The sequence below is a fragment of the Pan paniscus genome, chromosome 9 (assembly GCF_029289425.2).
Source record: "Pan paniscus chromosome 9, NHGRI_mPanPan1-v2.0_pri, whole genome shotgun sequence".
NCBI classification, from domain to species: domain Eukaryota; kingdom Metazoa; phylum Chordata; class Mammalia; order Primates; family Hominidae; genus Pan; species Pan paniscus.
In genome coordinates, this window is record NC_073258.2 from 8,271,836 (window position 1) to 8,414,080 (window position 142,245).

At 38.0% G+C, this 142,245-nt stretch overlaps 6 protein-coding genes and 1 pseudogene across 6 annotated transcripts; 4 read left to right on the forward strand and 3 right to left on the reverse strand.

Moving 5' to 3' along the window:
• Window positions 1–7,855: 7,855 nt before the first annotated feature.
• LOC100985787 (olfactory receptor 52E6) lies at window positions 7,856–8,819 on the reverse strand. The gene has a single exon (XM_003819050.5). The coding sequence runs from the start codon at window positions 8,817–8,819 to the stop codon at window positions 7,878–7,880; it is 942 nt and encodes a 313-aa protein (XP_003819098.1). The 3' UTR covers window positions 7,856–7,877.
• Window positions 8,820–23,556: 14,737 nt separating this feature from the next.
• Window positions 23,557–24,510, reverse strand: LOC100987460 (olfactory receptor 52E8). Its single transcript, XM_003819055.4, has one exon. The coding sequence runs from the start codon at window positions 24,508–24,510 to the stop codon at window positions 23,557–23,559; it is 954 nt and encodes a 317-aa protein (XP_003819103.1).
• Window positions 24,511–40,770: 16,260 nt separating this feature from the next.
• On the forward strand, window positions 40,771–41,716 carry LOC100984684 (olfactory receptor 52E8-like; annotated as a pseudogene).
• Window positions 41,717–48,166: 6,450 nt separating this feature from the next.
• On the forward strand, window positions 48,167–54,626 carry LOC100986779 (olfactory receptor 52E4). Its single transcript, XM_057299080.2, has 2 exons — window positions 48,167–48,252; window positions 51,771–54,626. The coding sequence occupies exon 2, from the start codon at window positions 51,845–51,847 to the stop codon at window positions 52,781–52,783; it is 939 nt and encodes a 312-aa protein (XP_057155063.2). The 5' UTR covers window positions 48,167–48,252; window positions 51,771–51,844; the 3' UTR covers window positions 52,784–54,626.
• A 10,386-nt stretch (window positions 54,627–65,012) lies between these two features.
• On the forward strand, window positions 65,013–69,335 carry LOC100987795 (olfactory receptor 52E5-like). The gene is given in 2 exon segments (XM_014346677.5): window positions 65,013–69,190; window positions 69,193–69,335. Coding segments are annotated over 2 exon segments (999 nt in total). The 5' UTR covers window positions 65,013–68,334.
• A 35,549-nt stretch (window positions 69,336–104,884) lies between these two features.
• Window positions 104,885–114,821, forward strand: LOC100988476 (olfactory receptor 56A3). Its single transcript, XM_055094045.2, has 4 exons — window positions 104,885–105,283; window positions 109,503–109,659; window positions 110,989–111,265; window positions 113,481–114,821. Exon 4 carries the CDS (start codon window positions 113,517–113,519, stop codon window positions 114,462–114,464), a length of 948 nt encoding a protein of 315 aa, XP_054950020.1. The 5' UTR covers window positions 104,885–105,283; window positions 109,503–109,659; window positions 110,989–111,265; window positions 113,481–113,516; the 3' UTR covers window positions 114,465–114,821.
• Window positions 114,822–132,525: 17,704 nt separating this feature from the next.
• Window positions 132,526–137,114, reverse strand: LOC100988813 (olfactory receptor 56A5). The gene has a single exon (XM_055094046.2). It carries the CDS (start codon window positions 134,264–134,266, stop codon window positions 133,325–133,327), a length of 942 nt encoding a protein of 313 aa, XP_054950021.1. The 5' UTR covers window positions 134,267–137,114; the 3' UTR covers window positions 132,526–133,324.
• Between the last annotated feature and the right edge of the window lie 5,131 nt (window positions 137,115–142,245).

Below are 142,245 nucleotides of genomic sequence, written 5' to 3' on the forward strand. Positions count from 1 at the left end.
GATACAGTCTCACTCTGTTGCCCAGCCTGGAGTGCAGTGACACGATCGTGGTTCACTGAAACCTTGATCTCCCAGGCTTAGGTGATTCTTTCACCTCAGCCTCCTGAGTAGCTGGGACTATTAGTGTGCACCACCATGCCTGTCTAATTTTTTGTGTTTTTAGTAGAGATGGGGTTTTGCCATGTTGCCCAGGCTGGACTCAATGATAGCTCTCTTTAAGAGTTTTTTATGAAAAATTAAATAGGAGGAAGGAAAATAGAGGGTTCATGTCATTTGAATCAGATGGAACAGTATGTGAAAATTTCTAGTGGTGAGAGAGACCATAATGCATTTTTAAAATGCAAGCAATTCATTGCTACTAAGATATAGAATGTGGATAGTGTTTTAGTGAATGATAAAGAAGTAAGATAGAGTCAGATCATATAGGATCTGCATGCCAGACTAAGGTTTTGGATTCTATACTGAAGATAATAAGAAGCCAAATTAAGTGTTGCTAAGCACTGGGGAAATGTAAGATTCACATTTTCTCTTGCCAAAAGTAAAACGAGGGAACTCAGAAAGATGTTTTATTTCTGTATTTCCTTCCCTGTTCCAGACTGTCAGTTTATATGGGCTATATCTTATATCTATATCACTATTGTCTAGAATAGCAACTAACATAATGTTGGCACTTGATACATTTGCTGTTGGATTAAGAATTGTAAGTGTGATTTGAAGCAGCATGGCATCTGGTATTGCCACTTTCCTCTAGATATTCTTCAGATGTCCTCCTTCCCAAATAAAAGTAATGGAGCACTCTTGTTATTATTTTGTCATCTTTTTTGAGGAATTGATGTACAATAAGCTTTGTATATTAAATGTAAATTGATAAGCTTAAGATACATTTATAGGCATGAAAGCATCACCACAATTAAGTTAATGAACACATTCATGACCTTCGGAAGTTTCCTTGTACACCTTTTAAAATAATATTTTAATCTATTTTTTATTTTAAACTATTTTAGAAGTTTATGATAGCAGGTCTCAAGATGGCCCTAAAGACACCCTTCTTCTCAATATTCACACCCTCGCATAGTTCCCTCCTACAATCATACCAGGGCTGCTCTGTGTGACCAATAAAACGTGGCAGAAGTGTTGGGGAGTGATGTCAGCAAGATGATGGAATTAGAGTTTTCTATTGTCATCTGACTACCAGCATTGATTTTGACAATAACTCATGAGCAAGAGAATCCTTGTGTGAGTCTGGGAGTCCAGTGAAAAAGTTCTAGCACATTGTTGGAGCAAAAAATCTGAGAGTAGGCGCACTGAAGAGAGTAAAATGAAACATTTTCCCTTTAGCAGTGATACCCTTTTTCTAAGGCAGCATAGCTCAATGCCAAGAAAGCCCCTTTGGCAAGCAATTCCTCTCACGAGGGAAAGTGAGTGTGTAGTGAATGATCACCTGGTTTCCTGAGCTGTACAGGACACTAGTTGCTGGGTGTCGCTGCCTCTCTTCCTTGCTCCCAGCCTTCCCCAGCCACTCAGCCATGCTAAGCCCCTCATTATTCTGAGTGGGACTAGAAAGAGGTGGACCTCTTGGACAGTGGGGAAAATAGGGAGATGTTGTTGAGGGTGTACAGACTTTCAGCTATAGATGAATAAATTCTGGAGATCTAATGTATAGCATGGTAACTACAGTTAAGAATAATGTATTGTATATTTGAAACCTGCTGAGAGTAGGTCTTAAATGTTCTCTTCAAACACAAACACACACATATACACTCAAAGGTAAATATGTGAGGTGATGGATATATTAATTAGCTTGACTGTGGTTCTCATTTTTCAGTATATGCATATCTTAAACATTACATTGTACATATTAAATATATGCAATTTTCATTTGTCAATCATACCTCAATAAACCTGGAGCAAAAGAAAATTAAACTAACTGTTGGTATGTCACTTCTGAGTTAGATTATAGTAGATACTCTATATTTCACCTCTCTCTTTCTCTCTTTCTTCCCTCTCTCCTCCAGCCCCACTGTGGTTCACTCACTTTTGGAGAAGCTGTGTTATGTCCAGATCTAATGAGAGGCTCACCAGATAATGAAGTGAAGCTTCCTCCCACGAGCCATCTGAATGAGCTTTGAGGAAGTCCCCCCAGCCCTGATCAAGTCTTCAGACACTTCAGGCAGGTCCAACAACTAGTTGTAACTTCTCAAGAAACCCTGAGCTACACCTCCCTAGTTAAACCTTTACCGGATTCCTGACTCTCAGAAAATGTGTGAGATGATAACATCTCTTGTTTTAAATTGATTAATTCTGCGGTGATTGTTATTCAATAAAAGATAACCAATACATTGTTTTCAATTCTTTAACTACATTTTAACTATTTTTAAAAAGATAATATCTCCACTAATTTTGAAAAAAAACAACATAAGCCCAGAGGAGTTTATAAAGTCTTTATCACTGACTTTTGTTCCCCAGATTCTCTTTTTTTTTTTGACCTTACCCCCTCATCTTTTTTTAAATTATACTTTAAGTTCTAGGGCACATGTGCACAATGTGCAGGTTTGTTACATAGGTAGGTATACATGTGTCATGTTGGTTGCTGCACCCACCAACTCATCATTTACATGAGGTATTTCTCCTAATGCTATCCCTCCCCCAGCCCCCCATGCCACGACTGGCCCCAGTGTGTGATGTTCCCCTCCCTGTGTCCATGTGTTCTCATTGTTCAATTCCCACCTATGAGTGAGAACATGCGGTGTTTGGTTTTCTCTCCTTGTGATAGTTTGCTGAGAATGATGGTTTCCAGCTTCATCCATGTCCCTACAAAGGACATGAACTCATCCCTTTTTATGGCTGCATAGTATTCCATGGTGTATATGTGCCACATTTTCTTAATCCAGTCTATCATTGATGGACATTTGGGATTTGGGTTGGTTCCAAGTCTATGCTATTGTGCATGGTGGGAGTATAAATTAGTTCAACCATTGTGGAAGACAGTGTGACGATTCCTCAAGGATCTAGAACTAGAAATACCATTTGACCCAGCGATCCCATTACTAGGTATATACCCAAAGGATTATAAATCATGCTACTATAAAGACACATGCATGCATATGTTTATTGTGGCAGTATTCACAGATTCTCTTTTTTTCTATCCATGAACATGGAATGTTTTTCCATTTGTTTGTATCATCTCTGATTTCTTTGAGCTGTGTTTGTAAGTTTCATTGTAGGGATCTTTTCCCTTCTTGCCTAGCTGTATTACTAGGTATTTTATTCTTTTTATGACAATTGTGAATGAGATTACATTTCTTATTTGGCTCTTGGCTTGGATGCTGTTGGTGTATATGAGTGCTAGTAATTTTTGTATATTGATTTCATGTTGTGAAACTATGCTGAAGTTGTTTATCAGCTGAAGGAGCTTTTGGGCTGAGACTGTGGGGTTTTCTAGAAATAGAATCATGTCCTCTGCCAGCAGGGGTAGTTTGTCTTCCTCTTTTCCTATCTGGATGCCTTTTATTTATTTCTCTTGCCTGATTTCTCTGGCCAGGACTTTCAATACTATGTTGAATAGGAGTGGTGAGAGAAGGCATCCTTGTCTTGTGCTGGTTTTCAAGGGGGAATGCTTCTAGCTTTTACCCATTCAGCATAATATTGGCTGTGGATTTGTCATAGATGGCTCATATTATTTTGAAGTATGTTTTTTCAATACTTAATTTATTAAGGGTTTTTACCATGAAAGCATGTTATATGTTATCAAGCACTTTTCCTGCATCTATTGAGATAATCATGTAGTTTTTGTCTTTAGTTTTGTTTGTCTAATGAATCGCATTTATTGATTGTGGATGTTAAACAAACTTTGCATCCCAGTGATAAAGCCTACTTGATCATAATGTGTTAGCTTTTTCATGTGCTGCTGGGTTCGATTTGCCAGTATTTTGTTGAAAATTTTGGGATCTATGTTCATCAAGGATATTGACCTGAAGTTTTCTTTTTTTGTTGTGTCTCTGCCAAGTTCTGGTATCAGGATGATGCTGGCCTCATAGATGAGTTGGGAAGGACTCCCTCCTTAATATTTTGCAATAGTTTCAGTAAGAATGGTACCAGCTCTTCTTTGTACATCTAGTAAAATTCAACAGTGAATCCATCTGGTCCTGAGCATTTTTTTTGGTAGGCTATTTATTACTGATTCAATTTTGGAACTTACTATCACTTTGTTCAGGATTCAATTTCTTTGTGGTTCAGACTTGGAAGGGTGTATGTGGCCAGAAATTTATCCATTTCTTACAGATTTTCTAGTTTCTGAGCATAGAGGTATTCACAATAGTCTTTGATGGCTATTCATATTTCTATGGGGTCAGTAGTAATATTTCCTTTGCCATTTCTAATTGTGTTTATTTGGGTGAATATATATTTAGGTTAGATCTTCTTGTTCAATTTAACCTTTACCATTATGTAATGCCTGTCTTTGTCTTTTTTTATCTTTTGGTCTGAAAATAGGATTGCAATCCCTGCTTCTATTAAATTTTCATTTGCTTGGTTGATTTTTCTCCATTCCCCTTTTATTTATTTATTGAGCCTGAGTGTCATTTCATGTGAGATGAATCTCTTAAAGACAGCATAGCTTTGGCTCTTGCTTCTTTATCCAGCTTGACACTCTGCCTTTTAATTGGGGCTTTTAGCCCATTTACATTAAAAGTTAGTATGATATGTATGGATTAGATTCTGTCACTGTGTTGTTAGCTGGTTATTACGCAGACTTTTTTATGTGGTTGCTTTATAGTGTCACTGGTCTATGTACTTAAGTGCATTTTTGAATTAGATGGTAAGACTGTTTCCATATTTAGCACTCCTTTCAGGAGCTCTTGTATGGCAAATTTGGGGGTTTTAAATTCTCTCAGGATTTGCTTATCTAAAAATAATCTTATTTCTTCTTCACTTATAAAGTTTAGTTTGGCTGGGTATGAAATTCTTGGTTGGAGATTTTTGTCTTTAAGAATGTTGATGTAGACTTTCAATCTTTTCTGGCTTCTAAGGTTTCTGCTGAAAGGTATTTTGTTAGCTTGGTGGGGTTTCCTTTGTAGGTGACCTGCCCTTTCTCTCTAGCTGCCTTTAACATTCTTTCTTTTACTAAAACCTTGGGAAACCCGATGATTATGTGTCTTGGGGATGATCTTCTTATGTAGTACCTTGCAGGGGTTCTCTGCATTTCCTAACTTTGAATGTTGTCTTCTCTAGCAAGGTTGCTGAAGTTTTCATGGATGATATCATAAAATATGTTTTCAAAGTTGTTTGCTTTTCTCCCAGTGTCTTTCAGGGATGCCAGTTGCCAGTGACTCATAGTTTTGGCCTCTTTATGTAATTCCTTATTTCTTGAGGGTTTTGTTTATTCCTTTTTGCTCTTTTTTCTTTACGTTGGTCTGACTGTCTTATTTCAGAGATCCCGTCTTCAAGCTCTGAGATTCTTTCCCCATCTTGGTCTATTCTGCTGTTAATACTTGTGATTGCATTCTGAAGTTTTTGCAGTGTGTTTTTTAGCTCCATCAGATCAGTTACATTCTTTTTTATACTGTCTATTTCATCTGTCAGCTTCTGTATCATTTTATTGTGATTCTTAGCTTCCTTGGATTGGGTTTCAACATTATCCTTAATCTCAATGATTTTATCTATCTATCTATCTATCTATCTATCTATCTATCTATCTATCTATCTCTCCTGGATGGCATTTTCAGGCACTAGGAAAGTCATAGCCATGCTGCACAGGCCTTTAGATCTTATAATATTCACGTCATATATCTGGGAAATATATGAAGAAATGTATACCTATACACAATGGATTATTATTCAGTCATGAAAAAGGATGAAAAAGGATGACATCCTGTTATTTCAAACAACATGGGCCAGGTGCCGTGGCTCACGCCAACACTTTGGGAGGCCTAGGCAGGCGGATCAACTGAGGTCAGGAGTTTGAGACCAGCTGGGCCAACATGGCAAAATCCTGTCTCTACTAAAAATAGAAAAATTAGCTGGGCTTGTTGGCGGGCGCCTGTAATCCCAGCTACTGGGGAGGTTGAGGTGGGAGAATCGCTTGAATCTAGGAGGCGGAGGCAAAGGTTATAGTGAGCCAAGATCACACAGCTGCACTCCAGCCTGGGCAACAGAGGGAGGTCTCAAAAAAAAAAAAAAAAGAAAAGAAAAGAAAAAGAAAGAAAGGAACGAACAAACAACGTGGATGGAACTGGATGACATTATGTTAAGTGAAATAAATCACGCAAATATCACACGTCCTCACTCTTACGTGGAGCTTAAAAAAAATTGATCTCATGGAGACAGAGTAGAATGATGGTTACCAGAGGCTGTAAAGGGTAGTGAGGAGGGCAGGATAGAGGGATTGGTTAATAGGTACGAAAATACAGTTACAAGGAATAAGATCTAGCATTCAGTAGCATAACTGAGTGACTATAGTTAACAATAATGTATTATATATTTCAAAATAACTAGCAGAGTAGAAGTAGAATTTTCCTAACACAAAAAAATTATAAATTCTTGAGGTGACAGATACACCAATTTTTCTAATATAATCATTACACATTGTATCCTTGTATCAAAATTTCACAATACCCCATATATATGTACAACTAGTATGTGTCCACAAACAAATAAATATGCTGAACAAATTTTATGCATAAAAAGTTGACACACATTAGACATGTTATGAAATGATAGAATTCAAAGTACCAATTATAACAGAGAAAAAATACATAAGTGTCAAGAATATTTCTCCATCTCAAAATATAACTTCAAAATAATTGCAACAATGGTCACTGAAATTAAAAATATAATTGGTATATCAAAATTTGTAGAGACTTTAATGCAACTCTTATAAAAACAAGCTGTTTGAGAACGCAAAAGTAAGTAAAAGTAAAGAGAATGTGCATTTAAAAAATAATTGGAGAATGTATATTGCTTTTAAATACATCTGAATTATTGTTAAATGTCCATTTTTTAAAGTCACATACACACACATGCGCACACACACACACGTGCCCCAAATTATAAGCCTATATATCACTTGAAATTCAAAATAAAATCTAACCCCACTAACTTATTTATCTGCGGATTAAATACATAATAGAAAATAATCAATGGCTTAAAATGAATGCCCAAACAGAAATTAGGTTACATTTTAATTTAAACAAAAACAAAGCTCAACATAGAAAAATGAGTGGTGTTCATTCAAATCAGTACTGAGGAGGAAATGTCAGTTACTAACTTATTTTTCTCCTAATTACATTAGAAAGGTCATAATACAAGAAAATCTCCACTATCCCACAAATAAACCATGTGTACCACACCCTACCTGATTCATAAGTCTGTCCTTTGATTTATCACTCTGCATTAATATATGTTATGTGCCTTTCTCTCTCAAACTGGATAAGGAGACTTTCTGGAAGAACAGAGCATCAGGAGAAAAAGTCTTGCCTATCAATAGAAAGTGCTGGTTCAAACAATTAATACAGGCAAGGATTCAATCCATACTGGTCAATTTAATTGCCTTCTACCAGTTCCTCTCTATGAACATATGAACATAAACACATATACACACCACATTTTCTAAAAGATTACAACTATTTATCCAGAAACAAAAAGACAAAGCAAACCCAGCAAAAACATGAAAACAAACAAATGGATATATTTTGTGGTTGGGACATTTCACTGAAGGTGACTGTGAAATAATATTTATCTACCAATACACTCATAATTATTTTAAATTTCATTCAGGGTATCTCACTTTCTCTGTACCCAAATTCCTTGGTGTCTCTTCTCTCCTCCCTAGTGGCTGCTTCATCATGAATGCTAAGAGAGACCCTCCAAACTCCAACTGGTTAGTGATCTGTCTTGAAGAAAATCCTCAGCACTCTCTCCCTAATATGTTTGGTTCTGACCCCATAGATTACAGGATTGAGGGTGGGAGGAACAACCACATATAGATTAGCCAAGAAAATGTGGATATATTGGGGAATATCATTGCCAAAGCAGTGTGTAAAGAAAGAGAAAAATGCTGGTGTAGAAAAGGTTAAGATAAAACCAATGTGAGAGCCACAGGTGTTGAGAGCTTTGAGTCGAGCTTCCCAGGAGGGCAGGCAGAAGACAGCATAGAGGATCCTGATATGGGAGAGAATAATAAGGAGCACATCCAATAACAAGAGAGAAATACTGCCAAGACCAAACATAATGTTGACTTTGATGCTGGCACAGGCCAGACGGGCAATGCCCATGTGCTCACAGTAAGTATGAGGGATGATACGATGTCCACAGAAGGGCAACCTTAAGAGGAGAAACACCAGTGGAACGACCATGTACAAGCTCCTCAGGACAGCAATGCCTGCAATGAGGCTGATGATTTTGCTGGTGAGGATCATGGTGTACCGAAGAGGTTTGCAAATGGCAATGTAGCGGTCAAAGGCCATGGCCACCAACACGATGCTCTCCATGACAGTGAAGAAATGGATGAAGAATATCTGAGAAAGGTAGCCTCCAAAAGATATTTCCTTGATATTGAACCAGAAGATGCCCAGCATTTTGGGAATGGTGGCCGTAGACAAGCTCAGGTCAATGGAATCCAACATGGCCAGGAAGTAGTACATGGGCTCATGGAGACACTGCTCAGTTTGGATCACAAACAAGATAGCAGCATTTCCCAGGAGTGCAACAAGATACACAGAGAAAAAACGGAATCCAATCCAGATGTGCACATCTTTTAGCCCTGGGATACCCAGCAGTAGGAATGAAGAAGTATGGAACTGGGTGTCATTAGCTATAGGCATTCTTTCTGTCACAAAAAGCTGTTGTGTGTATCAGTGACAATTATTGACTTTCCATTAGTGATTCTTGCTCCACTTCTCACTTTATCCTGATTCCTGGTAAAATAAAAAATAGCATTGTACTCTTCTTGGTTCCTTTCTGAAAAAGAGTAAAATACCTCTTACTCTGCTACGGTCATATGAGCATGAAACAGAATCAATAATTAAATCAGCTTCACCTGATTGCCACTTTTCCTACCAGAATTTATTACACATGAGGAATAAAGTGGGGAGAAACCTCTATCTGCCTGATAGAAATTTATAATGAAGAGTCTATGCAGAAATTAATTTTAAAAATAACATTTCAGAACCTATGAATCTGATCGTTTTACACTCATTTTTCTTAACTTTCAGGCTGATTTTTATCTGTAATCTCTGTTAATCCCTTACTAGAGATCCTGCTAACAATAAAGTTTATATTTGTGCACTGAGTGTGTGTTTGTGTGTATCTATGCATTTCTACATGAATTGTAGAGTACTAGTGGGTTTACTTTTAGAGCAGAGAGAAAAAGCCTATATTTACACATACATGTAATATTTATTATTTATTTCTTTTTTTATTATTATGCTTTATATTTTTGGATACATGTACAGAATGTGCAGGTTTGTTACACAGGTATACACGTGCCATGATGGTTTGCTGCACCCATCAGCCCGTCATCTACATTAGGTTGTTCTCCTAATGCTATCCCACCCCTAGCCCCCAAACCCCCGACAGGCCCCAGTGTGTGTTGTTCCCCTCCCTGTGTCCATGTATTCTTATTGTTCAACCCCTACTTATGAGTAAGAACATTCATTGTTTGGTTTTCTGTTCTTGTGATAGTTTGCTGAGAATGATGGTTTCCAGCTTCATCCATGTCCCTGCAAAGGACATGAACTCATCCTTTTTTATAAGTGCATAGTATTCCATGGTATATATGTGCCACATTTTCTTTATCCACTCTATTATTCACAGGCATTTGGGTTGGTTTCAAGTCTTTGAAAAGCGTATATTTTTTATATACCACTTAAGACTTCTCAATTTTAAATGTTAATCAAGTTAATAAATTGAAAACCAGACAGCAAAAAATTTTAATGTGATGTTTCAGAAAATAACTCCTTGATCATCACAATTTCTTTTGCAAAAAGAATATTGTATCCATCATTTTTGGAAATTGGGTAAAGAAAATTAAAGGAAGATAATTAATGAAAAGTATTTTGCACTTAAAGCTAAATATGGAATAAAAGATTAATTTAGATAAATACACCATATATAGAACCCATAAAAAAACACATACATTGAAGAAACTCTAGAGAGTGGGTTTTTTCTTCTAGAGAATTTTAAATATTATCTCAGACTTACATGGACAGGGAGAATAATTTTGTTTTACAATATATTTCCTACCAATGCTGTTCTCCATCTGGTATGTTAGTGTCTTTATGGAACTTTGCTTCTCACGGCACAGAAATAAAAACATTTATATGATTTTGTTTGGTAACACTCTTTCTGTCTATGGAAAGACTCCGGGCTCATTTATAATAAATTAAATGTTTCAAAAATCAATGTGAGAGATGTTTATTATTGAGCAAATTATTTTCTAAAACTAGTTGTACAGATAATGTGGAGTGATTGTGAATTACACAATTGAACAGAACACTTTGATTCAAATTTGGAAATATGTGGAGGCTTGAAGAAGTCAGAGTCGAGTGGTCTCCATTAGAAGCAAATAAGATCAGTACGCTCTACTTTAAACCTGTAACAAGGCAAGTGTCTAAAAAAAACCTACCATTTGAAGCTAATGATGGCTAGCAGAAATGGGAGAAAATTAGGGAAATTATCTCAAGAAGGAGAATATATACATGGTTATTGAGGCTGTGGAGAATAGCTTTAAAGTTCTCAGATCTGTAATAGGAAAGTCAAAGATAAAGACAAAATTCTTTCTTTCCCCATTAGTGAATAAAGACAAAATTCTTTCTTTCCCCATTAGTGAATAATACATGAGGGATGTAGAAGGGTACACTTCACAATTTATTCCATCAAATATCTAAGAGGTCCTATATTTGCCAGCCAGCATTCATTTGAATAATACCTGTCAAACACTCTCAAAAAGACCACAGTGCAGACAGAGACACAATTCCAAAGAAGAAATTTGAAAGCTGCATTGCAAGTACTATGATAAAAACACCCATCAAATGTTGTAGGTGTAGAGATGGGGCAATGAAAATTCCAGGGAAGAAGTTGGGCTTTGGCTGTGACTTAAAGAGAAAATCCTTAATATATATATTTTACATATAATATATATTTATATATATTTTATATATAATATATATTTATATATTATATATTTTATTATATATATATATATATAGAATTTTCTATGGAGGAAAATACAAGGACAAAGTGAGGAAAAGAAACATATTGTCCAGCCAGGACAAAATCCTGGAATCTTGGTCCTCTGCATTACTTTTTACAGTGACACAGTAAAATGTCCACTGAACTCTGTGTATGCACTTCTATGTCCTAAGAAATATCTGGTATCTTAGTCACTCTTGGTACAACAGAAATTTGTAAAGATAAAATAAGGCTATATATTATGAAAATCAATTTATCACAAGTATTTTGTGGATTTTCCCAAATGAGTTTTATAACTGGGACTTTTATTTGAGAAAACATCATTTCCAAGTCTACAAACATTTCTCAAAACATCTAGTCTCTTAGTCTATGACTGTACGCTGACCTATTATTCCAACACACATTTGTACAGTCTCCAATCTGTGTTGGGTTCAGAAATAAAACTAGGTCTCAGCACCTTTGTTTGACCTTCTAAAACTAAGGTTTTCATAGAATTATATCTGGTAGACATTTTCTGAAACCTTACTTATTTTTACTGCACCTTAATCCAATAACCCTCACAAAGTCTTCATACACACCTCATTTCATGTCCCATGTCAGATGAGGGTAAGCAGAAGAGAAAATATGCATGTTTTAATTTTATATCTGCTTAATCTCCCAGTCTTATGCCCGTCACTCCAGCATCAAACCTCATTTCCTTTATCAGCTTCTTTGTCACCTTAACTTTGGATTATCTTTTTGAAAGACTCTATTCCTCAGGCCCATGCTTCACAATTCATTTCTTCAAAAATGTAATTATTAAAGACATATTTACTGATTACCTTTACTGTACCTATTACTATCCTATAAAACCAGGAAAAAAAAATCTTGCCCTCTTACTATCACATTTGAGCTCCCGTACATAAGGTTCAGAAACAAGAGCTATAGGATATATCACTACATTACCTTCCTCATCAGCTTTGCAGTCTTGTTGGTTTCATGTGTGAAATTTTGCAGGATCACAGGTATATGTGAATGTACAAAAGCATGTGTAGTCTTGAGAGGTCATGAGTATGATTGTGCTTTCTCTGTCCATACTCTGTCCTCTATCTCTCCTTATAAGTTTGACATAAGCCTTTCCTCATCTCTCCTCTTGCATTTTGCAGCTGAATCTTGTTATGACTTATCCTGATCTCTAAATCTCTAAGAAGCATTATTTTGAACACCATTTGGCATCTGCATGAGTGCACAATTTAACATGCTGAAGAGAAGGCATTTATGTTTTCACTAAAACTTTGATTCCTTTGGGATAGGAACTGCTGTATCTATGACACATTGGCATGGTTTACTTAAAAGGCACTGCAAATTTGTTTTGTTTTGCAGTCCCTTTCCCCCTACACAGACTAGAGAAAAAAAATTCTTCATTGGTTCAAATAATTCACGTTTTTTACCAACAAGAATTTGTATGATTTCTTCTTTCTAAACTTAATTTCAATCCCCTGGTGAATGCCTGATTTATTGGCTCAGATCCAATCCTGTACTCTTCATTACTTTATAAATCAATCCTCTCTTTTTCTCACTCTCTCTTCTCAATCTCTCTCTCTCTCCTCTCACTTGCTCTCTTTCTCTCTTCTCCCTCTGTACTTGCCTCTCACTTCCACTCTCATATATCTTGAAGCATTAATCTACAATCTTTTTCCGTAATCCATATAAAAAATTCAAGTTTACCATGCAAACCACCTCCTGATAAATGTACTTCATGGAATAAAACTTTACTAATACATTCGTCCCTTTTCCTTCTGTATTCATAGTATTTGATAAAAACTTCTTACAAAGGTTGGTTGCCCTGGAATTACTCCTCAAACCCATCTCTTGCCACTCACTCCTTTCTTCCCTCCACTCCAGGCATGTACTTTGTGCCATTTCTCAATTCTAAGCTCACTTTTATCCCAGGGATTTTGCCTTTCCTACTCATAAGACCTGGAATATTGTTCTCTGATATCTTCCAAAGTTTTGTTCCCTCACTTCATTTATCCCTCCTCAAATATCTAGGACTCAAAGAAGAATTTTCTGGCCAATGAATTTAAAAGGGTCATTCTTCCAACTCTATTTTCTTAGTTTGCTTTACCTTGGTTCCTAACATTTATACCTACTTGAAATTATACTGTATTCATTGGTTTTTCTCTCATTTTGTAAGTATATTCATCTCATGAAGGCAGAGACTATGCCTGTTTTTCATGGTTATATTCCAAGTCATTAGGGTAGTGTCTGTAATGTAGTGGGTGCCTAATTAATACTTCCCTACTAAATAAATAATAAACCCAAAAGGAGAAGCCTAAACTCATTGGAACACACTCTTACTAGGTGCTGCCCCCTCAGTGCCTTAATGGCCCTCTTTTGTCATAGTACAACGTAAACAGATGCTTTCAAGACACTTTTTTCATTCTCTCTCATGATTTCTCTTGCAGATCACCGTATCAATCCTTCACCCCTTCAAAACATGGTGTCCTTAACAGATTTCTGTGAAAGACAAGTCTTTTATGTATTCACATAACTCACTGGTGACAGTACAAGTACACATTCCATGTTCAGATAGTGTTGGTTCCTAAAGCTTGCCTAGGAAACTACAGCTGCATGTAAAAGAAAGAGGAAGCTCATAAATGCATACATTTGGAAATAAGAAATGCTGAAAATAAGTCATCCAATGTTGACTTTAACTGATCAGAATGAAATGGTAAATAAAATACAAAGATAAGAAAATAGTAAAAAAGTTAATAAAATAATGTGGTAGAAAGAAACATAAAATAAAAAGTCTCAAAAAGGTACAGCATTGATTTTCAAAAAAATTAAAATTTCAAAAGGCTTAGCAATATCCATTTTGAAAAAAATAAAGTGATTTCAAAATACAAATTATAACCTTAATTTTTTTTATTATACTTTAAGTTTTAGGGTACATGTGCAAAACGTGCAGGTTTGTTACATATGTATACATGTGCCATGTTGGTGTGCTGCACCCATTAACTCGTCATTTAACATTAGGTATATCTCCTAATGCTATCCCTCCCCCTTCCCCCCACCCCACAACAGGCCCCGGTGTGTGATGTTCCCCTTCCTGTGTCCATGTGGTCTCATTGTTCAATTCCCACCTATGAGTGAGAACATGCGGTGACCTTGATGTTATGAATAATTTTATTTAAACAAATTTGCTACTTGACATCAATTTTTAAATTCCTAGGAAAACACTTTTACCAACAAACTATAAGTATAAAATCTGCACAGTGCCTATGCTTCTAAGATGCCACAGCAAATAGCATACTTTGAAAAGATTTTAAAATATATTCCCCATGGATGAGAGATAAAATAGACATATCAATTATTACCACTTTTATTTCTAGTTGTATTGGTGGTCTTAGTCCTTTTAAAAAGCGCAATAATAAATACATCAAAAAGTAAGAGATATGTAACAACAAGGGCTGCAGTTGTCTCATGGCTCCACTGTAGACATGCACTTCCAAGTCAGTCACACAGCCACTGAAAGGCCTCAGACCCATCTGGTTGTTGGCTTGTGGTATATAGGTTTTGTTTTTTGTCTTATGGTTATCTCCAGGAAGCAGCTAACAGTTAGTTCTTCTCAGAGTAAGAGCCTGAGAGAGCTAATAAAAACACACTCAATTCACTTTTCTCTAATGACCAGTGATGATGAAAAGAAAATGTAGCACATATATACCACAGAATACTATGCAGCCATAAAAAAGAATGAGTTCATGTCCTTTGCAGGGACATGGATGAAGCTGGAAACCATCATTCTCAGGAAACTAACACAGGGAAAACCAAAGACCGCACGTTCTCATTCATAAGTGGGAGTTGAACAATGAGAACACATGGACACAGAGAAGGGAACATCACATACTGGGGCCTGTCTTAGGGAGGCCTCCCCTCCGGGGAGGGAGAACATTAGGACAAACACCTAATGCACGCAAGTCTTAAAACCTAGATGATGGGTTAATAGGTGCAGCAAACCACCATGGCACATGTATACCTATGTAACAAACCTGCACGTTCTGCACATGTATCCCAGAACTTAAAGTAAAATTAAAAAAAAAAAAAGAAGGAACTCAAAAGACATAGTCTTGTGAAAATCTAAATCAAGACGTGGCATCTCATCACCTCTCCCTATTCACATTGCTAGAAAGAAATACCTAATTAAACCCACACCCAAGGGGAGGGGATGACACAAGGACATCCATATCAGGAGGTAAGAATCAGTGGGTGCCACTTTAGTGGCTGTTTATCAAAGGCCCAAAGTGGGAACAACTGTAATGTTGGTGGAACAGAGAAAGAAACTGTGGTGCATTCACATGACAGAATAACATACAGCAGTGAAAATAAGGAAGCCACTGCTACACATAATGAAGACATACAAAAATGTGTTTAAATTTTTAAAGGCCAGATATAAATGTGACAATTCAGTAATGTTTCCATTTATATAAAATTAAAACCAGGTAAAACTATTTGATAGTGATGAAAAATTTAAATACTGGTTATTTACTTGGCAGGTAGAGACTGCAAATAAAATACACATAAATCAGTAGATGCATGGTGCAAGTTCGAGTTCATTGGCCTGAGAGCAAGGAGAGTCAGTGGTGTAAGTTCCAGTCCAAGTCTGAGCTTAAAAGCAGAAGACTGATGGCGCAGCTCAAAGACAGTTTGGCTGAAAACATTCTTTAATATTCAACATCATACTCTATTCAAGCCTGCAATGGATTGGATGAGGCCCAACCACAGTAGGTAAGGCAATCAGCTTTACTCAGTCTACATTTCAAATGTTAATGTCATCCAAAATATCCTCACCAACACACCCAGTTATTAATATCTGAGCCTGCTATAGCTCAGTCAACTTGACACATAAAATTAAACATTAAAATATATTGTTTCTAAATTTTGACTGTGATATCATAGATTTTATCACCCTGTGGAAATTTATTGAACTGAATATTTGTGTTTTGAATGTTTTCTGTACTTACTATGCTTTCACATGAAGTTAGGCCTTATAAGACTATATCCTCTCTTTCCTGTCTCTATTTTATCTCTAGATAAATTTTGTCTAACAGTATGAAACAAACTTGGCCACTCACAGGACACTGATAATCATATAAGGAAGCGGGTGCAGGTAAAATTTAACTTTACAAATGAGAAGTCTCATTGTTACTTCCTGTATCATTAATTCAACCTAGCATCATTCTGGGAATAACTGAGCATTCTGTACATCCTAATGTGAGACAATACAAAGTTCAGAGTGCTGCATATGAAGTGGTCTCAACAAAATTTGCTTAATTCATATATAATAAAATAATATATAGTAGAATAGAATAAAGTAAAATAGACTAGAGAACAGAATAGAAAAAGTGATGTGGTTCCTTCCACAATTTCACCCAGACACACAAAGAGATATGCACATACAGGGACACATACAGCAGAGATTAATGGTTATATTGCAAAAATTTATATTTTTGGATAAGTATACTTAGTATTATGGTGCATTGTTTTGACATCTGTAATTTATCTTAAAATATTCTAATAAGTTGTGTTTTTGCATATGTGTGAACATGTAAGAAAATATTTACAATTATTGACTGGCTATGTGTGTGTTCTCTGTTCTATGTATGACAAATTTTTATGAATAGTTTTTAAATTACAAACACTGTTAAATATATTTACTTTGTAAAACATACAGGGCAAATTGAAAAATGTAAAGAAGGTGTTACACCAGCACACTTGTTACAAAACAACAGAATTCGAAGAATTCTTAGGGAAGGATACATGAGAATCAAGAATATTACCCACCTTGAAATATAACTTCAAAATAATTGTAACAACAGGTAATTGAAATAAAAATGTAATTGATATATCAAAATTTATATAGAGAGATTTTAACTCAACACTTCTAGAAATAAACTAAGTACATAAAAGTAAGTAAAATAAAGAGAATGTACATTTAAAAACTAATTGGAAAATTCATGTTGCCTTTTAACACATCTAGAATATTGTTAAATGACCATTTCTTAAAGCCACACAAAAAGAGACAGCTACACATACCAAATTATAAATATAAATAACATTTGAAATCAACAATAAAATCCAACCCCACTAACTTATTTATCTGTAAGTTAAATGCACAATTGAAAATAACTGATGACTTAAAATAAGCAATGAAAAAGAAATTAGAATACATTTTTGTGTAAATGTAGGGAGTAAAAATGCAGTTTTGATACATAGATATATTACATGGTGAAATCTGGGCTTTTAGTGTAACTATCACCCAAATAGTGTACATTGTACCCATTAAGTAATTTCTCATTCCTTACCCCCCTTCCACTCTCCTATCCTTTCAAGTCTCCAATGTCTATTATTCCACACTCTATGCCATGTGTAGACATTATTTATGTCCCACTTACAAATGAGAATATGCAGCATTTGACTTGCTGTTTCTGAGTTAGTCACTTAAAATAAGGACCTCTAGTTTCATCTGTGTTGCTACAAAAGATGTGATATCATTCTTTTTGTGGCTGCATAGTATTCCATGGTTTACATATACATACCACTTTTTCTTTATTCAATCATCCAATGATGGACACTTAGGTCAATTCCATATCTGTGCTGTTGTACACAGTGCTGAGTTAAAAATACAAGTGCAAATATCTTTTAAATGTAAAAAATTCTTTTCCTTTGGGTATATACCCAGTATTGGGATTGCTGAGTCAAATAGTAGTTCTATTTTCAGTTTTTGAGAAATCTCCATACAGTTTTCCATAGAGGTTGTGCTAATTTACATTCCCACCAACATTGTGCAAGTGTTATCTTTTCTCTGCATGCTTGCCAACATCAGTTATTTTTTGGCTTTTTAAATACTAACTACTCTGACTGGTGTGGCATGGTATCTCATTGTGGTTTTAATTTGCATTTCTCTGATGTTAAACATTTTTTATATGCTTGTTGGCTATTTGTATGTCTTCTTTTAAAAAATATCTGTCATGTTCTTTGCCCACCTTTTAGTGGTGTTACTTGGTTTTTGGATTGTTGCTGTTGGATTGTTTGAGTTCCATGTATATCCTGGATATTAGTCCCTTGTCAGATGCATAGTTCACAAATATTTTCTCCCTTTCTTAGGGTTGTCTGTTTGCTCTGTTGATTATTTCTTTTGCTCTGCAGAAGCTTTTTAACTGCAATTAAGTCCCATTTATCTATTTTTGGTTTTACTGAATTTGCTTTTGAGGTCTTAGTTATGAATTCTTCGCTTAGGCCAATGTCCAGAAAAGTTTTCTTAGGTTTTCTTCTAGAATTTTTATAACTTCAGGTCTTAAATTTAAGTATGTAATGTAACTTGAGTAAATTTTTATATACAGTGAGCGATAGTGATCCAATTGCATTCTTCTGTATGTGGCAATCCAGTTTTCCCAGCACCATTTACAAAGAAAGTGTCCTTTCTTCAAGGTATGTTCTTGTCAACTTTGTCAAAGATCTTTTGGCTGGAGGTATGTGTCTTTATGTCTGGGTCCTCTGTTCTTTTTCACTAATCTATGTCTTTTTTTATATCAGTATCATGCTGTTTTGGTTACTATAGCTTTGTAGTATAATTTGAAGCCAAGTAATGTGATGCCTGCAACTTTCTTCTTTTCATTTAGGATTGCTTTGTCTATATGAGCTTTTTTTGGTTCCATATGATTATTAGGATTTTCTTTTCTAATTCTGTGAAAAAAAGATGTTGGTACTTTGATTGGAATTGCATTGAATCTGTAGATTGCTTTGGGCAGTGCAGTCATTTTAACAATATTAATTCTTCTAATCTATGAACATAGGATTATTTTTCCATTTGTTTGTGTCATCTGTAACTTACTTCATCAGTGCTTTGTAGTTTTTCTTGTAAGGATCTTTCATCTCCTTGGTTTAATATACTCCTAAGTGTTTGTTAAGCTATTGTAAGTGGAACTGACTTTGTGATTTAGTTCTCAGCTTGAATGTTATTGGTGTATAGGAATGCTACTAATCTTTGCTACCTTTTATTTTAAAAAAAACTTTTATTTTAGATACAGAGTGCACATTGTTACCTGGGTATATTGGACCCAGGTAATAAGCATAGTACTCAATAGGTAGTTTTTCAACTGATGACCCCCTCCTTCCCTCCTCCCTCTAGTAGTCCTCTGTGTCTATTGTTCCCATGTTCATGAGCATGTCTGCTCAGTGTTCAGCTCTCACATGTGAGAACATGCAGTATTTGGTTTTCTGTTCCTACATTAATTTGCTTAGGATAATGGCCTCCAGCTCCATCCATGTTGATTTCATTCATATGATTTCATTCTTTTTATGGTTGCTTAGTATTCCGTAGTTTATATGTAACACATTTTCTTTATCCACTCCACCATTGATGGGCACCTAGGTTGATTCTATGTCTTTGCTATTGTGAACAGCACAGTGATGAACATATGAGTGTTTGTGTATTTTTGGTATAATGAGCTATATTCCTTTGGGTATATATCCAGTAGTAGGACCACAAGGTTAAATGGTAGCTCTGTTTGAAGAAAACTATCTCTCTTTGCAGATGATATGATTCTATACATAGAAAACCCTAAAGGTTCTGACAAAAGGGTGCTAGAACTGAGAACCCATTTTATCAGGGTTCCAGGATATAAAATCCATGTACAAAAATCAGTAGCATTTCTATATAAAAATAATGTTCAGACTGATAATCAAATCAAGAACACAATCCCAATTACAATAGCCACAAACAAAATGAAATACCTAGGAATACAGTTAACCAAGGAGGTGGAAGATGTCTACAATAGGAATTACAAAACAGCATGGAAGAAAATCAGAAGCAAAATAAATGAATGAAAAAACATCCTATGCTCCCATGCTAGATTGGAAAAATGGATTGGAAAAATCAGTATCATCAAAATGACCTACTGCCCAAAGCAATTTATAGATTCAACATTATTCCTATCAAAATACAAGTGGCATTTCTCATAGAATTAGAAAACTATTCTAAAATTCATATGGAATCAAAAATGAACCCAAATAGACAAACCAATCTTAAGCAATAAGAACAAAACTGGAGGTGTCACACCACTTCAAACTATACTATGAGGCTACAGTAATCAAAACAGCATGGCACTGGTATAAAGCAGACACATAGGACAACGGAACAAACTAGAAAACTCAGAAATAAAGCTGCCATGTACAACCACCTGATTTTTGACAGGGCCAACAAAATGAGGAGTGGGGAAAGAACTCCTTATTCAATAAATGGTGCTCAGATACCTAGTTTGTATTTCTTTCCATAAGTAGAGGAATAAAACTAGATCCTTACCTTTCACTGTGTGTAAAAATTAACTCAAGATGAATTAAAGATTCATGGTAAGACCTCAAACCATAAAAGTTCCAGACAAAAAGCTAGAAAATACTCTTCTCAACATTGGCCTTGGCAAAGAATTTTTGGGTAAGTCCCAAAAAGCTACTGCAACAAAAATAAAAATTGACAAGTGGGACCTAATTAAAATAAAAAATTTCTGCACAGCAAAAGAAACTATCAACAGAGCAAACAGACAACCTAAGGAAAGGGAGAAAATCTCTGAAAACTAAGCATCTGATGAAAGTCTAGTATCCAGATTCCACAGGAAATTTAAACAAATCAATAAGTAACAAATAATCCCATTAAAAAATGGGCAGAGGACATAAACAGACACTTCGCAAAAGAAGGCATAAAAGAGACAAACAAACATATGAAAAATGCTCAGCATCACCAATCATCAGAGAAAACAAATCAAAACCACAATGAGATACCATCTCATACCAGTCAAAATGGCTATTATTAAAAAATCAAAAACCTGGAGAGGCTTCAGAGAAAACGGAATGCTTATACACTGTTGGTGAGAATGTAAATTATTTCAGGCACTGTGGAAAGATTCCCCAAGGAGCTCCTGGTTTTTGAACATTCATTTTCTATCCTGAAACCTTACTGAATTTATTTATCAAATCTAAGAGTATTTTGGAGGAGTCATTAAAATTTTCTAAACATAACATTATATTATTAGCAAACAGAGAATTTGACTTCCTCTTTTCCAATTTTGATGCCTTTTATTTCTTTCTCTTGCCTGTTTGCTCTGAATAGTGCTTTCAGTAGTGTGTTGAAAGGAAGACTAAAAGTGGGCATCTTGTCTTGTTCTGGTTCGTAGGGAGAATGTTTTCAACTTTTACCCATTCAATATGATATTGGCTGAGTTTGTTATATATGGATCTTACTATTTTGAGAAAGGTTCCTGCAATGCCTATTTTGTTGAAAGTTTTTATCTTGAAGGGACGCTGAATTTTATGTAATATTCTCTACATCTATTGAGATGATCATGTTTTTTGTTTTTAATTCTCCTTATATGGTGAATCACATTTATTGATTTGTATATCTTGAGCCATCCTTGCACCCCTGGAATAAAATCTAGAAAAAGTCTTGCCTATCACTATTTAGAAAGTGCTGGTTCAATCAATACATTCAAACTGATAATTCCAATTATTCAATCCATACTGGTAAATTAAATTGCCTTCTATCATTTCCTTTCTATGAACATATAAACACAAACACATACACATTTTTAAATGATTAAAACTATTTATCCAGACACAGGAAGACAAAGCAAACCCAGGAAAGACACAGAAACAACAGAAAAATGAATATATATTTTGTTTATCTGGGAGATTTCTCTGAAAGTGATTGTAAAAGAATACGTATCTACCATTTCACTCTTATAATCCTTTTAAATTTCATCCAGAATATCTCACTTTCTCTCTACCCATATTCCTTGGTGTTGCTTCTCTCCTCCCTAGTTGCTCCTGCTCCCTCAGTCCTGAGCCCTACCTAAATTTTTCCGGCCCTACCTTGTCTACTGAGATGTCTTTAGAATACACTCAACTGTCTTGCCATGGCCAGAGAATCTTCTCCAAGAAAGAAACCATCAAGTACTTCCACAGCCTTCCAGCCTACATTCTACCAGTAAACACCTGCCCAGTTGCAGGGCTGTGACCCTGAGGAGGAAAGATTTATATAACAAGTAGAACCTTGCTTGAAGCCAAGAGAGGGAGATCCTCCATGTCATCATTCTCTGGAATCTCCCATAAGAAAATGGTAGACTCTGGTCCTAAACCCTTAATTTCCACAGAGCACATTCTGCTCCTATCTGGTCACCCAGTGATTGACCTAAGGGCTGCTTTCTATAGGAGATCATTGAATCACAGCTCAATTTAAGTGTCTTTGCTTTATAGTCTGCACATGCCACTTGTTGTGGTCTACTGCCTAATCCTATATCTTAACTGTATAAATGGCAGGCAGAGCAGCAATAAAGAACTTACATTCAAGGTGTTCTTCCTGCAATTATCTTCCTCCAAGTTTTTTAAGGGATTATAAATTTCATTATGAATGAAACTGCTAATAGCCACACAATTTCCAAATCTCCTGAAGAAAAAAAAAAATGTCTCAACACTACTTTAGAAACAACTTATTATTTCTTTTTTCTAAAAGTATATAAGTACTTAAAGACAATACACTGTGTCTTCGAATGTTCCTACAGCTCATAAACCCACACATGAAACATAGTAGAAGTATGCATATGCACACGCACATATATTCATATATGTATAAATATATTATGTAAATATTATTTAAATAATTAAACAAGCAAATGAATGAAATATTTACGAATGTATATGTCATGCTCATCCTGCATTATTTCCTTTTTCCTTTAATATCTAATTTTACGACTATGCTTGCATCTCTAGGTGCATGAGGGAAATTATAGTAACTATTGAATAAGATTATGGTGGGCATGATATGAGTATATTCATGTGTGGTATACCTGCCAATACCCATATATCTACACTGCATCTATGGTATGTTAATATTATTACTAGAGTAAGCTATTATTATTATTTTAAGAATTCTAGAAGCCACTTATTCTGTTTATTATCTTTTTAAAGTAAGAATTTTATTCCGTATTCTGTTATTTCTTAAACATACTAAAGAAAACTATAAGGCAGTCTATTTGGCTTAAATTACTACTTCCTATTAAACATGTAGTTTGAGTAAATCACTCAACTTTTCCGAACATAAGTATATTAATCACAAGAGTGGAAAAACTAATACATACTTTATAAAACTGCCTTGAGGATCCAGCAATGGAAATAAAAGAACTTGGAAAAGGAGAGTTCGATAAGGGTAAAATTCTCATTATTATAATTAAAGTCAAAAGCTTCAGTTAACAGATAAATAATGTTATTGGCTGCAGCATTCCCTTCTGTTTTTCTGCTTTCTATTAGGTTAGAGTGACAGACTCTCCAACCTCCAACTGGTTAGTGATTGGTCTTGAGAAAAATCCTCAGCACTCTCTCTCGAATCTGCTTTGTCCTGACTCCATAGATTACAGGATTGAGGGCTGGTGGGACAACCACATACAGGTTGGCTAATATAATATGTATATACTGTGGGATATTATGGCCAAAACGATGTGTCAAGAATGAAAAAAATGCTGGTGTAAAAAAGGCTAAGATAACACCGATATGAGAACCACAGGTGTTGAGAGCTTTGAGTCGAGCTTCCCAGGAGGGCAGGCAGAAGACAGCATACAGGATCCTGACATAGGAGAGAATAATAAGGATAACATCCAGTAACAAGAGAGATATGTTGCCAAGGCCAAACCTAATGTTGACTTTGATGCTGGCACAGGCCAGACGGGCAATGCCCATGTGCTCACAATAAGTATGAGGGATGATACGATGCCCACAGAAGGGCAGCCTCAGAAGGAGAAACACCAGTGGAACAACCATGTACAGGCTCCTCAGGACAGCAATGCCTGCAATGAGGCTGATGATTTTGCTGGTGAGGATCATGGTGTACCGAAGAGGTTTGCAAATGGCAATGTAGCGGTCAAAGGCCATCGCCACCAACACAATGCTCTCCATAGCAGTGAAGAAATGGATGAAGAACATGTGAGAAAGGCAGCCTCCAAAAGATATTTCCTTGGTATTGAACCAGAAGATGCCCAACATTTTGGGGATGGTGGCTGTAGACAAGCCCAGGTCAATGGAATCCAACATGGCCAGGAAGTAGTACATAGGCTCATGGAGACTCTGCTCACTCTGGATCACAAACAAGAGAGCAGTGTTTCCCAGGAGTGCAACAAGATACACAAAGAAAAAAGGGACTCCAATCCAAATGTGCACATCTTCTAGCCCTGGGATACCCAGCAGTAGGAATGAAGAAGGATGGAACTGGGTGTGATTAGACGTAGACATTCTTCCTGCCATATAAAGCTGCTGGGCACACCAGCGACGATTATACTATTCCTATTAGTAATTCTTGTTCCACTTCTGCTTTTGTTCAGATTTCTAGTCAAATTCACAATAACATATTAATCTTTCTTTATATATATTCATGAGTAAGGTAAAATACTCTCCACAATTTCTCCTAGCCTCTCCTGAGCAACATTGGTACCAGGAATAGAACCAGTCTTGTTCTACTGCCCCTTTACCTAATATCAAAGACTAATATAAAAAGAAATGGCAGAAGAATGTCATCTGCCAAATAAAAATGCAAAATCTGGAATTTAGCCAGAACTAAATGAGAAAAATAAAGTTCCAGGGTCAGTGTCTATAGAAATGTTACACATATTTTTGCTTCATGATCAAGGTATTTGTAATCTCAACTATTCCTCTATTTGGGAATCGAAAATGTAGTGTGTAAAACCCTGTTTCTGTGTTGTTATGCATTTTTACAGGTATTTGTGACTACTAGACTGTATACTTCTATATACAATTTAGACTATACTGTATGCAATTTGGGACTACTAGACTGTATACTTCTGTATACAATTTAGACTGTATATACTGTATACAGTTTGTGACTACTAGACTGTATACTTCTGTATACAATTTAGACTGTATATACTGTATACAATTTGTGACTACTAGACTGTATACTTCTGAGAGAAGAAACAATTTATCTTGCTCATATGCAGGAAAAAGATCTGCTACATAATAGTTCTCAATTTAAAACCTCCACAAATAGACATTGATTACAAGGAGGCAAAACTGTGGGTAATTTTAATGTCATATTTTAGGAAATAAATAATTTAGTTTCCATCACACCTGTGTTTGAGAAAAGAAGCTTATCCATCGGATTTGGAAAATGGGTAAAAACAAGGAAAAGAAAATACTTGACAAAGAGTATTTTGCAGCTATGATGGAACATGGATGAAGAGATAATTTTAATCTAGATTATCCTATTATTTGGAGAGTGCATAAATACACGCATTCAGTAAAGAAACTGTTTATATATAGGGCAGCTTTTTCTGTGGCAAGGAAACTAAATATTCTGGGCTAGAAAATTTTCAAATATATCTCAGTCTTATATTCATGGGAAGAAAGTAGAAGCCCTTTGGATGACCTACAGTTTAGCTGCTACTCAAATTCTATCCCAGCTGTTTTGTCTTTATGGATGTCTCCAATATAGTAAATTCTGAATTTACATATAGTAAATTCAGAATTTGCATATAGTAAATTCTATATTACTATATAGTAAATTCTGAATTTACATATATGTAAATTCAAAATTTGAAGCAAAAAGTTCATTACTGTGCAACTTACTTTTACTTGGGAAAAACTAGTTTTACAGATAATGCGGAATTGGTTAAATGTGACGTGACAACTACACAAAAAGCATTGATTACAACTTAAGAATACTTGAACATTGGGGGAAGTCAGAATTGAGACGTACGCAGCAGAGATAAAAGTGTGTGAATGTCAGCAAGTTCTACCTTAATCCTGTAACAACAAAAATGCGTTGCTGGTAGTACCTATTTGAAGCATATGAAGAATAGCAAAAATGAGAGATTATTTGATAATTTGGGAAATTATTTCAGAGAGAGAGAGAGAGAATGTGCGTGTATAAACTTGGGTGAAACTATCAGAGATAAGGGTATAAACTTCCTGTTTTTCACTAATTGAGAATACACAAAATAGGCAGCGAAATACCTTTCACAATTTATCCCATCAAATATTGAAGAGGTTCTCTATGTATCGGTGGTAATTAGGAAGTTTAAATACAAAAAATGAATAAAACTGGTCATATATCCTTAAGGAAATTACCACGTAGTAAAGAAGATAAAATTCCAAACATGAAATTTAAGAACTGTACTGCAAGTGCTATGGTAGAAATGTGCACAGGATGTTTTAAATGTAGAGGTGAGTCAAGAAAAATTGTATAGAGGAAGTTAGGCTTATGCTGACTTACAGAGAAATTCTTCTGACAAAAAAGAAAGAAAACTTTATTCTGTATAAATAAGCAGGGGCAAAGTGGGAAAAAAAGAAGCACAGTGGCCACTTAGGATATAAAAATGAAATCAGTCATCCTCTTCAATGGTCTTATCCAGAGATTCTTATTAAGTCTGATGTCTTGGTCATGTTTAGGGGCTCCATACAGCATGAACTGAAAAAATAACAATATGGCTACATTCCAAGGATAGCAACTTATCCCATGTATCTCTGTGGATTTTAAAAGAAGACTTGGAAATTAATGCTTCCCTTCTCCCTAGGACAACATCATTTCCAAGTTTATAAATACTGATCAAAGCAACCAATCAATTAATTATCCAATAAATGTTTACTTAACCATTATTTCAACACATATTTACATATCTTCCAATCTCTGCTGGATTTAAAAATAAAATCGGTTCTCAGCCCGTTTTGACTCCCTAACTCTAAGGTCCTACATGGAATTATATCCAGCTATCCAGCAGCCACGTCCTCAGTGTGTCATCTTCTTAATCTACCCTATTGCACCAACCTCCACCACACCCTACCTATCCATATTCCCACATCCTGGAACAGATGAGCATAAGTAAAAGAGATAATGTACACCGGTTTTCTCATCTTTATCTAATCTCACAGTCTCATGACCAGCCTGCTATCATGTAACCTTATTCCATTTCTCAGATGTTTTATCACTCTAGCTCTAAGTCTATGTTCATAAAAGTCTATTCCTCAGGGCCATGCTTCTTCCTGATTCATTTATTTATAAATTAATTTAAAAACATATTTTTAAATTTTGTCTTTATTTTTAATTTTTGTGGGTACATATCATAGATATATATATTTATGGGGTACATGAGATGTTTTGATACAAGCATGCAATGTGAAATAAGCACATCATGGAGAATGGGGTATCCATCCCCTCAAGCATCTATCCTTTGAGTTACAAACAATCCAATTGCACTCTTAGTTATTTTAAAATGTATAATTATTACTGACTATCATCACTCTGTTATGCTATCAAATACTAGGTCTTATTCATTCTTTCTATTTTTTGTACCCATTAACCATCCCACCTCCCCCCAGACCCCCACTACCATTCCCAGCTTCTGGTAACCATCATTCTATCTTCACCTATGCTATATTTTGTATGTTCTAGAAAATACAGAGAGCTAGTCTTGCTCTTTTGCTGTTCACATGTGTATATATATATACAGAGTCAGAAATAATAGCTAAAGAGATATGGGATATATTGGTACAATTTCTTCCTCATCAGCTTTCACACTTTACTTTTGCATCTGAGACTTTGCATGGTCATATGTGTGTGTAGGCAAAAATACAGTTTGAGGTGTTTATCAGTATGAGTGTGTATTCACTCTTCATCTTGTCATACTTTCACCTTTCCTGCATCTCTCCATACTAGCTTGCCATGAGCTCTTTCTCCATCCCTCCTGGTATTTTTCACAGCCTAACCATGATATTAACTTACCTTAGTCTCAAAATCTCTACAAAACATCCCTTGGCATATTCTTGGGGTGCACCATTTATTATGCCAATAGGAGATATTTATACTGTTCTTGTAGCCCCACTTCCCCTGGGATGGGTACCATAGTATCTTGGAGGCGTTGATGCAGTATAGTTAATAGACTCTGGAGAATTCCTCTTCTCAATCTCTTCCTCCTTATACTGAAACAATATGGCAAGAGTTTATCATTGTTCTCTTGTTTTTCCCAAATTTTATATTCATTTACTGACACTGACAGAATATGTTTAATTTCTCACTTCAAAATTAAATTGCCAAACTCTTGGTAAATACTTGGGATTTTGTCTTTATTCTTCTATCACATCTTCTTCAGTTAGTTCCCTGACTCTCTCTTCTTCAAATTTCTCTTTCTAGTCCTAATAAAATATTTTATTTTCTCATTTTAAAACCCCCTTGATAGAATTTTTCATGAAATCAGTATCTCATCATCTATTCCATTGTACTTTTCTTTATCAATTCATACACCAATGGACATTTGATGGCAACTCTCTGGAAATCTCTTCTACAGTGTGCATATCTATTTGACACCACTCAAAGCTTAGTCTTTGTGAACAAGATTTTTGTTGGGCTATGAGTCAAATACAATCAGCAGAAATTGTTTAACATCACAGATTTCTGAAGCAGGAATAACAGTGGGAACTAACAAAAGGCTATCCGAAAAATTTAAAAGAAAAAATTGGGGAATGTATTGATCATAGGGGATTTTTCAAAGCTCTGAAATGTTCCTGAGAAGCTAAAACACACCACATGCGTACATGATTATGAAAATGTCCAGAAAAGACTTGAGAAGGCCCTAATCTGTCATCTCTGGTAAAATAATATTAAAATACAGAATGCAAGTTATACTACAAGAAAATGCCTGGTACATTCAAGATGTCATACAGACACATATACATAGACATAAACCTAGTGGGATTTTTGTTACGTTGTAGAATATAAACATTTTAATAGCAAAACCCAGAAAATTCCTCATATAAAGGGCATTTATGAAAAACCCATGGCTGACATCATACTCAATGGTGAATATCCAAAGGGATAATTAAGCTTTTCCCCTAAGATCATGAACATGACAAGGATGCTTGCTTTTATGACTACTATTTAACATTGTACTGGAAGTTCTTGCCAGAGCAATTAGCCAAGAAAAAGAAAGAAAAATTATTCAAATTTTAAAGGAACCAGTAAACTACCTTTATTTGCAGAAAACATAATATTACATGTAGAAAATCATAAAGAATTCACAAAAAACTATTAGAACTGATAAATGCAGCAACTTTGCACAACACAAGAGCAATACTCAATCAGTTGTATTTTGCTGAACACTGGTGAAGAAAATTAATGAAGGTCTAAATAAATGGAAAAATATTTATGTTCATGGATTGGGAGATTTAATACTGTTAAGGTGGTCATTTTCATAAAAGTTATCTATATATCATGTGAAATTCCTGTTAAAATCTCAATGTCTTCTTTTGCAGAATGGAGAGAGATAAAACTAAAATACATATAGAAGAGAAAAGGCCCTTGAATAGCCAAAACAATTTAAAAATGAAAAACAAAAGCGACTCACATTTTCTTATTTTAACACTTACTGCAAAGCTACTATACTCAAAAAAGCATGGTGCTGACATAAGAATAGTCATAAAACTCACTGGAATCAAATTGAGAGTTGAGAAATAAACCCATATGCCTCTGGTCTATTGATTTTGGGCCATGATTTCATGACCATTCAGTGAGAAAACAAATAGTCTGGCTGAGTTTAACACAGCATGATGACTGTAATTAATAATAATGTATTGTTGTACTTTGATTTTGTACCCTGAAGTTTTACTAAAGTCGTTTATTAGTTCTAGGAGCCTTTTGACAGAGTCTTTAGGATTTTCTAGGTATAAAATTACATAGTCAGCAAGGAGATAGTTTGACCTCCTTTTCTATTTGGATGCTTTTTATTTCTGTCTTTTGCCTGATTGCTCTGGCTAGAACTTCCAGTGCCATGATTAATAGAAGTGGTGAGAGTAGGCATCATTGTCATGTTCTGATTCTCAAGGGAAATAGTTTGAGCTTTTGCCCATTCAGTATGATGTTGGCTGTGGATTTGTCATAGATGGCTCATTATTTTGAGGTATGTTCCTTCATTGCCTAGTCTGTTGAGGTTTTTTTTTTCTTATCATGAGGGGATGTGCAGTTTTATCAAAAGCTTTTTCTGTATCTACTGAGATGATCTTATGGTTTTTGCTTTTAATTCAGTTTATATGGTGAATCATGTCTATTGATTTGCCTGTGTTGAAACAACCGTGTATCTCAGGAAAAAAAGCCTACCTGATCATGGTATATTAACCTTTCAAAGTGCCTCTGAATTTGGTTTGCTAATCTTTTGTTGAGGATTTTTGCATTTATGTCCATAAGAAATATAGCCCTGAAGTTTTTTGTTGTTGTTGTTGTCTCTGCCAGGTTTTGGTATCAGGCTGATGCTGGCTTCATAGAATGAGTTAGAGAGGAGACCCTTCTCCTTGATTTTTTTGGATAGTTTCAGTAGAATTGGTATCAGTTATTCTATGGATGTCTAGTAGAATTTGGCTGTAAATCCGTCTGGTCCAGGACTTTTTTTTTTTATTGGTAGTTTCTTAACTACTGATTCAATTTCAGAAGATGCTATTTGTCTATTCAGGATTTTAATCTCTTACTGATTCATTTTAAGAGATTGTGTGCTTCCCAAAATTTATACATTTCCTCCAGATTTTCTCATTTGTGTGAACAGAATTGTTCATAGTAGTGTCTGAAGATCTCTTGTATTCCTGTGAGATCAGTTGTAACACGGCCTTTGTCATTTCTGATTGTGCCTATTTAGATCCTCTCTTTTTGTTTGTTAATCTAGCTGGGGTCTATCAATCTTAACTTTTTTTTTGAAGAACCAAGTATTGATTTCATTAACATTGTGTATATATTTTTGCATCTAAATTTCATTAAGGTCTTTTCTTACTTTATTTTCTTCTGCTAGCTTTGGGGTTGGTGTATTCTTTTTTTTCTAGTTCCTTTAGGTGCAAAGTTAGTTTGTTAACTTGAGATCTTTCTACCTTCTTGATGAAGTTATATGGGGCTATAAACTTTCTTAACACTACTTTGACTGCATGCCAGAGATTTTGGTAAATTGTGTCCCTATTTCATTAATTTAAAATAATTTTTCATTTCTGCCTTAATTTTGATGTTCACCTAGGAGTTATCCAAGAGTAAATTGTTTAATTTCCATGCATTTGTGTGGTTTTGAGAGCACTTTTTAGTAATGATTTCTATTTTTACTGCACTGTGATATGAGAGTATGTTTGGTATGATTTCAATGTTTTTGAATTTATTGAGGCTTACTTTATGACTAAGTATGTGACCAATCTTAGAATATATTCCATATGACGATGAGAAGAATGTATATTCTGCGGTTGTTGGGTGGGGTGTTTTGTAAATGTCTATTACGTCCAATTGGTCAAGGGTATAGTTTCAGTGCAGGGCTTTGTTGTTAGATTTTTGCCTTAATGATCTGGCTAAGACTGTCCGTGGGGTGTTGAAATATCCCATTATTGTGTGGTTGTTTTACTCTTTCTGTGGGCCAAGAAAAAGCTGTTTTATGAATATAGATGTCCCAATGTTGAAAATGTATACATCTAGGTTAGTTAAGGCTTCCTGTTAGATTGTACCCTTTATCATTATGTCATGCCCTGTGCTGTCCTTCTTAATTTTTATTGGTTTAAAGTCTGTTTTATCTGATACAAGAATAGTGATCGGTGCTTTTTTTCATTTTCCATTTCACGGTACATCTTTCTCCATTTCTTTACTTTGAGCCTGTGGATATCATTACATGTGAGATGGATCATTTAAAGACACCAGATGGTTGGGTCGGTGTACAAAAATCAGTAGCATTTCTATACACCAACAACATCTAAGCTGAGAATGAAATCAAGAGCACAATCCCACTTACAGTAGCTGCAAATAAAATGAAATACCTAGGAATACAGCTAACCAAGGAGGCAAAAGATCTCTACAAGAGAACTACGAAACACTGCTGAAAGAAATCAGAGATGACACAAATAAATGGAAAAATAATCCATGCTCATGAATTGGAAGAAGCAATATCATAAAAATGGCAATACTACCCAAAGAAATTTGTAGATTCAATGCTATTTCTATCAAATTATGAACATCGTTCTTCACAGAATTAGAAAAAACTATTCTAAAAATAGTTTACACTCATAGAACAGAATAAAAAACACAGAAATAAATTTGCATGGCTACAGTGATATGATCTTGACACTGACAAAAACAAACAATGAAGTAAGGACCCCCTATTAAATAAATGGTGTTGATGTAACTGTTTATCCATATACAGAAGATTGAAGATGGATCTGTACCTTTCACCATATACAAAAATCAACTCAAAACGGATCAAAGATTTAAATGTAAGACCTCAAACTATAAAAATCCTAAAAGACAACCATAGAAGTACTCTTCTTGACACTGACCTTGGCAAAAAATATTTGGGTAAGTCCCCAAAAGCAATTGCAACAAAAACAAAAATTGACAAAAGGGACCTAAATAAACTAAAAAATATTCTGCACAGTAAAAGAAACTCTCAACAGAGACAATCCCCTACAGAATGTGAGAAAATATTCACAAACTATGCATCTGACAAATATCTAATATCCAGAATCCACAGAGAACTTAAATCAACAAGTGAAAAACAATCCCATTAAAAAATGGGCAAAGGACATGAACAGACATGTCTCAAAAGAAGTCATATAAGCAACCAATAAACATATTGAAAATGCTCAGCATTACTAGTCATCAGAGAAATGCAAATCAAAACCACAGCAAGATACCATCTCATATAGGTTAGAATGGCTATTATTAAAATGTCCCAAAAAACACAAAAAACAACAAAAAAAAAACAGGTGCTGGTGAGGCTGCAGAAAAAAGGGAAACCTTATGCACTGTTGTGGGGAATGTAAATCAGCCCAGCAACTGCAGAAAGCAAACTGGAGATTTCTCAAAGAACTTAAAAGAGAGCTATCATCTGACCTAGGAATTTCATTACTGAGTATATACTCAAAGGAAAATAACTAATTCTGCCCAAAAACACATGCACTCATGTGTTCACTGTCATCGCTGTGGTATTCACAAGAGCAAACACATGGAATTAATCCAGGTGTCCATCAATGGTAGATTGGATTTTAAAAAGTGGTACATATATACACCATGGAATACTATGCAGCTATAAAAAGAATGAAATCATATTCTTTGCAGCAACAGAGATGGAGCCAAAGGTCATAATTCTAAGCAAGTTAACACAGGAAACGAAAATCAAATGTTGCATGGTCTCACTTATAAATGGAAGCTAAACAACACATGGACATAAATATGGGAACAAAAGACAGTGTGGACTATTAGAGGGTGGAGGGAGGAAGTAGGCTGAAAAACTGCCTATCAGGTACTATGTTCACCACCTGAGTGATGGAATTCACACCCCAAACCTTAGCATCATGCAACAGCCCCATGTAACAAACCTGCACAAGTACCCCCTGTATCTGAAATAAGAGTTGAAATTTACTGTATATTTCAAAATAGCTAAAAGAGAGGATTTTCTTTTTTTAATTTTGTTATTATTATACTTTAAGTTTTAGGGTACATGTGCACAATGTGCAGGTTTGTTACACATGTATACATGTGCCACGATTGTATGCTGCACCCAATAACTCATCATTTACATTAGGTATATCTCCTAATGCTATCCCTTCCCCCTCCCCCCACCCCACAACAGGCCCTGGTGTGTGATGTTCCCCTTCCTGTGTCCATGTGTCCTCATTGTTCAATTCCCACCTATGAGTGAGAACATGCTGTGTTTGGTTTTCTGTCCTTGCGATAGTTTGCTGAGAATGATAGTTTCCAGCTTCATCCATGTCCCTACAAAGGACATGAACTCATCATTTTTTATGGCTGCATAGTATTCCATGGTGTATATGTGCCACATTTTCTTAATCCAGTCTATCATTGTTGGACATTTGGCTTGGTTCCAAGTCTTTGCTATTGTGAATAGTGCCACAATAAACATACGTGTGCATGTGTCTTTATAGCAGCATGATTTATAATCCTTTGGGTATGTACCCAGTAATGGGATGGCTGGGTCAAATGGTATTTCTAGTTCTAGGTCCCTGAGGAATCGCCACACTGACTTCCACAATGGTTGAACTAGTTTACAGTCCCACCAACAGTGTAAAAGTGTTCCTGTTTCTCCACATCCTCTCCAGCACCTGTTGTTTCCTGACTTTTTAATGATTGCCATTCTCACTGGTGTGAGATGGTATCTCATTGTGGTTTTGATTTCCATTTCTCTGATGGACAGTGATGATGGGCATTTTTTCATGTGTCTTTTGGCTGCATAAATGAATTCTTTTGAGAAGTGTCTGTTCATATCCTTTGCCCACTTGTTGATGGGGTTATTTGTTTTTTTCTTGTAAATTTGTTTGAGTTCATTGTAGATTCTGGATATTAACCCTTTGTCAGATGAGTAGGTGGCAAAAATTTTCTCCCATTCTGTAGGTTGCCTGTTCACTCTGACGGTGGCTTCTTTTGCTGTGCAGAAGCTCTTTAGTTTAATTAGATCCCATTTGTCAATTTTGGCTTCTGTTGCCATTGCTTTTGGTGTTTTAGACATGAAGTCGTTGCCCATGCCTATGTCCTGAATGATATTGCCTAGGTTTTCTTCTAGGGTTTTTATGGTTTTAGGTCTAACATTTAAGTCTTTAATCCATCTTGAATTAATTTTAGTATAAGGTGTAAGGAAGGGATCCAGTTTCAGCTTTCTACATATGGCTAGCCAGTTTTCCCAGCACCATTGATTAAATAGGGAATCCTTTCCCCATTTCTTGTTTCTGTCAGGTTTGTCAAAGATCAGATAGTTGTAGATATGTGGCATTATTTCTGAGGGCTCTGTTCTGTTTCATTGGTCTATATCTCTGTTTTGGTACCAGTGCCATGCTGTTTTGGTTACTGTAGCCTTGTAGTATAGTTTGAAGTCAGGTAGCGTGATGCCTCCAGCTTTGTTCTTTTGGCTTAGGATTGACTTGGTAATGCAGGCTCTTTTCTGGTTCCATATGAACTTTAAAGTAGTTTTTTCCAATTCTGTGAAGAAAGTCATTGGTAGCTTGATGGGGATGGCATTGAATCTATAAATTACCTTGGGCAGTATGGCCATTTTCACAATATTGATTCTTCCTACCCATGAGCATGGAATGTTCTTCCATTTGTTTGTATCCTCTTTTATTTCATTGAGCAGTGGTTTGTAGTTCTCCTTGAAGAGGTCCTTCACGTCCCTTGTATGTTGGATTCCTAGGTATTTTATTCTCTTTGAAGCAATTGTGAATGGGAGTTCACTCATGATTTGGTCCTCTGTTTGTCTGTTACTGGTGTATAAGAATGCTTGTGATTTTTTCACATTGATTTTGTATCCTGAGACTTTGCTGAAGTTGCTTATCAGCTTAAGGAGATTTTGGGCTGAGATGATGGGGTTTTCTAAATATACAATCATGTCATCTGCAAACAGGGACGATTTGACTTCCTCTTTTCCTAATTGAATACCCTTTATTTCCTTCTCCTGCCTCATTGCCCTGGCCAGAACTTCCAACACTATGTTGAATAGGAGTAGTGGGAGAGGGCATCCCTGTCTTGTGCCAGTTTTCAAAGGGAATGCTTCCAGTTTTTGTCCATTCAGTATGATATTGGCTGTGGGTTTGTCATAGATAGCTCTTATTATTTTGAGATACGTCCCACCAATACCTAATTTATTGAGAGTTTTTAGCATGAAGGGTTGTTGAATTTTGTCAAAGGCCTTTTGTCACCACAAAGAAATGATAAATATTTGGGTGACAGATATGCTAATTATCATGATTTGATAATTCTACAACATACATATATATCAAAACATCACAATTCACCCCATAATATATACCATTATTATTTATCAACTAAAAATTTAATAAAACTTTAAAACAATTGTGCCAGGACAACTGGATATGCACATGATAAAAGAGGGAAGTTGGCTGAGGTGCGGTAGCTCATGCCTGTAATCCCAGCACTTTGGGATGCTGTAGAGGGCGGATCACGAGGTCAGGAGATTGAGACCATCTTGGCCAACATAGTGAAACCTCACCTCTACTAAAATACAAAATATTAGCCAGGTGTGGTGGTGTGTACCTGTAATCCCAGCTACTTGGGAGGCTGAGGCAGGGGAATCGCTTGAACACAGGAGGTGGAGCTTGCAGTGAGCTGAGATCGCACCACTGCACTCCAGCCTGATGACAGAGCAAGACTCCATCTCAAAAAAAAAAAAAAAAAGTGAAGTTGCACCCTTAAATAACACTATGTATATACAAAAATTAAAATGAATCAAAAACTTAAATATAACTAAAACAATGAAACTCTTAGAATAAAACATAGGGTAAGTCATGACTTCAGATTTGATTTCTTACATAGGGCAACAAAAACAGAGCAATGAGTTATAAATTAGTGAATGAAGCATTAAGATCAAAAACTTTTGTGAATTAAATAACACTGTAAAGAGATTGAAAAGACAACCCATAGAATGGGAGAAAATATTTGAAAATCACATATCTGTTAAGAGTTTAGTATACAGAATATATAAAGAAGGACTCATACAACTTGACCAAAAAAATTGTAAAAACAATTTTAAAATGGGCAAACCACTTCAATAGGCATTTATTTAAAGATATACAAATGGCCAATGTGCCCAGGCAAAGATGCTCAATATCATCAGTCACTGGGGAAATGAAAATCAAAAAGACAATGACACATCATTGGACATCTACTATGATTCCTATAATAATTTTAAACATGGAAAATGGCATGTGTTAGAGAGGATGTGATAAATGGAAATACTCATACATTGCTGGCAAGAATGTAAATTGATGTGGTCGCTATGGAATAGTTTGGAACTTTCAGGGAAAGTTAAATGTAGAATTACCATAAGACCCAAGATTTCTACTTCTTAAAATGTACTCAAAAGAACTGAGGCCGGGCGCAGTAGCTCACACCTGTAATCCCAGCAGTTTGGGAGGCGAAGGCGGGCAGATCACAAGGTCAGGAGATCGAGACCATTCTGGCGAACAAGGTGAAACCCCGTCTCTAGTAAAAATACAAAAAAATTAGCCGGGTGTGGTGGCAGGTGCCTGTAGTCCCAGCTACTCAGGAGGCTGAAGCAGGAGAATGGCATGAACCTGAGGGGCAGAGCTTTCAGTGAGCAAAGATCATGCCACTGCACTCCAGCCTGGGCAACAGAGCAAGACTCCATCTCAAAAAAAAAAAACAAAAAAAACCAAAAAAACAAGGAATTGAAAACAGGTGTTAAAAAAAAAAAAAAAAAGAATGTTCATAGCAGTATTATTGACAATAGCCAAAAGATGGAAACAACCCAATATCCATCACTTGATGAATGTATAAACGTGTGATATATCCATACAATGGAATTTTATTTAGCCATAAAAAGAAATGACGTACTGATAAATGCTGCAACACAGATGCAATTTGAAATCACGATAGGTGAAAGAAAGCAGACACAAACGCCTACATATTGCATGATCTCATTTACATGAAATATCCATAATAAATTGGTAAAGAAAATGCACAGAAATAGAAAGTAGATTACTGGTTTTCAGGGGCTGGAAGAAGAAAAGAATGGGGAGTGACTGCTTAATGGGTACAGGCTTCACTTTTGGAGGGATGAATATTCTGAAGCGAGACAGTGGTGATAGTTGCCAAAATTGTAAATGCTCTAAGTGCCACTGGATTGTAAACTTCAAAATATATAAAATGGTAAATTTTATGTTATATGAATTTTGCCAATATAAGTAAAGAGTTGCTGGTTATACTGGATACCCAACAAAGCCCAAAGGAATAATCCAAGCAACTCATAAAATGAAAGACAGGAAGATAAGAAATAAGGAAGGAGAGAAAAAGATAAAATGAGACCTGTTATAAATATTATCTGAAATAACAAGAACTGGAAATTGAACAAGTAATGGGCACAGGGTTCACTGAGATCTCCCTAGAGCTTCCCTTCATCTGGTGCAATAACAAAGGGGAACTACTCTTCATTTTAACCTCAGTGTCTCAGACACTGTGGCACTTGGAGACTTTATTAAAACTCTGCTGCGCCAGCAAACACACACAGACATTTCGTTAACATTTTTCAGGGTGCACTGAAGCTCTATGCTAAACCATTTATATAGATTTCAAGAACTGAACGCATAGTTGTTACTTGACTCCTTAAGACAGAGGAAGAAATCTTGGTAAGGGTTTCCAATCAGCAACTTTGTGTAATGTGTACTTAAGATTGGAATTTGAATTAACAGAAATTGAGTTAAGACCTGGAGAATCGGGGTGGGGAATAAAATAGTACATATCAGCAGTCTAAGAAGAGGTAAGATAAAAAAAACGGGAAGATATTGGGGAGAAAAATATTTGCTGGACACCTTCAATATTTCACGCATATGTGACTTTATTTATCCCATTTGATAATAATATCATGTAGAAAGTACTATGCTTATTTCTAGAAGAAACTTAGACTCCGAACATATTGTAACTTATGTAAAGTCAGAAAGCCAGAAATAACAGAATCAGTACTCTATTCCATGTCACAGTGCCAACAATATTAAAAATTCTGTGCTTTTGCTTCTTTTTCCTACACAAAATGCCTTATAATGAGATAGTGAGTGATACAGAGAGTGACAAAATTCCATAGAAGGCAAAGAAGAATTGCTTAATGAGCTTGAATTTGTTTATACTTAGAAAGACTATGAACGTACCCTGTTATAGAAAAGGATACAATATGGTGATTAGCTGTTGGTCTTTCTTCATGCTTCATATTTCAAATGGATTTAACTGAACTCAAATTTGATTATTAAGAGACCTGAATTTATAACTGAGCCCAAGGCCCATGTAAGACATGAGGTAAAAAGCTTACATACAGCAGTAGTAAATAATATATTTGGAACTAAATAAGCAGATGTGTGCTAAAAAATTTGACTTTACCCAGAGAGAGGTCTGTCCTTTGCTCCTGGCTTCTAGAAAGAAATATACACAATAGCTAATAAGAGAGTCTTTGTTTACTAGATTGGGGATTGGTCACACTAGATCTGAGGGTAGGGACTGGCCATGTCATAAAGATCAACAATATGACTTAGACTGGGGACTTTGGGTCATGTGACACCAGTAAACCTGGAGACTGAGTTCAATCACATTTGCAATCAATCCAGCCATCATACCTGTATAATGAAATCCCAATAAAAACTCTGAACACCAAAGCTTGGGAGAGTTTCCCTAGTTGGCAATATGACTTCATGCATATTTTCACACATTAATGCCATAAGAGTAATGCATGTTTACTCCATGAAAGGACAACAAATTCTTCAGATTTGGACACCTCAGTTTCTTTTCTAAGCATCTCTTTATTTGTCTAATTTTAATCTGTGTCCTTTTCCTGTAATAAACTGTAACCATGAACATAATAGCTTTCAGTGAGTTCTATAAGTACTTCTAGTGAATTATTGAAGCTGAGGGTGGTTTTGGAAAACCTCCGAAATTGCAGTTAATGACAGAAGTGAGGGTAGTCTTCGGGACTGTACCCTCAAGTTTTGAAGTTTAGAGAGCTCCAGGCTAATCTAATTTGATGTCACATTTCTTTAAACTGTTAGCAAGGTCAATAGGCTCTTGTAAAAGAACTTCGTATGGTGGAAAACCTTCACAGATAATCATTCTCCCTTACCAATTTACTTTAAATTCCCACTAAGGGATACCTTCCTTCTAGATACCTAGACCCTAGAAAAGGTGTGGATCTGCTTCTTGACTCAATTCTGTTGTATTGTGTTTTTTTTCCTAATAAAACACTGTTAAAATTATCACCACTTTATAAGAAGACTCAGTGTCTGATAGTGTAAATCCTGCAGATTTTTTCTTCTTTGAAGAAGTTTTGGCTCTTCTAAATTCTCATATTTTTCCTCATACCTTACTTTTCTTTCTTTTCTTTCTCCTTTCACTACACCTGATAGCAAATATTGCAAAAATAGAGCCAGATTAATGTTACATATCTGAATTTCAACCTAGTTTCAAATTTTGAATTTCCTATTAGCTTTGTAAATGATGGGAAATTACTTAACTTAGCAAAACTTTGCTGTTCCATAAAATCAGATACCAGTAGAACTTGTGTCATGAAATTTGGCGAGAACTAAATGAGATAATATATGTAAGTAGCAGTAGATGCAAAGACTGAAAAATAGTAGATATCTAATCAATAATAGCTATTATTACTGTGGTTCTTATTATCATAAATTTTATTTTCATCAACTCATAGTGTCTATATCTTGAGAAAGAAGGGAATAAGTACATTTATTTACTCTGAACTCAAAATTTTAGGAGAGACATAGTTCAACCTTCTACTTGGCAGTTCAGCTTCTCACATTCATGGTGCGGGTAAGGAGTGATACTAGGATTATGTATGGAAAATGAAAAGAAGGAGAAAAAAACAAAGGCCTTTACAGAAAGGTATTCTTAATATCAATCCTTTGTTTGAGGATTTATTTATTTGTTTTAGATCTCAATTAAGTCTCGATGAATTGCCCGACGGGAACTGAAAAGAACTTTTAAAGCCATGGCCGCCAGCAGTTGGCAGAAGAATGTCTTCTCCCAATGTCACTGAACCCCACCTCTCTTCCTTCCTGTTGGTTAGCAATTCCAGGATTGGAAGCTGCACAACGCTGGCTAGGCTTTCCCTTCTGTGTTGTATATCTGATTGCTCTTGTTGGAAATCTTATCATTCTATTTGTCATCTGGACTGATAAAAACCTTCACCAACCCATGTTCTACTTTCTGGCCATGCTGTCAGTGATGACCTGAGTCTCTCTACATCTACTATCCCCAAGATGTTGGGCATCTTCTGGTTCAGCCTTCAGGAGTTGTGCTTTGGGTGCTGTGTTGCTCAAGTCTTTTTTATCCATTTTTTTTTGCAGTCATGGAGAGCACTGTACTTCTTGTCATGGGATTTGATCGCTATGTGGCTATTTGCAACCCCTTCAGGTAGACCAAGATCCTCACCAACAGAATTATTGGTGTGATTGCTATGGTTGTGGTTCTTAGAAGCTTATGTATGATTGCTCCCATCATTTTTCTCCTCATGAGGCTGCCTTACTGTGGACATAGAATCATCCCTTATACCTATTGTGAGCACATGGGAGTGGCTCGTCTGGCTTGTGCCAGCATCAGTGTCAATGTCTATCATGGTCTTGGGAATATTTTTATCTTGTTTCTGGATATGTTTCTTATCATCATCTCCTATGCTAGAATTTTATGCACAGTCTTTCACCTCCCTTCCCAAGAGGCCCACCTGAAGGCTCTTAATACCTGTAGCTCCCATATCTGTGTCACCTTAGCATTTTTTGGCCCAGCTCTCTTCTCCTTTCTCACTCATCGCTTTGGTCATGGCATCCCACAGTATATCCATATTCTCCTGGCTACTCTCTATATATAGTCATTCCCCCTGCTCTTAACCCAGTCATTTATGGAGTTAGGACCAAGCAAATCCAGGAGGGGGTAGAAAGTCTCTTTACTAAAAATTGATTGAATGGGAGAGAATTCATTCAGGTTATAAAAGTGTAAGTCCTAAAAAGACAAAATTTGTGATAAAATTAATAAATTGTTTTTGCCAAAATGGACCATCAATTTTATACATATATTTTATACAGATGTGTGTGTATATTTATTTATTTATACATATGTATGTATGCGTGTATGTTTAAAAACATATTGGCAGCAATTGCTAGATGTATGTGTGTTTATGCATGTCTGAGTGTGTATTTGCAATGATGTTATCTATTGACCCCTAACACAGAATATGCCATATAAAAGTAAGTTTCAAGGAGGATCACTTTAATTCACTGAAAATGAAAACATTTTCAGAAATTTAATGCAAATTTTAATTGCAACTTTCTCCAAAAGAGAAAAAAATTTTTCAAAGATACTTGCTAAGAGAACAAAAATAATAGAAATGTTTTAAAAAGAGTAACAAAGTTTTTTCAGTGAATTAAATGTTTTTTTTTTTTTTTTTTTTTTTTGAGACGGAGTCTCGCTCTGTTGCCCAGGCTGGAGTGCAGTGGCGCGATCTCGGCTCACTGCAAGCTCCGCCTCCCGGGTTCACGCCATTCTCCTGCCTCAGCCTCCCGAGTAGCTGGGACTACAGGCGCCCGCTACCACGCCCGGCTAATTTTTTGTATTTTTAGTAGAGACGGGGTTTCACCGTGTTAGCCAGGATGGTCTCGATCTCCTGACCTCGTGATCCGCCCGCCTCAGCCTCCCAAAGTGCTGGGATTACAGGCGTGAGCCACCGCGCCCGGCCTGAATTAAATGTTTTTAAACCATTTCTATTATTTTTGTTTTCTTAGCATATATCTTAAAAATTTTTTTTCTCTCTTGGAGAAAGTTGCAGTTAAAATTCGCATTAAATTTCTGAAAATGTCTTCATTTTTCTCTCAGATATGAATAATGGATTGAATGAGCATTGAATTCCAAGTGCAAAATTATTTTTTTTGGACATGATTTTTTTAACATTCACTTTTGCATTTGAGATTTTGGATCCCAGTCAGATTATGTTTCCCTTTAATCTATGCTCTTTTCTCTATCTCTCTCACTTGAACTTTTATTCTCTTTCTCTCAACTCTTTTTCTGTGGAATGGTTTAAGATTTTCTTTTTATTTTTTGTGTTCACAATTTCTACCAAACAGTAGTACCTAAGTCCCTACTGGGCCTCTGTTGAAACTGTCAATATTAAGCCTTAAATAATTTTTCAACTGTAGAAATTTTCTTTATTATTCTCTCCTTCTTTATTTTTATTTCACCTTTTGAAACTTGTGTCTATGTCAGAAATAAATACGCTCAAAAATACCTCGACACAGAAATTTATACAGTATTTTATAATAAATACCCAGTCATAAAATAGCTTTATCAGGTGAGTAGTTGACACCTCATTACTTTAAGGAATAAAGAATATTAAACTATATATGTGAAATTAAATTGATGATTATTAAAACTTGTGGACATATTCTTTTTTTTAGTTACTTTGATATTAACTCTTCCCATTGAGTTTGCATGTATTTTGTATGCTAAATTAGTAAAAAAAAAAAAAATCACTAGGAATGTCATAGAATTGGGTGAAATGATTGTGGTAGTAATATTCAAAATTGAATTTGACCTTATCTCGCTTGAACAATATTCCACTTAGGTCATTCAGTTCTTTAAAATGAACCTTAGACTACCATTTTTTATTTTCTATTGCCATTTTTGAAAACCATGAATGTGTTGTTTATGTCAATTTTGGCCATATGCAGGAGGGTTACTTAAGCCCAGGATTTCGAGACCAGCCTAGGCAACTTATGGAGACCCTGTTTCTATAAAAAAAAATAATAAAATTTTAAAAATTACATTTTTATATACTAATAAAAAATTTATAAATTAAAATCTTGAAAATTATATATTTTTAAATGGCATCGATCATTAAAAAGTCAGGAAACAACAGGTGCTGGAGAGGATGTGGAGAAATAGGAACACTTTTACACTGTTGGTGGGACTGTAAACTAGTTCAACCATTGTGGAAGTCAGTGTGGCGATTCCTCAGGGATCTAGAACTAGAAATACCATTTGACCCAGCAATCCCATTACTGGGTACATACCCAAAGGATTATAAATCATGCTGCTATAAAGACACATGCACATGTATATTTATTGTGGCACTACTCACAATAGCAAAGACTTGGAACCAAGCCAAATGTCCAACAATGATAGACTGGATTAAGAAAATGTGGCACATATACACCATGGAATACTATGCAGCCATAAAAAATGATGAGTTCATGTCCTTTGTAGGGACAGGGATGAAGCTGGAAACCATCATTCTCAGCAAACTATCGCAAGGACAAAAAAACCAAACACTGCATGTTCTCACTCATAGGTGGGAATTGAACAATGAAAACACGTGGACACAGGAAGGGGAACGTCACACACCAGGGCCTATTGTGGGTGGGGGGAGCGGGGAGGGATAGCATTAGGAGATATACCTAATGTTAAATGATGAGTTAATGGGTGCAGCACACAATCATGGCACATGTATACATATGTAACAAACCTGCACGTTGTGCACACGTACCCTAAAACTTAAAGTATAATAAAAATAAATAAATAAAATAAATAAATAAATAAATAAATGGCATCACAGAACATCAAATGCTTTGACCTAACTCTAACAAATGATATGCAAAACTTCTAAAATAAAAGCATAATAATCCTTCAAAGGAACTTTTTAAATACATAAATACATGAAAAGATATACCTAGTTCATGATTTGGAATAATCAATAACCTTTTAAAAACATTCTCTAAAATTGAACTATATATTCAATGCAATAAATATTTTAATGAATTTGTTTGCTTATTTGCCCTCTTGTTTTTATTTTCAAAGTGTTATATACATTTTAAAAGAAATTGGCTGGAAATCCTGAAGAACAAAATTTTAGGTTTTATATTATTATATTCCATAATTTATTTTATAGTATCACTTATGAAAACTGTGAAATACTTGTACAAGAACAGACAAAAAGCAGAACCACATAGTCCAAACACAAAAATACACTTGTATAAATGTATAATTTATGACAAACAGCTTTTTAATAAATGAAGCAAGATCAAATGAATAGCCAAAGTAAATCAATTATATATTGAAAAATAATTGCCTCTATGTCACTGCCCTTTCAATGTGATAGTTAATATCCTCTCATCAAGGGGTTAATCTTGACAATGTGAGCAAGATGGACTACTAAAATGTTCCAGCTCTTAGTTGCCTCACACCGATAGCCAGAACAATGAATAAATAATTACATTTTAATGAAAGTAACTGAAGGAGAGGAGTGCTCGTTTGTGAGACCCTGAGCCTAGAACCCTGGCTCCACAGGCACTCCAAGCCACTGTACTTCGAGCCCAGCGCTGCTGCAGCTGCTTATAGGTCATATCAAATCTGAGGGATTCTGTCAGGTGCGTCCCCTCATTGTGGGAAAAATTAAAAATAAGAGGACCCCAAAAGCCCTTGACACTAAGGACATAAACAAATTGTGCCACCACTACTGCTGTGCCACTACAAACTTCTACAGTCAGCCACTGAGGCACCCACAGTTATTGCTGACATTAAACTCAGCTCAGGAAGCTGCACAGAGACTATGCTACACCTATCTGGAAACAGAGTCACCACACTCTTCCCAACTGGCACACTAAAACCCAACTTCAGGTGATAGTTGTCCTCTATAAAAACCACTCTGGAAAGTTTGGAGATAAGTGTTCCACCAGATACACAGGCATCAATATAGAGACACAAGAAACATGAAAAGGCAAAGACATATGATACAACCAAAGGAACATAACACTGTAGTAACGGACTCCAGCAAAAAGAAAATCAACAAATTGCCAAAGAAAAAAATCAAAATAATGATGCTGAGAAGACTCAATAAAATACAAGAAAATACAGCATAGACAATTCAATAAAATCAGGAAAACAATTCATGAAACAAATGAGAAATTCAACAGAAGATAAAAATCATAAAAATCAAATAGAAATCCTGTAGCTGAAGAATTCAATGAATAAGTTTTCAAGTTACAATAGAGAGATTCAGTAGCAGACTTGGTCAAGCAGAAGAATCTGTTGACAGGTTGTTTGAAATAAGTCAAAGAAAAACAAAAGAAGGATTAAAAAAAGTAAAGAAATAATGGTGTTCCTTCCTAATGCTAGATGACGAGTTAGTGGGTGCAGCAGCGCACCAGCATGGCACATGTATACATATGTAACTAACCTGCACAATGTGCACATGTACCCTAAAACTTAAAGTATAATTAAAAAAAAAAAAAGAAATAATGGTGTTCCTTAATGGGATGCCATTAAGTAAACAAATATTTGTATTATGAGAATTCTAGAAGGAGAAGAGAAAGAAAAGGACAAAGGAAACCTATTTAATAAAATAACAGCTGAAAACTTTCCAAATGTGAAGAGAGATATAGATATCCAGATCCGAAAGCTCAAAATCCCCTATGTAAATTCAACTCAAGAAGGTCCTCCCCGAGACATTATAATGTCAAATTGTCAAAAGTCCAAGACAAAAAGTCTCTAGGCCTTTAGGCTATTTGGCATGAGGAAACAGTGAAAATAGTGGGAAAATATATCCAATCCTTCAACACTTTTCAGAAGAAGTAATGTCCTCAGGGAACAGCTGGGTTTCTGTTTCAAAAGGAAGAGAAACAGAACATCAGAAGTGGTTTAAGGCCAAAAATAATATCACTGCTCATAAAAAATTGATTCTAGAAGTCACAGTGAAATAATCTTGGGAATAGGAGAGGGGTAGGTACAGTGACCAATTAGGAGATATATGATTATATGATATGACCCTAACAGAACTAGAATTTTTATGTTTTAAAAATAACGTAATTCAATGCCAGAACACCTCCTACAATCAAAGCACTATAGTAAGTGAACTGAAGGATAAAGTTGACTTAAACATCACTCTAATATCAATCCATAAAATAATGGAAGACAGAAAACACAAAACCAACACAAAATAAAATTTGCCTGTTATAATAGTGGCACACACTGATGTGAAAATACAAAAGACACAAAGATTATATCAGATTGATTCATATGAAAGGTCATTAAGAAGTATAGGACAATTGAGAAAGTGCTGAAGCAAAGTAGAAATGAGATGAAGTTATTTCATATGGAGGACTTTTGATTATCAAAGACAAGATGTGTGTTCGGGAGTCATGTAGTATAATGAAAGTATAAAATGTTGATTGGGTATTGAGTGAAGGACTTTGGCAACAATTGTGTTTCCCCTTTATTACATAAAGTCTACAGTATACGATGGAGAATGTAGGGGTCATGGGAAGGAATTTTAAGCAGAAATTGGATAGAGTCAGACTTGATTTGGGAAGATAAATGTGGATACAGTAAGGAAGATGGACACAATGAGGGAGAAACAGGAACCCCAGGAGTTACTTTCTCATTAATCAAAAGAGAAGTAATGAACACAAGAACGTGGCAGATCAAACCAGAATCTCTCTTGGACCACAGACGACATTGCTGCTTCTGTGGTAACAACTCAAAACAGTCTGAACTTAGGAGGCAAAAAATACCAACTAATTGTCTAATGTACTTATTTTTCCCTCAGTCTATTTCTAACTATAGTCAGGAAAACCAGGCTCTGCAGCATGTCCTGGTAGTACTATCGGGTCTACTATGTCATCATTCAGGAAGGGAGCCTCTCAGGAAACACTACTTCTGCTCTGGCTGGAAGGGACAATATAATATGTTTTATAAGGAAAACGTAGAATTTTCTTCACTTTCTGCCAAAAGAGCTGAAACACATGAAAGCCTCTCTTCAAAGACTATCTGTTCACCATTAGTTATAGACTGAGAAGGAGAATCTTGGTGGGTTGGAAGAAAGTTGCTGCTATTATCTGCAGGCATGCACACTGCCAATAAACAGAGTTGTACCACAGAGTCTAATTTGTCTATTTGAGATGTCTTCTCCTTCATCTTTTGAAGCCTCGATTGTAACAGTTGTGAAACTACATCAGGATTTACACAAACATATTAAAACAGAAAAGTTGCTGAGAACAGTTTCATGGTCATTGTGAAGAGTTAATGGTCCAAAATCAATGCTTTCATGGCTCCTGAGGGAAGCGGAATTAACATCATTCCCCAAACAGATTCCTCTCTCTTCAGGATAGCTCCCTTCCCATCCTTTCATAACACATCTGCTCCCCTGAGCTAGTTATATCTAGCATGGTGTTTCTCTGCAGATGCAGTGAAGAGGAATAAAGACTTACTAAGACTTAATGACCCTCGAGTCCATGTTTCTGCCCAGAGGATTCCGAAGACTAGGCTCGGGGATTCTGGGACATGCCTGGTCATAGGGATGCTCTCACTCACTATAAAGTTGCCTCCACTTTACCAGGCAGGCTTGTTGCTCAGAGGCTTCAAGGGGAACCTAATCACGGTCTTTAAGAACCTGGACTCATGCTCCAATTCTGCTCCAAGTAAGGGCTGGGAGAAGAAATATTACAGAGGTAAGAATGCTTGTGCAGGAGAAGTGAAAAGATACACAGGAGAGAAGAAGAGGGCAAATGAGGATAGAGAGGCCAGATTCTTCCACTTTTCTGAGGAATTATCCTAAGCACCATTGCACCATTTTCTTCACAGAGGAACACAACAGAGCACATGGGATTGGAACAGACATCCATAGGTGAGGGCAGTGGTGTACCAATTAGTAATGCACAGAATTTCTGTCTCTGTATCTGTCTCTCTCTCTCTCTCCCCCCTTTCTCTCTGCCCCTCTCTCTTACACACACATACACTCATACACACACATTCTCACAGAGTACACTGTTCACAGCCAAAACACCACAAATCCAGTAATATAGTAGCATGGCCATACTTGTTGTCAATAAGACAAAAGGATGTTATTGCAGACTTCTTTTATATGTGTGTATTTAAGGTGGTGGGTGGGTATCACATGTCAATATTCAAATACAATTCCATAGGCATTAACATATTTGGTCTGTAAAGTTTTATTCTCTGTTTCCCTCATTGTCTGAGTGAATTTAATGTTGCCAGTGGTAACTTGGTTCCCTATATCCCTACTACTTTATGGAACCATCCCCAAGCCATTTTTATTGTAAGCACAATGCCCCCGCTAGATCAGCCGGACTGAACCACCAAAGGCACAGTTATGGAAGAGCCTGAATGAAGGTCTTTATCCACTTTATCCATTCATCAACTGCTTTGGTCTCACCAAGCTTGGGAAAGCTGTAAGAATAAGGGGAGAAAATTGTTTCTTTTCTAAATGAGCAGTATGGGGTCATATTTGTATCCATAAAAATCTAGACATAAATATTAATGTCTGACTCTGTGCCATTTCTTCACTCTGGCCTCTTCTGAGCCATTCCTCCTTTATCTAATCTTAGGCCAAACTGTGACATAATTTGGACTTTTTACAATGAAATAACTTCTTTCTGCTAACAGGTGAGTTATTTTAGCTATCTTGCATTTAAATAAACAAAATATTTGGGAGCATTAATAAAATAAGTAAGTATAATTTGTTGAGGATACACTATGCACTAGCACCTATACAAACATTGGTCTTATTTATCATTAAAATAAACCACATTAGTTACAATTTATCATCTCATTTTTACAGGAGAAAAAAAAAACTGATATATCTGGTTAAAGAATCTGTCCAAGGGTCTCAAGCAAGTAAATGGTTTAGCAGGTTTTCCAGCCATGTCTGAATAGTTTTAAGGTCCACAGAAGACTTCTATAATATTCTACTACAGTCAGCAAAAAAATAAAAATCCAACAAAGTAAAAAAAATCACAAGTTCAAAATGTGAACTTTGGTGAGCACAATAAGAGAAAAATTGCCAATTGTTATGAATTTGTCTTTTCAGATGGACTCCAGTAGGGATCTTTGTCAATGTGCATATCTAGAGAAGAATAAACTTAATAATTTGCCCTCAAAAAATGATCTTGAGGTTACTGGCCATACACTGTCTGCTACTGTGGCATATAGTTATAACAGAAAGAAGGCAAGAATTCAGGTAAAACTGTGAGAGGGTGGATGTGCTGGCAGCTTTGAATTTTACTGTCAGAGAAGCGTCCTCTTTGCCATCTCCCTGGGAATGTTTTTCTCAGCTGGCAAAGTATCATGTTGAGACACAGCCACCCTTAAGATTGGGCTGACTCTGGACTGTAAATCTCACAACACATCATCCTAGCTATTTCCTCAGACTCTCCCAGGTGAAATCACAAAAACCACTGCCCTCTGATTTTTCAGCCTGGCATCTTTTCCTCAATACTGGCAAACATTATGTTCTTTTTTCAATTTTCTCTCAGCTTCTCGGGGACCAAGAAATGCTCTTGTTCTTCTCATATAGAATGGGGAATTATTAACTCCTTTGCCTGTGTACTTCTGCTGTAAAATAGCTACCTGGCAAAGTTACAGGACAACTGATGTATGCAGCCACGTACATAATAAAACATGATTTCTCTCTCTACTCCTATCTCTCCAACCTTCTCCGTCTCTCTCTCTCTCTCACTCTCTGTCTGTCTCTGTCACACACACTCACATACAAACAGAAGCACACTTATTACAAACCCCAACTCTGATTCAATTAAATGCTGAACAACTGGGAACCAACATTCATGTGGCAGTTTTGAGAATATTACAATGATTACCCCTGGTTCTCAACTCTTAGTTGCAGCTATTCTCTTTGTAGAAATAAGGCCAGTACATGCATAAATATTATACAATCCAGGTTACATTAGTTGCTACAGAGTTGTACAGTGTCTTTAGGGATGCAAAGTTAAAATAAGGTAATTTTCCTTGTTATTGTCAAGGAAGCAATGAAGAGTCCTTAAAACGTTTTAATTTCAATATTAAAATTTGCTAAATAATTGATCTGTTTACACCTGAAGGTAGGCACAATTTTGGGATATGGGAATTTTTTTATGTTACTAACTGATGTTATAGATTGTAAGGAAGATAAACATAATTTGGCAGATACACACAAGGCATTTTATTGGAAGGATATCGGGGAATCAGAATGACAGGATCTTGGAGAAACTGGATTGTTCATGAAGATTTAGAAGCATCAAAATTAGTAATTAATCCATAATAGAAATGCACTTATCAGTTTAGCTGAGTTAGAACCAGGAAAGTTCTAACAGAAACTGATTAACTACACTTATGTGATGTCACTGTATAAGATCCTTACGTTTATATTATAATAAAACATAGAAAGTGGTAGACAGTAGTACTTCTCCTTTGTACTAGGAATCTTTGTCTCATCTAGAAACTATTAAGATACTCAGAGTTTTAGTTTCTCTGAATTACATCCATAATATTTATATTATTAGACATTAGAGCAAAATTTAAATATTTAATATTAAAATAATATTAACAAACTATTATATAAAACATAATTTGATACTTTTTGTTAAAATCACTGTTTTTCAAGAAATTAGTTGTAAAAATGGTATTTTCCTTTGCAAATATTTTTATTGTTTAAGTTAAGATAATAGAGCTGAAATCTCACAACATCATTTACAATTTCATTTAATCTGTTATGGTAGCACCTCATATAACCTCTGGAAAATTTCACTATGTACTTATGAGAGAATGAGAGTGAGAATGGCTAAAAATTTTCTATTATAAAAATAGTTTTGAGCTTGTGAACTTCTGGAAAGGTACTTAGAAAACCCCAGAGATCTCAAGACCACACTTCAAAGAACACATGGTATGGTGATTTCCCAAAAAGTAAAGGGCTACTTAGGAAAGTAATGGAAGGGAATGCCGTAATATAAATATGCATTGCATTATGAAATTTTTCCCATTCTTTCAAATATCTCAAAGATTACAAAACATAAAGCCATAAGCAATATTGCCTATGATGGATCTCAGAACAATAATCTGTGTTGAGAGGCTTCCTCGATTATCCTCTGGAAAGAAGTGAGTCTCGAATGTTTGTAAATTAACCACCTATACCATTACCTCTAGCACACTGATAAGAGTCTTTCTGTTTCTTCAGGAACTTGACAAGAGAGGACCTTAAAGAAAGTGAGATCCTTCATACTTAGGAATTCAGCGACACTTGCTGGGAGAATGCCTTCTATCAATGACACCCACTTCTATCCCCCCTTCTTCCTCCTGCTAGGAATACCAGGACTGGACACTTTACATATCTGGATTTCTTTCCCATTCTGTATTGTGTACCTGATTGCCATTGTGGGGAATATGACCATTCTCTTTGTGATCAAAACTGAACATAGTCTACACCAGCCCATGTTCTACTTCCTGGCCATGTTGTCTATGATTGATCTGGGTCTGTCCACATCCACTATCCCCAAAATGCTAGGAATCTTCTGGTTCAACCTCCAAGAGATCAGCTTTGGGGGATGCCTTCTTCAGATGTTCTTTATTCACATGTTTACAGGCATGGAGACTGTTCTGTTGGTGGTCATGGCTTATGACCGCTTTGTTGCCATCTGCAACCCTCTCCAGTACACCATGATCCTCACCAATAAAACCATCAGTATCCTAGCTTCTGTGGTTGTTGGAAGAAATTTAGTTCTTGTAACCCCATTTGTGTTTCTCATTCTGCGTCTGCCATTCTGTGGGCATAACATCATACCTCACACATATTGTGAGCACATGGGTCTGGCCCGGTTGGCCTGTGCACCCATTAAGATCAACATAATCTATGGGCTCATGGTGATTTCTTATATTATTGTGGATGTGATCTTAATTGCTTCTTCCTATGTGCTTATCCTTCGAGCTGTTTTTCGCCTTCCCTCTCAAGATGTCCGACTAAAGGCCTTCAATACCTGTGGTTCTCATGTCTGTGTTATGCTGTGCTTTTACACACCAGCATTTTTTTCTTTTATGACACATCGTTTTGGCCAAAACATTCCCCACTATATCCACATTCTTTTGGCTAACCTGTATGTGGTTGTCCCACCTGCCCTTAACCCTGTCATTTATGGAGTCAGGACCAAGCAGATCCGAGAGCAAATTGTGAAAATATTTGTACAGAAAGAATAACTCTGTATTAAAGTTTGGATAAATATATCTATATACAGCCCAAATTATCATCATCTGAGCTCCCTTTTTAATCTTCTGTAACAGTTGGTCATGCTTGTCAGATTTTTTCATTTTGACTGGAAGTGCTTTAGTGTTGACAGATAATGCAAACTTAAAACCTTTGCTGCCTGTTTCCCCTACTTCTCTCCAAGTACCTGGACAAAGGTTAGAGATTAATGGAGAAGGTAACTATGCTGAAGGTTGAGGTGGCTTTGGAGTAGAACTGCTTGTAAACAAGGGTGATAGGTAGCTCCATTTTTTTCCTTATGTCTTCTCTCTAGGTAAGTTTAGATCCTGAAGGATACTGATCAAATAAATCTCATTTTATAGATGAACAAAATAAGCTGTAATCCAGCAGTAGTGTCTGTTTCATAGCTTTGTATTCTTTACAGAATCCAAAATTTTGTTGTTCTTCTCCAAAATCTTTGACTCCCATGTTTATTTTAATGCTCTCTCAGTCTTGCTGTTACTGCCATTTTTGCTCCTTTTCTTCTTTCAGCTTCCTGCTCTCTCTCTTTTTGTGACGGTTAATACTGAGTGTCAACTTTATTTGATTGAAGGATACAAAGTATTGATCCTGGTTTTGTCTGTGAGGGTGTTGCCAAAAGAGATTCACATTTGAGTTAGTGGGCTGGGAAAGGCAGACCCACCTTCAATCTGGGTGGGCACCATCTAATCAGCTGCCAACGCAGCTAGAATATAAAGCAGGCAGAAAAATGTGAAAAGACTAGATGGGCCTAGCCTCCCAGGCTACATCCTTCTCCTGTGCTGGATGCTTCCTCCTCGAACGTCGGACTCCAAGTTCCTCAGTTTTGGGACTCAGAGTGGCTCTCCTTGATCTTCAGCTTGCAGATGGCCTATTGTGGGACCTTGTGATCATGTGAGTTAATACTTAATAAATTCCCCTTTGTGTGTGTGTGTATGTGTACACACACACACACACATATATATATATATCCTATTAGTTCAGTCCCTCTAGAGAACACTGACTAATACACTTTTCTTTTACATTCGTTCTCTGATAAAGTAAGTCTTTGTGAATTTAGGGATATGAGAGACTACAGTGTGGGTATTACGGAGACATGTTTTCTCACTTGAAGCAAAGTCATTTTAGATGTGACTACTTGTATGTGTCGCCTGTCTAATTCTAATTCTCAATTCTATCTGACAATTTCCCTTCAGACAAAATATATAAAACTTATGAGACTTTATAAAACTTAGAAAAACAATTAGGCTCAAGCTATGGTAAGCACAGGGCCAGACTTGATATCGACTTCAAAATAATATCATTATAATTTATTAATCCTGTAGATCTCCAATATTTAGTCCCATTTTCAAACTTCAGATATGGCTGGAGAATGTGGTTTGCTTTAAAATAGATAAAAGAGACATTGAACTGAAATTTGTGACTTATCAGGGTACTCATGCTTCAAAATCAGGAGAAGTCTCCCTCATGTTCTATAATTTAGAACCACTGTGTAGTTTGTATGACAATATACAAAATACTCAAAAGTATGCAGATAACGATTTTAGGAAATGGGGGCGGATATAGCCAAGTAGACAAGAAAAGCAACATCACCTATTCAGTATCTGTGAATCTGGACAGTTCTTGGTCTTAACACTGGCTAAGCACAATTCCTGAATTCTATAGTATTTTGTAGATTTTCTTTAGGTCTGTACGCATGGGTTCTAATTTGATTTTTGCAGCTTCTGCTTCATGTACTTAACATTTTATGGGAACATAGAGTTTTAAATGTGGAAATACATTGAAACTTGATCTATTCCCTTTGTCTTACAAATAAAAAAAACTGAGGTCTAAAGAAAGCAGGTATTTGTGTGCATAAAATATACCCATCTTTAGCATCATTCTCATGTATCAAGTGAAGGAAGATCACTCAGATAAATCCTTTTGACTACAAATTCTTAACTCTTGCAGGAGATTTAAATAGGAAATATTTTATTTATACGTGAGAGGCTTCATCATGGGTCCCAAGTGGAGATCAAGTAAAACAAGAGGTAGAACAAGTAGCCTGGGTTTGGTGTTGGTAATGAGAAGAGGGAGACCACAGAAACTGAGTACAGGTGCAAGTAGTATAGTGATAAAGAGAAGCTGAAATCAGCACAGTCTTCATCACTGTGGTCCACAGTACTGAGTGGTAAGCACAGACGAGCATCCAGGCCCTCAATAGCTGTACCATATATAAACATGCTAAATAAAGACAAAGTTTTTTCTTTTCTCAGTGATATGAAAGGATCTGTGACATGTATAATGCAACTTTCTGGTTAAATATATTGATGGGAGTCGGAAAATTTTAATATAAGCATAATAGTGTCCACAGTGTAGATGGGAGTGCACCATAATGCTGGCCCTGAAATGGTTCATAATCAAACTGGAACACCACACTTAAACATGGCTGAGCAGAGTCATTGTACTGGGATCCCTTCTCTGGACAGTAGTTTTCTTTCACGAAATCAAACAAGATGGGACCAGAAGGGTGCTAACAAGCTGAAGAAAAAAGACACAAAAGATAAATATAATTGAGAAAATGGTGACAAAAGGAATGCCAACCTGAAATAATAGGATGAGAATCCAGTGTAAGTGTTTATTCAAATGCAAAGCTAAGGATGACCATCTGGGAAACACAGAATCCAAAGAAATGAGGTCAATCCTCCAAAGTTGAAAAGTTAAGGTTTTACTTATGTAGGCAGAAAGCAAAGAAATTTAGCAGAATTAAAGATTTCCCCATACAAACTTGATTTATGAGTTACAGCAAATTGATTAGTTATAGCTTGTTTTCTTTTTCCAATTTAAATGAGTATTTTTAACATTTTAACTTTGACAATGTAATAGTCATGAGGTCTTTGTGTAAAACAAGGAAGAAGGAAGTTAATCAATAACGAAGATCAAAAATAAAGAGGGAAAGGGTCTTCTCTGGCACTCGTTAGTCTTTTACAACATTCTAAAAAACAATGTAGGTAATGGAAAAAGGCTATTTTATAATCAGGGAAACAAATACTACAACTTCCTAGGTTACAGCTGTTAGTGACTCAAGTCCTATAATCACATTCTTTTAAGGCTCAAAATAATTTAAAGTTTCAACAGCTTTGGTCTTGAATTACTTACTTTCATTAAAAAAAGACATCAATGCCAGAGTTAATTATATTCTACTGGTATTGAATACTCGAAGACAATGCCATTTTCCATAAACCTTGCTCACCCCGTCAAGCAATCCTTCTCCTTGGGAACCCTTTATGCATCACAGGGTATTCTACAGAATATGGAAACCAGCCTGGCTCATAGACTCTTACGGGATAGTAAGTGTGAGAATATTAATGCTGTTTATCTCTAACTTTATGTTACCCACCAGCACTTTGGGAACAGACATAATTCAGTGTAACTGAAAATAAACTTCCATGAAGTTCAATTCAGATACAATATCTTCTTGAATATGTTACAACATTGCTCCATTCAATTGGTTTATTGATCCATAACTCCTATATCAGTCAGAGCCTTGCTATATTATCCTAGTTTCCCAAAAAAACTTTTTAAAATTCCAGATGCCTGCAGACTTTTCCATTTTTCTGGTGCCAAATTTGAAGAAAATTCTCAACAGTTTTCCAAAGTGATTTCACCATTTTACACTTCTACCAACAAAATATGAAAATCCCAATTGCTTGACATTCTCACCAACATTTGGTGTTGTCAGTCATTTGAATTTAGCTACTCTAGTGAGTAAAAAGCATTATCCCATTGCAGTTTTAATTTTTATTTCTCTAATAACTAATAATGATGTCAAGTATATTTTTAGCTCTTATGGGCCATTTAAAAATATTCGCTTGTGAAGTATCTATTATTCTTTTCCAACAACTACAAAATTAGCTACTTTGAGATATATTTGAATGTAGTTCAAAAGTCTTAAGAAATTAGAATCCAAAGATAAAACTACCTATTTCAAAATAAACAATAAGAGCAGTAAATTTTACCTATACTTACACATGTTTCTATATACACATGTATATTTATAAATATACAGATGAACCTTGATTTACAATGTTTTAATTGGACAATTTTTTGACTTTAGAATAGTTTGAGTATATGCATTCAGTACTTTCCTTGACTTACAATGGAATAAAGCCAAGATCAACCCCTGGTAAGGTGATAGTGTCTGTAATACCATTGTTATTACTAACAATGTCATGTCTCTTGAAGACAATCTAGATCTTCTTACCTCTTGCATTTCCAAATTCCATTTATTTCATGCTAATTGCATCATTACTTTGGGTGCTGCATTATCCATTGTCCTGCTCAAGCATAATGCCTTCAAAATATTGAACAATATTTTCAATGGATTTGTTTCTTTTTTAATTTTTATGGATACACAGTAAGTGCATATATTTATGGAGTACATGAGATGTTTTGATACAAGCATGAAATGTGTAATAACCACATCATAATCCAGCAATCCCACTGCTGGGTATACAAACAAAAGGAAGAAAATCAATATATAGAAGAGATATCAGCACTCCAGTGTTTGTTGCAGCACTGTTTACAATAGCTAAGATTTGGAAGCAACCTAAATGTCCATCAACAGATGAATGGATAAAGAAAATGTGGTACATATATACAATGGAGTACTATTCAGCCATAAAATATTTTCAAATTATCATGGGTTTATTGCAGCATAACCCCATTGTAAGTTAAGGAGCATCTATATATAATATATTATGTATTGTATATTATTACATGTGATAAAAGTAAGTTTAAATAGAAGAATCTACAGGAAAATCTAAGGCTGCTTATTGGCAATATTAGTCAAGGTTCTAGAAAGCATAGTTAGCAAACTCAAGCTGACCCCTTAAACTAAGACAAATATATAGGCACAGTTTAGAAATTCCACAAGAGACTATAAGGATAGTAAGTGTGGGAATGTTTACTCTGGGGTCCAAAGAGGAGAAGGAGTTCCTGGCATCTGGAGGCCCAGAGAGCATTGCAGATAGAAGTTGCAATTTATTTGGAGGTACTCACAGAGCCCGTGGTGACCTGCAGGTCACCTGCAATGAAGGAGCGGGTGGGAACCAGAATAAATATCTCGACCTCACTCACTTCCCCCTCACCTGCTGGTGCTTCCCATTTTCTGAACCCAAGCAGATTCTATGGGACAAAAGAGGCTATTGATACAGTACATAGTCATGAATCTCTTAGGACACAGAGTATAGAATGGACCTAGAGAGGCCGAAAGGAGATCTCCAGCACATTGGCCCACATAAACAAAGGGCTGGAGGAAAATTCTGAACAAACATGAGGAGGCCAATATTTTTATATATTCTCCTTTCAATTACTATTGTGTGCTATTTATTTCAGTATTTATTTATTTGTAGCATTAGATACTCTCCTTTTTGTTCTCAGAATCCTCTTAGAATCATTTTGAATTTTTTTGTATTCTTTTAGGCAGCCCAAGAATTATAATGCTGATAAAAAATCATTTGGACTAATATACTGTGAAATATAATCTAGTATGTTTGCACTGAGAATTGAAATGAGAATAAAAAAGTAATGGAATAATCACCAGGCATATTCTTAGTTTTCTCATAATTTTAGAGTATTCTCTCTGTAAGGCCAAAAGTAAAATGAAAGAACATTTTATATGCTAGGGGTATTCTTCTATGTGGTTTATAAGATTCACGGGTATTAAGGAAAACTTTGGGCTTTCCAAAGCTTTAATTAATATTGTAATTCAAAAAGATCAATATGATAATGCATAGTAAGATATATCCAATTTTATAGGAAACATTAGAAATAATCAAGAAAAGTCACTAACTTTTCATCCTTTACATTCTTTTATTGTAAAAGAAATCAAAGCTCCCTGAAGAAATGATTTTGAACTCAGAGGTATACAAATAGAGATATAACAAAAATATCTTGAAAACTTACAGTTAGCACAATAGCTCATGTTCAAGAAATGTAGCTGATTTGACTTTCACATATACATAATGCTCAAATGGCACTTGCTGATTTAGCCTGTATTTAATGAGCATCTAATTATTATGTTGTCTAATTCATATCAGGAGCTCAATAAAAGAAGGTTGAATCAAGCAACATTGGTTTGTAGGATGAGCATTACTGACATCTAGTGGTAAAAATAAATACTTTTTTGTAAAATTTATTTATTTATTTTGTAATTTCAACTCTTAGATTTAGGGGCTACATGTGTGGGTTTGTGACATGGGTAGATTGTGTGATTCTGAAGTTTGGGGTATGAATGATCCCATCACCCACTGATATGGTTAGGCTCTGTGTTCCCATCCAAATCTCATCTTGAATTGTCCGCATAATCCCCACATTAGGGTTGGGACCTGTTGGGAGGTGATTGGATTGCAGGGTTGGTTTCCCCCATGCTGTTCTCATGATAGTGAGTTATCATGAGATCTGATGGTTTTTTAAGTGTTTGACAGCTCCCCCTGTACGGGCATTCTCTTTCTCTCTCACCTGCTGCCCTGTAAGATGTGCCTCTTCCCCTTCCACCATGACTGTTAAGTTTACTGAGGCCTTCCCAGCCATGTGGAACTGTGAGTCAATTAAATCTCTTTTCTTTATAAATGACCCAGCCTCAGATATTTACTTATAGCAACGTGAAAATGAACTAATATACCCAGGTGGTAAGCATATTACCCTATAAGTAGTTTTTCAACCCTTGTCCTCGGCCTCTCTCCCACGTTTAGTAGTCCCCAGTGTCTGCTGTTCCCATCTTTATGTCCATGTGTACCAATAAATACATTTCCTGAACAAATAAATGACAGTCATTTAAATGAACAATCTAATGAACTAAAAAGGTAAATAACTTTTTCTACTGAATATTTATATATGTTATTGAACACCAAAAATTCTACTTCAAATAAGGAATAGAAATAATGTCCATTTAATAATATTTAGATATCAAACACTCTGCTGTTCTAGTCAAATGCATGATCTCACTTACTCTGAAAAAAAAAAAGTGTGAAATGTGTTTTGTCATTTTCGTCACCCTTGTGAATCTATAAGAAGGAACAGGAAGCTGATAGAGGTTAAGAAATGTTTTCCCAGATACAGAATCTAAGAAAAAAATATTTAAATTTATGTTGCCTAACTCCAAAGTGTTTTTTTTTTAATTTTTTTATTTTATTTTATTTTTTAATTATACTTTAAGTTTTAGGGTACATGTGCACATTGTGCAGATTAGTTACATATGTATACATGTGCCATGCTGGTGTGCTGCACCAAAGTGTTAACTTCAGAGATAATGTTGTAAAAGATTTGTGAAAATGCATAGCCAGTGTTAATGTATTAATTAATTTCTAACAAATAAGTGTTGAGCACCTTCCAGACATTATCTTATTATACTGTTACAATATTGATATAATTTTTTCTCATTTTCCATTTGAGAAAACCAAGACTTAGAATGGCAAATGTGATTGAACAAGATCACAGAACAAATAAGAGAATCAAAAGATCATGTTCTTAATCTGTAGGTTAAACTGCTTTTCTTTCTGTATATATATATATTCATTTTGATATTTCTATTAATATTATGTATCGTGTTAGATGCATTACACACTCACAAAAATCATGGAATGTAATTCTTGTAACAGATATATCTCATGAATTGGAAACTGAAGTTAGAATTCTATCTCTGCCACTTATTAATGTACATATATTTCAGAGATGACTTTAAGGCGATGCTGGGTTCCTTCTTACAGGGCTCTTTTCTTGCCTCTCTGTCAAGAGTAACTAATCACCTGATACCACAGTCAGATTTAAGGTGTAAGTGTGAGGTCATTATGCCTCTGACTGAATAGACCCCTGGGACCTGTGCAGGGAATGTACCCACTAGAGGATGCACGGATCATCAGCAAGCAGAAGGTATCTCTGACAAGATAACCTAGAGCCCTATCCTCAGGAGTAGGGAAATTTTCTGTTTTCTCTCCAGGTCCAGTGACACAGCCCACACTTTAGGGAAGCCCTTCCCAGGGGACAAGAATTCTCATATAACTCCTTGGCTCTGAATAGTAAGAACTATGTCGCATACAGGTTGCAGTCTGGGGTATCCGGTCCTTCACAGACAATTTCTCAGATGCGGGGCAGAGGTAGGTGAGTCAGCTCCTGGTTACGCTGAAAGCGGGTCCTCAATGACAGTAACTAAAGTGATTTGTGGGATGATGGAGCTCCAGTGACTCAGCCAGAGTCTCTGTAGATAGGGCCATCTTCTAAGGAAGTAGCAAGAGAAAGAGATAGTAGTTAAGAAAAACCCAAATTCATAGCTGCAGTCAAGAAGAGACTATTACTTAAGGACATGATAAAGGAAGAAAAGCAGTAAACAAACTTCAAAGAGCATTCTGAGAGTTAAAGGAAAAGAGAAGGATAAGTGTTTTAAAATAAAAAAAAAAGAGCATTTCATGAAGATGAGAAGCATGTTAACAGATCATTCCCTGGTTATAGCTGTGTGGTCTGCTTTTCAAGACCTATGCACCTATGACTAGTTATTAGGAATCTCAGATGCTGAAACCTCAAATTTTCACCTCTCCCTGGAATTGCCCTCAGATCCAAGGAACTGCCTCATCTGAGGTCATGTCGCATCACACAGTGTGGCCCGTTGCCAACAACTAGATAATATAGAAATACAAAAAAATTAAAAAGGCTTACTTTTTTTGTGTGTGTGGGACAACTTAGAGAGATCAAACCATCTCCAGAGCTTCATATCGTATCATTTGAGGCTTCAGATGTAACTACATGATAAAGAAGTTTGTCTTCTGATCCAATCCTACCTTCCTGGCTTCTTTAGAAGCATATTTTCCCAGAGCCTTTTTCAAAAATCTTTCTGCCCGCCATTCTCTATCTCAGATATGTTTTTAGGAATTCAATCTAAAATACTATATATAACAATAGGGAAGATTATTATTTGCACTCAACTTTCAATAGCCATTTGTGGATCCTGGCATTAAAAAAATCATGTTATCATGGAGATAAATATGACACTAGTTTTGCCTTCAAAGAAATTATAACCTAGTGGTAGATATTCACCAGTGGTTCTCAAATTGGAATAAGCATCAGAATCACCTGGAGGGCTTTTTAACAGATTACTGGACCCCTCTTCAAGAGCTTCTGATTAAGGTGGTCTTAGTTAGTGTCCAAGAAATGTCATTTATAACAAGTTACCAGGTGATGCTGATGCTATTGGTCCAGGGAACTCATTTTGAAAACCGCTGATAACTCACGTAACAGAAAGATAGATTGGCCTTTGGAAAAATAGAAAAAAAAAGAATGGATAATCTTGAAATAAGCAGATTGAGGCAGGCTATGTAGATTGTATGTTAATAAATCTAGGCTATGTACTATAGTGGTGACTAAAGCTAGACAGGAAAGTCTCCTCATAAGAGGAAATATGAAGAAAGACATAGAGAAGAAAGCATGCAGAAAGTTTGAAGTGCAGTTTGACTGCAGTGTGGAGATGATAATACTGTAAAGATAGGTTAAAATTAATGTTTAAGATTCTTCACTGCATTTTATGAAATAAAGACTTTTTTCATAAGGATATGGAGCACTACTGAAATTTTATTCTTATGGCTCAGGGGTCGGTGCCCTTTTTCTATAAAGAGAGAGAGAGTTAATATTTTTAATATTTTCCTGCCATGAGATCTCAGTCACAACTCCTCAGATCTTCCATTGTAGATTAAAAGCAGCCACAGACAATACATAAATGAATGAGAATAATTTTGCCCCAGTAAAATTTAATTTACAAAAACAAATGGTGGGCCAGATTTGGTCCATGGGCCATAGTTTGTGTTCTCAGAAAATGCTTATGATAATCGATTTCAAAAATTATTTTAATTGCGCACTCAATGTAAAGAAAAGATTGCTTTAGACTTTGAGTGTAGAAATGTTTTACTTCACTGACAAGAGAACCACTACACATTTTTTTCAATTGTTGTGTTTAACTATGAAAAGATTGCTAAGGCCATGGTGAATTAAATGGCTGTGACAATGTTAGGAAATTCAAAGTCCTACACCAAAATTACTTTAAGTGAACAATACAATTCTCCAAAGCTAATATTTTAGAAAATAAAATTCTTGTAACAAGCACTGTCTTAAGGTGAAAAATAATAGCCGTTGGATTTGAAATTGCATATCGCAAAAGAAAAGCTGGATTTATATTCACAGGAAACAGTGAAAATATAAAATTAAACATAAATTTTGTTCCTATAGCTGATTTTTCTCCATTAATACAATTAATTATATTGTGATATATAACCTCTATTTTTTAATCTTTGTAAATAGCCATGAATAAATTTAATGTTTTAAGCTAATCATTGTATTCCACCATTAGCAGGATGATCATCTTATTGGCATTTACGGTTGACCCCTGCGGAAGCATTACATTGGAGGAAACACAATAACTGAAAAACCAAGTAAGACAATTTGGTAATAATTCAGATGAACAATGTTAGTCTATGTATATCAGTGAAAATAGAAATAGGCCGGGTGTGGCGGCTTACGCCTGTAATCCCAGCACTTTGATAGGCTGAGGCGGGCAGATCAGCTGAGGTCACGAGTTCAAGGCCAGCCTGGCCTTGTCTCTACTAAAAATACAAAAATTAGCCGGGCATGGTGGTGGGCACCTGTAATCCTAGCTACTCAGGAAGGTGAGGCAGGAGAATCGCTTCTACCCAAGTGGTGGAGGTTGCAGTGAGCTGAGATTGTACCAGCGTACTCCAGCCTGGGCAACAGAGAGAGACTCCATCTCAAAAAAAAAAAAAAAAGAAAAGAAAAGAAAAAGAAAGAAAAAGAAAGAAAAGAAAAGTAGAAAAACTAAAATGTAGGTAGGAATATAAATAGAGATTTTAAAGACAGAACAGGGTATAATAATCAGAGAAGACTTTGGGAGGCTGAGGCGAGCAGATCACGAGGTCAGGAGATCAAGACCATCCTGGCTAACATGGTGAAACCTCGTCTCTACTAAAAAAAAAAAAAAAAATTAGCCGGGCGTGGTGGCAGGCACCTGTAGTCCCAGCTACTCGGGAGGCTGAGGCAGGAGAATGGCGTGAACCCGAGAGGTGGAGCTTGCAGTGAGCTGAGATAGCGCCACTGCACTCCAACCTGGGCGACAGAGTGGGACACTGTGTCAACAACAAAAAAAAAATCAGAGAAGAAGAAATAATTTGAATGAAAAATTATTCAAAGTTTTCAAATCTTTATAACTGTAAGGATGTTATATATTAATAGAGATATGAAATACATTGTATGAGAAATAAGGATTTAAAGGCAGCAAATGGTGAGTACGATAAAAAGAGAGGGTCTGGAGAAATATTTCTCCTTCTCCCTATTGAAAGTAATAATAATGATGATGATTACAGTTATTTAAAATCCATGTGGAAAGTAATCACACCACGTCTATAACTTCTAATTTTCAGAACAGTCCCTACGTGATGTGGTGATCATGTGATTAATTTTATTACCCCCAGCTTACATATAAAAAATTACTAATAGCAGCAGCTATTGAGTAAGATATAGTTTTTAATTCCCTGGCCTGAATCTCATTTACCTCCTCTGTAAATGGGGACAGAAGTGCCAATTTCAGAACTGCTTTAATCTTTAAATAAAATCACATTTCTAAAGCACTGAAAAAATACCTGGCACATAATGTCAGCTAGACGTTTTTTCCCTCTAACATAAACTTAGTTATTATTCCTTTTAGTAAAAGACAAAATGTAAAGAATTCTCTGACAGATTGGATGCTGGGGCAGGGGATAGATGTAAATAGAAAGATAAAGCTAATTTGTGGTTATTAGTGGGTGAAAGGTATTGATACTGACTCTTTTGTATTGTAAACATAACTTTTTTATTTTTAGACATTCAAGGGGATACACGTGCAGGTTTGTTACCTGGGCATATTGCATAATGCTGGGGCATAGGCTTCTAGTGAACCCATCACCCAAATAGTGAACATTGTACCCAAAAGGTAGTTTTTCAACTCTTGCCTCTCTACCTCCCTCCCCACCTTTGTAGTCTCTAGTGTCTATTGTTTCCATCTTTACGTCCACGTGTACCCATTGTTTATCTCCCACTTATAAGTGAGAACATATGCTATTTGGTTTTCTGTTTCTGCATGAATGGCTTCCAGCTGCATTCATATTGCTGCAAGGGACATTATTTTTTGTTATGGCTGTGTACTTTTCTATGGTGTATACGTCCCACATTTTATTTACCCAATCTACCATTGATGGACACTTAGGTTGATTTCATGACTGCTATTGTGAATAGTGCTGTGATAAGCAAATCAGTGCAGGTGTATTTTTGATCAGTCCATTTTCCTTTGGGTAGATATCCAATAGCAGGATTCCTAGAAATAATGATAGTTCTATTTTTAGTTCCTTGGGAAATTTTCATACTGTTTTCCATGGAGGTTGAGCTAATTTACATCCCTAATACTGTGTAAGTGTTCCTTTTTCTCCACATCCTCACCAACATCTGTTATTTTTTCACTTTTTAATAATAACCATTCTGACTGGTGTGAGATGGTATCTCACTGTGTTTTTGTTTTTGTTGTTGTTTGTCTGCTTGTTCATTTTTGAGCCAGAGTCTCATTCTGTCACCCAGGCTGGAGTGAAGTAGCACAATCACGGCTCACTGCAGTCTTGACCTCCCAGGTTCCAGTGATCTTCTCACCTCAGCCTCCTGAGTAGCTGTAACCATAGGCGCACACCACCACACCAAGCTAATTTTTTTTTTTTTAGATGAAGTCTCCCTGTGCTTCCCAGGCTGATCTGGAATTCCTGGGCTCAAGTTATCCTCCCACCTCGGCCTCCCAAAATGCTAGGATTACAGGCATAAGCCACTGCACCTGGCCTCATTGTGGTTTTAATTTGCATTTTTTTGATGATTAATGATGATGAACGTTTTTTCATATGCTTGTTAGCTGTTTGTGTGTCTTTTTTTGAGAAATGTCTATTCAACCTTTGCCCACGTTTTAATTGGGTTTTGTCTTTTGCTTGTTTAATTATTTAAGTCCTTATTGGTTCTTGATGTTAGTCTTCTGTCAGATGCATAGTTTGCAAATATTTTCTCCCATTTTGTAGGTTGTCTGTTTACTCTGTGAATTGTTTATTTTGGCTGTACAGAATCTTTTTACGGTAAGTAAATCCCATTTGTTTATTTTTGTTTTCATTTTCATTGCATTTGCTTTTGAAGTCTCAATCATAAATTATTTGCCTAGGGCCAATGTCCAGAAAAGTTTTTCCTAGGTCTTTTAGGATTTTTATAGTTTGAGGCCTCATATTCAAGTTTTTAGTCCATCTTGAGTTAATTTTTGTATATGGTAAGAAGTAGGGGTCCAGTTTTATTCTTCTACATATGGCTAGACAATTTCCCTAACACATTTACTGAATAACATATCCTTACCCAGTTGATTGTTTTTGTTGACTTTACCAAGGATCAGTTCGTTGTAGGTGTGTGGCTTTACTTCTAGGTTCTCTATTCTGTTCCACTTATTTTTGTGTCATGTTTCCAGCAATGCCATGCTGTTTTGGCTACTGCAGCCTTGGAGTATAATTTGAAGTTGGGTAGTGTGATGCCTTTGGCTTTGTTCTTTTTGCTTAGGATTGCTCTGTCTATTTGGGCTCTTTTTTGGTTCCATATGAATTTTAGAATAGTTTTTTCTAATTTGAAAAAATGGCTTTGGGAATTTCATAGGAATTTCATAGAATCTGTAGATTGCTTTGGGTCATTTTACTGATAGTGATTCCTCCAGATTATGAGTGTGAAATGTCTTTCCGTTAGTTTGTGTTATCTGTGATTTCTTTCATTGGTGTTTTTTAGTTCTCCTTGTAGAGATCTTTCACCTCCTTGGTTAAATGTATTTCTACATATTTTATTATTGTGTGGCTATTTTAAATGGGTTTGAGTTCTTGATTTGGTTCTCAGCTTGAAGAATACTGGTATATAGAAATGCTACTCATCTTTGTATGTTGATTTTGTGACACTGACTTTCCTATAATCAGATCCCATAAGGAGAAAAAGATGATTAACACAACTCAGTAAATGATCATATCATAAAGTATCTTCCCTCCCTTTAGCAGAATCGTGACATATCTTGGGAAGCAATTCCACACCATGAAATTGGACAGAATCTGAGAATATACAAACCCAAATACACATACCACTATACTTCCAAAGCAGTTCTTTGGGCCTGCATTATAGCCAAGTCGTAGGGATAGTTTTTCTTTAGGATTAGTAGCACCATATTAGAAATCATTGCACTCAAATGAGCATCAAAGTAATTTGACCCATGGCACTGATACGGATATGGGACTGCCCGAATCTGATCAACCCAATAACTGAATGTATTCCATCCATGGCCCAGAGCCTACCACAGAATACACCCTGTAGCAGCAAAGTTTCTAATCAAGTCCTAGTCTCATTTGCACACACCCAAGCACCCTACAGGCCTATTATGTTGCAGATTGCATCCATTGCACAGAGCCAGTTACAAACCAGACTCAACCACAAGGCACACCAGAAAGACTCAATTGTGACGGTAAACTAGCCTGCAGTGAACTTAAACATATCACTGTCCATCAATATACCAGGGAAACTATTACAGCATTAATACAAACTAGACTGTCCCCAATCTGAGGCAAGTATCTGACCTCAGTATCTTTTAAAAAGATAGAGACAATTACACTGCCACTATCTAGGTGGCATTATGAAGCGATTGCCCATTTATATAATGCGAAATGGAGAAGACAGAAAAGAAGATCATAAATCACAAAAGGCACTGCAAAGTATCTGAGAGCATCCAGTGTTTTCTATTCAGGAAAGAAAACATAATATAACATAGTGAAGGGCCTTTGAAGTTCTAAGAGGGAGCATTGTTTTTCTGGAATTATGCAATAGTTACCCTATGTATCTAAATTTAAAAATTTTATTTATTATCTCAAATCCAAACACCAACTAACCAATCCTCCACCTTTACTGAGTCTCCTCTCACAGAGAATATTCTTAACTTCTCAGATCTAATTTGCAAGAATGTATCATTCCTCTTATCATTTCTTCCTCAATCTCAGTCCAGTGACATTTTACACACACACACACACACACACACACACACACACACACACACTCTTCATCTTGGCTACTCTTTACATCCTGATTAACAAGTATAATTAGCAATAAATTTATGCTAATGTAATGCCATATGGAAGTTTTTTCTTAGAGACTGAAGGGAGGAAAGACATGGGAAGTGCAGGATTGCTATATTTTGGAAACTTTCTGCATGGTTTCCTGTGTAAGTGAGGCAAATATTTAAAAGTGAGAATGTCTTTTTAACTATATTTCATATTCCCTCTCTAGGTCTCTTATGCTATATTATGGAGTTAAAGAATGGATTTTCTGTTTCCCCAAGAAATAGACACCATGCTGTGAAAGAAGTTATGGTTTCTCACTGGAAGCAAGAAAACTCATGCAAGAAATGTGTCTGTAGGGAATGGCCACCAATATGCTTCATACCAACAATACACAGTTTCACCCTTCCACCTTCCTCCTAGTGGGGGTCCCAGGGCTGGAAGATGTGCATGTATGGATTGGCTTCCCCTTCTTTGCAGTGTATCTAACAGCCCTTCTAGGGAACATCACTATCTTGTTTGTGATACAGACTGAACAGAGCCTCCACCAACCCATGTTTTACTTCCTAGCCATGTTGGCCGGCACTGATCTGGGCTTGTCTACAGCAACCATTCCCAAGATGCTGGGAATTTTCTGGTTTAATCTTGGAGAGATTGCATTTGGTGCCTGCATCACACAGATGTATACCATTCATATATGCACTGGCCTGGTGTCTGTGGTACTGACAGTCACGGGCATAGATCGCTATATTGCCATCTGCAACCCCCTGAGATATAGCATGATCCTTACCAACAAAGTAATAGCCATTCTGGACATAGTCATCATTGTCAGGACTTTGGTATTTGTGACTCCATTCATATTTCTCATCCTGAGATTGCCTTTCTGTGGTGTCCGGATTATCCCTCATACCTATTGTGAACACATGGGCTTGGCAAAGTTAGCTTGTGCCAGTATTAGAGTTAATGTTATATATGGATTGATTGCCTTCTCAGTGGGATACATTGACCTTTCTGTGATTGGATTTTCCTATGTCCAAATCCTCCGAGCTGTCTTCCATCTCCCATCCTGGGATGCCCGGCTTAAGGCACTCAGCACATGTGGCTCTCACATCTGTGTTATGTTGGCTTTCTACCTGCCAGCCCTCTTTTCCTTCATGACACACCGCTTTGGCCACAACATCCCTCATTACATCCACATTCTTCTGGCCAAACTGTATGTGGTTTTCCCCCTGCTCTTAACCCTGTTATCTATGGGGTCAAAACAAAACAGATACGAGAGCAGGTACTTAGGATACTCAACCCTAAAAGCTTTTGGCATTTTGCCCCCAAGAGGATCTTCCACAACAATTCAGTTAGACAATAATGAGATCATAACAAAATAAACACTGGAAACATTTTTTTTACTACTTCTCTTGCATTCCCACATGAGCCAATAGCATTATATCCCCTACAACGTCTCATGATTTCAGTACGGTCTGTTGGAAGGTATAGCTCAAAGATTCCAAAACAATCTCTCTGTTTCACCCATTAAAAGTGCAAAAAGTACTCACACTTAAGCCCCATGATACTACAAAATGCCTAAAGAGAGACAGAGGTTTTGTAAAAGTTATTGCCCAGTAATTGTCTTGAATAGCCTTTCCACATGAAGATTCTCTGTATTTACATATCCGAAGCTGAAGTTCATGACGATTAAAATGATGTGGTATTTCATCAAAACCAGGCAGGATACAGTGGCAAGAGAAATTAACTAGGAGTCATAAGATCTAGATTTAAATACAGGTTATGGCCTTACCTAAAATTTTGACCTGAGCATTTCACTTAGACTCTTTGAGTTCATAATAACAAATTCATACTGATTTATAGCATTTTATGAGCAGGCATATTGAAGCTTAAAGTGAATGTTGTGAAACTCTGTGCAGCTTGTAAAACATTAAAAGATTTGGAAACAAAATGAGTGCTTACTAAACATAATTATAGTCTAACTGTTATTTCTAATGTATGTAGATTTCATTTACTAATCCACTCTAGTATACAATCCCTGGTTTGAGGTCAGCTCTCCAGATCCAGATTATCCCAATGCATGGGCCTCTTCATGGACCTCTCAGCATTTACCTTCGTGAAAGAGACTTTCAGTCAGGAGACTATAAAGCTTGAAGAGTTAACAGGGTTCTACCTTGGGCTTAAGGACTCAGGGAAATCCCATCCTCCACAGTCTTTGCTAGAGTGGGTTTTAGGGCAGACTGTAACAGTGTGGCTGCTGAAATAATATAAAGTCATTCTTAATAAGGTATAGAAGATAAATAGGACAATTTATTTCTTTGGGTATTCTAGGAGCTGCAAAAATGGGAAGTTGGCTCCTAATTGGAAATGGAGCCCTGATTGAAACTCAAGGTAGAATGAGCAGAAATGTACAGAGAATAGTGCGAAAGTAATGACAATATAAATGACAGTATAAATTGACAAGTGGAAGTAAACTGAAGTGATATGTCATATAAATATATAAAGAAAAAGTAACCAAGTAATCATTTTCTAAGTAGATATTTTGAAATTGACACAGAATTTAAAAAAAATTAAACAGATCATTTAACAAGGAATAAAGATGACAAAAAATTCATTGTGGAGTGTCTTCTAAGTAAAATACCACTTTTCAATTATAGTTTATTTAATGTATTATTATATAATATTTCACCTATGAAAATCTCATTTTAGAGCCTGAATATTTACATTTGTATATCTAAGGCTCTAATATGTTCAATTTTGTTCACTCTACCCAAAATATGTTAAACCACCAGACCACTTAATTTTGGTATCATACGTTAAGAACTTCGACTAAGAGTTTTCCTGTATCATTTCTGAGACTTTGCTAAATGTCACGTGCTCCAGAAAGTGAGTAATCTGAATGGAAATGGGTAACAGAGAACTGTAATTTCTAAGGAGCATAGAAACTAATACAGAAGAGAAAACCCCATTCATTACCAAGTATATGTTCCAGGGGCTGTAACATGGGAGCCGGGAGCATATTTGAAAACAGCACAGTGTGCACACAGAATTCCCAAGAAAGGAAAGTTGTTTAGGGAGTTTATCAAGCTCTAGAGTTTTTTTTTTTTTTTTAACTGAATTTGTACAAAGCCATCAATACTGCAAGTCTTGGAGCAGGTCGGCTGAGCTATGCCAAATGCTATGGTAAACATTGAATATTGGTCATCTTGGCTGAGTCCATGTCTGTGAAACATTGGCATGCTTCAAGCCAATCTAAAAGAATTCAACTTTGCTTATTATTTCAAAATTTCAAGGCTGCTGAAAGGTAGGTCTTTATACACAGTCACTTTATTTGCTAGCTGAGTATTTTCATCGGGGGCAACTGATGAAAATGTTGACTTCCACTAACCTAAGCCTGTCCATTGTTACTATCGTATCTTCCAGTTCAACGTCAGGGAAATAGTTTTTGGTGCTTTCCTTGTTTATATACAGATGTTTATGACTTATCTATGCACTGGCCTGGAATCTGGGGTACTGATAATCCTGGCCATAGACCACTATGTTGTAATTCGCAATCCACTGAGATACACCATGATTCTCATGAACAATGTGGTAGCCATCCTAGGAAGTCATGATAATTAGATCTTTAATCTTTATCATCCCTTTTGAGTTTCTCATCTTCCTGTTGTCATTCTGTGCTGCCCATATCATCCCCCACACCAACTGTGAGCACATGGGCATTGCCCATCTTTCCTGTGCCAGTATCAGAGCCAATAATATGTTTGGGATGGTTGCCTTTTTGTGGGATTTATTGACCTTATTGCAATTGGTTTCTCCTATGTAAAGAAACTCTACACAGTGTTTCACTTACCACCATGGAATGGCCAGTTCGAGGCTCTCAGTACCTGTGGTTCCCATGTTCGTCATGCTCATCTTCTACATCCCAGTATTTTTTTTCTGATACACTGCTTGGTGAAAGCATCCCTGCTATATTCGTATATTTCTGGCCAATGTATATATGGTTGTTCTACTTGTATTCAACCCTGTTATCTATGGGATCAGGAAAAAACAGATCCCAGACTAGGGTATAGACCTAAAGACATATGATGATCAGTCACTTCTAGTCATGATGATATATATATAGGGATATATATGTAAATATATATACACATATATGTGTGTGACTATATATGTGTATATGTATGTATATATTTGTGTTTGTATTTTTTATTTTTTTATTTCAATAGGTTTTGGGGGAACAGGTGGTGTTTGGTTATATGAATAAGTTCTTTAGTGGTGATTTTTGAGATTTCGTTGCACTCATCACCCGAGCAGTGTACACTGTACCCATTGTGTAGTCTTTTATCCCTTGCCCTCTTCCCACCCTTTCACCCAAGTCCCCAAAGTCCATTGTATCAATCTTATGCCTTTGTGTCCTCATAGCTTAGCTCCCACATATGAGTGAGAGTATATGAAGTTTGATTTTCCATTCCTGAGTTACTTCACTTAGAATAATAGTCTCCAATTCCATCCAGGTTGCTGCAAATACCATTATTTCGTTCCTTTTTATGGCTGAGTAGTATTCCATGGTATATGTATATAACGCATTTTCTTTGCCCACTTGTTGATTGATGGGCATTTGGGCTGGTTCCATACTTTTGGCAATTGCAAATTGTGCTGCTATAAATATGAGTGTGCAAGTATCCTTTTTGGTATAATGACTTCTTTTTCTCTGAGTAGATACCCAGTAGTGGGATTGCTGGATCAAACAGTACATCTACTTTTAGTTCTTTAGGGAAACTCCACACAGTTTTCCATAATGGTTTTACTAGTTTACATTCCCACCAACAGTGTAAAAGTGTTCTCTTTTCACTGCAACCACACCAACATCTATAATTTTTGATTTTTTGATTATGGTCATTCTTGCAAGAGTAAGATGGTATCGGATTCTGGTTTTGATTTGCATTTCTCTGGTAATTAGTGATGTTGAGCATTTTTTCATATGCTTGTTGGCCACTTGCTTATCTTCTTTTGAGAATTATCTATTAATATTCTTAGCCCATGTGTTGATGGGATTTTTTTTTCTTACTGATTTGTTTGAGTTATTTGTAGATCTGGATATCAGTCCTTTGTTGAGTGTATTGATTGTGAAGATTTTTTCCCACTCTGGGGGTTGTCTGTTTGCTCTGCTGATTGTTTCTTCTGTTATGCAGAAGCTTTTTAGTTTAATTAAGTACCACCTATTTATCTTTGTTTTTGTTGCATTTGCTTTTGGGTTCTTGGTCACGAAGCCTTTGCCTAAGCCAATGTCTAAAAGGGTTTTTCCGATGTTATCATCTAGAATCTTTATGGTTTCAGATATTAGATTTAAGTCTTTGACTCATCTGGAGTTGATTTTTTTATCAGGTGAGAGATGAGGATCCAGTTTCATTCTTCTACATGTGGCTTGCCAGTTATCCTAGAACCATTTGTTGAATAGGGTGTCCTTTCCCCACTTTATGTTTTTGTTTGCTTTATCAAAGATCAGTTGGCTGCAAGTATTTGGGTTTATTTCTGGGTTCTCTATTCTTTTCCATTGGTCTATGTGCCTGTTTTTATACCAATACAATGCTCTTTTGATAACTGTGGTCGTATAGTATAGTTTGAAGTCGGGTAATGTGATGCCTTCAGATTTGTTATTTTTTGCTTAGTCTTGCTTTGGCTATGTGGGCTCTTTTTTGGTTCCATATAAATTTTAGGATTGTTTTTTCTAGTTCTGTGAAGAATGATGGTGGTATTTTGATGGGAATTGCATTGAATTTGTAGACTGTTTTTGGCAGTATGGTCATTTTCACAATTTGATTCTACCCATCCATGAGCATGGGATGTGTTTCCATTTGTTTGTGTCATCTATGTTCTTTCAACAGTGTTTTGTAGTTTTCTTTGTAAAGGTGTTTCACCTCCTTGGCTAGGTATTTTCCTACATATTTTATATATACTTTTTGAAGCTATTGTAAAAGAGGCTGAGTTCTTGATTTGATTCTCAGCTTGGTCACTGTTGGTATATAGCATAGCTACTGATTTGTGTACATTAATTTTGTATCCTGAAACTGGTGAATTTGTTGACCAGTTCTAGGAGCTTTTGGATGAGTCTTTAGGGTTTTGTAGGTATACAATCATATTATCAGCAAACAGTGACAGTTTGACTTCCTGTTTACCAATTTGATACCTGTGATTTCTTTTTCTTGTCTGATTGCTCTGACTAGGACTTCCAGCGCTATGTTGAATAGAAGTGATGAGAAAGGGCATCCTTGTCTTGTTTCATTTCTCAGAGGGAATGTTTTCAACTTTTCCCCATTCAGTATAATGTTGGTTGTGGGTGTGTCATAGACGGCTTTTATTACATTGAGGTATGTCCCTTGTATGCTGATTTTGCTGAGAGTTTTAATCATAAAGCTAAGCTGGATTTTGTTGAATGCTTTTTTTGCATATATTGAGATGATCATGTGATTTTTGTTTGTAATTCTGTTTATATGGTATATCACATTTATTGACTTGCAGATGTTAAACCATCTCTGCATCCCTGGTATAAAACCCACTTGACCATGGTGGATTATCTTTTTGATATGCTGTTGGATTTGGCTCACTAGTAATTTGTTGAGGATTTTTGCATCTATGTTAATCAGGGATAGTGGTCAGTAATTTTCTCTTTTTGTTATGTCCTTCCATGGTTTTGATATTAGTATGATACTGGCTTCGTAGAATGATTTGGGGAGGATTCCCTCTTTTTCTATCCTGTGGAATAGTGTCAATAGGATTGGTATGAATTCTTCTTTGAATGTCTGAGAATTCAGCTGTGAATCTGTCTGGGCCTGGACTTTTTATTGTTGGCAATTTTTAAATTACCATTTCAACCTCACTGCTTGTTATTGGTCTGATCAGAGTTTCTATATCTTTCAGGTTTAATCTAGGAGGGTTGTATATTTCTGGGAATTTATCCATCTACTCTAGGTTTTCTAGTTTATCCACATAAAGGTGTTCATAGTAGCTTTGAGTAATCTTTTGTATTTCTGTTGTGTAAGTAGTAATATCTCCCGTTTTATTTCTAATTGAGCTTATTTGGATCTTCCCTCTTCTTTTCTTGGTTAATCTCACCAATGATCCATCAATTTTATTTATCTTTTCAAAGGAGCAGCTTACTGTTTTATTTATCTTTTATCTTTTTTGTTCGTTTGTTTCTATTTTATTTAGTTATGCTCTGATCTTGGTTATTTCTTTTCTTCTGTTGATTTGGGGTTTGGTTTGTTCTTGTTTCTCTAGTTTCTTGAGGTGTGACCTTAGATTGTCTATTTGTGCTCTTTCAGATTTTCTGATGTAGACATTTAAGGCTATGAACTTTCCTCTTAGCATTGTCTTTGCTGTATCCCAGAAGGTTTGATAGGTTGTGTTACTACTGTCATTCAGTTCAAAGAATTTTTTAATTTCCATCTTGATTTCATAGTTAACCCAATGATCACTCAGAAACAGGTTATTTAATTTCCATGCATTTGCATGGTTTTGAGGGTTCCCTTTAGGGTTGATTTCCAATTTGACTCCACCAGGGTATGACAGGGTACTTGATATAATTTTGATTTTCTTAAATTTACTGAGACTTGTTTTGTGGCCTATCATATGGTCTATCTTGTAGAATGTTCCATGTGCTGATGAATAGAATGTATATTCTGCAGTTGTTGGGTAGAATGTTCTGTTAAATATCTGTTAAGTTCATTTGTTGTAGGGTATAGTTTAAGTCCATTTTTTTGTTGTTGACTTTCTGTCTTGATGACTTGTCTAGTGTTGTCAGTGGAGTATTAAAATACCCCACATTATTGGGTTGCCATCTATCTCATTTCTTAGGTCTAGTAGTAATTGCGTTATAAATTTGGGAGCTCCAGTGTTAGGTGCATATATATAGGATTGTGAGATTTTCCTGTTGGACTAATCCTTTTTTCATTATATAATGTCCATCTTTGTCTTTTTTAACTGCTGTTGCTTTAATGTTTGTTTGGTCTGAATAGCTACTTCTGCTCACCTTTGGTGTCCATTTGTATGGAATACCTTTTTCCACTCCTTTACTTTAAGTTTATATGAGTCCTGATCTGTTAGGTGAGTCTCCTAAAGACAGCAGAGACTTGGTTGGTGAATTCTTATTCATTCTGCCATTCTGTATCTTTTAGGTGGAGTATTTAGGCCATTTACATTCAATTTTAGTATTGAGATGTGAGGTACTCTTCTGTTCATTACGCTATTAATTGACTGAATGCCTGTTTTTTTCATTGTGTTATTGTTATATAGGGCTTGTGAGATTTATGCTTTAAGGATGTTCTATTTTGATGTATTTTGAGGATTTGTTTCAAGATTTAGAGCTCCTTTTAGCAGTTCTTGTAATTCTGGCTTGGTAGTGGCAAATTCTCTCAGCATTTGTTTGTCTGCAGAAGACTGTATCTTTCCTTCATTTATAATGCTTAGTTTCGCTGGATACAAAATTCTTGACTGATAATTGCTTTGTTTAAAGAGGCAAAAAATAGGACTCCAATTTCTTCTAGCTTGCAGGGTTTGTGCTGAGAAATCTGCTGTTATTCTGATAGGTTTTCCTTTATATGTTACTTGATGCTTTTGCCTCATAGCTCTATTATTTATTTATTTATTTATTTATTTATTTAGTTGGAGTCTCGTTCTGTCACCCAGGGTGGAGTGCAATGGTGTGAACTCGGCTCCTCTGCCTCCAAGGTTCAAGCAATTCTCCTGCCTCAGCCTCCCCGGCAGCTAGAACTACAGGCACATGCCACCAAACCCAGCTAATTTTTGTACTTTTAGTAGAGACAGGGTTTCACCATGTTAGCCAGACTGGTCTTGAACTCCTGACCTCAAGTGATCCGCCTACCTAGGCCTCCCAAAGTGCTGGGATTACAGGTGTGAACCACCACTCCCAGCCTTGCCTCACAGCTCTTAAGATTCTTTCCTTTGTCTTGACTTTAGAGAACCTGATGACTATGTGCCTAGGTGAAGATCTGTTTGCAATGAGTTTTCCAGGTGTTCTTTGAACTTCTTGTATTTGGATGTCTAGCTCTCTGGCCAGGCTGGGGAAGTTTTCCTTGATTATTCCCTCAAATATGTTTTCCAAACTTTGAGATTTCTCTTCTTCCTCAGGAACACCAATCATCCTTAGGTTTGGATGCTTAACATAGTCCCAAACTTCTTGGAGACTTTGTTCATTTTTTTAATCATTTTTTCTTTCTCTTTGATGGATTAGATTAATTTGAAAACCTTGTCTTTGAGCTCTGGAGTTATTTCTTCTGCTTGTTCAATTCTATTGCAAGACTTTCCAGTGCATTTTGTATTTCTCTAAGTGTGTCCTTCATTTCCAGAAGTTGTGTTTGTTTTTTTATTTATGCTGCCTATTTCACTGAAGATTTTTCCTTTCATATCCTGTATTATGTTTTTGATTTCTTTAAGTTGGATTTCACCTTTTTCTGGTGCCTCTTTGATCAGCTTAATAATTGATCTTCTGAATTCTTTTTCTGGTAATTCAGAGATTTCATCTTGGTTTGGATCCATTGCTGGTGAGCTGGTTTGATCCTTTGGAGATGTTAAAGAACCTTGTTTTGTAATACTACCAGAATTGTTTTTCTGTTCCTTCTCATTTGGGTAGACTATGTCAGAGGGAAGATCTGGGACTTAAGGGCTGCTGTTCACATCCTTTTGTCCCATAGGGGTGCTCCCTTAATTTGGTGTTCTCCCCTTTCCCCTAGGGATGAGGCTTCCTGAGATCTGAACTGCAACGACTGATATTGCTCTTCTGGGTCTAGCCACCCAGTGTAGCTAAAGGGCTCTGGGCTAATACTGGAGAGTGTCTGCAAAGAGTGCTGTGATGTGATCTGTCTTCAGGTCTTTCAGCCACAGATACCAGCACCTGCTCCAGTGCAGGTAGCAGGGGAGTTAACTGGAGTCTGTGAGGGTCCTTAGTTGTATTTTTGTTTAGTGCACTGGTTTTGTGTTGGTTGGCCTGCAGCCAGGAGGTGGCATGTTCAAGACCACATCAACTACAGTACTAGAAGGAGGATGTATACTTGCCCTGAGGTCGCCTGGTTAAGTATTCAGGTTTCTCAGGTGGTGGGCAGGGCCATAGAGCTCTCAAGATATTATGTCCTTTGTCTTTGGCAACCAGAATGGGTAGAGAAAGACCACCAGGTGGGGGCAGAGATAGGTATGTCTGAGCTCAGACTCTCCTTGGGTGGAGCTTGCTGCAGCTGCTATGGGGAATAGGGGTGTGATTCCCAGTTCAATGGAGTTATGTTCCCTGGTGGATTGTGGCTGCCTCTGCTGAGTCATACAGGTCACCAGAGAAGTGGGACAAAGCCAGCAGTCACAGGCCTCACCCCATTCCCATGTAGCCACAGTCCTAAATGCTGGTCTCACTTCCATCATGCCCCACCTACCGCACCAAGTGTTTCCAGGCAGCTGGTGACCAGTTCTGAGAACTTGCCCCAGACCGTCAGCCTCCCCACTGAGAAAGCAAGCTGATTCAGAGTTTTTTGGCATCTCAAGGAGCCTGCAGAAGCAATCCAGTTCCTTCAAAGGGTCTGTGGATTATCTCAGCTTACCTGGCATGTTCCTGCAGTAATTCTTGGAGCAAAAGTTAATGATGTGAGTCTCTACATGCTGCCCTGTCTCTGACTAGCCTCCTATTTGCCATCTTAATCTCAGTCTTGAATCTGTGTTTGTATTTTTATCTTTCTTGACTGAATAGTGTATAAATAAATGTATCACACTATGATTTTTTTTCAAAGTAGCACATTTTTGGTTTTTTTTTTTCCTTTTTCTGTTCATTTTCTATCTTACTGAGTTTGGCTCTTATTTTTATTATTTTCTTCCTTCTATTTTTTGAATATGCTTTTCTCATCTTTTTCTAGATTTGTAAGGCAGAAGCTTATAGAATTGATTTCAGACTCTCGTTTCTTTCCTAATAAAAATAATTAATGTGCTTAATGCTCCATTCACAGCAATCTGGGCTTTTTCTACCTTGCTTCTCCAAATTCTTCAAGCTTCTATCTATTACCCAGTTCAAAAACCACTTCCATATTTTCAGGTATTTGTTGTAGCAACAACTCTACTCCCAATATCAATTTTCCTGGTACTGTTTTGTGCTACTATAACAGGATATCAGAGACTGGGTAATTTATAAACAATAGAACTTTATTTGGCTCACAGCTCTGGAGGCTAGAAAGTCCAAGGTCAAGTGACCTGCTTCTGGTGAAGGCCTTGTCACTGGGTCATCTCATGGCAGAAGGCAGAAGGGCAAGAGTGTATGTGCATGAGAAAGAGAGAAGAGAGAGAGTTAGAAATGGAGAGTTGAATCTGCTTTTATAACAAACCCACTCCCACGATAGCAGCACTAATTCATTCATGAGGGCAGGGCCCATGTGACATAATCGCCTCTTAAAGGTCCCACCTCCCAATACTGTTGCATTGGGGTTTAAGTTTCCAACACATGAATCTTGAGGGACATTCAAACCATAGCAGCCATATTATACTGCCATCATTCTACTTTAAGTTATTGTGCCCTTCTTTATACAATTAATTCCCCAAAAGCAGAGATGAATAACATTTGATCTTTTCTCACAAGACCAAACAGTGATTGTCACTTAATCTGACTGAGCAGATTATTCTGTTATATAAAACTTTTTAAAACTAGTTTGATGCACTAATACTTTCCACAAACCTTCTTCCATGATTTCCTACATATTTAAATGACTTGTTTATGAAATTTTTCCTCTTTGGTCAGTTACTTGATGATCTGATCAATGCCTTCTTATTGCTTAGCAACAACTGTTGTATTGAGGTTTCCAAGTTTCTCCAGAACTGTTTTGTCAGGTCCCAAGCTGGCAGAACTGAATGCCTTTAGCGTCCTATTTCTCCTGACTATGGGGCCAATGTCATCCTCCATTATTTTGTTTCCAAATAAGCAGCCAGATCCTTAGTAGCTCATTGACTTTCAGAATTCATTGAGAACAGAAAGACAAGGTATCTTCTGGTATTTTGAGAAAATATATGTCCTTTGAAAAGTTAGCTTTAGGAGATACACCTAATGCTAAATGAAGAGTTAATGGGTGCAGCACACCAGCATGGCACATGTATACATATGTAACTAACCTGCACATTGTGCACATGCACCCTAAAACTTAAAGTATAATAATAATAAAATAAAATAAAAAATAAAAAAATAAAAAAGAGAAAAGTTAATGCTAAATAGAGAATAGAAGTAAGAAAATGCAGGGTCTCTGAATTGGAAAAAGAAAGATTGCACTTCCTCTCCACCAACAAGAAGACAGAAGAAAGAGGAGAAGACATGAATTTTCTGACTTGAAGTTATAATCCTACGAGGGAAAAATTGCTGCTCAGTAACTGCAGGAGTTCTTGACCACTGGAACCTCCTAGGTGTCTGCTTTTTCACAAAATATTGGAATATTTGAATAAATCTGGGATTATCTAAGGGAGGGCAGTTGGGAAGACCAGTTGGGTCAGAGAAGCACTCATAACACATATTTAATATACCTTCATATTGATGGATAAAGCTTCAAATTGACAGTTGAGCAGATTGTCATTAAATAACGAAAAGTACCTAAGTTTTTATCCAAAGCTTAATTGTTCCTCTCTTTGCTCCTAAAACTCAACATGCTTTCTCTCTTAGTACAGAAACTCTGCATGTGTGTAGTTTTCATTGCCTAAAATAATCTTTTCATCCTTCTTTGCTTAGGTGATTCCTATTTTTCTTTCTTGTTCAACCTACTTAGGTTTACTTAAAATGACCTTACCCAACATTTCAATATTATGTTAGGCTGTTAGGCTCCACTGTAACAGGCTTCTACTGTAGCACCCAGAAAGTTTCTTTCTTTGAAATAACTGACCACAACTGAATTGAAGTGAGGCTCAATGCCTACTTTTCCATTATACATTATACTTCCTATTAATGGGGACAGATAATATTTAAAAAGTACCATATATCAGGCACTATGACTAGTATTATTCATGTTACATCATTTAATAAATGCAATTAACATGAGATACATGCTAAGTTTATGACTATTTTCCGGAGGAGGAAATAGATGCACAAAGACATAAAAACAACTTGATAAATGCTTCACATACAGCAAGTAGTGAAACCAAAATTTGAACCCAGGAAGTATAATTCCAGCATCAAGGTGTTAACTACCACTTCACCTTCATTTATGAAAGTACAAAACAATGTAGTTCATCTTTGTAAATAAGAAAAGCTCAATATTTATTACATGAAATATCCACACCTCTTTAATTGCTATTTCAATCAGAATTCTTACTTTCAAGCAACAAAAAATAATTCTAGATATTTTAAGCAAAGAAAAATTATTGAAAAGATGATGGATACTTCACAGAATCACTAGGAAAACAGAAAAATAATAAAATAAAAGAAAATAAAAATACAAACCAAGTAACAACCAGGACCTCTGTAAAATTAATCCAGAGAACTAATTCTGTGCTGAAGTGTTATTGCAACCACTGCTGAACTTCAGATGACATGGTTTATATAAATAGTTCTTTTGTGTTTATTTCAGATGGTTTTCAAACACTGATCAAATAACTATATATGATATAATAGTGACCATTGTGGAAAATCATTTTGATTTAAAATTTTAGTAGTTAATACATATGATTCAGTATAACTTTAGTAATTTTTGAGGATTTATGTCTCGAGAAACTTCTCTGAAGTTCAATTTACAGTTAAAAGCATCATAAAAGCGATTTTAAGTGAACTTTTTAAAGTGTATTTTAATATAGTAGACATTATAATATGTTTTAAAAGAATAAGTAATGAAAATAATGTTTTTCTAACTAACACACTCAATGCTTTTTGTTTGTTTGATAGCCCTCTTTTTACACTAGCATGTACTAGGAAACCATAGGTAGACAGTAAATGCAAACAAGAAAATAATTTTTCTACTAATGTACATACGGATATCAAAAGGACACAAGTCCTAACTTTTTTACATTTATAATATTGTCTTTCACAAGATTGTGGGCATAGCTCAACTAATGTTTACTGATTTATATTAATGATAGCAGAATGTTTGAATACGGTAACTTTTTGAAGATGGCCGAATAGGAACAGCTCCAGTCTACAGCTCCCAGCGTGACCAATGCAGAAGATGGGTGATTTCTGCATTTCCAACTGAGGTACCAGGATCATCTCACTGGGGGGTGTCAGAAAGTGGGTACAGGACAGTGGGTGCAGCGCACCGAGCATGAGCCAAAGCAGGGCGAGGCACTGCCTCACCCAGGAAGCGCAAGGGGTCAGGGAATTCCCTTTCCTAGTCAAAGAAAGGGGTGACAGACAGCACCTGGAAAATCGGGTCACTCCCACCCTAATACTGCGCTTTTCCAATGGTCTTAGCAAATGGCACACCAGGAGATTATATCCTGTGCATGGCTTGGAGGGTCCTATGCCCACGGAGCCTCGCTCATTGCTAGCACAGCTGTCTGAGATCAAACTGCAAGGCGGCAGTGAGGCTGGGGGAGGGGTGCCCACCATTGCCAAGGCTTGAGTAATAAACAAAGTGGCCCCAAAGCTCAAACTGGGTGGAGCCCACCACAGCTCAAGGAGGCCTGCCTGACTCCACCTCTGAGGGCAGGGCATAGCCAAACAAAGGGCAGGAGAAACCTCTGCAGACTTAAATGTCCCTGTCTGACAGCTTTGAAGAGAGTAGTGGTTCTCCCAGCACGCAGCTGGAGATCTGAAAACAGACAGACAGCCTCCTCAAGTGGGTCCCTGACCCCTGAGTAGCCTAACTAGGAGGCACACCCCAGTAGGGGCAGACTGACACCTCACATGGCCGGGTACTCCTCTGAGACAAAACTTCCAGAGAAATTATCAGGTAGTAACATTTTCTATTCAGCAATATTCGCTGTTCTGCAGCCTCTGCTGCTGATAACCAGGCAAACCGGGTCTGGAGTGGACCTCCAGCACACTCCAACAGACCTGCAGCTGAGGGTCCTGACGGTTAGAAGGAAAACTAACAAACAGAAAGGACATCCACACCAAAACCCCATCTGTACGTCACCATCATCAAAGACCAAAGGTAGATAAAACCACAGAGATGGAGGAAAAAAAGAGCAGAAAAACTGGAAACTCTAAAAAGCAAAGCACCTCTCCTCCAAAGGAATGCAGCTCCTCACCAGCAATGGAACAAAGCTGGATGGAGAATGACTTTGATGAGTTGAGACAAGAAGGCTTCAGATGATCAAACTACTCTGAGCTAAAGGAGGAAGTATGAACCCATGGCAAAGAAGTTAAAAACCTTGAAAAAAAATTAGATGAATGGCTAACTAGAATAACCAATGCAGAGAAGTCCTTAAAGGACCTGATGGAGCTGAAAACCATGGCACGAGAACCACATGGCGAATGCACAAGCCTCAGTAGCCAATTCAATCAACTGGAAGAAAGGGTATCAGTGATGGAAGATAAAATGAATGAAATGAAGCAAGAAGAGAAGTTTAGAGAAAAAAGAATAAAAAGAAAAGAACAAAGCCTCCAAGAAATATGGGACTATGTGAAAAGACCAAATCTACGTCTGATTGATGTATCTGAAAGTGACAGGGAGAATGGAACCAAGTTGGAGAACACTCTGCAGGATATTATCCAGGAGAACTTCCCCAATCTAGCAAGGCAAGCCCAAATTCACATTCAGGAAATACAGAGAACGGCACAAAGATATTCCTTAAGAAGAGCAACTCCAAGACACATAATTGTCGATTCACCAAAGTTGAAATGAAGGAAAAAATGTTAAGGGCAGCCAGAGAGAAAGGTCAGGTTACCCACAAAGGGAAGCCCATCAGACTAACAGCAGATCTCTCGGCAGAAACTCTTTAAGCCAGAAGAGAGTGGGGGCCAATATTCAACATTTTTAAAGAAAATAACTTTCAACCCAGAATTTCATATCCAGCCAAACTAAGCTTCATAAGTGAAGGAGAAATAAAATACTTTACAGACAAGCAAATGCTGAGAGATTTTGTCACCACCAGGCCTGCCCTAAAAGAGTTCCTGAAGGAAGCACTAAACATGGAAAGGAAGAACCAGTACCAGCCACTGCAAAAATATGCCAAATTGTAAAGACCATCAAGGCTAGGAAGAAACTGCATCAACTAACGAGCAAAATAACCAGCTAACATCATAATGACAGGATCAAATTCACACATAACAATATTCACCATAAATGTAAATGGGCTAAATGCTCCAATTAAAAGTCACAGACTGGCAAATTGGATAAAGAGTCAAGACCCATCAGTGTGCTGTATTCAGGAAACCCATCTCATGTGCAGAGACACACATAGGCTCAAAATAAAGGGATGGAGGAAGATCTACCAAGCAAATGAAAAACAAAAAAAGGCAGGGGTTGCAATCCTAGTATCTGATAAAACACACTTTAAGCCAACAAAGATCAAAAGAGACAAAGAAGTCCATTACATAATGGTAAAGGGATCAATTCAACAAGAAGAGCTAACTATCCTAAATATATATGCACCCAATACAGGAGCACCAAGATTCATAAAGCAGGTCCTTAGTGATCTACAAAGAGACTTAGACTCCCACACAATAATAATGGGAGACTTTAACACCCCACTGTCAACATTAGACAGATCAACGAGACAGAAAGTTAACAAGGATATCCAGGAATTGAACTCAGCTCTGCACCAAGCAGACCTAATAGACATCTACAGAACCCTCCACCCCAAATCAACAGAAAATACATTCTTTTCAGCACCACACCTATTCCAAAATTGACCACATACTTGGAAGTAAAGCACTCCTCAGCAAATGTAAAAGAACAGAAATTATAACAAACTGTCTCTCAGACCACAGTGCTATCAAACAAGAACTCAGAATTAAGAAGTTCACTCAAAATCACTCAACTACATGGAAACTGAACAACCTGCTCCTGAATGACTACTGGGTACATAACAAAATGAAGGCAGAAATAAAGATGTTATTTGAAATCAATGTGAACAAAGACACAACATACCAGAATCTCTGGGACACATTCAAAGCAGTGTGTAGAGGGAAATTTACAGCACAAAATGCCCACAGGAGAAAGCAGGAAAGATCTGAAATTGACACACTAACATCACAATGAAAAGAACTAGAGAATCAAGAAGCAAACACATTCAAAAGCTAGCAGAAGGCAAGAAATAACTAAGATCAGAGTAGCACTGAAGGAAATAGACACAAAAAACCCTTCAAAAAATCAATGAATCCAGGAATTAGTTTTCTGAAAAGATCAACAAAATTGGTAGACTGCTAGCAAGAGTAATAAAGAAGAAAAGAGAGAAGAATCAAATAGACGCAATAAAAAATGAAAAAGGGTATATCACCACCGATCCCACAGAAATACAAACTACCATCAAAGAATACTACAAACACCTCTATGCAAATAAACTAGAAAATCTAGAAGAAATGGATAAATTCCTCAACACATACACTATCCCAAGACTATACCAGGAAGAAGTTGAATCTCTGAATAGACCAATAACAGGCTCTGAAATTGTGGCAATAATCAATAGTTTACCAACCAAAAAAAGTCCAGGACCAGATGGATTCACAGCCGAAATCTACCAGAAGTACAAGGAGGAGCTGGTACCATTCCTTCTGAAACTATTCCAATCAATAGAAAAAAAGGGAATCCTCCCTAACTCATTTTATGAGGCCAGCATCATCCTGATACCAAAGCCTGGCAAAGACACAACCAAAAAAGAGAATTTTAGGCCAATATCCTTGATGAACATTGATGCAAAAATCCTCAGTAAAATACTGGCAAACCGAATCCAGCAGCACATCAAAAAACTTATCCACCATGATCAAGTGGGCTTCATCCCTGGGATGCAAGCCTGGATCAACATACGCAAATCAATAAATGTAATCCAGCATATAAACAGAACCAAAGACAAAAACCACATGATTATCTCAATAGATGCAGAAAAGGCCTTTGACAAAATTCAACAACCTTCATGCTAAAAACTCTCAGTAAATTAGGTATTGATGGGACGTATCTCAAAATAATAAGAGCTATCTATGACAAACCCACAGCCAATATCATACTGAAAGGGCAAAAACTGGAAGCATTCCCTTTGAAAACTGGCACAAGACAGGGATGCCCTCTCTCACCCAACATAATCCTATCTCTGCTGCATTCCTGCTACCGTAGTGTAATGGTTCTGTTAATGAACTGTAGACATACAAACCTCTTGGTCTTATAACAAAATGGTGTAGGTTTAGTTTATCATTGTTATTGATTTTAGCCTGAGGGAATGATGAAATCAGTGCCATACATGGAGTGCTTAAAACTGTAATGCAAAACTAACGGTCTTTTTTTATCTGTCATGGAGAATTAGAGGACAAAGTTTGGGACAACAACAGCTGCTAGAAAGAAAGACAAAAATTTACAAAGTATAAAGCCAAGTATAGAAAGCTCAAATTCTATATATAAATTTTGCCATGTCTTTGGTTAATTCCTGAACCAAGCATGCATAAAGCAGACACAAAGACATTCAGATAAAAATAAAAGAGGTAAGCAAGATGGCCGAATAGGAATAGCTGCAGTCTAGTGCCCAGCGTGAGTGACGCAGAAGATGGGTGATTTCTGCATTTCCATCTGAGCTTTGAAGAGAGTAGCAGTTCTCCCAGCACGCAGCTGGAGATCTGAGAATGGGCAGATTGCCTCCTCAAGTGGGTCCTTGACCCCCGAGCAGCCTAACTGGGAGGCACCCCCCAGTAGGGGCAGACTGACACCTCACATGGCTGGGTACTCCTCTGAGACAAAACTTCCAGAGGAAGAATCAGGCAGCAGCATTTGTGGTTCACCAAGATCCACTGTTCTACAGCCACCGCTGTTCTGCAGCCACCGCTGCTGATACCCAGGCAAACAGCGTCTGGAGTGGACCTCTAGCAAACTCCAACAGACCTGCAGCTGAGGGTCCTGTCTGTTAGAAGGGAAACTAACAAACAGAAAGGACATCCACACCAAAATCCCTTCTGTACGTCACCATCATCAAAGACCAAAAGTAGATAAAACCACAAAGATGGGGAAAAAACAGAGCAGAAAAACTGGAAACTCCAAAAAGCAGAGTGCCTCTCCTCCTCCAAAGCAACGCAGCTCCTCACCAGCAATGGAACAAAGCTGGACGGAAAATGACTTTGACGAGCTGAGAGAAGAAGGCTTCAGACGATCAAACTACTCCAAGCTACAGGAGGAAATTCAAACCAATGGCAAAGAAGTTAAAAACCTTGAAAAAAAATTAGACAAATAGATAACTAGAAGAACCAGCACAGAGAAGTCCTTAAAGGAGCTGATGGAGCTCAAAGCCAAGGCTCAAGAACTACATGAAGAATGCAGAAGCCTCAGGAGCCGATGAGATCAACTGGAAGAAAGGGTATCAGTGATGGAAGACGAAATGAATGAAATGAAGCGAGAAGGGAAGTTCAGAGAAAAAAGAAAAAAAAGAAACGAACAAAGCCTCCAACAAATATGGGACTATGTGAAACACAGTGTTGGAAGTTCTGTCCAGGGCAATTAGGTAGGAGAAGGAAATAAAGGGTATTCAATTAGGAAAAGAGGAAGTCAAATTATCCCTGTTTGCAGATGACATGATTGTATATCTAGAAAACCCCATTGTCTCAGCCCAAAATCTCCTTAACCTGATAAGCAACTTCAGCAAAGTCTCAGGATACAAAATCAATGTGCAAAAATCACAAGCATTCTTATACACCAATAACAGACAAACAGAGAGCCAAATCATGAGTGAACTCCCACTCACAATTGCTTCAAAGAGAATAAAATACCTAGGAATCCAGCATACAAGGGATGTGAAGGACCTCTTCAAGGAGAACTACAAACCACGGCTCAATGACATTAAAGAGGATACAAACAAATGGAAGAACATTCCATGCTCATGGGTAGGAAGAATCAATATTGTGAAAATGGCCATACTGCCCAAGGTAATTTATAGATTCAATGCCATCCCCATCAAGCTACCAATGACTTTCTTCACAGAATTGGAAAAAACTACTTTAACGTTCATATAGAACCAAAAAGGAGCCCGCATCGCCAAGTCAATCCTAAGCCAAAAGAACAAAGCCGGATGCATCACGCTACCTGACTTCAAACTATACTACAAGGCTACAGTAACCAAAACAGCATGATACTGGTACCAAAACAGAGACATAGACCAATGGAACAGAACAGAGCCCTCAGAAATAATGCCGCATATCTGCAACCATATGATCTTTGAAAAACCTGACAAAAATAAGCAATGGGGAAAGGATTCCCCATTTAATAAATGGTGCTGGGAAAACTGGCTAGCCATATGTAGAAAGCTGAAACTGGATCCCTTCCTTACACCTTACACAAAAATTAATTCAAGATGGATTAAAGACTTGCATGTTAGATCTAAAACCATAAAAACCCTAGAAGAAAACCTAGGCAATACCATTCAGGACATAGGCAGGGGCAAGGACTTCATGTCTAAAACACCAAAAGCAATGGCAACAAATGCCAAAATTGACAAATGGGATCTAATTAAACTAAAGAGCTTCTGCACAGCAAAAGAAACTACCATCAGAGTGAACAGGCAACCTACAAAATGGGAGAAAATTTTTGCAACCTACTCATCTGACAAAGGGCTAATATCCAGAATCTACAATGAACCCAAACAAATTTACAAGAAAAAAACAAACAACCCCATCAACAAGTGGGCAAAGGATATGAACAGACACTTCTCAAAAGAAGACATTTATGCAGCCAAAAAATACATGAAAAAATGCTCATCATCACTGGCCATCAGAGAAATGCAAATCAAAACCACAATGAGACACCATCTCACACCAGTTAGAATGGCGATCATTAAAAAGTCAGGAAACAACAGGTGCTGGAGAGGATGTGGAGAAACAGGAACACTTTTACACTGTTGGTGGGACTGTAAACTAGTTCAACCATTGTGGAAGTCAGTGTGGCGATTCCTCAGGGATCTAGAACTAGAAATACCATTTGACCCAGCCATCCCATTACTGGGTACATACCCAAAGGATTATAAATCATGCTGTTATAAAGACACATGCACACATATGTTTATTGCGGCTCTATTCACAATAGCAAAGACTTGGAACCAACCCAAATGTCCAACAACGATAGACTGGATTAAGAAAAGGTGGCACATCTACACCATGGAATACTATGCAGCCATAAAAAATGAAGAGTTCATGTCCTTTGTAGGGACATGGATGAAGCTGGAAACCATCATTCTCAGCAAACTACCACAAGGACAAAAAACCAAACACTGCATGTTCTCACTCATAAGTGGGAATTGAACAATGAGAACACATGGACACAGGAAGGGGAACATCACACACCGGGGCCTGTTGTGGGGTGGGGGGAGGGGAGAGGGATAGCATTAGGAGATATACCTAATGCTAAATGATGAGTTAATGGGTGCAGCACACCAACATGGCACATGTATACATATGTAACAAACCTGCACATTGTGCACATGTACCCTAAAATTTAAAGTATAATAATAATAAAAATAAAGAAAAAATAAAAGAGGTGAGTTAGTATTTGAACTGCTATTCAAGAGCATGATTTTGTAGATTGCATTGAACCAGGTTAATTCCCCTGCTAAAACAAACACTTCAACACTGTTTGGAAGACTATAACAGAAACCATAGCATCCACAACATAACATTTACAGTATTCAGCACACTATCCTAAATTTCCCGACATACAAAGAACTAGCAAACAATAATCTGGTCTCAATAGAAAACATAATCAAATGAGACCAAAGACCAAATTCAAGATTACTCAAATATCAAATTAGCCACTGAGAACTTTCAGATAGCTAATATATCTATGCCCATTGAAGTGAAGGAAAATATATAGTGATAAATGAAAAGATAATAAATTTTAGAAGGAAAATAATATCTTAAAAACAAATGAAAATTCTAAAACAGAAAAATACACCTTACATTAAAAATCTACTGAATGTGCTGAGCAGCAAAGTGGATATGACAGAGCAATGAGCCAGTGAACTTGAAGATGGCATGATAAAAATTATCTAATCTGAAAATGGCAGAATAGATGCCTACACCTTTCATCCCCCCAGCTGGAACACCAAATTTTAACAACTATCTGCACACAGAACAGCACTATCACAAGAACTCAAAATCAGGTGAGCAGTCACAGTACCTGTTTTAAACTTTATAGGATGGAAAGAGGCACTGAGGAGGGCAAGAGAGACAGTCTTAAATCAGATTCCACTCCTCCCTCATTACCCCCTCACCCCCTACAAATGGCAGCGGCTGTGCTGTGTGGAGAGAGAATCTGTTAACTTTGGGGAGGAAGAATGCATTGACTGGGAGACTTTACACTGAACTCAGTGCTGCCCTGTCACAGCAGAGAATAAAGCCGTGCTGGGCCCAGCCAGCACCCACAGATGGCGGAAGCATATGGACCAGCCCTAGTCAGAGAGGAATTGCCTATACCAGTGGTCAGAACTTGAGTTTCTTGGCAAGCCTTGCCACTGTGGGCCAAAGTGCTCTAGGGTCCTAGGTAAACTTGAAAGGCAGTCTAGAACACAAGAACTGAAATTTCTAGGCAACTCCTAGTGCCAGGCTGGGCTTAGAGTCAGTGAATTAGGGAGTCATGTGACCTAGGGAGACACCAGATGGCATGGCTAAGGGAGGGCTTGCACATTCTTTCCCAAACCCCAGGCAGTGCAGCTTGCAGCAATGAAGGTGACTCCTTCCTTCTGCTTATGGAGAGGAGAGCAAAGAGTAAAGAGGGCTTTGTCTTGCATTTTGGATACCAGCTCAGCCACAGAGAGGGCACCAGGCAGAGTCATGAGGCCTCCATTACAAGCCCTAGCTCCCAGACAACATTTCTAGACACACCCTGGGCCAAGAAGGAAACCCCTAACCTTGAAGGGAAAGACCTGATCCTGGCATGACTCATCATCTGCTGACTAACGAGCCCTTGTGTTCTGAATAACCACCAGAAATACCCAGGGAGTATGCCATGGGCCTTGGGCCTTGAGACATACATGCTGGCTTCAAGGGTGACCTAGCACATTCCTAGCTTTAGTGGCTTTGGTAAAAATAAAAATAATAAAACACCTCCTGTTTGAGGAAATCAGAGGTAAAAGTAAAGGATAACTTTCTCTTGCACTCCAGGTACCAGCTTGGTCATAGTGGGGTAGAGTAACAAGCAGCCTCTTGGAGTCCCTAAGTCCAGGCCTAGGCTCTTAGACAACATTTCTGGACCTGCCTGGGCTAGAGGGGAGCCCCCTGCCCTGAAGGGTGAGTCCCAGGCCTGGCAGCATTCACCGTAAGCTGACTAAAGAGCTCTTGGGCTTTAAGTGAACATTGGTGGTGGCTGAGCAGTTATCTTGTAGACTGGTGGTGACAGTGGCCACAGGGAGAGGCCTGTGGGAGAGGCTTTCCTGCCTGTGGAAAGGGGATGCATGAGTGTGAAAAACTTTGTATTGTGGTTTGAGTGCTAGCTTAGTTGTACTAAGATAGAACATCAGGAAAACTGCTAAGGTTTTTGACTCTAATCCCTGGCTCCCAGATAGCATCTCTGGACATACCCAGATCCTGGGGGAACTCAGCACCCAGAAGGGAAGGGTCTTAAGCAAGGCACAATGCTGTGCTGATGTCAGGTCTGACTCATCACAGTCCCAGTGCTGGTGGCCCAGCGATGCTTGCATCACCACACTCCCAGATCCAGATGGCTCAGCACAGAGACAGAGACTCCATATGTTTGAGAAAAGTAAGGGAAAAGAAAAAGAATCTTTGTTTAGTAATCCAGATAATTATTCTGAAACATATCCAAGACCACCAAGGTCATACCTCTACAAGTCTGAAAAAAACAAGCATTATTGGGTTTGGGCCCCAAGTCCTTTTAATTACCTGGAAATTGAAGGACAGGTACAAAGAGACTGTGGAGACCACAATAAATACCTAACTCTTCAATGCCCAGACACTGAAGAACATCTAAAGCATCAACACCATCCAGGAAAACATGGCCTCAACAAAGGAACTAAATAAGGCACCAGGGAGCAATCCTGGAGAAACTGAGATATGTAATCTTTCAGATGGAGAATTCAAGGTAGCTGTTCTGAGAAAACTCAAAAGAAATTCAAGATAATGCAGAGAAGGAATTCAAAATTTTATCAGATAAATTTAACAAACAGATGGAAATAATTAAACAGAATCAAGCAGAAATTCTAGAGTTGAAAAATGCAATTGACATACTAAAGTGCATCAGAGTCTCTTAATAGCAGAACTGATTAAGAAGAAGAAAGAATTAGTGAACTTGAAAACAGGCTATGTGAAAATAGTCGGAGGAGACAAAAAAAGAATAAAAGACAATGAAGCACACCTACAATATCTAGAAAAAGAACCCGAAAAGGGAAAATCTAAGAGATATTGTCCTTAAAGAGGAGGTAGAGAAAGAGATAAAGATAGAAAGTTTATTCAAAGAGATGATGTTAGAGAACTCCCCAAACCAAGAGAAAGATATTAACATTCAAGTACAAAAAGGTTATAGAACACCAAGCAGATTTGACCCAAAGACTACCTCAAGGTATTTAATAATCAAACTCCCAGATGTCAAGGAGGTAGTAGACACTGTGTCCTGTGTAATAAGAGGACCCTTCTTAAATGCTGTGGCTTCCTCTAGGGGCTTGTTGCACAGGAATGTAGATAAGCTGGAGCTTTTCCATGGAAAATTAACAAATGTGTTGGGATAGCTGAAAAATGGGAACCAATTAAAGAAATTGAATGTTTTTAGTCTGAAATCTGGAACTCTAGTAGCCCTACAAGAAAAATGTCTGCGTATAAATACTTGATTTATTTATTCAGGGGAAGAAATAAACTCACTTCGTATTGTAAAAAAGACTAGAAAACAAAGATGTGTATAAGAGTGATGAGAGGGAGAATAACGTATCTCAGTTCAATCTAAAGAATCTAAAAACTGAAATGCTAATACAAAAAGGATCTGTCAGAAAAAGCCATTCCCTTTCTGTCACTGGATCCAGTCAATAAAAGTTTGAAGAATAGATTGATGGAAATACTTTTGACAAATTTACAGTAGCCAAAACAGCATGGTACTGGTACAAAAACAGACACGTAAACCAATGGAGCAGAATAGAGAACTCAGAAATAAGACCGCACACCTACAATCGTTTGATCTTCGACAAACTGGACAAAAACAAATGTGGAAAGGATTCCCTATTTAATAAATGGTGCTCAGTGAACTAGCCATATGGAGAAAATTGAAAGTGAACCCCTTCCTTACACCTTACGCAAAAATTAACTCAAAATGGATTAAAGACTTAAATGTAAAACCCAAAACTATAAAAACCTTAGAAGAATATCTGAGTAATACCATTCAGGGCATAGGCATGGACAAAGATTTCATGACAAAAAATGTCAAAAGCAACTGCAACATAAAAATTGACAGATGGGATCTAATGAAACTAAAGAGCTTCTGTACAGCAAAAGAAACTATCATCAGAGTGAACATATAACCTACAGAATGGGAGAAAAAGTGTGCAATCTATCCATCTAGATATTAGACAAAGGTCTAATATCCAAAGTCTACAAGGAATCTAAACAAATTTACAAGAAAAAAACAAACAGCCCCATTAAAAAGTAGGCAAAGGACATGAACAGACACTTCTTAAAAGAAAATATTTATGTGACCAACAAACATGAAAAAAAGCTCAACATCACTGATCATTAGAGAAAAGTAAATTGAAACCACAATGAGATACCATCTCAAGCCAGTCAGAGTGGTGATTACTAAGAAGTCAAGAAACAACAGCTGCTGGTAAGGTTTCAGAGAAAAAGGAATGCTTTTACACTGTTGGTAGAAGTGTAAATTAGTTCAACCATTGTGGAAGACAGTGTGGTGATTCTTCAAAGACCTAGAGGCAAAAATACCATTTGACCCAGCAATCCTGTTACTGGATATATACCCAAATGAATATAAACCATTCTATTATAAAGATGCATGCATATGTATGTTCAGTGCAGCACTATTCACAATAGCAAAGACATGGAATTAACCCAAATGCCAATCAAGGATAGACTCTGGGTAAAGAAAATATGGTACATGTACACCAGGGAATACTATGCAGCCATAAAAAGGAATGAGGTCATGTCCTTTGCAGGTACATGGATGGAGCTGGAAGCCGTTATCCTCAGCAAACTAATGCAGGAACAGAAAACCAAATACCACATGTTCTCACTCATAAGTGGGAGCTGAATGTGGTAGAATAATGGTTAGAGAAAAATTCTTATATATGTATATATTGTCCAATCAGTTTACATAAAGATACTTTGCAGTCTCAAGGTGCCATTTCTTCCAGTTCAATACAGGCAGCATTTCTTCACTATCTTAAACTGTCAAATGTGCCATTCCTAGATAATTCTGTATTTTCCACCACAAGAAAATTGAAGCAATGCTGCTATTATTCACAATACTATGACCCTTTGGAATATGTTTTGAGGAAATTATACAGATCTTCTTGCCTCCACAATACCCTAGTAGCATTTACTTAATACTAGCCTCAGCATTACTCATGACAATGCATTATCCATTGTGTCACCCACAGATGCTGACTTCTGTTCACCTTCTCAAAGGTTCTTACCCTTCTCAGTTGATGGCGACCACAAATGCAATTCTTGATCAGAATATGCAGGAAAATGTGAACAATAATTCATTTTCTGGACATGTTAAATTTACTCTTCACTTGACCACATATACTCTTTAGGCCATAATCACTGCATTCCCAAAGTCTTTCAATATTGATCATGGTCTCTCTAAGGATTCATATAATAGCATGCACACAGGTATCTTCCATAACACTCCACAACAAAACAAATGTCTAAAAGAAAGACATTTTCATTTGTTCATGGATTCAACATAGAAAACTTTTGAATTTTCATAGCAATAAGCCGTGTTGCAATGTATCATGTCAAGATAAACTCATTAATATAAAATACTCGAGTGGTAAGGCTAAAATTTGAATTACAAAACAATATTTATTTTATATGTAAGATTATATATGTCAGGAGGTTCTATTCATAAACAGTGGATCTAACACATCAAGTGACATATAAAAATCATTAGTTAATTATAAGTTTATTCTGAAATTTTTATTTTTATTACTTTTATTTCCACAAAGTCATTGTTACTGAAGTCCAGATTTTTACATGATATTCTGTTGACATTAATGCCAAATTAGATAAACTCTTCTTGAATCACTGTAGTCTTAAAGTAGATTTTTTTTCCTAATTTAAATTTAGAAAACTTCATTCTGCTAAAGTAGTAGTAACTAGAATTGTCACTAAAATCTTAAACCAATTACTGTAATTTGAAAATAAATGAACTTTACATATCATATCTAAATCTTGCAATGGTGTTGCATACAACGATGTATCTGTCGCAGAATATCTTAATTTTATCAAATAAAGCCCTACCAATTAAATTGTAAATATTTTCATTCCTTAATTCATTTCTTAAGTTTTTCTGCATTCAGAATTTTCATGTTTGTACAGAAAACTGAAAACAGCAGTGTGTTGCTACTTTATTCCAAATTTGGAATGGGAAAGGTTTGCATCCTGAAAGAGCACCTGGAGTGGAAGGGAGAGTCAGGTGAAACAGGTTCAGTGAGAGGCTGTGTGCTCAACAGGGTGGAGTCCTGCTTTGAAACCAGCCTGCTGCTCTGCACACATTCTTCCAAGATGGGCCCGGAGGTTCCTTCAAAGCAACATGGACTATGGATTTAGGGGTTCAAGACTCCTCCAGCTCTCCCTCTGCTTCTGCCGCTGCAGCGGGGATTGGAGGCGTTGCTTGCAGTGGGCTGTCTCCCCCATTTCGCCTTTATGTCTCCCTATTCTGTTTTGCCTTTTGATCCTCCTAATCCTAGTCTCATTAATTTCTTCCATTGTGTTCCTTCAGCGTCTTCCTTTTCCTCGGATTTCCCACTTTCTTACTGATTGGATCCCAGTGAAGACCCCAAGATTGCAGCCATCTTGGCTGCCCTGACTCAGCATTCCTGGATTCGCCACTTCCCACCATCCCAGCGGCCATCTTGGCTACCCTGAGTTGGCATTTTCGCCTGTTCCCGCCATTTATTCCCGCCATCCCGGCAGCCACCTCGGATACCCTGACTCAGCATTTCCAGGTTCACCTTTCTTGTTCCCGCCGCCTCAGTGAACACGCATGCCCACTAAAGCACATCACTAAGGCACATCACTCATCTATATAAGCGCGCTGCACCTTTGGCACAGCGCGACTTCCCTGACCCTCCCCCTGCAGACCAGTGAACCTCGCCTGAGAGCTCAATAAAGAAGATTTTTGCCCTCTTTGTCTCGCCTCTCGGCCTTATTGATCCACGGTGCCCTTCCATTGCCTTTCATTGGTGCCGAAACCCGGGAAGGGACACCTCCTAAGCCCCCCAGAGGCTCGAGGGGACTCCCCTCCTGGTCGGATCAGGCTTCTTCCCCACGGCTACCCATCCGTTTCGTTCGGTTACTTGCCGCCAGGTTGCAGCTGCTGCAGCCACTCCAGTCCAATTCGGCTGACGCTGGGTGAGTACCCCTCCTTTTTCCTTTTGTCCGTTCCTCCCTGGCCGAGAGTCGTGCGCATGCCCAGGGAGAGTTTCCTTCCTCAAGGGAAGGCCAGTCCGGGCCACCAGGTGACCCAAGTTTACTTCCCCAGGGGAAGTCCAAATCGGCACTGACTACTCGGAGACATCTGTGTCTGAAGTAGCCGATCCGAGGCTCCAGGAGCCATGTGGTCTGAGTGACCCCAGAAGGATGCTTATGCTGTCCCTCAGACCGTGGCTATAAAGGGAAGGGGATGGGGTCCACCCAGTCCAAAATCGTGCAAAACACTCCCTTAGGGTGCCTCCTGCGCAACCTCCCAACTTTACAACTCGACCAAGATTTAAAACGAAAGCGACTAATTTTCTTCTGCACAGTTGCCTGGCCGCAATATACCTTAGACAACCAATCTCGCTGGCCCCCCGAAGGCACACTCGACTTCAATATCCTAAACGACCTTACCAATTTTTGTCAGAGGCAAGGCAAATGGTCAGAAATCAAATATGTTCAAGGGTTCTGAGACCTTCACTCTCCACCAGACCTCTGCGCCCAGTGTTCACTAGTGCAAATCCTTTTAGCTAAAACCTCTCCCAAAACCTCTCCTGATCCGGACAAAGATGATCTTTCTCCTCTCTCAGACCCCATAGATAACTTATCTTCCCCTCCCCTCCGAACTGCCACCCATGCTCTGCTGCCACCATATGCTTCCCCACCCCCCTGGGCTCCACCTTCAGGTCACGCACCACCCACTTCCTCACGGGTCCCTCCTTTGCCAATCACGCCATCTCCTCCTCCACCTCCATCATCTCCTCCTCCTCCGCCACTACCCTCACCTGCCCCTCCCAAGTCCCCTGTGGCCGCGCACACCCAGGCCAGGCCGGCACTCCTTGCCCCGCTGCGCGAAGTGGCTGGAGCAGAAGGCATTGTTCGAGTTCATGTGCCTTTCTCCCTCGTTGATTTGTCCAAAATAGAAAGACGCCTAGGCTCTTTCTCCACCAACCCTACTCTTTTCACAAAAGAATTTCACTATCTCTGTCAGGTTTATGACCTCACTTGGCACGATATCCATATTATTCCTACCTCCACCCTTTCCCCTGAGGAAAGAGAACGCATTCTAATTGCAGCACGGCAGCATGCCGATCAATTACATCTAACAGACCCCAACGTACCCATTGGAACACAGGCGGTTCCATCCACCGAGCCAGAGTGGGATTACCAAGTTGGGCAAGCAGGGTGTCGCTGCCGGGACATAATGGTTCAATGCCTCCTGGCAGGGATGCAGGCGGCCTCCAATAAATCAGTCAACTTTGACAAACTAAAGGAAATTGTACAATATCCGGATGAAAATCCGGCAGTCTTCCTAAATCGGCTGACTGATGCCTTAGTCCACTATACCCGCCTAGATCCGGCCTCCCCTGCAGGAGCAACCGTCTTGGCAACGTATTTTATTTCCCAGTCAGCAACAGATATTAGAAAAAAACTAAAATAGGCGGAGGAAGGTCCCCAAACCCCTATTCAGGACTTAGTAAAGCTGGCGTTCAAAGTTTTTAATTCCCGAGAGGAGGTGGCTGAGGTACAACAACAGGCAAGATTAAAACAAAAAGTTCAGCTCCAAACCAAGGCCCTGGCGGCTGCCGTGCAACCGGCATTCCCTAAGAGCCCAGGCAAGAAAGGTAGAGGTACAATCTCCTGGGCCCCATCTGGCGCCTGCTTCAAGTGCGGCAACTCGGGACACTGGGCCAGCTGGTGCCCTAGCCAACAGCAACCGTCCTGCCTGCCTTACAACTGTTTCAAGTGCGGCAATCCAGGTCATTGGGCAAAGCAGTGCCCAAACCCCAAGCCGCCAATGCGCCCGTGCCCTAACTGCCGACAAATGGGGCACTGGAGGTCAGACTGCCCCGGCCTCGGAGCGGCTGCTGTGTCGCCACATGGCGACCCCTCCCCGGATGGTGAAGGCGCCTTCCAGCTTCTCCAACTGGATGACGACTGAAGAGGCCCAGACTTGGGAACCCCTCTCACCCTTGCCAAGCTCAGGGTAATGCTTCAGGTAGTGGGTAAGTCCATTTCCTTTTTACTGGACACAGGGGCTACCTACTCTGTTTTGCCATCTTTTAGCGGGCCCAGCCAACCCTCCTCAATCTCTGTTATGGGGATTGATGGCACTCCCTCCACCTACCGCCAGACACCTTCACTGCCCTGCCGCCTAGACCACTCGTTCTTCATGCACTCTTTCCTCATCATCCCTTCATGTCCAGTCCCTCTCCTAGGGAGAGATCTCCTGACCAAGTTAGGAGCCTCAGTAGTCTTCTGGCCCGGCCCATCCACCCACCTAGCTCTTCTCCTACCCCTCCTCTCAGCCGATACAGCAGCCCAGGCCTCTCCAACCCCACCATTAGTCTTCCCTACCCCCGTTGACCCCAAAAGTTTGGGACACCAACACTCCCGTTGTTGCCACACACCATAAGCCAGTCCTTATTAAGTTAAAGGACCCGCTCAAGTTCCCTGCCTGACCTCAGTTCCCCATTTCCTTAGAGCACCGTCAAGGACTAAAACCCATTATTACTCGGCTTCTACAACAACACATCCTAATTACCACTAATTCTCCTTGCAATACTCCTATTCTGCCGGTACGAAAAGCCTCTGGGACTTACCGTCTAGTACAAGATCTTCGCCTCATCAACGAGGCAGTCATCCCTACAGTCCCGGTAGTTCCTAATCCATACACACTCCTCTCTCGCATCCCCCGCAACAGGTCTCACTTCACTGTTCTGGACCTTAAAGATGCCTTTTTCTCTATCCCACTAGACCCCGCTTGTTACTTCCTCTTTGCTTTCACATGGGAGGACCCAGACACCGGCGTCTCTAAACAACTCACCTGGACGGTTCTGCCACAGGGGTTTAGAGACAGCCCTCATTTCTTTGGAAAGGCATTGGCCCAAGACCTCGCTCGCTGCCCTTTGGAGGCCAGTACTGTTATCCAATATGTTGATGACCTGCTCCTTTGCAGCCCCTCTGAGACAGATTGCCTTAAGGACACTTGTACTCTCTTAAACTTCCTAGGAAACTGAGGCTATAGAGTCACCCCGTCCAAAGCCCAACTATGTACCTCTAAAGTCACCTACTTAGGTATACGTCTCACCCCAAACTCAAAAGGCCTAACCTCAGACAGAATCAGCCTCTTACAAAATCTTCAGCCTCCACAAGATGCTGAAGATATTCTCTCCTTCTTGGGGCTAGTCGGCTTTTTCAGACATTGGGTCCCCAATTTCGGAGTCCTAGCAAGGCCCCTGTATCAGGCCACCAAACAGACCCCCCTTGGCCCACTGTCTGAGCCAAAACTAGTAGCCAATCTTTTCAATAAGCTTAAAAATTGCCTCATAACAGCCCCAGTCCTCTCACTCCCAAACCCGCTACGCCCATTCCATCTCTTTACCGATGAGCGGGAAAAGGTTGCTACAGGGCTCCTGGCCCAACTGGTAGGAAGAACACATCAGCCAGTAGCCTACCTTTCCAAGCAGCTCAAGCCCACTGTCCAGGGCTGGCAGCCGTGCCTGCAGGCTTTGGCTGCAGCAGTGAAACTCACCAAAGAGGCTCTTAAGCTTACCTTAGGGCACCCTCTCACTGTTTTCTCCTCACATAGGCTACAAGACTTACTCTCACACAAGTGCCTGAGTCACCTGACCCCCTCCAGACTCCAGCTATTTCATCTCCTGTTTATTGAAAACCCACACATCACACTTACTACCTTTCCAACTTTAAACCCAGCTACCCTCCTCCCCTGCCCAGAATAGGACCCTGCATCCTTACACGCGTGTTCTTAAATCCTATCGACCCTACCCCCCGCGCACCTAAGCCTCCAAGACAACCCCATCCTAGATCCCCATCAGACCCTGTTTGTGGATAGTAGCTCCATCTCCACGCCGCAGGGCCAACGACGAGCAGCATACGCCGTGGTCACCTCAAGTAGTTGAGGCCAAACCACTTCCCACTGGTACAACCTCCCAGAAGGCAGAACTCATAGCTCTTACTAGAGCTCTAATTCTATCTAAAAACAAAAAAGTAAACATATACACTGATTCCAAGTATGCCTACTTAATAGCGCATACCTACTCCATTCTCTGGCAGGAACGGGGGTTCCTTACCACTAAAGGTACTCCTATTGTCAATGGACCCCTCATTGAGAAACTCATCCAGGCGCTAAAAGCCCCCACACAGGTAGCCATCATCCATTGCAAAAGCCACCAAAATTCTAAAGACCCTATATCATTAGGCAACAATTTCGCCAACACCACTGCCCGGGCCACGGCCCTCTTGGCCCCTTCCCCCACTCCTGTGTGCTTCCTCTCTCCTGCTTACACTCCCGATTACTCCCCCGAAGAGCTAGTCCACCTCATGGGTCGCTCAGGAGTAAAAACCAACTCCGATGAGCGCTTTCATAGCCACACCCCTAACAAGAGTAATCAGGGCTGGATATTCGTGGATGATAGAGTAGTTCTCCCGTGCAGTCAGAAGAAACTCATCCTCACCGACATGCACCGTTCGTTACATATAGGCCCAAAGGCTTTATATAACTTTCTTGAACCCATAATCTACCATCCTTCCCTTTATTCCTTACTGAAGCAAATACATCAGGAATGCCATGTTTGCACAGTGGCAAACCCTCAGGCAAAACTTAAACTCCCAGGTCCCTGTCACCAGCTAAGAGAACATCAGCCAGGAGAAGACTGGCAAGTTGACTTCACCCACATGCCTAGACACAAAAAGTTCCGTTATCTTCTTACTCTAGTAGATACTTTCTCAGGTTGGATTGAAGCCTATCCCACCACTCATGAAACAGCAGAGGTGGTAGCTTCAACCCTCATTGAACACATAATCCCGAGATTTGGCCTCCCTCGGACAATCCAATCTGATAATGGTCCTGCTTTTATCTCCAAAATAGTCAAACAGGTGACAACCACACTTGGCATTAACTGGAAGCTACACACTCCATACCATCCACAGTCTTCTGGAAAAGTGGAACGCGCCAACGGCCTTGTCAAACAACACCTAATCAAATTGGCTCTGGAGACGCGCCAATCGTGGGTAACCTTACTTCCCTTTGCCCTCGCGCGGCTCCGGGCAGCACCCCGAAGACCCACAGGCCTTAGCCCCTTTGAACTCCTATAGGGGCACCCCTTCCTCTTTCAAGAGCTCCCTGTGAATACCCCACCTCCTAGCACGTACCTGCCCTACCTCACCCTGTTAAGGGAGCTGCTAAGAGAGCACGCCGACTGCAGCCTTCCAAAGCCTGGACCACTCGGCCCAGACAGTCTGGCCATAATAACCCCAGGAGATCAGGTACTAGTAAAAGACCTCCAGGCAAGAGGCCTCTCCCCCCGGTTGGAAAGGCCCCATACGGTAATTCTTACAACACTGACGGCAGCTAAACTTATAGGCCTTCCCTCCCGGTACCATATTTCCCATCTTAAGAGGGCACCTACACAAGATCAGGCCACTTGGACTGTCACCTCCCTCTCCCCAACCAAACTGTAACTCTCTAAATCAAATACCGCATGAATTCTCCGTGTGACAGGCTCCAACAATTTATTCAAGTTCTTCTCAAGGAAAGCTGGTCATTCCCTACTTTTGCTAACACCCTTCGCTGGCCTGAAAATCTGTTAGCCTATATAGACGAACTAGTGTGGAGAGGCTCCCTCCAGAACTTTCACCAACATGAAGTTCGCTTTGTCTTGTCACTCCTTATTCTTGCACACCAGTCGTAGTAGACAAGCCCCCTCTCAGACTCCCTCTCACTGGGTTTTTTTCCTCACTGAGAATTGGAAGTCCGGACAGGCAGTCTCCTCTAGACTACTAGCCATGGCAGCATGCCCGCCAGCAAGGTGCCAGGCACCCATAACTTTCCTAGGTCTAAAATTCTCCTCCTTAGGCCCAAATACAAAAAACCGAGCGCTTTGCTTCCTGTATGATCAAAGTAACTACAAATGCAATACCACCTGGGTCAAAGAAAATGTAGGCTGCCCGTGGCACTGGTGCAATATCCATGAGGCATCAATTTATAGAAAGGATACCATGTTCTCTGTCAACGCTTCAGGAGGCTTTAACGGATTTAACCTCCAAATCTCTGACCCTTGAGACCCCCGCTGGGCCTCCGGTATAGATGGAGAACTATATGAGCACAGAACTTTTATGTATCCGGTAGCTAAGATTCGCATTGCCAGGACCCTTAAAACCACTGTCACAGGGTTATCCGACTTAGCCTCCTCAATCCAGTCGGCCGAGAAGGCTTGCCAACCAGCTTCAACCGGCAGCTGACCAGGCCACGTCCTCCCGCTTCTCGTGGTTAACTTTAATCTCAGAAGGTGCACAATTGCTCCAATCCACAGGGGTACAAAACCTCTCCCACTGCTTCCTCTGTGCAGCCCTCGGAAGACCTCCCTTAGTGGCAGTTCCTCTCCCTACCCCCTTTAATTATACAAGAAATTCATCCACCCCTATACCACTGTCCCGAAAGGACAGGTCCCACTATTCTCAGACCCTACAAGATACAAGTTCCCGTTCTGTTACTCCATCCCAAATGCCTCTTGGTGTAACCAGACCAGGATGCTTACCAGCGCCCCGGCACACCCGGAGGCTACTTCTGGTGTAACTCCACGCTAACTAAAGTTCTTAACTCAACTGGTAATCACACCTTGTGCTTACCCGTCTCTCTCATCCCTAGCCTGACCCTATATAGTCAGGACGAACTTAGCCATCTGCTAGCCTGGACCGAGCCAAGGCCGCGAAATAAAAGCAAACGGGCTATTTTCCTACCCTTAGTACTAGGCATCTCCTTAGCCTCCTCCTTAGTGGCATCAGGGCTAGGAACAGGAGCCCTCAACCCACTTAATCCAAACATCTCAGGATCTGTCTACTCACCTGCAGTTGGCCATTGAGGCATCGGCTGAGTCCCTGGCCTCCCTACAGCAACAGATGACTTCGGTAGCACAGGTCACGGCACAGAACAGGCGGGCCTTAGACCTGCTTACGGCAGAAAAAGGAGGGACATGTTTATTCTTACAGGAAGAATGCTGCTATTAACGAGTCAGGGGTAGTTGAGACTAATTTACAAACTTTAAAAAAGATCCAAGAGGAGTTAAAACACTTCTACGACCCTCTCCGCCCTGGTCCTTCCTGATAGTTTTCACCTGTGGTTCAACAGATGCTCCCTTTCCTTATCCCAATTATAATTCTCTGTATAATACTGTGTTTTGCCCCAATCCTAGTACAGTTTCTCCGCCAGCGGATACAAGAAATCACCAGGGTCACTTTCAACCAGATGCTACTTCACCCTTATGTCCAACTGCCAACCTCTGATTTAGGCCCCCTCCCCAACGACGCCCCTTAACAGCAGGAAGTAGCCAGACGAATTCGTCGCCCCTTTTCTATAACCAAAAGGAGGTTGGACTGATTGGATCCCGGTGAAGACCCCAAGATCGCAGCCATCTTGGCTGCCCTGACTCAGCATTCCCGGATTCGCCAGTTCCCGCCATCCCAGCAGCCATCTTGGCTACCCTGACTTGGCATTTTCGCCTGTTCCCACCATTTATTCCCGCCATCCGGACAGCCACCTCGGATACCCTGACTCAGCATTTCCGGGTTCACCTTTCTTGTTCCCGCTGCCTCAGTGAACACGCATGCCCACTAAAGCACGTCACTCATCTATATAAATGCGCTACACCTTTGGCACAGCGTGACTTCCCTGGCCTTCCCCCTGCGGACCAGTGAACCTCGCCCGAGAGCTCAATAAAGAAGATTTTTGCCCTCTCTGTCTCGCCTCTCGGCCTTATTGAGCCACGGTGCCCTTCCATTGCCTTTCACTTACCGGGGTGACCCTTCCGGGACTCCGCTGGGATGTGGCGTCTCATCTGGAGCTCACCTCCTGAAGAGAAGCGTCCACAGCTTCACCGCCATGAAGGGAAAAAGGAGAGAGAGGCGGGGAGGGCCACGGAGTCCTGGTGGCACTCCATGTTCCTTCACAAGTCTTTGTCCGGCGGGACAAGGTTTACAAGAAGCGCCAAGCTCTTCGCCAACCAAGTTCCTCCAGAGAAACTGAGAAGCGCGTTTGTGTTCCAGCAGAACGGAGTAAATTGCTTTGGGCTGTGTGTATTTAAAGGGGCAAGGAACGCAGTCTTCTGATTGGTGTGCGTCCGCTCGCCGTGTCCATGGTAACCAGCTAACGCCCTGACCCGGCCCGGACCTCAGCTGCGGGGAGACTACCGGAAGCTAAGGAGAACAGCCCGCAGCCTACGCCGCGGGGCCCTGGTGACCGGTTTGGTTAGTCTCGGGCTCTCGAGTCTGCCAGGAGTCTAACAACGCAGTTCTCCTCTCCGGCGGTCTCAGGTTTCCTCTTCAATGGCACAGATTTTTGCCCATCTGTCCTTCTTTTTCTCCCTACCTTTAGTTCCTGTGATTCAGGTGCCTACAGCACGGAGACCTGCCACCGCGCGCAGGTGATGTCTTGAGACATGGTGCTGGGGTCCAACAAAGTAAAGGCCAGGAATTTCTTTCTCCTGGTGATGAATAATTACTGGCCGCATTGATTGATAGCATATTCCATTCTAGACGCAGGACACACCTATGAGGTATGGTCTCTCTGATTAAATTTTATCAACGCATTGTGGTTAAGGAATGTGTCCAAGGTATAGACTGAGCAAAACCAAACAGGGATGGGATCAGACCATGTCTTAACCATGCAGTCAGGTTGTGGGAACGAGCTTGAGAAATACATTTCTGAGTGCCTTAGACCAGATTGCCTGGGAGGGGAATGAAATGAGGATGATGAGGCTGGAAGGTCAGGCTGAGATCACCTGGGCTCCTGATCCCACCATTCTAGACCTGATTTCCACGTGGCCCCAGGTATCCCTGAGATAGCTCACATGACTAGAATGTAGGAACGTGGTCCTGCCTCTCTTGGGAGGCAGTCTTGGCCTAGTCCCCATTTGGAGACTCATTTGGAGAACAAGACAGATTTATACTTCACTGAGCACCACTAAGTAGCATTAGGCCCTTTCAGCATCTAACTTGAAGTGGTCACTGTGAGAAGTCTATATCCTGTTCTTTTCTCTGCTCAGGTGTTCTTGGGATTCTCTGGGTCCTCTGGCTCACAGCCTTATGCACCTGCTCTTCCCTTCACAGCCTAGGAGACCTGGTCTTCTCTGGGTCAGATGCCCATATCATACAGTAGGAATAGGGGCTGTTCGATTTCAGAATGATTCCATCAAATCCGAGACAACAAGCTAGCTTAATTTAGGTATACTCCAACATTGTCAAAGCCTATTCAATAGAAAATATGTAACTTGTTTGTGCAAGTCTTTCATAATTATTTTCATGCCATATGTTTCCGTTTCAATCTTAATAATTTCTTGCTTCTGTGATAAGCTAAATCCTCCAAATCTTGGACCCCATAAGGTGTCAGAGACCAGGGCCAGGGCCCTGCTTTCCAAGGCCTAACAGGATCTGAATGTTGATTTCTATTCTGGTTAACTATTGGTGTCATCTAAAAATAAGCATTTATTATACTAATGAATTTGTGCATTGTGAATTCAGAAAGGGAACAGTGGGGAAATCTTGTCTGCACAACAGTGACTGGGTCATGAGCTGGGTTGGATTGAATTACTGGATGTGACCGTGACAGCTACGCTGTACCATGTAGCTGTCAGCTGAATTTCTTGGTTCTAACTCGTGTGACATGTACTGCAGCTGGGATGTCCAATATAACTTTTTTACTCACATGTCTGAGATGGTTCAAACATCAGAGCATGACTGAGCATAGGCCTCTCTTTGTGAGTCTTTTCCATATAGCTAACTGGGGCTTCATCACAGCAAAACTGTCTCAGTGCAGTCAGATATCCCCCTAAACAACTTAACTAAGAGATACTGGTAGAAGCTACAAGGCCTCTTAGGAGCTTGTCTCAGAATTCAATCCGTTTCACTTCCAACACATTCTTTTAATCAAAAGTGAATCCAAGACTCATCTCAGATTGAAAATAAGGGGATCATACAAAGTATTGATTCCTCACTAGCATGCTACATTGGGGGCGGGCATCTTTTGAGATCAGCTACAACAAATACTGATGAGGTGAATTAAATTACTCTAAAAATTCTCATATTATTCAGCTTCTAGCCAAGATATGATGAAAGGGACTGAATTTGCTTTCCTAACTGACCTAAAACAAAACAAACCAAAAGTGGAATAAAATATAGTAAACAATGAGTTTCAAGACAGTAGACATCAGGCAAGTAAGGACAGTAATCCCTGAAATATGTGAAACAAATGAGGCAGGCCCTACAACTGCCCCAGTTTTCTGTCTTCAAAGAGTTTCCAGGCTGCAGTGCAGGGAAGAAAGACCAAATGGAACTCAGTGGAGTCCCTAAGTGGAGGAAATGTAATTGGAGTACAGAAAGACGAAAGCCGCTAAAGCTCGCAAGAAAGAATACTGGAGAAAAGAAAGCTGCACACAGAGAGAAGCCTGAAAACCTACAGAGCATCTTCCTCAAGTAATGAATGAATGTGTGCAGATGAGGACACTAACCAAGGTGGAGGAAGGGAGGAGGGCACCTAAAAGAATTAGTGAGAACAGTATCCAATCAACATACAGGGCCTGAAATAGTATCTGTTTCCACCGTCGAGAAAGGAAAGCATTATAATTCATAAGGCATTGGAGAAAATTCTCAAATGGTCTTTCCTAGTAGTGAACAGCAGTCAAAAATAATAAAGTCAACTTACACACAGCAACATGTATAAATTTTAAGATACAGCATTGATAGAAAAAGAATAACATTAGATTTACAACCCAGTGACAGTTATATAAATTCAATTTAAAAGAATTTTTTCATAAATTAAGTATATCCCTGTATAAGCATACTGAAAATTAATTAAAAAGATATATTTTAAATCCACTGGAGTTTTCACTTTTCTAACGGGAAGGGAAATAGGAGGAATGTTGGAAAATACAGGAAAAGAAATAAAGCAAAAGTCTTGAAGAAACTTATGATGCTTGTTTCCATTAGTTGATAAGTGTGAATAATTCATATAAGGTTCAAAATGAAAATAAAACCTAAAGGAAAAACATAGTTGCTAACTAATATTGGGTTATTTATAAATTCCATTCTTAAACCTCTCACCACAAAAAAAATTATTATAGGTCTTTTTTCTCTGAATATCACATTGCATTTTCTCAGTAAGATTTTGTTCAGTTTTCTCTTGCATTTTTATCATAATACCTTCATAAAAGTCATGATAGATTAACACCAATCCATTCAATAGCATGGTTTGGGCAGTGCCTATCAAACAAAACAAGCAGGAAGCCCACAAAAATTTCCGTTCACTTTTTGGATCCACAGAAGCTGCTCAGTGTGCATAGGCAGATGAATATGAACACAGATGGATGTGAACATAAGATCCCTGTACCCAGGAGATGTACTTACTGCCTACAGGACAAGCAGTCAATGTAGCACTGGATTACCGGGGGTTTTTTGTCACAGAAAGAAAGAGGATAATTTTCTTCTCCCATCTAACTGCCTGTTTTTCCCAGGAGGACCTTTTGGTCCTAAGGGAAGAGGGATTAAGAAGTTCCCAGAGGTCAGAGTTTCTGAGGCACTACAATTATAACTGCCCCAGATACTTCTGGAACTAACAAGAGCTCCAATATTAATGGAGCCAAACCCCATGCTTCACATTTTCTGTGAGTCTGGCTAGAGGATGTTAAAGGTGGCTATACCAAGATTAGCCAGAAGACTAGAGAGATCTCTGTCTTCAGTCCCTATCTGTGCTCTTTTCCATTCCTGGGTCAATACTGCTGAAGTAGTCTGAGAAGGAAATAAATAAAGACTGCACCCTGTCGCAGGTAAAGAGGCTTATGTGCTCTGGGACCTTCTCTCTTTTGCCATCCTCTGGGTGCTTGGTGGTAGCAGAAATGCAGGAAAGTTGCAATTTGTCTATAGAAGATTAACAGGCAGTGTGAGAGCTAAAAACTGCATAATTTGGAGCCAAGTTAAGAAAATTTGGAGTTTTCAACTCTGAATATGGAAATTTAGTGGCTTTAAAACAAAGAATATGCCTACCAATGTCTGAATTATAAAGTTAGAATTACATTAGTTTCTATAACTTCAGAGGTTGAAGACAAAGACCACAGTTCAGGACCAGTGGAAGTCAGGAAGTAGTTCAAAATATTTCTGATCAAAATTGCTAAAATCTACTTCTGACAAGAACAGAAAACTACGCCCAGAAGAGCAGCTAGCTATCTGTCACTGGATGCACTGAATAATATCTGAAACTACACCTGAGAGAGGTATCTTACAGGCCTGCCTGAATTTTACCAAGATAGAACCCTAGCAACTCTTTTACTTTATAAAACAGTGTTTCTTTGGCACTATTCTGTGGGCCTATCTTGCAACCTGGGAAAGCCTAGGCTGATGGTCTCTCCTTTAGTCTTTGAGCTTCAACTTCTTTGGCTTTCTCATCTTGTTCCTGGCTGGAACTGGAAACCATTAGCTCCAGTTCCTAAGCCCTAGTGTGCCATTGGCAAGTTTTGATTACAAACCAAGATTGAATAATGAAAGGAGAAAAGGAGCAAATGTGTTTCCAGATGCTTTACTTCTAGGGATGAGTACTTTATTGATGCTTGTTGAATGACTGAAAAACAGGCAGAAACATTAGAGAAAATAGAAGGAAAAAGGAAAAGTCAGTGAGTTAGAAAAATAAAATAATCCTCCTATGTAATCCTCAGAAATTTCATCTTAGTGCTAAAAATAAGTATCCCAAAGCTCTTCAAGAGACAGAAAATATACTTTTTCCTCTAGGCTTCTCTATGGATACTCATGCCTAAGTCACCAGATCTTCCATTTGGCTCTACCCTGCAAAGGTCATTTCAAGATTTTCTCTACTTCCAAGCACAAAACATTTAATTCCTTCTAGGAGTCCTTTGTGACCCCTGGAGAAGAAAAGCTACTTGGAAAGGTAAGAATTGGGGCTGTGATTTTTCTTTAAAAAAAAAAAAAATAACCACCTTATTTGCTTCAGGTTTTTTTAAATAAAATAAAACATTACTGAAGTTTAAGTCCCCTTCATACACTGCAAAAGGCTCTTAGAACAGATAAAGGACTTCAATAAAGATCCAGGATATAAAATCAATGTACAAAACTTAGTAGCATTTCTGTACGCCAATGAAGTTCAAGCTAAGAGCTGAATCAAGAATGCAATCCTAGTTACAAGTGCCACAAAAAGAATAAAATACCTGAGAATACAACTAACCAAGAGGCTGTGATTTTTAACTGTAAAAATTTTGCAGAAAGTAGGATCAGAGGATGCAATGAGCAAAGGAATAAATGACAAGAAAGTAATGCAGAAGATAGTGTTTAAAGGGAATATGTGGAATTTAACAGCCTGTAGTTGTACTTGCTGTGGGTGCAAAGTTAATTGGGGTTGGGTCAATTATGCCAAGTTCTAGGCTTAGAAGGTCTTACTGGTTTTTATTCCACACTTACAAGTTAATGTATTCAAAGACAGAGAAGGAAAAGAAGTGAATGAACATAGTGCCCAGGGCATGAAGAAGGGTCGTTAGTCACCAACTCGAGGCTGGAAGTTTTGTTCTAGGGGTTATTATCTTGAGGACCTCCTGTAACTCCAGTATGTCTTACTCTCAGTGAGCCACTCTATCAAGGAAAATGGCAAAAATATTAGAGAAGAGAAAGTAAGATTGGAGGGTGGCAGGTATGAAGTGCATAGAGAATGATTTTATAATCTTTATTTAACCTTGAAGGGGTTGTTCCTTAAGAGTCAAAACCAGGAATACAATAAAAGACACAATACAAAAGGGGAATAAGGAGGGAATTGGAGCCTATGAGCTGTGGGAAGCAGGAGTCGGAGTTGCAAGAGGAAGGGAGAGGGAGAATCTCCAGACTGCTGAAAACAGCCCTTAGAATTGTATGTGTATGGAGAGTGTGGGTGGAAAAGAAAAACCTACAAAATATATAAAACAAAATCCCAAATAACATAAACATGTATGCATCACTATGGTGACACAGGGCACAGGCGTATTCCTATTTTCACTGGCTTGGACCTGAATGAATTATTTAGACTTTTATTTTCTCCACAGTTGAACCCTGAGAAACTGTAGGAAGACATGTAAAACCACTAAAATATGATTTGCCTATGTGAAAGATAATTGCTAAAATAATCAACTTACCCTACCTACTTCAAAGTATTATGAATCACAAATGAAACGGTATGTTTAAAATTCATTTTGAACTTACCAAAGTCATTACTAATATACCCTATTATTTGCAGGAGAAAAGAATTGGGAGAATATCTAAATCTCTTCTATATATGAGGTGAAGGGCCATGCCTGGCAGACTACATGGGGAATCAGAGGATCAAGAGGAGTGAAGAGAGGATCCCTGGAGGAATGCCCGTCCTCCCTCCACTGACAGCAGCCACAGTTACTAACAGGGTCTTTCTGATGAGGAGAATCTGACAGGACCCAGTTGAGCAAGGACTGGAACTGCTTTTGGGGAATAGGAAAGACAACTGAAAACAAAAAGCCTACCTGAACCTCTTCCAAAAAGTATGTTTCCATCAGTAGGAAAATATCATACAGTTTGGAGTTCACAGTTTAATTATAACTTCCTTCCTTGTCACCCTGTCCCTACCCCAAAACTTTTTTCCTCGACAGATTCAATTCTTAAAACTATCAATTGTGTTTTGGGTAAAGTTTGTTTTCTTTTTTATAGGATCAGTGGGGCAAATACGTATAATAGAATTATTTATTGGGTTTGGCCGGGCACGGTGGCTCACACCTGTAATCCCAGCACTTTGGGAGGCTGAGGTGGGTGGATCTCGAGGTCAGGAGATCGAGACCATCCTGGCCAACATGGTGAAACCCCATCTCTACTACAACCACAAAAACAAACAAAATTAACTGGGTGTGGTGGCGTGTGCCTGTAATCCCAGCTACTCTGGAGGCTGAGGCGGGAGAATCGCTTGAACCTGGGAGGCGGAGGTTGCAGTGAGCAGAGATCGCGCCATTGCACTCCAGTCTGGCAACAGAGCTAGACCCCATCTAAAAAAAAAAAAAAAGAATTATTTGTTGGGTCTGAAGGAACCCTAGAAATTAATCCAGCCCAACCTCTATATTAGGTAAGATTAGGATTAGAATAATAACATGGGCAGTTAAGAACCTGGATTTTGAAATATCACTTCCCTTGTTTGTAAGTGGTGATAATGAAACATATTTCACAGAATGTTGAATAACTAAATGGGATGAAGTGCTAAAACAGATCACAGTTCCCAGCAAGTAGAAAGAATTACAAAAATAACCATATAATTTTGTTATATTAGTGAGCCAAAGTGTGAGAAACAGGGCATTTCTTAAACATTTGATGAAAAGGAATTTCACACACTTGATCTTAGCCAAAAGGCTGAGAAGCGATGAAAAGGAATTTTTAAACCTACAAAATAACATCTGAACAGAAACCTCTGTCCCAGTAGACAGAAATATGCACAATAAAACTGCATGATTTGGAGGGCCCCCTGAAGACCTGACCTACACCCTTGCCAAGCTACAGTGTTCTTTTTATGGGCTGTCTTTCACAATGCAGGGGAGGGGAATCTTAGAATCCTTTACCTTTAATGTAAATGTGGGTACCACATCACCCTACTTATAATGACTTTTTTCCAGCCTATCCCCTATGTCACACTCAACTCTCCTCTGCAGTCTCCTAATAATTTGTGCATATCTCTGACATTGCTCATATCATTCATTCTCGTTACACCCATCATCTCCCAGAGTAGTTATAGGTTTGTTTTAGTAAAAATAAGGACAGTTTCTTATTAAATTTTGTGATGCTGGTACCTAACAGAATGCCAGGGAAAAGGGTTAAATGATAAGGGAATAATGGCAACACTGAACTACTGTCAGGAGAGAGGGAAATGTGTAGCTATATCATTACAGTCAAGATGGAAAAGGAAACTGGAAGGAGACGGAAGGACTTTAAAGGTGAACTTCGTCACCCTCACACAATTACAATAAGAAGAACCAATTTTTCATCATGTCTAATGACAAGCATTTCTCCCTGTTAGCTATGTGGAAGTGCCCACTCTCCTTTTAAAGCTGTTTCTCCCAAAAGTTAGGAAGCCTAAAAATATGAACATCTAAAAAATAGAGAGATATTAAGGCAATTATTTGGTGGAATCTATGCCTACTAAATAAAAATGAACTTTTAGACAAAATACAAGTTAACTAAATTTATTTTAGATGTATGATTTTAAAAATCTCTAAGCAAAATAAGTGCAGCAGAAAGGTTAGAATAAGGATATCATGGGGACATGGGGACTAGGGACATTTATCTGAGTCCCTTCCTTGTGCCAGGCTCTGCTATTTATTTGAGCATATTGCAATAGTCAACTTGTAGATGTGGTAGGCTGTGTGTACATTAAAAAGAAAATTGTGAAGAAGAAACCTATGGGTAGAAATTTAGAGTCTCACCTGTCACACTAAAGTTGTTTCCTAAGTGTTTTCTCCTTTTTAGTTTCTCTAAAAAAAACAATTCTATTGAAAATGGACATTGAATAAACATGTATAGAGGAATCATATCACCTCAGACAGCTGTACTGTTTAAAGTGATAGGAATACCCCAGTGACATGACACTGAGGATAAACAGATGAATTTGCTTGGCTCTACATAACCTGCTAGAAACCACAAGTTGTACCTATGACAAACAAATTGTGCTATCTTTGTGTATCAAGAATCCACAGCTAATTTGTAATCATAATTTTCCAGATCACTGAAAGAAAGCAGTAAAATATATGGGAAAATATGACAACACACCGAAATGACACCCTCTCCACTGAAGCTTCAGACTTCCTCTTGAATTGTTTTGTCAGATCCCCCAGCTGGCAGCACTGGCTGTCCCTGCCCCTCAGCCTTCTTTTCCTCTTGGCCGTAGGGGCCAACACCACCCTCCTGATGACCATCTGGCTGGAGGCCTCTCTGCACCAGCCCCTGTACTACCTGCTTAGCCTCCTCTCCCTGCTGGACATCGTGCTCTGCCTCACTGTCATCCCCAAAGTCCTGACCATCTTCTGGTTTGACCTCAGGCCCATCAGCTTCCCTGCCTGCTTCCTCCAGATGTACATCATGAATTGTTTCCTAGCCATGGAGTCTTGCACATTCATGGTCATGGCCTATGATCGTTATGTAGCCATCTGCCACCCACTGAGATATCCATCAATCATCACTGATCACTTTGTAGTCAAGGCTGCCATGTTTATTTTGACCAGAAATGTGCTTATGACTCTGCCCATCCCCATCCTTTCAGCACAACTCCGTTATTGTGGAAGAAATGTCATTGAGAACTGCATCTGTGCCAATATGTCTGTTTCCAGACTCTCCTGCGATGATGTCACCATCAATCACCTTTACCAATTTGCTGGAGGCTGGACTCTGCTAGGATCTGACCTCATCCTTATCTTCCTCTCCTACACCTTCATTCTGCGAGCTGTGCTGAGACTCAAGGCAGAGGGTGCTGTGGCAAAGGCCCTAAGCACATGTGGCTCCCACTTCATGCTTATCCTCTTCTTCAGCACCATCCTTCTGGTTTTTGTCCTCACACATGTGGCTAAGAAGAAAGTCTCCCCTGATGTGCCGGTCTTGCTCAATGTTCTCCACCATGTCATTCCTGCAGCCCTTAACCCCATCGTTTATGGGGTGAGAACCCAAGAAATTAAGCAGGGAATGCAGAGGTTGTTGAAGAAAAGGTGCTAACAAGGACAACTGGATCTCTGAATATCTAAAATAAGATAATTTATTAATCACTTAATGAGTGAGTGGGCTGAAATTCATATCTGTGACTTATAACCTCAAACTGGGTACACTAGATATTGTGTGTGCTTTTCAAAAACATCGGTTTTAATTTAAGTCTATCTTCCTTTTCACCCCTTTCTCAGAAATATTCTTGGCCCTCTCTCATTTTATTCCATGCTTATAATCATATTTTGTCCAAAACACTGACATTCCTTAAAGCAGATTTTAAAGTGAAAAATTTATGTTTCTGAACACACAACTCAATATGTCATGAATTTTGTATCATTAAAAATACAACTGCGGTTATTTTGTTGTGTCTGTTATGTGTAATGTCCTTTTATTCTTATTTTCAGAAAAGGGAATACATTGGAGAAAAAAACACAGTAGTTGAAATTTCAGTCCTCAGTGGAGGAAAGTTGCTACTGGTCTGTAAGTAGGTCTTTTTCTCTCACCCTTCAACCACATCATTGCCTTTCTCTAGTTCACTTTCTCCCCTCACCTCCTCTCTCTCCCTCTCCTTCTCTTTCTCTGGAAGACAAGTAAATTTTTGTAATGTGCATTGCAAGAGGGCAAGGGTTTTGCCTTGATTCCTCATGAGTAACAATTATCAATGAGTTTTATTGGATATATGAGATTCTTGAATCCTCCTCCCCAATGTGTCTGTGCTTAGAACATTTATCTTTCAGATCCAATATATCACAGGTTTTGATATGCAAACAAAGCTTTATTAATGAGTCAAAAGATTGCTGGTATTAGAGCATATAATCTAGCAACAATATTGACACCTAAAATACTTTTCCTGAACATTATTTTCTCATTAATTGGACAGCTTCTAAGCGCACATGGTGTCCTGTGAATTATGTTAGCTATTAAGAAACAAAAATAAAAAGAATATTGTTGTTGATTTGAGGACCTCAAAGTTTGGGTAGGAAAAATACAAATATGCACTCCAGAACACATTCTTCTAAACTGTAGAGCAGTGAGGAATGGAATAAAAGACATGTATGGGCAGTAAGATACTTGGTCCTGTAAGGAAGCATTAGATAAAGGGAAGGTCTCGGCAGTAGGCCTTGCACAGCCACACACACACATGCACACACATACATACCCACAGCATAAAAGTTGTGTCCCGCCTGGGAATAAATCAAATAAGAGAATTCACTGTGTTTCCCATTATTCATCCAATACCTGATAATAGTGAGCGATTTGTTTTAGAATATTCTTCTAAATACAAGATTCTGTGCTTCAGTAACAACTTACAAGTATGTGTTACTTTGTTTTGACCATACAAGGAAAATTTCTCAAGTATCTAATACCAAGACTGTCCCAAATGTCCGAATGTTTTAAATTTAACTGAAAGCATCTGAGATTAAGCCCTGTCATACTCAAGCAGAATTCTGCAGAGCTCTCTCCGTTCATTTCTCTTCTCCATCTTGCAAAAAAAATGATAAATTAGTATTTAATTCCTGGATATCCTGGAATTGAAACCTACTGATTGAAAAATAAGCATGTACCACATATAAGAAGCAATAGTTAAAAGCATGTAATCAATAATTTAATTAGAAATTTCTCAAAAGTGAAAAGCCATCTGTTAAGATCCGAGTAGATACACCTTTTTCTTTATTACTCAAAGAAGAAGGACTCTCTAAAATCTCATTCTCTCATACATTTAAACATAAGAAAAATGGCTTGACTTGAAATGTGAATAACCATATACCTATGGAAGAATCTTACAATTATAAAGATATAACATGCTTGTAAGGTAAATTTAAGCCACCACCTCTTAGGAAATATTAAAAATCTGAAAGTTTTAACAATATGTTATATTAACATATACTTATCAAAACACCAAAACTTTTTGAGGACTAGTTATTTTCAAGATCACATCATTTGTATGACAAATCCAGATGTCTACAGTAAGCTGTTAGAAGATAACCTTGGGTGCCAGGAAAAGGACATATTGAGGGATTTAGAGTACACACCTCCCTGAGATTAAGAAAATTTTCCATAAGTCTTGTCTTCCCAAAGAACATGGTAAAAAGTTCATATTTTAAAAGTATTTGCCTGAAAAATCTGTTTTGCTTCACTTATATGTAATTTTTAGACATTTATAAACAATGTCAAAACAATATCGGCATATATTTATTTGAAAAACAAGGTGAACAAGTTAACTTTGGTTTTATCTCACCAAAATAGGTAATATTAGTGAGGATTTCCTCTAGAACTGTGCTGTGCAATATGAGTCACATACTTAATTTTAAACTTTTTAGTACACATGTTGAAAAAGTAGAAACAGACAAAATTAGTTCTAATAATATATTTTATTTGGTCCAACATATCCAAAATATTATCATTTCAACACATAACAAATACAAGATACTCATTAATGTGATATTGCACATTCCTTTTCTGTACTAAGTCTTTGAAACACCCTGAGTATTTTACACTTAACATACGTTTTAATTCAGACTACCCAGATTCCAAGCATTCAATAGCCACATGAGGCTAGTGACTATGGTATTAATCAGTACTACTCTAGAAATTTTGCTTTGAAAGTCAGATATGGATAGAAAATAAAGTTAATTAGAAAATATGTATTCTTGAAATACATCTTATAATATAATACAGTTATATTTATATTATTTTGTTTTGGCTATAATTTTTCTTTTTTATATGTTTTGCCAAGGAAGTCAGGGTTTTAGAGGAAAGATTTTTTTTTTTTAATGCTGCAATAACATGAGTGCTAAATCTTGGAAACCAAGGTGAGAAGATTTATTTTTAAAAGAAGTTTTAGTTACTGGGTTTTTAAGACATATGGTCCTGAAATCCCACAGTGACAGACTTGAAGAAGAGTCAAACTTAAGATCCTAAGGAAGAATGTAAATGGGTATTTACTCATGACAAGTAAGGAATATTAACATTAGAGTAATCGACAGACATTAATACGTTAAAGGTTTATCAGAAGGTAAATGATAAACATTATTTGTAATTCATTAAATTTTTCTTTACATCATTTACACACACATAGATCTGAGTATTTGAAACTATTTAACTATTTTTTGCTGTGTTCTTTGAATAAAATGTATTTTATATGAAAAGTTTAATAGTGAGATTGTTATATTATAAATATATATAAATAAAACATGAGTGAGAAAGCTGTCTCTTCAAACCAAATAGGTGTTATTCATAAAATGTTGAAACTCAGATTGTGCTGGTGAGACCTTGCATTTTCCCACACATTACTCATAATTAAGTTTTTTCTCCTGTATCCAGAAAAAGCAAGCAGATATTTGAGAGGGCAGGCCCAGCTGATGCTAGTCACTGGGTCAAAAAGCAATGCAAAACACAGACAGAGGATGGCAGTGGCCCTTCAGCTCAACATTTAACACCATATGTATTTATCAAAAATACGCATTCACACTTAATGTAGGAAACTCCTTATTATGGTGCTGGGGTTGTAGTAAATAGGTAAGATATGCAAGGTCTATTTATATATTCTGGTGGGAAATAAATACATAATAAATAAGTAATCAAAAAGTAAGGTAATTTTAGAAAATGTTATGAAGAAAATAGTACAGGATTGTGCGTTAAGGAATGATTTGAGATGAAGGAAGGAAAGTAATTTAGATTATGTGATTAGCATAAATCTCTCGATTTGATTAATTGGAAATAAGATAATGAAAAAAGAAAATAAGCCACTATTTGAGAATATAGATATGTTCCAAGTGGAACTTATATAATACATCAACTGCAAACATAATGCATAAAATAACACATAATTACATTAAAACATATATAGTGACTGTGAAGCCTCTGAACCTAGAATAAACAGAAACAGTAAAAAATGTCAACAATTTGAAAGTACAAGCCGTGGAGAATCTAAGGCAGAGGTGCAAGGCGGTTGCCACTTGGCAGAAAGTTAGACCCAAATCTAGAATAGTGGAAGGTGTAGGAAGAATATTATAACAGGAACTTACTTTTGAGCCAAAGCAGGAACAGAATCCTATAAGCTGAAAACATACAGAAGAGATTGAGGCTGAAAAACAGAAAGCCCTTCATCAGAAAGAAGGACAATCCAGAGAAAATATATCACAAATTATTCTAGTAGAAATTATGATTCAATACTAAGACATTCACTTTCCAAAATATCAATCAAATAATTACATTATTATTGTTTGTTGTGTTTTTCTCAACTTTTATTTTAGATTCGGGGGTACATGTAGTAAACTCATTATTATGGTGGGGAGGTTGTAGTAAATAGGTAAGATATGCAAGGCCTATGTATATATTCTAGTGAGAAATAAATAATAAATAAGTAATAAAAATAGGTAATTTTAGAAAATGTTGTGCCAGGTTTGTCACCTGGGCATATTGAATGATGCTGGACTTTAGAGTGCCAATGATCCTGCCACCCAGATCCTGAGCACAGTGCCCAACAGTTTGTTTTCAACATATATCCCTTTCCCTCCCTTCCACCTCTAGTAGTCACCAATGTCTATTGCTGCCATCTTTAGGTCCATGAGTATCCAATGTTTAGCCTCCATTTATAAGTGAAAGCATGCAGTATTAGGTTTTGTGTTCCTGTGTTAATTTACTTAGGATAATGGTCTCCAGTTGCATCCATCTTGCTGCAAAGGACAAGATTTCATTCTTTTCTATGGCTGCATAGTATTCTAAGGTGTATATGTACCACATTTTCTTTATCCGGTCCACCATTGATGGGCACCTAGGCTGATTCTATGTTTTTGCTATTGCGAATAGTGCTGCGATAAATGTGCAAGTGCATATCTTCATGGTAGAACAATTCGTTTTCTTTGGGATAAATACCCAGTAATGGGATTGCTGAGTTGGATGGTAATTCTGTTTTAAGCTCTTTAAGAAATCTCCAAACTGCTTTCTACAGTGGCTGAACTAATTTACATTCCCACCAACAGCTTATAAGCATTTCCCTTTCACTGCAGCCTTGCCAATATCTGTTGTTTTTTTGACTTAATAACAGCCATTCTGACTGATGTGAGATGCTATCTCACTGTGGATTTGATTTTCATTTCTCTTGATGATTACTGATGTTCAGCATTTTTTCATACTTTGCTGGACATTTGTATGTCTTCTTTTGAAAAGTGTCTGCTCATGTCTTTTGCCCATCTTAATAGAGTTCCAAGTAATTAAATTATTACTCTAGCATTCCCAGGTTAAGTGCCATATGACTGAAAGCTGACACCATTGGTAGAAGATCGGTAGATCTGGCTGCATACTGTAGATCCTAGGTAAAGAGTACAGACCCAAATCCAGGACCAGGACACATTGTTCTTTCAGTGAGAGCTTTAAAACTTCCCTGTCATTGACATAGTACTTATTTATATTTTACTTTTTCCATAAATTTAAATCATTAATGTCATTAACTCTATTTTGTATTTATGAAGATAAGTTTACTTGTAGTGCTATATTATTTTAATAAATGTTTTTATTCTTATAAAAGCTATACTACCTTTATATCAAGATTTCATAATCCAGATGGTGTTTATTAAAAGCAAAAGTGCTTGTGAGAGATGGGGGGGGGACTCATTGATTAATTAATTGACTGAAACTTTCTTCTGTAATAAGCACTATATCAAAGTTGCAGGGGAAAAAAGATGAATTAAACACAGTCCTGGCTGCAAAGAGCTCAAAATGTAGTGAGAAAAGGGGCATCAGGACAGACAAATGTGGATTTTGGAACTTGTGCTATTGAACCAAAGCTTACTCATTAAAGAGATGGTCAAGTTGATCATTGGTAAGCCCCAGAACTAACTCTTTAATTGCATTATTGCTTAGGGAAAACAATGATAAAGTGTGTGTGAGAACCAGCACAACTAAAAGACTTGTTTATGCCTTGCATTTTGGTCTTCAAGTCACCCTATTTAAGTATCCCAAATCTTGTAAGACTCTGCCTTTTTATCTCTCTTGATCACTTTTATTTGAGGAAAAATCAAATGTACCTCTGACTAAGGCTCAGATCTTATCCCACAATCCAGGGCTAGGAACACAGATTTGCTGTTTTGTCATTGTTATTTATTGCTAGAGAGAAAGGTTAATGGAATGAAATAAGGTGGTTGAGTCCTGGGGAGTTAAAGTGTGAAAATAGAGCTGGAATTATACTTTCAAAGGCTGCAAGTTTGAATTGAATAATTTAGTAATATTTGTTCCCTTATAAGTTGATCATTTTTTAAATAAAATTCATATTGTCTTTTTAAATAATGTTTTTATTGGAAAGTGGGATCATACTGGCAATATTAATATTTTTGCAAGAATATTAATTCTTAAAATTGCATTAAAATTAATTATTTCCAACCTTAACAAAGTAACTGGTACCAAATTTTCACTTCAACCAGAAAGAAATAGGAAATTAAACAGAAAGTATGAAACAATTGTTCCAAGAACTTGAACAACATACAACCCTAGATTTCTCCTAAAGGAACTTTCCTGATCCTAATTGCAAGGAAAGCAGAAGGTAGAAGAGAGCATAAAAGTCTTCCTAAGTTTCAAGAAAGACAGCAGATCTTGGGGACATTGAAGAAGTTGGAATTTGTAAAGCAAAACAGCAGAGAAGAGGGAGCTACACAAAAAAGGACTCCAAAGATACAAAGGGGTACCATTTAGTCTTTGAATGAATGATAACACGCATCATAAGCTGCAAATACACAGGAATAAAGAACAATCACTGGGGAAAGAATGATTAATGGGGAACTTAAACAATTCTGAAAACATATGCAGGGCCAGAATATGTTTAATCTTGGAACAGTCATAGTGGAGAGACCATATTGAATACCTGGGGCATTCAGTAGAATTGCTGAAGTGGCCATTAATTTGTGGTAGTATGTAACTAGCACTGGAATAAAAGCTAATCTACATAAAAAGTAAAAAGATTAAAATCAAGACTTGAAAGAAACAAGCTGATCAGCTTGTAACTTATGATTTTCCAAGACAAACTTCCAACACTCTAAAGGAAAACAACTAAATGTAGACACCCAACAATGTAAAATTTCTTATTATTAGCAGTGGAGAATCTGTATGGGTCTACAGCAACCTGAATTCTTTCCTCCTCAGAAGAAAGAATTCAGCTGAGGGGCATAAGGCAGAATGAGAGACGGAGGCAAGTTTTAGAGCAGGAGTGAACATTTATTAAAAAGTTTAGAGCAGGAATGAAAGGAAGTAAAGTACACTTGGAAGAGGGTCAAGCCGGCGCCTTGGGAGATTAAGTGCACAGTTTGGCCTTTGACTTGCAGTTGTATACATTGGCATGCTTCCGGGGGGTTACATTCCTTCTCCCCTGGTTCTTCCCTTGGGATGGGCTGTCTGCATGCACCAGTGGCCAGGCAGCTCTACTAACAGATGTACCATAGTTCTTGAAACATAATTTTTCTCTTTTCACTCTTCATTTTTATTAAAAACAAATTATGATAAGACGATTTGATGGCAAAATAAGCTCTAGTCTTGTTATACTTGGTCTGATTATTTGGATAAAGCACAGCAAGAATAATTATTTGCCATATAGCCTCCTTTTTAACCCTTTTCCCATTTGCCCTACGAATACTTGCTGGCAGCACTTGCAGCTGCAGCGTTTACCCCAAAATAACTTTGCCATAAAATACCTCACTTTTATTATTATTTTCACATCACTCTAGTATATCAACTGTGGAAACAAAAGACATTATTCTATTTATAGCATTCTGTTTTAATAGAGGTACTTCCATTTACAAAATGCAGTAATTCTCGATCGTAGAAAATGTCAAATCCTAGAAAACATAGCATTCTTATGCATGATGTTATCATTCTCGAACAATTGTTGGCCAAAGATGTATTTGATGAATCCAATTTTTCTGAAATATAATGATTCTGATGATTCAGAAGATTATGATGTTAGTTCTATTTAGAAATAACTCTAAGAACAGATTTTATATTTTATTGTCACATTAAAAATCAATCAGATTTGCTTCAGCTTCAAAGAGTGTGTTTATGTAAAATTAAATGAGTACTGGCAGTCTCCTCTCTAGGTGTAGATCTGAGCTGCACTTTACATGTTTTGGGTTGACTCACAGACATCCTAACACAATTATGTCTTTCTCACGTCAGTGTCTTTGAGTCCTGAAAGACCAATATCTAGGGAGTGCATTCTGTTATACAAGCAATGAAACAACAACTATAAAACAAAGTATTATTTCTGCTAAGCCTTTAAATAGGTGTTTCACAGAGGTGCCTATACAATGTTTTCTCCAAGCTAATGTCTTATTGAGTTCATTGTTGAGAAGCCAATGTGACTCCTCAACTTCTCACTGCTTTATGCTCATGTTTGGAATTCACAAAATTTCATAATCACAGTATTGCTTCTCCCATAGGTCAAAAGATACAAAGATGTTTTGGGTTTCCTGTCCTCGTGATCTCCACTTTCTGAAATATTGTACCTGCACAAACATACCTACCTGCCTAAGCCTACACATATTTCTACACACTTCCAAAAATGAAGGAGATGTGTGTATATTTAAATATAAAGAGAGGCCTGGTGCGGTGGCTCACGCCTGTAATCCCAGCACTTTGGGAGGCCGAGGCAGGCAATTCCCTGAGGTCAGGAGTTCGAGACCAGCCTGACCAACAAGGTGAAACTCATCTCCACCAAAAATAAAAAATTAGCCAGACACGGTGGCTTATGCCTGTAATACCAGCTACTCAGGAGGTTGAGGCAGGAGAATCGCTTGAACCTGGGAGAGATTGCAGTGAGCTGAGATCGCACCATTGCATTCCAGCCTGGGTAACAAAAGTGAAACTGCATCTCAAAAATAAATAAATAAATAAATAAATAGAGAAAGACAAATTAGTGGCTTATAGCACTTCTCACAGAGTATCTTAAAACTTTATGCACTGGAGTGTTTAACAGAAGAATATCAAATATTTAGGAGTTTATCCTACTATAACTTATACTGCTGCCACATTGTTATACTGTATACATCATTCCATGTGTCATTCTATTCTCCCATTCTACTGCATTTTATACTTTCTTAATCTATCTCATAAGCATTTACTAAAAATCTTTTATGTTTTGTTATTTTTCTTGACTCAGTATAAAATTAAACAGTGAGTGAAAACATATAGGGGAATAGCTTCCTATTCCCCGGTGATGTGGTTTCTCCATTATCTTGTAACTTAATAGAATTTACAAGATAATGGAGAAAGCACATCATTGGAGAATAGGAAACTATTTAGAAAAGGACATGAGCAATATACCTCTTGCAGAGCTCTGAAGCCTGCAAGATTCTAAATGATACATTGCTAAAACTTACTCAGGCTACCACTGGAATTTTAATTCCAGAAAGTGTTTTCCATATGGGCCCAAATAAGAGTTGCAAATAAGTGAAAGACACATTTTTTTAAAGATTTTTAAAACTTTTTTTTAAAGAGAAGCAGGTTTTCTCTTCCAAGTGCTAGAAGACAGTTTCTTGTCACTAGTGGGATTTAAGCAAATCTTGGATATCTATTTAGCAAAGAATCCTTAGAGAAAATTCCAAGAGAGTTCTAGATTTGATGAGTTTTAAAAGTCCTATAAATATGAAATTCTAGTTATCCAGAAATCGGAAAAGTGGTGGCCAATGTGGACAACCTTCTAAGTATTTTTGTGTGTTTCAAGAGAAATTGTAAATAATTTAAAACTGTCAATTTCAAAAAAGAGAAGGAAATAGTGATAATGACATGACAAATTGTAGAGGTATATGTAGCAAATCTGTGAGCATCCATCCCTCAATGGTTGATTTGAGATCTCTTTTTTTTCTATTATCTCTTCATGGATAGCCTATAATCTTTTATTTTGAAGAACAGTACTTTTAGTCTGCATTGATTCCAACTAGACTATAAGCCAACTGTCAACATCTGATATGAGGCAGCAAAACTAAGATTTTAATAGATGACTTCAAACAAGGAACAACTGAGGGTGCCATAGCATAACACCATGAGACTCAAATAGGAAAGGATTTTATAAAAGAGGCTACACGAGAAATTGCACTGGAGACTAAGAATGACACATGGAGTAGTGCTGTTACCTCTCTGAAGTGAATGATGTATAAAATAATGAATATCCTCTACTTTTCTGTTTTTTATTGTTCACTTATTACAAGTAATAAGAATAAAAGCAGTCTTTCTAAAATGGACAGATAGTGTATGTATTTTTCATGTACAACAGGATGTTTTGAAGTATATATGCATTATAAAATGCTTGAATCTAGCTAGTTAACAAATGCATTACTTCAAATAGTTATTTTTATGTTGACTATGGCATGACCTCCACTCTCTTTGGGCTTTTCAACAATACAATGTATTATATCATTATTAACTATAGTCAACATGCTGTACAATAGATCTCTTGGACTTATTTTTTCTATCTAATTGCAATTATGTATCCTTTGACCAATCACTCCTCTAATGCCCTCCTCCTCCCTGATCACCTCATTTGTGGTAATAGCCTTCTAGTCTCTACAAGATCAGCTTTTTTAGATTCCACATATAAATGAGAAAATGTAATGTTTGTCTTCCTGTGTCTGGCTTATTTCACTTAACATAATGCCTTCCAGGCTCATACATGTTGTCGCAAGTGAGAAGATTCCATTATTTTTGTGGCTGAATAGTATTTCATTAAATATACATACCACATTTTATTTTCATTAATCTATGGATGAACACATAGGTTAATTCCGTAGGTTGGCTATTGTGAATAGTGATGCAAAAAACATGAGACAGCAGCTATCTCTTCAACATATGATCTTCTTTCCTTTGGATATATACCCAGTAGTGGGAATGCTAGATCATATGGCAGTTCTATTTAATGTTTCAAGGAACTTCTGTCCTGTTTTCCACAATGGCTTTACTAATTTACATTCCCACCAACAGTGTGTAAGCATTCCTTTTCTCCACATCTCCACCAATATTTGCTATTTTTTGTGGTTTTTTTGTTGTTGCTGTTTTGTTTTCCTTTTTGTTTTTATAATAGTCATTCTCAAAGGAGTAAGGTGACATCTCATCATGGTTTTGATTTGCATTTCCCTGATGATTACTGATATTAAGCATTTCTTTCTTATACCTGTTGGTCATTTTTATGTCTTCTTTTGAGAATGTCTACTCAGATATTTTGCCTGTTTTTTATTATTTGTTTTCTTGCTATTGAATTGTCAGAGTTCCTTATATATTTTAAACATTAATCTTTATCAGATATATATTTCACAAATACTTTCTTCCATTTAGCTCTTCATTCTGTTAAGGGAAGATTGTTTCTTCACTCTATTGATTGCTTTCTTTGCTGTACAAAACTTTTTAGTTTAGTAATACCATTTGTCTATTTTTACTTTTGTTTTCTATGCTTTTGAGGTCACATCTAAATAATAATTGCCCAGATCAATGCTGTGGGATGTTTCTCTTATGTTTTCTCTAGTAGTTTCAGAGTTTGGGTTCTCATATTTAAGTCTTTAGTTTATTTTGAGCTGAATTTTGTACATGATGAGAGATAAGGGTCTAATTTGATTCTTCTGAATATGGATATTCAGTTTTTCCAATACTATTTATTGAAAAATCTCCTTTTCCTCATGGTGTGTTATTGGCATCTTTGTTGAAAATCATAGATTTTAAATGCATAGATTTATTTCTGAGCTCCCTATTCTGCTCCAGTGGTCTATACGCCTGTTTTTATGCCAGTACCGTACTGTTTTGATTATTATGGCTTTGTAGCATAGTTTAAAATAAGGAAGTGTGATGCCTTCATTTTTGTTTTCTTTCTCAAGATTGCTTTGGCTATTCAGTATCTTTTGGGGTTCCATATGAATTTTAGAATTGAGTTTTCTATTTCTGTGAAGACTGTCGTTGGTACTTTGAAAGAGATTGCATCCCTCTCCCCCTCCCCCTCCCTCTCCCTCTCCCCTTTGCACAGTCCTCGTCTCCCCTTTGCACGGTCTCCCTCTGATGCCCAGCTGAGGCTGGACTGTACTGCCGCCATCTCGGCTCACTGCAGCCTCCCTGCCTGATTCTCCTGCCTCAGCCTGCCGAGTGCCTGGGATTGCAGGCGCGCACCGCCACACCTGACTGGTTGTCATATTTTTTGGTGGAGACGGGGTTTCGCCCTGTTGGCCGGGCTGGTCTCCAGCTCCTGACCGCGAGTGGTCTGCCAGCCTCGGCCTCCCGAGGTGCCGGGATTGCAGACGGAGTCTCACTCACTCAGTGCTCAATGTTGCCTAGGCTGGAGTGCAGTGGCGTGATCTCGGCTCGCTACAACCTCCACCTCCCAGCTGCCTGCCTTGGCCTCCCAAAGTGCTGAGATTGCAGCCTCTGCCCGGCCGCCACCCCGTCTAGGAAGTGAGGAGCATCTCTGCCTGGCCGCCCATCGTCTGGGATGTGAGGAGCCCCTCTGCCCGGCAGCCCAGTCTGGGAAGTGAGGAGCGCCTCTTCCCGGCCGTCATCCCATCTAGGAAGTGAGGAGCGTCTCTGCCCGGCCGGCCGCCCATCATCTGGGATGTGGGGAGCGCCTCTGCCTCGCCGCCCCGTCTGAGATGTGAAGAGTGCCTCTGCCCGGCCGTGACCCTGTCTGGGAACTGAGGAGTGTCTCTGCCTCGCCGCCACCCCGTCTGGGAGGTGAGGAGCGTCTCTGACCGGCCGCCCCATCTGAGAAGTGAGGAGCCCCTCCGCCCGGCAGCCGCCCCCCGTCTGGGAATTGGGGAGCCCCTCCACCCGGCCGCCGCCCAGTCTGGGAGGTGGGGGGCCCCTCTGCCCGGCCACCCCGTCTGGAAAGTGAGGAGCCCCTCTTCCCCGGCCGCCGCCCCGTCTGGGAGGTGTACCCAACAGCTCATTGAGAACGGGCCATGATGACAATGGCGGTTTTGTCCAATAGAAAAGGGGGAAATGGGAAAGGAAGGAGAGATCAGATTGTTATTGTGTCTGTGTAGAAAGAAGTAGACATAGGAGACTCCATTTTGTTCTGTACTAGGAAAAATTCTTCTGCCTTGGGATGCTGTTGATCTATGACCTTACCCCCAACCCTGTGCTCTCTGAAACAGGTGCTGTGTCCACTCAGGGTTAAATGGATTAAGGGCGGTGCAAGATGTGCTTTATTAAACAGATGCTTGAAGGCAGCATACTCCTTAAGAGTCATCACCACTCCCTAATCTCAACTACCCAGGGACACAAACACTGAGGAAGGCGGCAGGGCCCTCTGCCTAGGAAAACCAGAGACCTTTGTTCACATGTTTATCTGCTGACCTTCCCTCCACTATTGTCCTATGACCCTGCCAAATCCCCCTCTCCGAGAAACACCCAAGAATGATCAATAAATACTTAAAAAAAAAAAAAAAAAGAAAGCGATTGCATTGAATCTATATATAACTTTGGGTGGTATGGACATTTTAACACCATTATGTTGTTTCCATATAGGGACAATTTAACTTCTTTCTTTCCAATTTGCATGCCTTTTATTTTTCTCTTGCCTAATTGCTCATGCTAAGACTTACAGTATTAGTAAAGAGAAGGGGTGAAAGTGGGCATCCTTGTCTTGTTCCAGATCTCAGAGAAAAAGCTTCTAATTTTCCTTGTTGAATATGCTAGCTGTGAATTTGCCATATATAACCTTTATTGTGTTGAGGTAAACTTCTTCTATACCTAATTTATTAAGTTTTTATCATAAATGGAGTTTAAGTCTTGCCAAATGATTTTTCTACATAGTGAAATGATTCGATGATTTTTGTTTTTCATTTTGTTAATGTGATGTATTACATTTAATTGATTTGCATATGTTGGTTAGCATTTATTCTTGCATCTCTGGATTGGATCTCACTTGATTGTGGTAAATGGTCTTTTAATGTATTATTGAATTCAGTTTGCTAATGTTTTTAAAGATTTCTGCATCCATTTTCATCAGGGATGTTGGCCTGTAGTTTTCTTTGTGTGTGCGTGTTCTCATCTAGTTTTGGTATCCCGGTGATGCTGACCTCTTACCATGAATTTTGGAGAATTTTCTCCTCTTTAATTTTTTGGAATAGCTTGAGAAGAATTGATGTTAGTTCTTTAAATGTTTGGTATAATTCATCAGTGAAGCCATCAGATTCTGGGCTTTTCTTTAGTGAGATACTTCTACTACTATCTTTATTTCATTACTCATTATTGGTCTGTTAACATTTTCTATTTCTTCTTAGGTTCCTGTAGGTTTTATGTGTCCAAAAATGCTTCAATTTCTTCGAGATTAACTAATTTGTTGGTGTGTAGTTGATCAGAATCATTTCTCATGATACTTTGTATTTCTGTGATATCAGTTGCAGTGTCCCCCTTTTCATCTCTGATCTTATTTAAGTCTTTTCTCTTTTTTCTTAGTTTAGCTAAAGGCTTGTTAATTTTATCATTTTTTAAAACCTCCATTTTGTTGATCTTTTATATATTTTTCTAGCCTACATTTTATTATTTCTGCTATTGTCTGTAATATTTTCTTCTTTGTGTTAATACTGGGTTTAGTTTGCTTTTATTTTTCTATTTCCTTGAGGTGCAACATTAGGTTGTTTATTTGAGATCCTTTTTCTTTATTCATGTATGTGTTTATTGCTATAGCCTTCCTCTTAGAACTGCTTTTTCTGTATCCCACAGGTCTGTAGTAATGAATTCCCTCAGCCCTTATTTGTCTGGGAGTCTTTATCTGTCCTTCATTTTTGAAGGAGAGCTTTGCTAGGTATAGTATTCCTGGTTGGCAGATTTTTTGGTGTTTTTTTTTAAATATATTTTTCACTCAGCACTTTGAATATATCATTCTACTTTCTCCTGGCCTGTAAGGTTTTTGCTGAGAAGTCTTGCTAGACATATTGGAGCTTCTTTATATGTTATTTGCTTATTTTCTCTTGCTGCTTTCAAGATCCCCTTTTTGTCTGACCTTTGACAGTTTTATTATAATATGTCTTAGAGTAGTCTTAGGTGTATTGAATCTCATTGGTGATCTTGATCTTCTTTTACCTAGATATTTATATCTTTCCCTGGGTTTGGAAAGTATTTTGCTATTGTTCCTTTAAATAATATTTCTACCCTTTTATCTTTCTCTACTCACTCTTGAATGCCAATAACTTGTACATTGTACATTTCATCTTTTGATGCTATCCCATAAACCCCATAAGCTTTCTTTATTCTTTTTAGTTCTTTTTTTCTCCTCTGTCTATATATTTTTCAATAATCTACTTTTCAATAACCTGTCTTTCTGTCTACAGATTCTTTCTTCTGCTTCAGCAATTCTGTTGTTGATGCTCTATTATATTTTTCATTTTATTCATTGTAATATTCAGCTCAGCATTTCTGATTGATTTTTATATTATTCTTTCAATTTCTTTGTAATATTTTTTATTTTGGTTACTTATTATTTTCCTTATTTTCTTGAATCGTTTCTGTGTATTTTATTAAAGTTTGTTAAGCTTCCATAAAATAGCTGTTTTGTATTTGTTATCACTCAATTTATACATCTCCATGTCTTCAGGGGCAATTGCTGGCACCTTACTTTGTCCATTTGGTGATGTCATGCTTCCCAGATTGCTCTTGATCCTTATGGTTATAAGTTGATGTCTGCCCATTGAAAAGGTAGGTAGTTATATCAGTCATCACAGTATTGCTTTGTCTGGGAATATTTTTCAACAATAAGCCTGTCCAGAGATTTTGAACCAGTCATCTGGTGTGGTCCCTAAGCCTGTAATCCCTGCAGTCATTGAAGACCTGGGAGTACTCTAAGCCTACGATCTCTGTGGCCAGTGCAGCAGTGGGTTGGAATTCCATGGCTTCTGAGGCTGGTATAGTGCCAGGCTAGAATTCAGTGGTCCCTTCTGAGGCTGGCACAGCATTGGGGTGCACCCAAACTCATGGCCATTCAGATCTGCATGTAGTTATGGGTTATTTGGAGTCCAAGGCTGCTATAGTCAGCCAGTGGTGATGCAGGCCAGAATTCAAGTCCATCTCACACATGGCTATGGGTTTCTATCTGGCACTGAGGCAGACCTAGAGGTTCAGTTTACAGATATTGGCATGTAGGTCTCTCTGGTGCTGGGTTTTACTGTGGCATGGCCCAGGATTGAGGTCCAAGCAAAGTCCAATGCTTACTTATGTGTCTTTCCCCTAAGATAGTATCTCTCTCTTTGCACTGTTCCCTGATGTTGGGGGAGGGGTAACATGTGTAAGGTAAAATTGTCCTTCCTACCTTCTTCAATGTGTCTTTTCTTATCATTATGTTAAAACCAGGTACTGTGATCACTCACCTGGTTTTCTTAGCTCTTGTAAAGGTATTTAATGCATGGATAATTGTTCAAATTATCCATTTCCTATGGGAGGAAAAAATTATCCATTTCCCATGTTCTTATACGAGAATGGTCACTAGAGAATCCTATTCCAATATTTTGCTCCACTTTCCTCCCAAATAAAAAGAAGACATTTGAGAAATCAACGTGCATTAGAAAATAATAAAATTAGTTTCCACATGTAAGTTAACAGCATGTTTTAGGCTCTGGTTAAAAAATGTTTTATAAATTAGGTCATCCAGTTTATCCAGCAAACAGAAATCAAATAATAAGGGGATAATTAATTATTACTCTTCTTAAATGAGAAAATTAGAACTCATATTGAGATTGGTGAGTCAAAAGTAACACATCTTACCCGTGGCCAAATCAGTGTGCCTGGAACATAAATAAAAATCAGTGTTATCCCAATAAGCAGGCTTAGGTTCTATGGTAGATAAGATTGCATTGAACTGTGAGTTATATAAGGCTTTTTGTAAGTATCTTTGGAGAATATATTATATTAATAATTTGATTCTTTCCCTAAGAAGGGAAAATAAGAAAAAAATAAGAAGATGTGCACACATAATATTCACTTTTATTCATCAAAATAACTAAATATGTAAAGCATTATATTAAAGCTCTAGAATACACAAAGTTGAAGAGATGAATAAAACTCTTCACCAGACTCAGAGGAGTTTATAATCTACTACCAAAGGGAGATACACACATGACTCAAGAAGGTCAGATTAATTCCATTGGGGTAAATAAAGGAAGGGTTTGTGGAGTAGGTGGAGTTTAAACTGAGACTCATAAGATGGGCATAATTTTTCAAATGAAAAGAGTGGTGTTGTTTTTTATGTGGAAGAGGATACTGGAACACAGACTTTAAGAAAAACATATAGGAGGGACATAATGTTAAAAAAAATGAGCTAGGAGCTGACCTGCATGATAGGTAAACAGAAGAGTGAAAAATTTTGTATTTTGATTAGGATCAGTCTTTGAAGTTGAGAAGGAGGGAAGATAGAAATCAAAACTATTGTTTTGGTGAAAGACAATACTATAGAAATAATAAATTGGGCCAGTCGTGGTGACTCACACCTGTAATCACAGCACTTTGGGAGGCTGAGGCAGGTGGATCGCTTGAGCCCAGGAGTTCAAGACCAACCTCAGCAACATGGTGAAACCCCGTCTCTACAAAAAAAAAAAAAAAAAAAAAAAACTGGGCATGGTGGTGCACACCTATAGTCCCAGCTACTTGGGAGGCTGAGGTGGGAGAATCACTTAAGCCTGGGAGGCAGAGGTTGCAGTGAGCCAAGATCATGGCACTGAACTCCAGCCTGGGCGATAGAGTAAGACCCTGTCTCCCTATCTCAAAAAAAGAAACAAGAAAAGAAAAGATAAACTGACTTATAAGTCTTCCAAGAATAATTTGATTATCATAGATTAGGAGACATTCTGAAATGATTCAAAAATAATATCTATGAAGTGCTCTATTACTAACCAAAAAGGGGCCTAGCTACTAAATGTTACTTAATCCCAGGAAATATTGGTCAGTATATCGGTCCCACCATTTTCAGAGCATGATCAGGATAAAAATTGCAAAGTGTAAAACATACTTATCCTTGTTCTAAAAACTCACTAATTCAGATGTCTGGATCCTATGGGAAGCTATGCTGGCCAGGAACAGGACATGAAGATTGAGACAAGAGGACTGAAAGTAGGATGAGAAAGACGGTTTAACTGTATATCTAAGACAAGTAGGAAAGAGTAGGAATAAGATGGTGTCAGAAATCTCATGGAAAAGTCAGGTAGGATAGTATGAAGTCAGAAGTTGGTAAAATATATCTTAAAAAAGGACACACAGATTCACTTAAAGCAACACACACACACACACACACACACAAATATGAGTCATTTTAAGATGTAAAAATCACTAGGAAAAAAAACTATAAGAAATTCACACTCCAAATAAGTAGCATTAGATAAAAATATTAACAAGATCTGTCAAGGACAGAGGAGGCAGTGAATGTCACATGTTATTCACTCTACATAAGAATCAAAGTTCTTGAGTCAACATCTATATGTCCACAAGAGATCCATTCATGGCAAAAAAAAAAAATGATTCACATTGAGCTGAGTCAGGGAAAACCAAGACATCTAACACATATATATGTATTAAACAATACAGGAATTGAGAAACATTTAAAATAATTGGAATTATATTTATCCTTTGTTTGAAAACCATACAATTCTAAGCTCCAGTGATTATGGCTTGTCAATTCGTACTTACATAGATGAAGTCAAGAAAAACTTCCAAACAATTCTAGAATGCCAAAACACTAAGATTCCAGTCAGTGAAACAGAAGGCAGGATCCAACGAGTAGATATCCCTATAATCAATTGAAACACTGAAGAAAGCCAAATCTAAACTTATTCTCGCAGTAACAATTTAAATTTTCTGTGCATCATAACAATTATTCTCCAATATCAATTTCTGTTTTCAAGGTCAGGTTGCATTTATTTTATTTTTTACAACCTCCTCAGCAGGTTCTGGATTCCCTGCTTGATCTCCTTGGTTCTCACACCATAAACAATGGGGTTCAGAGCTGGGGGAATAAGGTGGTGCAGGATGTTGAGCAGGATGGGGACATCCGGAGGAATTCTCTTCCTGGCCAAGTTAGTGATGACCAGAACCAGCAGGACTGTGGTGAAGAAGAGGATGAGGATGAAGTGGGAACCACAAGTACCTAGAGCTTTGGCCATATCTCCCTCACCCTTAATCCTTAGCACAGTTTTCAAGATAAAAAAGTAAGAGAGAACAATAAGGATGAGGTCAGAGCCCAGCAGGGTCCAACCTATAACAAACTGGTAGCTCTGATTCAAGGTGATGTCATCACAAGAGAGTTTAGAAACAGACACGTTAGTACAGATGCAGTTCTTTATGATGTGTCCTGCACAGTATCTGAGTCGAGAAGAAAGTATAGGGATAGGCATAGTAAGAAGGCCATTCCTGGCCACAACAAAGATGGCAGCCCTAGCGACAAATTGATCAGTGATAATGGATGAGTACTGTAGGGGCTTGCAGATGGCCACATAGCGGTCATAGGCCATGATCATGAATGTGCAGGACTCCATAGTCAGAAAACTGTTCATGATGAACATCTGAAGGAAGCAGGCAGGGAAGCTGATTGATCTGAGGTCAAACCAGAAGATGGCCAGGACCTTGGGGATGACGGTGAGGCAGAGTACGATGTCCAGCAGGGAGAGGAGGCTGAGCAGGTAGTACAGGGGCTGGTGCAGAGAGGCTTCCAGATAGATGGTGATCAGAAGGGTGGCATTGGCCCCCATGGCCAGGAGGAAGAGGAGGCTGAGGGGCAGAGACAGCCAGTGCTGCCAGCTCTGGAAACTGGGGAAACAAATGAGGAAGAATTCAAAGACTGGGGAAGTGGAGTTGTTGCTGGGTAATGTCATGAAATAAATCCTCAGCTGAGAAAATTTCACCTGAAATTGTGTTTGATAAGACACAGGAATTAGAAATAGAAAACAAAGCTGTTAAAATATTTGCTAACATTTTCTAATTTATAAAATGTATGAGATACAGATGACCAATCCCAAATGAAGGCAAAGTTTAGTAAATATTAACATAAATAGTGAAAGGTTTAGTAAATTATTTCTGAAGTTAATTTAGAAAAGCAAATAAAACAGACTAGACAAAGGTTTAGAAGGAAAATGATTAAAAAAATACCTCATTAAAACATACTGTAAAATACAAAAAAAATTCCAAATTATACTGACAAAGCAAATTGAATAATTATAGATCCACAGGCTAGAAACACTCATAAGTTTACAGAGTAATCTAGAATTAATAAATATGTCATAAAATAATTTAATTACAGGGTCCTTTCAGTAAGTAATGCATAATTTGTTAGATGGGGGAAAATAATTATTCCTCTCTTTTTATTACACACCAAAGTACATTTGAGATGGAAAAAATATATAATATACTCCCAACCCTATTATAAACCTGAGGAAAATAAAAGTAAATATTGATTAAATATATAGAGGAACTCCCAAACTCCCTATCACTCTGACATATGGTACTGTGTCACAACCCATCCTAGACATATTTAATCCAAGCCTGCACAAGTGCAATTCAATGTTCCTATAGAAAGATAGGCTCAAAGGTTATGCTGTTTTCATTAACATTTATAACCACTAACCTAAAATGAGAACTTAATACACATATTCATGACAATAACCTTCTCTGGTTAATTCATTCCTCTATCTGCTTCAAGCAATTTTCCATATTTTCTATTATTTTCAAATACTAAATCTCCTCTTCTCTCAGATAACCTCTCTAACTGCTTCATAAAGACAGTAGAAACATCAGATGCAAGTCCTCTACTTCCCATGATAGACTCATAAACTCATCAGCATCTACATCCTTGCTCTCCTTATTGCACCAGCAGAATCGAGGCTCTATCCCTTCTCTGAATGGCAATCCTTGACCTCACAATTTGATTCTATTCACCTTGACCTTTTTAGGAACCCTGACTTATGGATTATCCAGCCCATTGCCTATGTATTCAACCCTTCCTAAATCCTTCCCATGGATATTCAAAATGTTCAAGTCTCTCATATCTTAATTATTTTCTTCATCTATCCCACATCCTCATTTGGATAAAGACCATGGTTTCATTTTTTGGAGAAAAATACTAATCTATTTATTCTTCCTATTTCACACCCAAACTTAAAGGACCAAAGGAGGCAAAGGACATCTAAAAGGGGACAAGTGACTGTTGGCTTCAGTAGTCCAATTGAGAAGTGATCAGTGTGTGAATAAATGGCTCTGAGGATGAGAAAAATGGGCATATTTTAGAGGTATAAATATAATGATAGTGATATAAAGACAGTGATTAGACTAGTTGCGTAGAAGAAGAGAGGGTAGAATTCTAAGACTGCACTATCTGTTCTGACTCAAATGACTAAGAAAGTTTCACGAAACAAAAAATAGCCTTTGAAAAGATTTGATATATGTTGTGGAGGCAGAGATTATGGATCCAATTTTGACGTGTTGAGTTTATTGGATCTGTAAACTATCAAAATACATGTGAAATAAAATGTTAGAGAAAGCAATTTAAATTCATTTGAAAGTTAAAGAATTGGAAATCATCAACACATAACATATAGTTCAAACCATAGGACTTTAAATAGATATACTTATGGAGAATATATAAATTAAAGACAAAAAGAGCAAAAGAGGTAAAGAGATTGCAAGGAGACCTAAAAGGAATGAACAGAGACATAATTGAAAATCAAATGGAGTGGACAGATATGCTCACATGAAGAGTTTCAGTAATGTGAGAAAGAGATTATCCATTGCATTTGGCAATTAGGTAATCATTGGTGGTCCTAGCAAACAGTTTCATGTGAAGAGAGAAATAGAATGTGGGAGGACAGGGAGCCAGCAGGACTGGAATGAATGGACACAGGGAGGACTGATCACCTCATTGGAAATCTTCACTTCAACAAACAGCTTCACATGGAGGGAAAACTGAATGCACAGGTAGAACAGTATGTATTAATGCATAGATTTTTTTTTACAAAAAGCAATGTGAATACATTTAAACTGAGGGGCAAAAGACTAGGAAGAAAAATATTGGTGATAAAAAGGAAAAAAAAAAAAGATAAAGCAACAGCCCTGGGGAGACAACTACTATTTCCATTTAAATACTGCACAAAACACACCACTGCCTAACTTTCTCTCCTTTCTCTCCCGAATCCACTGTAAAATCTCTGAAGTACATAGAATGTATTTTCTCTTTTTATTTCATGTTGTTTTTACAGTATCCAGAGCTTAATAATTCTTAATAAATGCTTGTGAGGTAAATGTCTTAATTTGGGGAAGGCTGTTGACTTTTAAAGACTGAAATAAGAAAAAATAAAAAAGGAAAATATTAACCAAAGAAACCAAGGGAACTGATGTGGAAATTGAGGCAAGCCACGAGGAGAAGCTCAAGATAATAGCTGAATGAGCTGTGGGCCAGAGGTAGAGACAGTGACAGCACAAAGCTCTTGGGGAAGCTTGGGGAAGCTTAAACAAGTCATTCACTTTCATTGCCCTCTGGCCCCAAAGCCTGACATTTGGTGGGAGGGATACTCCTGATTCACCCCACTGACCTACTAGGTCATTGCCTTCACACATACAGCACCACCAAACTACCTTGTATTTCCTCCAAATGAAGAGGATGTCTTAGAGATCTTGCAATCCACCAAGGCAGAAATTATCCCAACACCCTAAAATATTCTCATTTCTCACCCTCTGCTCATTTTCTTTTCCTTAGTCCACTGTCTCTGAAAGATTCTTTCCTTAACTTGTGCTTTTTCCTGCCCCTTATGTGTAGTCCCCATCTACGATTGTGCTTTACAATTCCCAGACTCTGATCCATCCTCTTCAAGTCCTCATTCCTCCCTCACATTGTGGAGAATTATCTGATTCAATTCATCCTCTGCTACCTGGATTTTACTAAGAAGACTGTACTTAGTATAAAGGATAAGAGAGGAGGGTATGATGAGGAATGGGAGTAGAGAAAAAGTGGTTAGATACCTGAACATACTGTCAGATGGAGTTATAGACATAAATATGAATCAAACTTTTGATATATTCTGTTAACAACTATTATAAAGGAACACTGCACTAACAGAAGTAACAGTGATCAGAGAGAAATGGATAACTTTTATTCTGCTTTGCTTTTGTTCAACTATGCTTTGAATATTGTGTCCAATTCAATGCACCTTGATTTAGGGACCACTTCTGAAACTGTACCACACAGAAAAAAGTACCCAGGATAAAGAAGATACTAAAAGCTCATTATAAGAAGTAGATATTTTAACCAAGTGAAGCCTTCCAAAATATATGACTGACCTTCAAGGGGAAGAAGAAAAAACTAGGGCTATTAGGGAAAAAAAGTCACAAGGAAGTCTGTTTCTGCTGGCTATAAATCATGTCTAATAATGAGAGGAAGCTTTTTCTCTCATTAACACTGGAACTTGTTGGGAGAAGGCAATGAGCACATTTCCTCACCAGCTTTTGCCCGAAGCCTCTTGGACTTGTGTCATATTAAACTCAAAATGCTGTCCCAGAACCATTCTTTTCCTCTTTTAAATCCCTAGATTGCTATTTCTGGGCACACATGCGTGAAGTTCTCAGCCACAGAACACATGGGATCCCTTGTATGCAATAATATGAGATTGCTGAGACTGTAGAAGAGGCTTCCAGCAGGAAACTAGGATTCCTAAATCTTCATGCATTTGGTATCAGAGCCCATTGACTTTTTCTTCTTTTTTCATGGGGATCAATATAAGCATGAGGAGAAAGTCTCCTGTTGAGTCCTCTGGTGACCCAGGGTCTCCTGGCCCAACACAGCATTGCTCCCCTCCCTTACCCCTGAAACTCACAGAGGATACAACAGATTAGGTCCTGCTTGAGGAATCTACTGGCTGCATCCAGTAACCAGAGCTGAGACTGCTTCCGAATCTAGAGGGTTTTATGATCTACGGTCAGTTCCTCACACTGTCCCATCCCCTTCTCCAAGCCAGCTGGGAGCAGTAGTTTGGGATACTGGGACCCAGCAGCTAAGTTAAAGGTTCCCATGAGAGCCAGGCTGGAGTGCGGTGGCGCGATTTCGGCTCACTGCAATCTCTGCCTCCCAGGTTCAAGCGATTCTTCTGCCTCAGCCTCCCGAGTAGGTGGGATTACAGGCGCCTGCCACCACGCCCAGCTAATTTTTGTATTTTTAGCACAGACAGGGTTTCACGTCAAGAAATCCGCCTGCCTCGGCTTCTCAAAGTGCTGGGATTACAGGCATGAGCCACCGTGCCCGGCAGGGAACAGGATTTAAATATGAGAGAATTCAATTCTGCATCTGACTACTTGACTACACAGACCATCCTCCTAAACGTTCTCTTATTCTACATTAACATCATAAGATGTTATATTGACAGATTTCCTTGTATTAAAACTTTTCAGAATTTCTTAACAAACCTACAAGATTTCCTTCTTTTTATAGTAACTGAAATTCAACTCCACTATTTGATATCTGTATGAATTTTGACAGCTAATTTACTCTATGTAATCTTGGTCATTAATATTTATTTATAATTATCAACTATATGTCCAGAATGAGATTAGCCACAGGGATAAGAGATTATGGTCCCTGCTCTCATCAAAATTTTATTATGGCAATTGCATTACATTATAGTATCAATAGCTTCCCATTGTTCATAAAATAAAACCAACTTTCCTAATATGGACTACTGAGAAATATATATGAACTGGACTGTAAGCTTCATGAGGACTAAATTCCTGTTAATTTTGTTCCCTATTAATGTGATGTCTAGTACAGTGTTTACAGTGTGGTAGAATCAACATATTTTTATCGAATTAATTCAAGATCATACATACTCTATCTCCCCCTTACTTCTCCAGTGTATTTAGAACCACCTTTTTTCAGTGGATGATTATTCCTGCCATAGTCATTGTTGAATGTCTCTTGGGGGTTTGTGATTATGAAGTTAAAGTGAAATCAGTCAGTTGATTTTTTTTCCTTCACCTCCTAGGTCCAACCACAGAGAAGACGAACAGTTGGGTTTAATCCAACTTTCTGAAATGACTTCCTGGCTTCCAGTTCAGATAATAGTAGCCACCTGAAGGAGATCAAAATATGGAGGGACAAGATTGGGTATTTATTATTATTCCTATCCTTTGCTTTGATACAGTTCTGTTAGTGGCTGCTTCTTTGTAGCCAGAGGTCCTATTGGGAAGCATATCTTCCAAAGCTCCAGTGCTTACTAAGTTTGAGGAATGTTGCTGCCTCTCCATTGCCCTTCAGGGCTGGGGCTGGTAGTGAGTTCCTGCTGTTGCTATCTCCTACGTGCTTCTTATTGATTCCCTTGACCCTGCCAAGACCCCTATAAATAGTCTCTTTATTAAATTCTTTTTTTTTTTTTTTTCGAGATGGAGTCTTGCTGTGTCACCCAGGCTGGTGTGCAGTGGCACGATCTCGGCTTATTACAACTTCCACCTCCTGGTTTCAAGCAATTCTCCTGCCTCAGCCTCCCGAGTAGCTGGGATTACAGGCACCCACCACCGTGCCTGGCTAATTTTTGTATTTTTAATAGAGACGGGGTTTCACCATGTTGGCCAAGCTGGTCTTGAACTCCTGACCTCGTGATCCGCCCGCCTCGGCCTCTCAAAGTGCTAGGATTACAGGCATGAGCCACCGCACCTGGCCTCTTTATTAAACTCTTGTCAGTGAAATCCTTTTCCTGTACTGTCTGTTTCCTGCTCATATTGTAAATGGTACAGTAGTTAGTACCAGAAGGGTACTCAAGAATGGACACTTAACATGAGATGCTAGGATTCGGTTATTCACATATTGATGAGAATGTGGATAACTAACTTTCCAAGGCAAAATGGAACATTAAATGTAGCATGGAATGGCATCCCAATAATGCAAATTACCAGCAGTGTGTGTAGAACGACAGGCAGGTGGAGGACAAGGACCTATGGTGAGAAGGACTGTAGGCTGTCTGGGTGAAAATCCTAGCACCATCACTTACTAGCCATGGTACTTTGGACAAATCACTTTACCTCTCTGGGTCTCAGTTTTCACATTTAATATCACGATAGTAATAGTGACCTATTTTGTAGAATGTTTGTGAAGATTAAAAGAGTCAATATATAAATAGCACTTAAAACAGTGCTGAGCTTATAGTAAGCACTATATGAGTTAGTTACTATCAATTGCACTATTTTATATGAAACTGATTGATTTCTTTGTGTCCTCCACTTTTCTTTTTGGTAATGACTCCTCATATACTCCTCAGACTTTTTTCCTACTGGGAACCAACTGTAAAATATAAAGTTCTACCTCTTATGCCTGTTTACTCCACTAATATGTATTTTTTTTCTAAGTATACTGTCATCAGTATAAAGAGAGAGTCCAGATCATATATTGTGGAGATAAAATACAAAGTCTGGGGCCTGGGCCTGGGCCTGGGCCTACTAAGAGTTCATATCAGACAGCCTCTTAAGGCCAGGGCTTGTGAAAGAAGACATTCTTTAAGTTTTAGGGAACATGTGCACAACTTGCAGGTTTGTTACATATGTATACATGTGCCATGTTGGTGTGCTGCACCCATTAACTCGTAATTTAGCATTAGGTATATCTCCTAATGCTATCCCTCCCGCCTCCCCCCACCCCACAACAGTCCCCAGTGTGTGATGTTCCCCTTCCTGTGTCCATGTGTTCTTATTGTTCAATTCCCACCTATGCGTGAGAACATGCGGTGTTTGGTTTTTTGTCCTTGCGATAGTTTGCTGAGAATGATGGTTTCCAGCTTCATCCATGTCTCTACAAAGAACATGAACTCATCATTTTTTATGGCTGCATAGTATTCCATGGTGTATATGTGCCACATTTTCTTAATCCAGTCTATCATTGTTGGACATTTGGCTTGATTCCAAGTCTTTGCTATTGTGAGTAGTGCCGCAATAAACATACTTGTGCGTGTGTCTTTATAGCAGCATGATTTATAATCCTTTGGGTATATACCCAGTAATGGGATGGCTGGGTCAAATGGTATTTCTAGTTCTAGATCCCTGAGGAATCGCCACACTGACTTCTACAATGGTTGAACTAGTTTACAGTCCCACCAACAGTGTAAAAGTGTTCCTATTTCTCCACATCCTCTCCAGCACCTGTTGTTTCCTGACTTTTTAAAACTTAAAGTATAATAATAATATTAAATTTAAAAAAAGAAATATAGAAACATCCACATTCTGCAAACCAATTTCCTTTCTAAATACAAAGAGAAACTTTAAGTAAAATACTAGGAAACCAAATAAATATGTTTTTCAATTAAAAAAAAGAAGACACTCTTAGTGACTGTAAAGGGGGCAGTTCCAGAAAGGAAGATGGTAGAGATACCTGTTGTCTTGGGCTTGTCTCTAGGAGCAGGAGGAAAGGAACTGGGAGAGGGAGAGGAAAAGGGAGAGAAGGAAGGAGGATGGGAGACAGAAAAGAGGGAAAGAATAAAAAGAGGGAAGGGAGAAGGAAAAAGGATTAGAAGAAAAGGAAAAGAAAAGGAACTGTAAGGAAAGAGAAGGAATAGGAAGTGAAGGGAAGAGAACAGAAGGGAAATAGGAAGGGGTAAAAGAAAAGAAAGGGAAAATAAAAGACAAAGAGAAAGGGAAAATGAAAGCAAAAGCTATCTTTTGAGAATTTCCAGTCACAATTCTTTCCTTACGGTGTTGGGTGGCTGGAATTCACATACCTTTTGTGTCCTAAAATCTATAAATAAATTGGTGTTTTGTTGGCTTCAAGTTATTTGTAACACTTATTTTACTATCCTTCTAATATCTAGTATAATCTGTAGTAGTAACACTT

Bases quoted from the DNA above. Each gene is read 5' to 3' on its own strand.
- LOC100985787 (XM_003819050.5), bottom strand. From the start codon at position 8,819: ATGCCTATAGCTAATGACACCCAGTTCCATACTTCTTCATTCCTACTG.
- LOC100987460 (XM_003819055.4), bottom strand. From the start codon at position 24,510: ATGGCAGGAAGAATGTCTACGTCTAATCACACCCAGTTCCATCCTTCT.
- LOC100986779 (XM_057299080.2), top strand. From the start codon at position 51,845: ATGCCTTCTATCAATGACACCCACTTCTATCCCCCCTTCTTCCTCCTG.
- LOC100988476 (XM_055094045.2), top strand. From the start codon at position 113,517: ATGACAACACACCGAAATGACACCCTCTCCACTGAAGCTTCAGACTTC.
- LOC100988813 (XM_055094046.2), bottom strand. From the start codon at position 134,266: ATGACATTACCCAGCAACAACTCCACTTCCCCAGTCTTTGAATTCTTC.